This window comes from Rutidosis leptorrhynchoides, chromosome 11 (assembly GCF_046630445.1).
Source record: "Rutidosis leptorrhynchoides isolate AG116_Rl617_1_P2 chromosome 11, CSIRO_AGI_Rlap_v1, whole genome shotgun sequence".
NCBI classification, from domain to species: Eukaryota; Viridiplantae; Streptophyta; class Magnoliopsida; order Asterales; family Asteraceae; genus Rutidosis; species Rutidosis leptorrhynchoides.
The window spans coordinates 334,181,213-334,325,391 of record NC_092343.1 but is presented as its reverse complement, the minus strand read 5'-3'; the positions used below and the strand labels follow the sequence as shown (position 1 = coordinate 334,325,391).

Below are 144,179 nucleotides of genomic sequence, written 5' to 3'. Positions count from 1 at the left end.
TCAATTTTCAACTTTTTAAGGTTTAGCATCTTCCAAGGTCAGTTATACTTCATCCTTCTGCTATTTTCTTCTTATTGATATCTTTTTACTGTATTATTATGGCTTCTATACCGAGTACTGGCCAAGAACACGCAAAGCCTTCTTCGTCAAATACTGCTAACATTCCAGAAGTTAGCTCAATGGCTTTATTACTGACAAGTGAATACTTAGACGGTTTAAAGATTGCCTTCCGCCATCTTAATCAATACAACCCTGTTCTTCCTACCAACAAACAAACTGCTGACAACCCTCCTGACGGAAAAATTACTTTATACGCCTTACAAATTACCCACGGCAACCTCCGTGTTCCCCTTACTAACTTTCTCCTTTGCCTTCTTAGGTATTATAAGGCCTGCCTTAGTCAAATGCATCCCCATGGCCTTCAAAAAATTATCCTTTTTGAAATGTACTGCAATGCTGCTAATATTAAGCCTCGCATTAAATCTTTTATCTCTTTGTTTAGAATTCGCACAATTAGTGACTGCTGGCTTACTATTGATAGTAAACGAAATACGCATTTTGTTGGTACAAATAGAGTATCAAACTTGAAGGACTGGAAAAGTCCATTTTTATTTGTTGATGAGACTGTTATTCCGGAGGAGTACTCCATTGTCCGGGAATGGGGTGCTATTGATGTTGGTGTAGGAAAGGGTGTTAAGATTTCTACCGTAGAGCAGCGGATAGTAAATAGTTTGAAAGAGCTCCGCCTTCCGCCCAAATCATACGAGAGGTATGAGGGAATTCTTGTGCTGTGCAAAGTGAGTCAAGAATGGCCGAGCACTTCTGTGCCAGTACTCCGTGAGAAAAACCAGGGTAGGATGTGATATGATCATCCTATTATATATAAATGCGTGTCTATTGTTTGTCATGTTTGCTTATATTGCTGTTTATGTTTAATTTTTGCAGCCAACTCTGTGATGTAGGTTCGTTCTGCTCTTTTATCCGTTGATCTTGATGATGAAGTAGAGGTCACTGCTCGTGACAAAACTGCTGAAGAGCTAAAGGCAGAGAGAGCTGCAGCTGAGGCTAAAGCAGCTGCTGATGCTGCTGCTGCTAAAAAGGGGGAAGAAATCATTGTCAGCAGTTCTGACAGTGAGTCCGGGTCTGAACAGACAGACACTGAACAGACAGCGGATGACACCACCACCGCCGAGCAGCAGACATCAGGTTCAGTTGACATCACGGGCGAAACAAACCTCACTCCCCCTCCAACGCAAAAGATAAGGAAGAAGAGCATAGGCTCTTAGAGGGCGAAGAATACAGAGGGGAGCCAAAAGCAAAAGCGCAGAAGAAGTATGTCCATTCTGCTCGTTCTTGATAATGCACATGTCTATGTTTATAACTGTTATACTTGTTCAAAATGCTAATTTGTTTCTGTTAGTGATTTTAACAGAGTCTAATGATAGCCAAGGGAAGGCTACGGAAGGCGGTGAGCAGAGGCTGGAGGAGAACCTTGAAGGTGAAGGAGATAAGGGTCTGAAAACTCCTGACCCAAACTTTACTCCATTTGAGGAATCTGAATTCCATGAAGAGAGGCTAGAAGGGGACTTTGCTTATCATTCTCCTCTTCCTAGTGCCACTAACCCTGCTATCACATCGTCCAATGTTCAAGAGCCATCTCTTCCTGCTCATGTGAGGACATTGCAGGCGATCATTCAAAATCCTGCTACTAAGGACAAAGAATTTTCAACTCTTCTTTTGGTATGAATAATGAAACTTCCTGCATGTATAAGCTTGCAATTTATTTATGTGAGTTGCTTGAAATTAACCATAAAATTTTTCTTCTACAGAGTTATGCTATCCCTGAGCTAAAACCCCAGTTCACCGCTCTCCGCTCTGAGCAGCTCAGGGAATCAGCTGATGCACCTCATGTATTGTTAACTAATCATCTGGATTCCGTTCTGCAAATACAGAAGCAACAGGAGTCCATACTTACTTTTACCCGCGCTGAGATTGCTCAAGGTGCCAATGCTCGCAAGAGAGCTGCTGGTGCTGAGCGTGCTTTGAACGATGCTCAGTCCACAATAAAGGCTAGAGAAGTTGAGCTTAAAAGTGCTCAAGATGCTGCTGCTGCACTGTAAGGGGAAAAGGATGCTGAAAGAAAAAGGTTGAGGAGGAGCAGGTGAAAGTGAGCGAGCTGGAGAAACAGCTGAGTGCAGAGAGGGAAAAGTATGCTGAGCTTCTCCGGAGGGTGGAGAAAGGCGAGGGTAATTTTGCTGAGCTTAAGAAGGGTATACCGGGTCTGATAGCGAAGGTTCTTGGGTCCAAACTTGTTGGGGACCCCTACAATGATTATGTTGATGCTATGCGCACCCATGCTATTGCTGATGTAACACATAAATTGACCAGACGCCTTGCTCCAAACTAGACTCTCCCTGCTGCTATTACTAATCTGATGCCTCCTGGAACATTGGAGAAGGTTAATGAAGCAATGGCCAAGTTAGTTAACCTGAAAATAGATGTGTATGATGAAGTATGCAGCAGAGAGGAGTCCTCTGCTCAGGATGTGCTCAATGTTCAATTTTCATAAATTTGCAACTATGTGATGAACATCCATTTGTAATAAACGTTGATAATTTGAATGCCATAGACACATGCTTATTGTAGTGATTATGCTTGTTTATATGCTTGCACTAAATACTTTGATGTTTGTTGTTTATAACCCATCTGCTATGCACTAAACATACCATAAAATTTCATATACAATTGTATATTGTATAACTGAACAAAGCATTTTGAAAATTGTTTAAGGTAATTCACTTTTGGGTGTCTTGCATTTGTTAACTTTAGCTAAATGAGTAACAGATCAAAAATTCACTTAGCAAACATTATGCCTTCAAACATGCAGTAGGACATTTGTAGTTTGTTAGACGCTTTCCGTCATCAAATTAATGAGGAATAGTTATGAAGTGTTCTTTAAAGAGTGATTATAAAATAATCTTTCCACCATACGCCTTCCGTCATAAAATATATGAGGAAGAACTTTTGAAATATTGTGTGAAGATTAGCTATGGGTTAGTGACCTATCCGTCATACGCCTTCCGTCATAAAATATATGAGGAAGAATTGTGTAACATTTTTGACCTTCATATAAAATATAAACTTCTTTCGTTCTGTGAAGTAAGTTTTTATAATGTTTGTCATGACAAGTTTCTGAGTTTTGTATTTTGCCTCGGTGCGTTCTAGTAAAACTTTAACGTTTTATAGCCGATCCCTTGTGCCTTTGCTGGCCGGCACAAAAGCTTCCGCCATCGGAGGTATAAAAAAATACTCTCCTTCTGAGGGCAGGATATAAATGTAATGTTTTACATTTGTCACAGGCAGCACTTTCCATAAGAAAAATATAAAATTTTATTGATCAGTACTGTGCAATACATAAACAATTGATGACGAATTTAGGTGGATCAAGCCTAATTAGTACATCACGAACGTTTAGTGTATGCTATTGAAGACATAGGCACTGTAATGATGACCACAATGGTCTACAGTAAATTGATAAATTTTATTCTTCAGAAATGCTAACAAACTGCTCATATTGAAATGATAAATTTTGTTCTTGAGAAAATGCTGGAATTTGTTTCTGTAAACGCTAAGCGCCTAGCGCTGTCCGGCCTGAACACTTGATCATGATATAAAGAACTCCTGAACCTCATTCTCCCTGAACAACCGATTACGCCTCTTCTGATTCATATTTCCTTCTGGTAAGTTTGCAAATGTGGATCGTTCCCTTGTTGGTGCCACATACTGTGAGTGTATGGCGGCTACTCCATTCGGAGTTGGGAATCTAATCTCTACATGAGTCGTTGATGTTATCGCTCCAAATTTAGCTAACGATGCCCGTCCAAAAAGGACATTAAATCGAGAGTTGCCATCCAGAATAGTGAAATCGATTGTTTCGGTTCTCAATAGTGCAAATGTTCCCAAAACGACCTCCAAACGAACTCTTCCCATTGCATTCACTGGCACTCCTGCTAGCCCTAAAACCTTCAAACTCGTCCGCCTAGCTCTTACCTGCACATGCCTTGGAAAAGCCTTGAAACAATGCCAATAAATGATGTCAGCCTCACTGCATGTATCTGTGTAGATATGGTTGATGAACTTGTTTGAAATTTGTGTTGAAATGACCACTGGCTGAACGGGCAAAGCCCAATTTTGAATTGGTTGAAAAATAATTGGAGCATATCTCCAGCTATCAACATTGTTATCCGACTGCTCACCGTCCTCATAGTGACTTCCATTCAACCACACCATTTTGATTACTGATGTTAAAGCTAAGGGGTATAAAATACTATTAAATTTTACAAGGAAATACTATTAAATACGATACAATTTTACACAAGATATTTATTTATTTATAGAATAGATATACTTAAACCTTGCTACAATACTTATAGGCAGTGTACCTAATCGTACAGTAGTGTAGTTTTTAGTAAGTCCGGTTCGTTCCACAGGGAAAATCTTTAAACAAAGGTTAACGCTATATTAGTTTAAATTTATAAAAATACAAATATATATATATAAGTAATATTATTATTATAAAGGGGGGTTTTTACCGTTTAATGACCGGTTTGTCGATTTTAAAACTTTAGTCGCAGTTAAAACCAAAATTAAAAATAAATACAAGACTTAATGTAAAGTAAATAACGATAATGAAATTACGATAAATAAAAGTGCGATAAAATAAACTTGCGATAATTAAAAAGTACGATAATTAAAAGTGCAATTAAATACAATAACAATAAATAAAAGTGCGATAATTAGAAGTGCAATTAAATATAAAATAAAGGAAATTAAATATGAAATAAAAGAATTATGCTTATTTAAACTTCTGTAATCATGATGTTTGACGTGTTGATTTTAGTTTTATGCCCGTGGGTTAATTGTCCTTTGTCCTGGATTATTTAATATGTCCGTCTGGTTTTTGTCCATAACAGTCCATCAGTCATAAATATAAAGTGCGAGTGTCCTCGTCAAATTATCCTTATACCCGAAGTTAAATATTCCAACTAATTGGGGACTTAAACTGTAACAAGATTTTAATACTTTGTTTAATAATTACACCAGGATGTCGACTGCGTGTAACCCAAGGTTTTAATACTTTGTTATCAATTATGCCAAGTGTCCTTGTACATAATTTCACCCCTGTTTTAATAATTCTAGTGGTTATTAATCCATTCTCGTGTCCGGTTAAATGAACGATTATTCGTACATATAAATACCCTGCCCATCGTATCCGATCGAGTGTATATGGTTATTTATAGGGACATCCAATTGTAAATCTTTATATTAACATTAACAAATTATCATTTAGTTAAACAAATTTAAAGCCCATTAATAGCCCATAGTCTAATTTCCACAAGTGTCGTTCTTTTGTCCAAACCCCAATTATGGTACAAAGCCCAATTACCCAATTTTAGTAATTAGCCCAACATCATGATTACTTCGTTTTAAATAAGCATAATAATAACTTAGCTACGAGACATTTAATGTAAAAAGGTTGAACATAACTTACAATGATTAAAAATAGCGTAGCGTTACACAGACAGAATTTCGACTTACACCCTTACAACATTCGCTAACATACCCTTATTATTAGAATTAAAATTAAAATTAAAATTAAAATATAAATATATATATATATATATATATATATATATATATATATATATATATATATATATATATATATATATATATATATATATATATATATATATATATATATATATATATATATATATATATATATATATATATATATATATATATATATATATTACGTATATATTGAGAGAGAGATAGATTATATGATATTTTTACGATCAGAATTCGCTGGCTTTTATAGGAATTTTCATCCAGGGGGACTCCACGACTTGCGCCGTTTTTGCTCTTCAAACTCCGCGAGTCGCGGAGTTTGTTTTTACAGCTCACCCAGCTTTGGCTCTTTGTTTACCGACGGATTTTTATATTATATAATATATAAATAATTATAAGAATTATTTAAATATTATATTATATTTATGTGCATAGTTGACTTGTAATTTTTAGTCCATTGCGTCGAGCGTTGAGAGTTGACTCTGGTCCCGGTTCTGGATTTTCGAACGTCCTTGCGTACAATTTAATATCTTGTACTTTGCGTTTTGAATCTTGTACTCTTGTAATTTTGAGACGTTTCTTATCAATAATTGGAACCTCTTTGATTGTATTTTGTACTTTTGAGCTTTTTGGTCGTTTGCGTCTTCAATTCGTCGAATCTGTCTTTTGTCTTCACCTTTTATTATTTAAACGAATATTACTTGTAAATAGAACAATTGCAACTAAAAGCTTGTCTTTCTTGAGGAATAATGCTATGAAATATATGTTCGTTTTTAGCATTATCAAGTATTCCCACACTTGAGCGTTGCTTGTCCTCAAGCAATATAGTCTTGAAATACAAGAATCACTTCTTTATTCTTCACACTTTGTACATCAGTGATTTCTTTACGGCGGTATAAACAATGGTAGTAACGATATGGTTTACAGTCCCACATGACTATAAAAATTTAGATCCATTAAGGAAATTGGATCTTTATGAAAACATTTGATCTTTTGAAAATTAAATCTAGCTTTTGCCCTAGATAAGTTTTCTGGAATAACCCTTCACCGATGTTTGCAAATTATTTTTGTGGGTTTGGTGGGTTTCATATTTGAAAATTTTAGCTCAAAACTTGCGGTTTTGTGTCACCCACTTGCTAACCTTGTATTAGGAACGCAACACGTCCAGTATACTTGCTCCGAATATTACCTTTCGGTAAACTACCGTCCGGTTGTAAAGGAAAGCATTGAACAAGCAACTGTTAAGGCAATGTCCCCTGACATGCTTTTAATTATGGTCTATAATGTGTCGGACGCAATTACTATCCTTTGTAGGAGCAATAGTAAAGCTCACCCTTATAATTTGTCTGGCATAAGGTCCTGTCTTTGACCATGCTATACAACCACCGTTCTTACGATTGACACCCGATTTAGTTCAGGTGACCTAATGAATTCTAGGTGAATTCCTAGGATTTTACGTTCAATGGTAATGAACGCATTGAAAATAGGTTTTCATAAAACAAATCGGTTTGTAATTTTGATCAAAATATTTTCTCGTTCAAGCTCGAGTTTAGATATCATTGAATTCCATGAGTTTGTAATTCTCAATCTTTAAGGTCAATCTCTAGGATTGAGTAATATCAGGCTTAAAAGCTGATTTTTGATCTTTTAAGGAGATTATCCTTTCTGGGGGTCTGATTCATTAGTCTTATCAAGCTAATTTGCACGGTGCCCCCCATTGTACGAGATAAATCCTTCTCATGGTTAGGATAAATCTGACCACTTGGCGACCCTGTTTTATGCTGAGGTCCGTGGATTTCCTGCTGATTTTAGTGATGACTTTTCTAGGTTTTTCGTCAACCTACAGCTGGTCTGGACGACAACTTCATGACCTAAATCAAGAAGCGCGTGTCTTTTTCGGAAGACTTTACTTCCTTTTAATGATGGAATTGATTCATTGTGTAGATCCATCTTTTCTTTTCTTTCATCGGGTAAAACAGTTCAGTTTAGTCCAAAGCAAAAGTATCTTCAATTATTTGTTACAGAAATATGTGACATATGTTTAAGATAACTTGGTAATTTTTCTCACAATTGGCTTTTATTTTCCTTTTTATTGTCCTCTATTCCATTTTAAATGAATTTTAACATTTTGGTTTGTTTCTCAATTTATGTCCTTTCCGAGGTAACAATAATTTCGGTGTTAACACCTAGTTTTATCGTTCATAAATATGTATAAACATGATTTTGAGTTCATTTAATTGAAAATTTTGAAAAATTTTACTAGAATTGGGTAGTCAGTATATAAGACTAGGGCTGTTCTTTATTATCAGAGAGCACTAGATTCTAATACAACTACTACTTTACTAGTATTTCTAATGGTAACCAAGTGTATAAAGTAAAGATTTTAAAATCCGAAAGAATTTAACCCCTTCCCACACTTAAGATCTTGCAATACCCTCATTTGCAATAAATCAGTAACAATTTAAATTTTTGAGGGTGATTAGCGTAGAAATGATTAAATTTTACCAAAGTTTCCAAACATATTGTTGTTTATGTTGAATGATAAATGGTGCACATCATTTGTTCATTCCGTCTTGTTGTTATTTCACATATATTTTGCATCTTGTCGTCAAAATTAGTTGCTTTTGCTGAACTTAATGCCAGTCTTTGAAAATGCGTTGTTTTACCCTGTTGTGTACATAAGATAAACTGCAAACATATATACATATTTTTGAAGTTTGGTATATTACCCCACATTCAAAAATTATTAAAATCTAATAATAAAAGTTAGAAAATTATAAAAAATATTACAATATTAACATAAGTATTAAATGTATCAACATTACAAATTATAAAATAAATAAAACTAAGTAAACTAGGGATGATACTGATACCAGTAGGGGTTCCATGCATAACCATATGTGTTATAAAATGCTTCGGCTGGGTTATACGTAGGATACAGTAGTTGGATCTCTATAGACCAGAGAGGAAATACGGGCGATGGAGTAGGAATATAGTTTCTACCTACATGTTGGCAATGAGCTATGATTTGGTTTTGATGAACTTGCCAATCTTCAAATGCTCTATGTCTAGCATTTTCATACTCTTGTGAAGCTATAAACCTTTGCATTTCTGTCATTTCATTTCCCCCTCCCACATTACCTGGCTGTTGGTTTCTCTCAACCTGTGGATGTCTACCATTATATCATACTGCGGCGTTATTTCGCCTCTTCAAAACTTTAGCACCATGGTATACATTTAAACCAATTGTATCGTGGTGTTCTGGTTCTTCGATTAATAATCCCCCCCCGACTTATATCCACACCGAGATATTCAGCAATCAAGGTAATAAATATACCACCTCCTATTATACTGTGCGGTCTCATGCCCCTAACCATAGCTGATAAATAATAACCCACACAATACGGTATACTTACAGCGCTTTGTGGGTCTCGAATACACATATGGTAAAACAAATCCTGTTCATTTACCTTTTCCTTATTCTTACCTCGTTGTGTAATCGAATTAGCTAAAAACCTATGAATTACTCTTAACTCTGCTCTATCTATATCCAAATAAGAGTAATTTCCCCCTTTAAATCGGTGATGGCTAGTCATTTGACTCCATACACCATGCGTATCAAAATTTTCATCAATTTTCCTACCGTTCAATATCAACCCTCTACAATCGGCAGATGCTAACTCTTCAGGCATATATATACGTAAGGCCTGAGCCATGTCTAGTAAAGACATGTGGCGCGTCGAACCTCCTAACAAAAATCTAATAAAAGATCGATCGGTTAAACTAACTACCCGATCATTTATTTCTATACTACCCAATAATTCTTCACACCATACTTTATATACAGGTCTACGCATGCTGAATAATCGTACCCAATCGTTAAAAGTAGAATTACCATACCTCTGTGTAAGTAATTCTCTAATTGGCACGGCCAATTCTATAGCTTCTAATGGTCCCCATTCTATTACCCTAGGTACTTCAACAACTTTAGAATGAATAGTATGCAAGCCTCTTTGGTATTTTGGATAATCTATCCAATGTCTGTCAAATCTCAAGTTCGGGTGCAAATCTTCCAAGTGCATATCAGAAAATATCATAACTGGATGAGGTATATCTTGTTTGTAGTAGTTATCCACCTCCTGTTGTTCCGCATTCTCAGCAGGAGCATTGCGAGCTTGGGATGAAGATTCACCCCTTTCAGTCTGCAAAACACATCAAACACAATTTTTGTGCATCCAAATATGCATTAGTATCAGCAAAATCATCAATCAAAATAATTACAATGACATGTTCAATTTATATCAAACTTAAGCTCATTTTCATATTTTTATCAAATCTACACTTTTTCAAATAAGCATATACGAAAATGTTCGCCAAGTTCATAAGCATTCAACTCAAATAACATGTCAAAATAATCATTACTAGCATTTAAACAAGTTTCAAATGGCATTATTTCTCAAAAATCAAGTTCATGAATTTTAGACTTGAAAAAGTCCACTTTAATTCTCAAAATCATGTTTAGGCTCAAAGTTTGGATCATTTAACTACCTAAACATGTTACACTACTTAATTTAGCAACAATTCATGATAAAAATTGGCCATAACCTGTTTATATCAAAAAGCCCCAAATTGCTCAAGAACACAAACCCTAGATTACTCAAAATTTGAAGTTTAAGGCTTCTAATCATGTTAAATAGCATCAATCTAGGTTATACAAGCATAATACACAAGCAATTTAAGCATAATTACACTAAAAAGCATTAAAATCGAATTGGGGGAAAAAATTGCTCAAGAACACTAATTTTCTGATTAAATGGTGTTTAGGTGTAGAAATTTACCGTTTTTCTTGAGTAATTCCTTGATAGCATCCTTCTCAACATAATTTTAGTAAAAGATTTGATGATTTTCGGTGAAAAAATTCGATTTTGGGAGTATTTTTTCGGTATCAAAATTGTGATTAACTTCATTGTCAACTTCCATTGGACTATCTATGTAATGTTTAACTCTGTGACCATTAACCTTAAATTCAATCCCATTTGAATTTATTAATTCTATCGTTCCGTATGGGAAAACTCTTTTGACTATGAATGGTCCAAACCATCTTGATTTCAATTTTCCAGGAAATAGCTTGAATCGTGAATTGAAAAGAAAAACTCTGTCTCCTTCTTTGAATTCTTTTGAACTTCTGATTCTTTTATCATGCCATTTCTTCATTCTTTCCTTATAGATTAACGAATTTTCGTATGCTTCATGTCTTAATTCTTCTAATTCGTTTAGTTGACTTAACAGTAGACGTCCAGCTTCATGTAAATCAAGATTACATGTCTTCAAAGCCCAAAATGCTTTGTGTTCAATTTCTACTGGAAGATGACATGCTTTTCCATAAACAAGTCTAAAAGGTGTGGTTCCAATTGAAGTTTTGTAGGCTGTTCTAAAAGCCCAGAGTGCATCCTCCAATTTAATGGACCATTCCTTCGGATTTGATCCTACAGTTTTTTCTAGAATACGTTTTAAAGCTCGGTTGGTATTTTCAACTCGTCCACTTGTTTGTGGATGATATGCGGTGGAGATTTTATGAGTTACTCCATATCTTTTGAGAACTTTCTCAAGTTGATTATTACAGAAATGAGTTCCCCGATCACTTATTAAAGCTTTCGGTGTTCCAAACCTTGCAAAAAGACGTTTTAAAAAGTTGACTACAACTCGTGCATCGTTAGTTGGGAGAGCTTGTGCTTCCGCCCATTTAGATACATAATCAATGGCTACGAGAATATAGAGATTATTATGAGATTTTGGAAATGGACCCATAAAGTCAATACCCCAAATGTCAAATACTTCACATACTTGAATGACATTTTGTGGCATTTCATCACGTTGACTTATTTTTCCGGCCCTTTGACAAGCATCACAGGATTTGCAAAGAAGGTGTGCGTCTTTGTAAATTGTAGGCCAATAGAATCCAGCATCATAAACTTTTCTTACCGTTAGTTATAATGCCCTCCTGTTGGTCCTGTGTGACAATGGTTTAAAATTTTACTAGCTTCATCTCCGAATACACATCGGCGTACTATTCCATCTGGATAACTTTTAAACAAATATGGATCTTCCCATAAATAGTGTTTTATATCACTGAAGAATTTCTTTCGTTTTTGGTACGACAATCCTTTTTCAAGGTATCCACATACTAAGTAGTTTGCATAGTCTGCAAACCATGGAATTTCATTATAATCTATCTTCAATAGATATTCATCAGGAAAGTTGTCTTGTATGGCCGATTCATTTAGAACTTCTAATTCGGGATTTTCAAGACGAGAAAGATGATCAGCGGCGAGATTTTCTGCTCCTCTTTTATCTCGAATTTCAATATCGAACTCTTGTAAGAGTAAGATCCAACGGATTAATCTTGGTTTGGCATCTTGTTTTGAAAATAGGTATCTAAGAGCAGAATGGTCGGTATAGACCACCGTTTTTGCTAGAACGAGATATGAACGAAATTTGTCAAAAGCAAAGACAATAGCAAGGAGTTCTTTTTCAGTAGTTGTGTAATTTGTTTGTGCTCCTTGTAACGTCTTACTAGCATAATATATAGGTTGAAATCTTTTTTCAATCCTTTGTCCTAAAACGGCTCCAATTGCAAAATCACTTGCATCGCACATTAGTTCAAACGGTAGATTCCAATTTGGTGTTATCATGATCGGCGCATTAGTGAGTTTCTCTTTAAGAATATTAAAAGATTTAATGCATTCATCTGAAAAGATGAACGGAGCATCCTTTTCTAGGAGTTTATTCATAGGAGTGGCAATTTTAGAAAAATCTTTTATGAAACGTCGGTAAAAACCGGCATGCCCTAGAAAACTCCTAACTCCTCTAACATTGGTGGGGTGTGGAAGTTTAGCAATTACATCTACTTTAGCTCTATCCACTTCAATTCCTTCCTTTGAAATTTTATGACCAAGAACGATGCCTTTTTTAACCATGAAATGGCATTTCTCCCAATTAAGTACTAGATTTGATTGTTCGCATCTAATAAGCATTCGTTCCAGATTAGCTAGACATGTTTCAAATGTATCACCGAAGACTGAAAAGTCATCCATGAAAACTTCCATGCATTCTTCTATCATGTCGTGAAAAATCGCCATCATGCACCTTTGAAAGGTTGCAGGGGCGTTGCAAAGTCCAAATGGCATGCGTTTGTAAGCAAAAGTACCATAAGGGCACGTAAACGTAGTTTTCTCTTGGTCTTCGGGTGCTATTGGAATTTGAAAATATCCGGAAAATCCATCAAGAAAATAATAATAACTATTTCCGGCTAATCTTTCCAACATTTGATCAATAAAAGGTAAGGGGAAGTGATCTTTTCTGGTGGCGTCATTTAATTTTCTATAATCAATACATACACGCCATCCTGTTACAGTCCTAGTAGGAATAAGCTCATTTTTCTCATTTGTAATGACAGTCATGCCACCCTTCTTAGGCACGCATTGAACTGGGCTTACCCATGGACTATCAGAAATTGGATAAATTAAACCTGCATCTAGCAGTTTAATAATTTCTTTTTTAACTACATCTTGCATATTCGGATTTAGTCTTCGTTGGCGTTGCACATACGTTTTATGACCTTCTTCCATAAGGATTTTATGTGTGCAATATGAAGGGCTTATTCCTTTAATATCATGAATCTTCCATGCAATAGCTGGTTTATGAGCTTTCAACACAGAAATGAGTTGTGATTTTTCATTTTTAGTAAGAGAAGACGATATTATTACAGGTAATTCAGATTCACCATGTAAATAAGCGTATTCTAAATGGTTTGGAAGTGGCTTTAACTCTAATTTCGGAGGTTCTTCTATCGATGATTTATATCGATATCTGTCTTCTTCTTTTAGCATTTGAATTTCTTCTGTTGTTGGTTCATATCCATTAGCTATTAGTGTAGCTAACATTTCAGCTTCATCAATTGGTTCAGTTCCTTCTCCTAAAGAACATTCTCCTATTCCTTGTAATTCTGGAAATTCTTCTAACAATTCTGCATGTGAATCTATAGTTTGAATATAATAACATGTATCATCTGCAGATTGCGGTTGTTGCATTGCTCTATCAACTGAAAAGGTAACACTCTCGTCCTCTATACTTAGGGTCAGTTTCTTACCAAACACGTCTATCATTGCTTTAGTCGTGTTTAAGAATGGTCTTCCTAATATGAGAGGAACTTGAGAATCTTCTTCCATGTCCAGAACAACAAAATCTACTGGAAATACTAAAGTACCAACTTTAACTAGCATGTTCTCCATTATCCCTCTAGGATATTTTATTGATCGATCGGCTAGTTGTATACTTATTCTTGTTGGTTTCAATTCTCCAAGGTCTAGTTTAGCGTATAGTGAATACGGCATTAAATTTATACTAGCACCTAAGTCTGCCAATGCTTCTATTGAACTAAGACTGCCCAGAAAACATGGAATTGTGAAACTTCCTGGATCAGATAATTTTTCTGGTATCTTATTCAACAGCACTGCTGAACAATTAGCATTCATAGTAACGGCCGAGAGTTCTTCCATTTTTGTTCTATTTGTGATTAGATCTTTCAAGAATTTAGCATATCTAGGCATTCTTGAAATCACATCAATGAAAGGAAGATTTACATTTATCTGTTTAAACATATCCAAGAATTTGGATTGCTCGGCTTCAAGTCTTTCTTTTTTCATTTTACTCGGGTAAGGAAGTGGTGGTTGGTATGGTTTAACATAAGGTTTAGCCTTAACTGTGTTATCTTCATTAACCTTTTCAACTACCGGTTCTTTTTCCTTATCTTGTTCAGATTGTGGTTCTTGTGGAGTAGGAATAGCTTCATCAGAAATTACAGGTATTTCAGGTGGTTTAAGTGTTGTACCACTTCTTGTGGTAATGGCTTTAGATGTTTCATTCCGGGGGTTTGCATTTGTATCACTAGGTAAACTTCCCGGTTTTCTTTCACCTATTAACCTTGCTAGGTTACTTACTTCTTGTTCCAGATTTTGAATAGAAGCTTGTTGATTTCTAAATACTTGAGCATTTTGTTCATTAGTTTGTTTCTGAGATGTGAAAAACTGCGTTTGAGTTTCAACTAGCTTCGTCATCATATCTTCTAAATTCGGCTTTTTATCATCGGGTTGTGGTTTGTTTTGAAAATTAGGTCTTTACTGGTTGTAAGTATTATTGGATACTTGTTGATTGCTAAGACCTTGTTGGTTGTTGTATGGAATATTTCGATTATAGTTCTGATTTTGATTGTAAATAGGTCTTGGCGGTGGATAATTATTCTGATAATTATTTCCAGGCCTTTGGTTTAGATATGAAATATTCTCTCTTTGTTCCATTGTTAGTTCAATACTGAGACAATCTTTTGTCAAATGTGGTCCTCCACACTGCTCACAACTAATTCGTATTGAGTGGATATCTTTAGTCATCTTTTCCATTCGTCTCTCGACAGCATCTATCTTTGCAGAAATGGAATCTAAGTCATGGCTAGAATCGGCTCTAGCTGCTTTAGATGATCTAACGATATCTTTTTCTTGGTGCCACTCTTGTGAGTGGGAAGCAGTGTTATCAATAATTTTGTAAGCATCAGTTTCAGTTTTATTCATAATAGAACCACCAGCTGCTATATCTATGTCTTTTCTTATAGTGATGTCGCATCCTTGGTAGAATATTTGTACTATTTGACAAGTGTCTAAACCATGTTGCGGACATCCTCTTAATAACTTTCCAAATCTTGTCCACGCCTCATATAGAGTTTCATTCGGTTTCTGTGTGAACGTAACAATTTCTCCTTGAAGTCTTACGGCTTTAGATGCCGGAAAGAATTGTTTAAGAAATTTTTCAACTAAAACGTCCCATGTATCAATCGCCCCTTCAGGTAACGATTCCAACCAATCTTTGGCTTCTCCCTTTAAAGTCCAGGGAAATAACATGAGATATATCTGTTCATCCTCAACTTCTCTTATTTTAAATAGTGTGCAGATCCTATTAAAGGTACGAAGATGTTCATTTGGATCTTCCTTCGGCGCACCACTAAATTGGCATTGATTAGTCACCATATGTAGAATTTGTCCTTTGATTTCATAATCTGGCGCATTAATGTCAGGATGAGTAATTGTGTGACCTTGGCCAGTGCTTTTAGCTCTCATTCGGTCTTCCATACTTAAAGGTTCTGTTACTTCCATAATTGAATTTGTTGAATCTGAATCACTAGAGGATTCTGATTTAATGGTTCGTTCCTCAACAATCTCTGTTTGAATGATTGGTGGTTCCGGAGGAAAAATTAATGGTTCAGGATCTACGAATCGTCCCTGAATATTCTCCGGATTCTCAATTGTGAGGTCGGATTCAAAAAATGGATTATCGGAAATTTGACTTGGAGTACTTGGTTGACTGGATGACGATTCTAAAGAAAAATCAACGGCGGTAATATTAGCTAGATGGCTTGATCTAGTTACAGGTGGTGAACGTACAAAAGGTGGTGAACGTCTTGCTCGGTGCATTCACTGAATATCCTATTAGTTTTTAAAAGGAAAGAAAAATTATATAAGTTATCCAATCAATAGACTTTTCTGATTTTGCCCACGTTTCGAATAGCCAAAAGATGCAGCAGAGGGGCAGAATTTGTCTGGTCTCAATATAATTGAGGACTGTTTGGCTCCAATAACCCGGTCCACGTACAAATCCAACTATTACTACGAACCAGAAAATTTTGATGTCTATCAATTTAACCACTTAAAATAAATTTTCGTAATTTTAAGAAATTTAGATAAGAAGTAGAATAAAAATCTATGTCCTAAAACTAGAATAGCGAGAAATAAGAAAGAAAAAGAGCGCGTCGAAAAAAGTCGAAAAAGAAAAAGATTGAAAAAGAGTGACTATAAAACTTAAAAACACTTGACTAACCCAACCTTATTACTATTACTAACTTAAAATTATAATCGCAAATTGAGATTACTAATTGAAATGATAATTGATACATAGTAAAAGGCGTCTAAATATATTAAAGCTTACAAGTAAAACTATATCCCAAATGGCAATATCTTAAAAAGGTATTAAAACTTAAAAAGGCGTCGCAAAATTCTAAAGCACCTAAATCTTAGTCTAAAGAAAAGGCACTTAAGGGATTTTACGGCAAGGCCTAAAAATCTAGAAGTAAAAATAACTATGGCAAAAACTATGTTTAAAACTAAATATGAGCAAAAAACACAATTATTACGCTAAAACAATTAAAAAGGGACAAAATATAAAATTATACTAAAAGTTGTAAAAATTACAATTTTTATAAAAATATTATTTTTATATTATTTATTTTATAAAACTATTAATTTTAAATTTTAATTAAACTAATTTAACTAAAAATACAAAATAATAAATAAACTAAACTAAATTAATTAAAATAATTAAACCTAATTAGGGTTAAATTTAAATAATAAAAATAAAAACCCGTAATTAATGCCTGATTAGGGTTCTCTGTACCCGTGTCAGGGTTCCTCCGCGAGTCGCGGTTCTACCTGGCAAAAATCTCCGCGAGTCGCGGAGTTCGAGATTCCAGATGACAGGCTGTTTCAAATTCGACGCGTTTTTACGTAATTATATTTTTTTTTAAATTATATTTTCTGTTTTAATAATTAAATAAAATATTTATAAAAACTAAATAAAAACTTATGTTTTAAAAACTAAAAAAAATAGAAATACTCTATAATTTTATAAAAATCTTAAAAATAGATTTATATATATATATATATATATATATATATATATATATATATATATATATATATATATATATATATATATATATATATATATATATATATATTTTCTTTGATTTTATGTTTTAAATAAAAACAAAATATTAAAATAAAACTTATATTTTTATAAAATAAAAATAAAGAAACTTTATAAAACTTAAATATTTAACAAACTCTTAAAAATATTTATATTTTTGTTTTGTTTTTATGTTTTCGAATATTTAAAACGTATTTTTACAAAAGCATATTTTTTATAAAAGTAAACTAAAAAAATCTTTTTTTATATATTTACTAGCGTTGCGCTTCCGGCTTTTAAGCTAGATTGTCCCCGGCAGCGGCGCCAAAAATACTTGATAGTTAAAGCTAAGGGGTATAAAATACTATTAAATTTTACAAGGAAATACTATTAAATACGATACAATTTTACACAAGATATTTATTTATTTATAGAATGGATATACTTAAACCTTGCTACAACACTTATAGGCAGTGTACCTAATCGTACAGTAGTGTAGTTTTTAGTAAGTCTGGTTCGTTCCACAGGGAAAATCTTTAAACAAAGCTTAACGCTATATTAGTTTAAATTTATAAAAATACAAATATATATATAAGTAATATTATTATTATAAAGGGGGGTTTTTACCGTTTAATGACCGGTTTGTCGATTTTAAAACTTTAGTCGCAGTTAAAACCAAAATTAAAAATAAATACAAGACTTAATGTAAAGTAAATAACGATAATGAAATTGCGATAAATAAAAGTGCGATAAAATAAACTTGCGATAATTAAAAAGTACGATAATTAAAAGTGCAATTAAATACAATAACAATAAATAAAAGTGCGATAATTAGAAGTGAAATTAAATATAAAATAAAGGAAATTAAATATGAAATAAAAGAATTATGCTTATTTAAACTTCCGTAATCATGATGTTTGACGTGTTGATTTTAGTTTTATGCCCATGGGTTAATTGTCCTTTGTCCTGGATTATTTAATATGTCTGTTTGGTTTTTGTCCATAACAGTCCATCAGTCATAAATATAAAGTGCGAGTGTCCTCGTCAAATTATCCTTATACCCGAAGTTAAATATTCCAACTAATTGGGGACTTAAACTGTAACAAGATTTTAATACTTTGTTTAATAATTACACCAGGATGTCGACTGCGTGTAACCCAAGGTTTTAATACTTTGTTATCAATTATGCCAAGTGTCCTTGTACATAATTTCACCCCTGTTTTAATAATTCTAGTGGTTATTAATCCATTCCCGTATCCGGTTAAATGAACGATTATTCGTACATATAAATACCCTGCCCATCATATCCGATCGAGTGTATATGGTTATTTATAGGGACGTCAAATTGTAAATCTTTATATTAACATTAACAAATTATCATTTAGTTAAACAAATATAAAGCTCATTAATAGCCCATAGTCTAATTTTCACAAGTGTCGTTCTTTTGTCCAAACCCCAATTATGGTACAAAGCCCAATTACCCAATTTTAGTAATTAGCCCAACATCATGATTACTTCGTTTTAAATAAGCATAATAATAACTTAGCTACGAGACATTTAATGTAAAAAGGTTGAACATAACTTACAATGATTAAAAATAGCGTAGCGTTACACGGACAGAATTTCGACTTACACCCTTACAACATTCGCTAACATACCCTTATTATTAGAATTAAAATTAAAATTAAAATTTAAATATAATATATATATATATATATATATATATATATATATATATATATATATATATATATATATTACGTATATATTGAGAGAGAGAGAGAGATAGATTATATGATATTTTTACGATCAGAATTCGCTGGCTTTTATAGGAATTTTCGTCCAGGGGGACTCCGCGACTCGCGCCCTTTTTGCTCTTCAAACTCCGCGAGTCGCGGAGTTTGTTTTTACAGCTCACCCAGCTTTGGCTCTTTGTTTACCGACGGATTTTTATATTATATAATATATAAATAATTATAAGAATTATTTAAATATTATATTATATTTATGTGCATAGTTGACTTGTAATTTTTAGTCCATTGCGTCGAGCGTTGAGAGTTGACTCTGGTCCCGGTTTCGAATTTTCGAACGTCCTTGCGTACAATTTAATATCTTGTACTTTGCGTTTTGAATCTTGTACTCTTGTAATTTTGAGACGTTTCTTATCAATAATTGGAACCTCTTTGATTGTATTTTGTACTTTTGAGCTTTTTGGTCGTTTGCGTCTTCAATTCGTCGAATCTGTCTTTTGTCTTCACCTTTTATTATTTAAACGAATATTACTTGTAAATAGAACAATTGCAACTAAAAGTTTGTCTTTCTTGAGGAATAATGCTATGAAATATATGTTCGTTTTTAGCATTATCAATTACAACGTCAGGATTTGACTCACGCTCTGTGATCCGGTTTTCGTACTGGTTTCTGTTATCTCCTCCGCCATGCTCTTCCCTTCTTTTGTTATCTCCTCGATGACCTATTCCACCATCATTCTTTTGCCATCCAAATTTCCTACGAGGATCATTTCTCCTGTATTGTTTGCCTGGCAACAAGTGATTTAACTCTCCTGCTTTGATCTTTGCGATGATTTCTCTCATCAGAGATTTGCAATTATCTGTATCATGACCCCATGCCTCATGAAATTTGCACCATAGCTCACTTTTTGGACCCTCTCTTTCTTTCATAGGTGCCGGAGGATTGAAAGTGGTCCCGGATTGGCTCAGTGAAAAGAATCTCTTTTGGAGTTTTAGTCAGCGCCATTATCAACGGATGCCTCTCTATTGGCCTTCTGTTGTGATGAAAATCATTGGGATGATTGTTGCCTCTCCATCCACCATTGGAATTGTCATTCCTCCTCTAATTTCTGTCAAAGTACCGCCCTCCGTTGTGCGGTTTGCTACTACTGCTGCCATCAAACTTGTTCATCCCCCGCTCACCGGCTCGAACATGCTTCTGTGCCACTTCCAACGCCTGATGCAAGGTTTTTGGCAAGTCATACCTTAACGCATGAACAAGTGTACTAAATCGTCGCTGATCCAAACAAAAAATAAAACCAGATACTAGCTGAGATTCTGGACAATTAGGTATCTTCTGTGCTTCAAGTGTGTATCGCTTCATGAAATTACTCAAGGATTCATTGTGATGCATTGTGATCTCATGTGCATCAAGATGTGTCAAAGTACAGCTTCGAAGGTTTTGATACTGCATAACAAACTTTGCACGGAGGTCCAAATAACTTGTAATGCTTCTTGGAGGCAAGCTAGCAAACCATTCCCTTGCCATTTTCTGCAGCACCATTGGAAACATATGACAAGCTACCTCATCATTGCACCTTCAAACATAGTAAGGAAATCCTCAGGGTCTGTTGTGCCATCATAAACTCCAATTGCCAGTATGCTAAGATTCCTGGGCAATGAATAGTTAGCAATTCGATCAATGAAACACTGAGTTGATTCTGCCATAGCCGGTGGCTTTGTAGCTTGCTCTCCAGTAATGAGGGCGAAGAAATTATCTGCAGCCACAGCACGGACGGCGGGCTGCGCTAAGCGTTGCTTATACTTTGCCGGAGCTGTCTGCTTAAGGATGTCATTTAAAAGCAACACTACCTGCTTCTCAGACATGAACTCATCTCTGCCATCAACCTCATCATCAGAATCATTATTAACATAGCTCAAGTCATTATCATCTTCAGAGTCATCAATAAGACTGCCCAACTTGTCAAGTAGTCTAGACAACCTGTACTTTGATACAATTTGCCTTTTCATGATTTGCTTATCTTTGCCATCCGCCATCCGTCTAAAAGGTATAAATGATGGACATCGTCATGGTTGCATCAATGGTCGTCTCTCTGGATTAGTAACAAAGTTTGGAAGTCTTTCTACACTTTTGGTTGTCGTTTCTTCAATTACTGGCCTTTTCTCCGAATTAGTTGCCAAATGCTTAAGCCTTTCTGCAGTTTCAGCAACTATTTCTTCAATCGTACCATCTAGTGGCGGAACAGGTACATCTTCAACAGTTATCATGTCATCAGTTGATGTATTGTTGACTGCATCAAGTACAAATGGAGCTTCAGTTGTTTTTGTTCCTTTTCCGTTTCGTGTGTTCTTTGCATTAGTGGATGGCGCCATTGTTAACACCTATTTCCTTATGAGGTAAGACTTAGTGTGTCAACACAATACTAGAAGTAATCTAGCTTTAGGAGGGCGGAGTGTTGCCGATTGATGTTTACCCTTGGGAAATAATCCCTGCAGACCCGGTTCACAAGTATAGAAACTTGTGGGGTGGTTTAATCAATCTGTCATCCGCAGAGCGTAATAGTGTTAGCCGGATGACTTATAGTGAGAGAAAATGCTAGAGAGAGAGAGAGAGATGAAATCTCAGCTCTCAAGTTTGACAGAATGTCTGAACCCTTTAAAATGACGACCCAAGGGGTCTATTTATAGTGTCAGATCCACCAGATTGCTCGGTGACACGTGTCAGATGATGATACGTTCTGTTACTTGTGATTCGAAATTTACGCTGTAGGTGGCGTTCTCCGTCCAGGGCTTACGCGCTAGGTGGCCTTCAGGGCTTACACACGACGGAGCAGCCTGTACAACGGAGAACGCTGGATGGATAACTCCACAAAACTGTTGTTTCCATCCTTCCTGATGCTACTTTTATGCAACCATTACGCCTTTTATGCGTGTATACGATAGGATACACCATTAGTGAACTTCATAGCCCTACTTTTTACTATTTCGTAATTGTTTTACAAACTTTGGGGTGAGACATATGCTTGCTTTTAAACTGTTTTACGCTTTGGACACAAGTGCTCAAACTATAAGTGTGCTGCCATGCTATGTTTCATACTAAATCCTTGTCATGATATCATTAGTTTCTATGTATAAACGCAAACTTAGTTATTGTGAGTAAGCCTATTGAGAGCAACGTCTCTATCCAGATGACCATTGGTCAATGGATACATAATAAGGATTTAACGACACGAACGGATAAAGTGTTATGGGGTAAATTTGTTTAGTCTCGATATCATACAATTCAGTACCTCTTTCAACTGATATGTGTATATCAACTGCTTTATAACTAAATCTTGTTGTCCAAAAACTTTGGTTGTTACCAATAACCCTATGAATTTCATCAACCTTTTTGGTTGACACTTTTAAGCATGTTTTGTCTTGGATACTTATATATTATGGTTCTGCTGTAGAACTTTGTTGTACTTAGACGTCAAACCATGCACTGGGACCAGAGTTAATATCTGCGTCAATGGCGATTTTGACAGGGAGTTACAGTTGGTATCAGAGCTTTGGTCATAGCGAACCAGAAATTGCATTTGTGTGTCTATCCGGTAGTTGTTAGGATGCATTAGTGAGTCTGGACTTTGACCGTACCATTTTATTTTAAGTTTTGCTTATCATTTCTTGCCGAAAAATATATGTTTATCATTCTTAGTTTAGACACATCTTACTGCATTTATTGCGTAGGTTGCGTATAGACTAATCATATTTTCTCGTATTTATTACCTTAGATTTTACCTAACAAATTTGCTTAATTCCCTCTGTAATATACGGAATCTTTTTTGCTTTATATACGTATTCGAGGAGACGAAGATATCATTCAATATTCTACACCTTTTTCATATCGAAAACCATTTATCCGATCGTATAATATGGATTTCTCACTTGATTCCTCGAGTTTCGAGAGTGATTCCGAGATGGGATCCACTTGAGCCTCGAAAGCAGTGTAACCGGAATGGATCAACCAATTAGCCATCATCTGTTCTGGATGAATTAGATGTGAGTTCGTAGTCAACTTAATCAGTGAAGATGAGAAGAAGGTGATCCCTTCCACCAACCAAATTCACCTCTTGTCGAAGAACCTGAAGCACTTACCGGTGAACCCGTTCGTAACACCATTTCTCTCTCCTTTCCAGGATATGTCGCCATGAGTATAATATTACCAATATTATTGAGGCTATCCGACCTCTACTCCGCATCAATAACCAACCAAATCTAGTATATGAAGTTAATGAACTTCGTGGCCAAGTGGTGGCACTAGAGAATATGGTGCAAAATTTTCAATCACCACACGTACTACCAGCACCGCAGGCACCAGCACCGTAATCACTAAGGAGTACTAGTTATAATATTGAGTTATGATATATTAACTCATTATTTCCGAAGATTGTATATATATATATATATATATATATATATATATTGAAACACTAATAAATCTCTTCATACTAGCTATTACTTGTGAATCTTTAACGGGTAGGTACTACCTATGTAAAATTATAAAATGCTTTAAAAGGGATTTTATAATATTAACTCACATTTTTAATATGCTACAATGTACATTTCTCATCGACGATCTATTAACCGTGATTTATATTCTCTACTTTTGTCACGCTATAAATTCGTCCATAAAAATCAAGATTTCTATTTTAATACGAGCTAGATTATATACTCTCATTTTGAAGTATCCAAAATTTTTTTAGAAACCACCCCGATTAATGGACAATCGAGAGGTGGTATGCATCAAAAGTTATCTAAGTATTATTGATGGGACTCTCAAAACTCAAGTAATGCTTTACCACGCATCATCTCCCCAAATATCACTACTTTTTTGGACCACTTTTTGTATTAATTCGTATTCTGTGACAATAATCATTACAAAAACACACCGGATGTAGTGACCCGAACTTTTCCATGATTATATATTTAATGAGAACCATATTTACATGATTAAATGTTTCCAACATGTTAAGCAATCGAATGTGTTAAGCCTTGATTATTTGAAATGAGTTTCATGTAGACAATTGACCACCCAAGTTGACCGGCGATTCACGAACGTTAAAACTTGTAAAAACTATATGATGATATATATATATATATATATATATATATATATATATATATATATATATATATATATATATATATATATATATATATATATATATATATATATATATATGGATATGTATATAGCTAACATGATATTATGAAAAGTAAGTATCTCACTAGGTATATTAACAATGAGTTATATACATAAAATGAGACTATTGAATTATGAAACTCGAAACGATATATATAACGATTATCGTTATAGCAACGCCTTACTAAATACATATGTATCATATTAAGATATTGTTACACTATATTTAACTTGATAAAATGATAATTATATATATCATTAAGTGTGTTAACAATGAACTACATATGTAAAAACAAGATTGCTAACTTAAGAATTTCGAAACGATATCGTTGTAATGACATTTTAATGTATATATATCATATTAAGGTATATTCATTGTTGGTGATTTGTGTCACCAATATGATTTAAGTGTAATGAGATTAATTTGTTAACCAAAATAACCTTGATAAATATCGAACAAGTTTGGGAAAGTGTGGAGTGCACACTTGTTTGAACTTATCGTAATTATGACGGGGGTTCGGGGGCAGCGCCCCCGATAGCGGGGTCCAAGGGGTGGCAACCCCTGGCGGGGTCCAAGGGGCAGAGCCCCTGGCTGGGTTAATATCTCTTTATTAAAAATGTGTTAAATTTTGATTTAAAGCTTTCAACAACATTAAATGAGATCGTTAACTTAAAGCTTTCAAAAACAACACTTACATGTAACGACCAACGATGACTTAACAACTCAGTTAAAATGAATATACATGTAGTGTATTAAGATATATTAGTACACTTTTGAAAGACTTCAAGACACATATCAAAGTACTTCTACTTAGCAAAAATGCTTACAATTACATTTCCATTCATTTTCATCAACAATTCTACTCGTAGTCGTTCAGTATTTGTACTCGTATTATACACAGCTTCTAGACGTACTTACTATGGGTATATACCAATAGGAACTAGCATGGGATTCCACTCTTGATTATGTCATGCATGACTAATCAAATTTAACTTCTACCATGAACTAGTCAACTAACTAGAACTCCTTTTAACCCCACTCACCACTCACCATTCACCACTCACCAATCAATCCATTTCACTTCCAATTCTCTTTCTAATTCTCTCTAAACACACACACACACACACACACACTCTTAGGAACGAAATTTCCAGTAAACTAATCATCATCTTCATCAAAAATTACTTCAAGAATCAAGCTATAATCATCATAGGAAGAACACTTCAAGAACACTTCGAAAATCCTTTCAAGTTTGCTAGTTTACTTTCAATCTTGCAAATCCATTCCAAGTAATCATCTAAGATCAAGAAACATTTGTTAATTATAGTAGGTTATCTTTCTTATTCAAGGGAATATTCATATCCAAAATTTGATTCGATTTCTATAACTATAAACTATCTTAATTCGAGTGATAATCTTACTTGAACTTGTTTCCGTGTCATGATTCTACTTCAAGAACTTTCAAGCCATCCAAGAATCCTTTGAAGCTAGATCAATTTTTGTCTCTTCCATTAGATTTACCTACTAAACTTGAGGTAGTAATGATGTTCATAACATCATTCGATTCATATATATAAAACTATTTTATTCGAAGATTATAACATGTAATCACTAGAACATAATTTAGTCAACTCTAAGCTTGTTCACAAAAAAAGTTAATCCTTCTAACTTAACTTTTAAAATCAACTAAACACATGTTCTATATCTATATGATATGCTAACTTAATGATTTAAAACCTGGAAACACGAAGAACACCGTAAAACCGGACATACGCCGTCGTAGTAACACCGCAGGCTGTTTTGGGTTAGATAATTAAAAACTATGATAAACTTTGATTTAAAAGTTGTCCTTCTGGGAAAATTATTTTTCTTATGAACATGAAACTATATCCAAAAATCATGGTTAAACTCAAAGTGGAAGTATGCTTTTCAAAATGGTCATCAAGACGTCGTTCTTTCGACTTAAATGACTACCTCTTACAAAAATGACTTGTAACCTATATCTCTGACTATAAACTTATACTTTTTCTGTTTAATTTCATGAATTTTAGTTCATTATGAAACCATAGCAACTTGAATCACTCAAAACGGATTTAAAACGAAGAAGTTATGGGTAAAACAAAATTGGATATTTTTGCTTGTTGTAGCTACGTGAAATTTGTAACAAATCTATTCTAACCATAACTTAACTAACTTATATTGTATTATACATCTACTCTAACATATTATGTAACCTTAATAGACCATAGACACGTATACAATGTTTTGACATATCATATCGACCCATCTATATATATTATTTGGAACAACCATAGACACTCTATATGCAGTAATGCTTGAGTTAGCTATACAGGGTTGAGGTTGATTCCAAAATAATATATATACTTTAAGTTGTGATCGAGTCTGAGACTTGTAGACACTGGGTCGTGGATTGATTCGAGATAATATATATATATTGATTTATTTCTGTACATCTAACTATGGACAACTAGTTGTAGATTACTAACGTTTGACCGCTAATTTAATAAACTTAAATCATTAAAACGTACTAAAAATGTTGTGAATATATTTTGATCATACTTTGATATATAAGTATATATTTGTTATAGGTTCGTGAATCGACCCGTGGCCAAGTCTTAAATTCCGATGAAGTAAAAATCTGTGAAAGTGAGTTATAGTCCCACTTTTAAAATCTAATATTTTTGGGATGAGAATACATGCAGCTTTATAAATGTTTTACAAAATAGACACAAGTATGTGAAACTACATTTTATGGTTGAATGATCGAAATTTAATAAGCCCCTTTTAGCTTGGTAGCCTAAGAATTAGGGACTGGCCCCTAATTGACGCTAATCCTAAAGGTAGATCTACAGGAACTAACAGCCCCCATTCTGGAATTTGGAATGCTTTAGTACTTTGAGTTTATCATGTCCGATGGGTGTCCCGGAATGATGGGGATATTCTATATGCATCTTCTTAATGTCAGTTACTAGGTGTTCACCATATGAATGATTTTTATACAGATAGCTATATGCCTGTATGTTACTTATGAAAAATGAAATCTTGTGGTCTATTATTATGAATTGATAACATATAGGTTCAACCTATAACTCACCAACATTTTTCTTGACGTTTTAAGCATGTTTATTCTCAGGTGATTATTAAGAAGCTTCCGCTGTTGCATGCTATATAAAGACAGAAATTGGAGTCTGCATGCCTGTATAATATTGTTTAAAAACTGCATTCGTAGAATTTAATCGATGTGTAATTTTATTGTAAACCATTATGTAATGGTCGTGTGTAAAGCGTTATATTCTAGATTATCATTACTTGATAATCTACGTCATGCTTTAAAAACCTTTATCGATAAAATAAAGGTTATGATTTGTTTTTAAAATCGAATGCAGTCTTTGAAAAACGTCTCATATAGAGGTCAAAACCTAGTAAAGAAATCAATTAATATGAAACGTTTATAATCGTTATGAACGGGACATTTCACCGGGAATCATCATTCATTACCTTTGAAATTCGCAACATTTTACTACTTTAACCATTATATATCTAAACGGCTATATCCCGCATTTATATGCTTCAGTTCGTAAATCCTTGAAAAACATCACCGTCTGTTAACCAGTGCTTGGAAATTGTTAACTTTGAGAATGCTGACGAAACGACTACAACCGTAGATGGTCTTAATGGTCAGAAGCAATAAGAAAGAGCGGTATTTTGATAAAGCTATATAAAAAGACTGAAAGGGAATATGAATTGAAATAACGGTTTAAACAAACCATGAAGGAGGCAGCAGAAAAATCACAAAGACTAAACCTATACCTAAAGAATTTGGATGATTCAGTTGCTGACGAAATCTTTAGTGAACATCTTGCTCCTCTCGTATTATAATTCTTTGCAAAAGAATTTTCTTTATCATTCTTCGATTATAAATATTTTCAAAAATTCTAAGATATCATCATATCTTTCTTCATTATAAATATCCTCGATAATTCTGAAGATATCTTTATATCGTGTCGTCCGTAATTATTTTTACTTTCGCTCAATCCTTATTACATCATAAAGGAAACTATTTTAGTTTCTGAATTTCCATTAAAATATTTGAGTTTCTAATTCATAAATATTCGGGTGTAGTTTTGGAATGAAAACATGATTTAGTGTAATATAATGATGCCTGATCAACGTGATTATATTACGATAAGTCATACTGAAGTTCTAAATGGCTCGTAATGGTGATGATGCTTGATCAACCTTATCATTACCATGTGTCATGTTACATGACTGTTATTTTCTTTGTTGCTATCTGAAAACACCGAGACATGAGATAACACACACTCCAAGGACACACCTTCCGTCATTGACATATCATCTTTATGCTTCTTATAAATGGTCAGCTGTTACCCAACTTCAAAACATATATAAATACATGTATACTATCTTGTTTCCACCTAGCCACAACATTCGACTACAAGATGTAGTGACCCGAACCTTTCCATGATTATATTAAATGAAAACTATGTGACGACCCGGAAATTTTCGAAAAAATTTAAACTTGATCTTTATTCGATTTCGACACGAGAAGCAAAGTCTATTTAATTGAATCTCAAAAATTTGAACTGTTGTTATACATTCATCTAACCTTCGACTGTTCCTGACGATTCACGAACAATTATATGTAATTAAATATGTAAATATAAATGAAAGTATACATATAATAATAAATAGAAATAATACAATATAATTTAAACATTAAAATTAAATATGTAAAATAAAATATAAAATAATTACGTTGTAATTGAAATAAATTTATATATAAATATATGAATTCTATATATAATTATATGTATATTGTAATACATGTTAAATTATATAAAAATTTAATACTCAAAATAAGTTATTATATAATATATAGTTATATTACATAACCTATAATATGTAATACTATTATATTAAATTTAATTATAAAATAGTTTTATAATAATACCGTTATTAATATCAGTAATAGTGTTATTAATATTATTACTTAAAATATATAATTTATAGATACGAATTTGATATATAAAAAAATTATTATTATTATTATTATTATTATTATTATTATTATTATTATTATCATTAATAATACTAGTATTATTATAATTGGTATTATTATTATTATTACAATCTTTATTAAAAGTATCATTAAAATAATAAAAATTATTATTAATATTGTACTGTTATTATTTTTATGTTATTAATATTATTTTATTATCAGTATTTATAATATTAAAAGTATTAATATTATTAATATATTTATTAAATATTAAGATTAAAATATAAAAGGCAGATATATAAAATAGAGATATATAGAGTGCATATACAGATAATTACGCGTAAAATTTATTTATATCATTAACAATTTTATCTTCTTCTCTCTATCTTATTCCTCTGCTCGTGATATTCTATCTTCCACGATATCAGCTACAAAACAAACTAAATCACTTCTGGTTGCTGTATCAATCTCTCACATCCATGCTATATATTATCAATTGTTATAAGTGTTGAGAAAATACAGAAAACTTATATATATTTTTTTTATCACGACCCTGTTCTTCAACTTTTTCAGCATATTTCGACTACGAACGAATTTTCCAAAAGTAATAATGCAAAGTTGTTAGGAATCGATCATCTAAACTTCCTGCAAAATCTTAAATCCCAATTCTTTATATCGAGTTAGGATTTCTGAGTCAAAGTTTGGGTTTTAAAAAGTCAAATATTTTTCTTTGAACAAATTAGTGTAATCTGTTATGAATAATGTTAAATTGATGATTCCTTGAGTTTGTATACACGATTTGAAAACTAGTTCATGTAGAAACTTTTGTTTAAAATGTTACCAAAAGTGAAATCATTATTTTTTTTATTTTTTTGGCAGCGTCGACAAGCAGCAGCTGAATGCTGTTCTTTTTTTTTATTTTATTTTCTTTGTTATTTTTTTGTGTTTGATTAATTGTGATAATTGTTACAAGCCTTTTACAAAACCAAAAAAATCGTTTTCATTACTTTTGAAAGTGCCTGGTCGACTAGTGTTCTGTGAAGAAGAAGGAGACACAGAACATCAGGTTATATTTACATAAGTGTAGATAAAATCAGAAAAACAGAAGTGGCGGAGTGGTGTTGTGTGTTTGTGCGTGAGCGGGACGTCTTGGGTTCGATTCTCGTCTGGGCATTTTTTTTAGAAAAACTTTCAAAGGGTATACACTCTTAATTTTATTTCCATTATTATTATTATAAGTAATGTTATTATTCTTATTATTATTAATATTGTTATTAATATTATTGTTATTATTTATTAATGTTATTATTACTAATTATTAATACTATTATAATTATTATTGTTAATACCATGATTATAAGTAATGTAACCATTATTATTATTATTAACATTATTAATGTATTTATTAATATAAATTTTGTCATCTAAGTATTAGTTATCATTATTATTATTATTATTATTATTATTATTACTATTATATTTATTACCAACTAATATAAGTATTATCATTATTATTATGTAAACATAAATACTATGATTAATATTATTATTATCATTTTGTTATTAAGTAACATCATTATGTATTATTAATGTTATTATTAGTATTATTAATATTGATATAAGTATTACTACGATTAGGATTATTATTCTTATTGTTAATATGAAAATAATACAAACTATTATTTCTGCTATTAATATTAGTATTAGTATCATTTTAGACTTATTATTATTATTATTAACAAAAGTATTATTATTAAGATTACCATTAGTAATGAGATTGTTATAATAATTATTATTATTAAGTATTAGGTATCATTATCAAAATTATTATTTTCATTATGATTATTATTAAACTTTTCATTTTATTAAAAACTACTGTTATTATCATTATTATAAGATTTATTATTAAAATTATCATTAATATTATCATTAATAAAATCTTTAATATTATTATCATTATTATTAATACTAGTATTATCATTATCATTATTTTAATCACTACGAATGTTATTTTAGTATTATTATAATTACTATTTTAACGAACAGATGAAATATATACATATAAAATATTTGATACATATGACATAACAAAAGTTATATTTTTATATAGTAACAATGCAATATATAAATTAATAATATAAAACATTATATCAATAATAATAATATATATAATTGCTCGAAAACAAATATATGTATTAATATATATACGAATGATATAGGTTCTTGAATCCAAGGCCAACCCTACACTTGTTCAATGTCGTCATATGTATTTTTACTACAAAATACATAATAGTGAGTTTCATTTGCTTCCCTTTTACTCTTTACCTTTTTGGGCTGAGAATACATGCAAATGCTTTATTAACTATTTTACAATATTTATATGCGTGAGTTCATTTGATTCCCTTTTACTCTTTACATTTTTGGGACTGAGAATACATGCGCTGTTTTTATAACTGTTTTATTAAATGCTTTTGAGATATATTTTTTAACTGAGAATACATGAACTGCTTTTATAAATGTTTGAAGAAATAGACACAAGTACTAAAAACTGCATTCTATGATAGAATTATTTAGATTCAGAGGTTCGATTTCTATAAAGATTGTATTATCGACCATCGGTGAGATGATTTTGCATTGCACTACGCATTAGCTACCGAAATGGTTCGATTTAGTAGTTAGTAATGGTTAGATGATTTTGCATTGCACTACGCATGCGCTACCGTTTTAACAACCCTCGGTGAGATAATTTTGCATTGCACTACGCATTACCTACCGTTGTAAAATGATTGTTCGATTTCTATAAGGATTGTATTATCGACCATTAGTGAGATGATTTTGCATTGCACTACGCATTAGCTACCGAAATGGTTCGATTTAGTAGTTAGTAACTGTGAGATGATTTTGCATTGCACTACGCATTAGCTACCGTTGTAAAATTATTGTTCGATTTCTATAAGGATTGTATTATCGACCATCGGTGAGATGATTTTGCATTGCACTAAGCATTAGCTACCGAAATGGTTCGATTTAGTAGTTAGTAACGGTGAGATGATTTTTCATTGCACTACGCATTAGCTACCGTTTTAGCTACCCTCGGTGAGATGATTTTACATTTCACGGCACATTAGCTACCATTGTAAAGTTTGTTTTGAAAGGTTCCGGTGTTCTTCATATGAATGATTTTTACAGCAGTGAGCAGACCTGCACAGATTGTTTTCGAAATATGATTATCTTGTGGTCTATTATATTGTTGGAAATGATTAATTTTGATAAACTAATGAACTCACCAACCTTTTGGTTGACACTTTAAAGCATGTTTATTCTCAGGTATGAAAGAAATCTTCCGCTGTGCATTTGCTCATTTTAGAGATATTTCTTGGAATCATTCATGGCATATTTCAAAAGACGTTGCATTCGAGTCGTTGAGTTCATCAAGATTATTACTAAGTCAATTATAGTTGGATATATTATGAAATGGTATGCATGCCGTCAACTTTTGATGTAATGAAAGTTTGTCTTTTAAAAACGAATGCAATGTTTGTAAAATGTATCATATAGAGGTCAAGTACCTCGCGATGTAACCAAATGTAATGTATTCATCCAGATGGATTAGGACGGGTCGTTAAAGGTGGAATCAGAGCGGTGGTCGTAGCGAACCAGGTCTTGCATTAGTGTGTCTAACTAGTAGTTGTTAGGATGCATTAATGAGTCTGGACTTCGGCCTAGTAGTTGTTAGGATACATTAATAAGTCTGGATTTGAACCTGGTCTGCATGTCAAAAGTTTTGCTTATCATTCTTGTCGAAAAATATCTACCTATCATTTTCAGTCTCGACGCGTCTTATTGCAAATATTGCGTAGATGGTGTACAGACGAATTCATGTCTTATCACATTAAATCTTGTCTGACACGTTTCCTTAATTCCCTCCATAATCTACGGGATCTTCTGTACCATATATAGGTATTCTATGTAATTAGAATATCATCTGATATCCAAAAATCATTTCATATCGAAAACCCTTTATCTAACCGTACAAGATGGAACTCGCAACTAGTTCAAATTCCTCGGATTCCGATATGAATTTCCACTCGAGCTCCGAAAGCAGTGTAACCGAAATTGATCAACCAATCAGCCACCACCAATTCTGGATGAATTGGGGATGGGTTCGTAGCCTACTTTATCATTGGAGACAAGAAGAAGGTGATCCCTTCCTTCCCGCACACTCCCCTCTTGGCGAAGAACCTGAAACACTTACCGGCGAACCTGTTCGTAATACCATTTTCTCTCTCATTTCCAGAGTATCTCGTCACGATTATATACTATCCCAAATTCTAGATCTTATTTATCCACTCGTCCGAACTGCTAATCATACCGGTGTAATAGAAGATGTCAATGAACTTCGCGCTCGAGTAATCAATTTGGAGAATATGGTGCAAAATTTACCAGCTTCAGCAACATCACTGGCACCAACAGTACCATCAATAACAGCACAAGTACTAGCAACATCCGCACCCCACACCTCAACATCACAAACTATACCTCGAGCATAATCTTAGTTCTACATCTCGTTCTACATCGATAAACTTCGTTCTACGTATCGTTCTACATCATTATCTTCGTTCCTCATGGCGATTATGTAATCTCTAATGTTTTAGAGGTTATGTGCTCTAGTTTTAACCGTAAATCAGATGAGTTTATTATCATATTAACTCATTAAATCCACAATTACATCTGAAGAAAATATATATGTATATACATGTTTTCATAAAGATTGTAATTAAAATTCTTTCGTACAAACTATTAATGGTGAAAATATTTTAACAAGTAGGTAATACCCGAGGAATATTTAGATTTCACATTAATAAATTACACTGTACATTCTTCGAATCTGATTCAACAGTCATTCACTATCCTACTTACATCCACATATATATGAATCCGTTCACCGCAGAATAACCATTTTTTTTCAATTTCATAGTTGGATTTTGACATATCAGAATCCAACAAGTGGCATAATGAAGAAAATATTGGACAAAAATAAAATTTGTTAGAAATGAACAAATTAACTATGAGAAATTTTGTTAAGAATCCACGCTAACAAAATTCTAGCTAACTGTCCCTAGCTAACTATTAATTCCTTATTAAATTTTATTATTCGCAATTTAATTCTCGCAAATTTTATTTATCGTCATTTAATTTCTGTTATTTATTTTACGCACTTTATTTATCATCATTTAAATACTGTTATTTATGCATTTAAATATCGGGACACGTATACAATGTTTTGGCATATCATATCGACGTCATCTATATATATTATTTAGAATAACCATAGACACTCTATATGCGGTAATGATCGAGTTAGCTATACAGGGTTGAGGTTGATTCTAAAATAATATATATACTTTGAGTTGTGATCGAGTCTGAGACATGTATACAATGGGTCACGATACGTATTAATTAATTCGAACATTATATATTAAACTAGATATGAATTAATGAATTACTAACTGTGGACTACCAACATTGGATAATTAAAATGGATTAAAATATTGATTATAACATATGAAACTAAACAATTTTTCAAGTTTGCCACTTGATTTCATCTTAAACCTCATTTGTATCTTGACGATTACGATCTGCGTTCAAACATTTGATAATTCTTGAAAACACCTCAATCGAGAGAATGAACCAACTGCATCTCATCTACGGAAGGAAAGATTTATGCATATAGTTATGCACTTGAAAACACTCGGAACCTGAGTAAACGTTTAACATGTATCTATGTTAGCTCCTTTGGCGTTGTTACCACCGAAAATAACTTTGCAATCCCTTTCCAAAGTAGCCAATTTTGTCACAGCTTCAGCAAATCAATTTCGAATTTTCATTCGAATAAACTCTATTATAACCTTGATATATAAGTTTGCCTTTCATCATCGTTATCAGAGAACCATTTATATTCCACCATATAGCAGTAAACTTACCAGCAACTTCATTACTCATTGGCTTAAGTCTCTCCGAAGAACCATTATATTTGTTCGTTAAAACCTACTCATATACTTATCCGCATCTGGTAACGAGAATTGCCATACCAATTATCGGAAATCAGCAATCAGTATTTTGAATCTCGCAGCGTTTCTACATCAACAGTTATATGTATACATATAACATTTATCTCTTAGAATTATGATCTTCTATTTTGAAATTCTGAAAAGCACTCAGTTTATGAACCAATACTCTGAATATTCAAAAAGCTGAATGAAGCAGCAGAAACTGTAAACGACCTTAACAGTCAAAAGTATGATGATAAAGAATGGAGTGTTGGAAACGCTCAATAGAAAATTTAGTACCAAAAAGCGGATCATGCGAAATTATGAAGGAGGCTGTGAACAAATCACAAGGACTAAACTTGTACATAAAGAATCCTGAGGATTCTGTTTCTGATGAAATCTTTAGCGAATACCTTGCTCCTTAATCGCTCTAAATCATCGTGAATGAATTTCTTCATCACAATATGATTCTAAAATTCTAAGATATCATCGTATCTTCCATTATAAATATCCTCGACACTTCTGAAGATAATTTCATAACCATTCGTATCTGAAACCATTTATCTCTTCACGATATCTATGTTACACCAGAAAGAAAACTATTTTAGTTTCTAGATTCTAAAAAAAAAAAAATTCGAACTTAAAATATGAATGTTATTGAAGTAATGTTGGGAACTGAAGCATGAGTTAGTATAATATAATGACACTTGATCAACGTGATTATATTACAGTAAGTCATGCTGAGTTTCTAATGGGACGTAATGATTCACAGATTATAACGTCATCATGTGCCATGTTATATAACTCTTTCATTCTGCTTAATTTCTGAACATATTAAGAAAATATATTCTTGATAGTTCTATTCTCAGTGATTATGGTAATTTGACAAATCAAATCGTGCTATTACGTTCTTTCTTGTTTAGAACATAAAGTTCATTCAAAACTCCATACTTACGAATTCTGGACCATTACTCGCGTTACTAAAGGTCGAGAAGAGAATAAAAAGGTAAAGAGCTCCAAAATATAAGAGAAAATATAAAGCCCAATGACAACACGGAGGTCACAAACCATGGATTTTAATACGAATAGCAATATAAAGACACGGTAGAATTAAGAATAGTATCACCCCAAGGTAATAGTAGAAGTAAGCAGATTTTTCTGGTGAAAGATTTAAAAGAAGGATGACAGAAATAATAATTAGGAAAATATCAAGGATTAGAATGGGATTAAGCATTTTCACAATCTTTTGGATGTATGAACTAAGAAATATAACTACCCGTCCTAATCCATCTGGACGAATACATTACATTTGGTTACATCGCGAGGTATTTGACCTCTATATGATACATTTTACAAACATTGCATTCGTTTTTAAAAGACAATCTTTCTTTACATCGAAAGTTGATGACATGCATACCATTTCATAATATATCCAACTATAATTGGCTTAGTAATAATCTTGATGAACTCGACGACTCGAATGCAACGTCTTTTGAAATATGTCATGAATGACTCCAAGTATTATCTCTAATATAAGCAATTACACAGCGGAAGATTTCTTTCATACCTGAGAATAAACATGTTTTCAAGTGTCAACCAAAAGGTTGGTGAGTTCATAGGTTTATCATAAAATAATAAAATTCATCATTTTGATAGACCACAAGATTTAAATGTTGCATGGTACAAATGGGCCCGAATCCTATACCCACCTGCAATGTACATGCAATATCTTTTAAATACATTACACCTTTCTCGTGTACGAAATCCTTTTTCATAAATCTTAATAACCGAACACATATCTCGTGTACAAAATATAATACACATAACCTGTGTATAAAATCATTCTCTCGATACATAACATTCACATCAATTGGTGGCAATTATCATGTCCACATAATTCAATGGTGGCAATTATCATGTCCACATAATTCAATGGTGGCAATTATCATGTCCACATAATTCAATGGTGGCAATTATCATGTCCACATAATTCAATGGTGGCAATTATCATATCCACATAATTCAATAATATTCCGCAGAACTTCTTTCTGCATAATAATTCATTCGAGGAATGTTTTGCTTGTGTCTATCTCGTCAAACATTTATAAAAGCATTTCATGTATTTGCAGTTCAAAATATATTTCAAAAGCATTTAATAAAGCAGTTGTAAAAACAGCGCATGTATTCTCAGTCCCAAAAATGTAAAGAGTAAAAGGGAGCAAATGAAACTCACATAACAATATTTTGTAGTAAAAATATTCATACGATGGTACTGAACAATGCAGGGTTGGCCTCGGATTCACGAACCTATATCAATTATGTATATTAACACATATAATAGTAATCAAATAATTTCATCTATTAATCATATAATATTTATATATTAAGCGTTGTATTTATATAAAATTTATAATGAATCCTAATTAAAATATATATTTTTTATTTATATTTTATATCTTAAATTATATGTTATCTATATTTATTTTGTATATATATTTAAAGTAGTTAATATTTATACATATGGTTATATATATACATTTATATATAATTAGAATTTTATTAAAAAAAATCAATAATTTGTTATATGTAAAAAAAATGTTAATATGTTCAATACTAAATTATGTGTAGTATTAATATAAGTATATTTTTATATAGATAATATTTATTTGTTATGAAAATAATAATAATAATAATAACAAATAATAATAATAATGAAATTATACCATCTTGTATCATCATCACCATTCTACTCGTCATCATCTTATGATCATCATCTATTCGCATCATCATCATCATGCTTAAACTATCATCATCATCTAATGATTATCATCATCCATTAATCATCATTTCATAACACGATTATAATCATCGTTCGATCATCATTCACATCATAATCACGTCGTCATCTTCAGATCTTTATCACCATAATCACATCGCTACTATTCATCTTCTTCATCGTGTCATCCATCATGATCGAACATCATCATCATGAACTTGCTATCATCATACACCCGTCATTATCATTCTTCATAGTCGCTCACCATCATCGTTATTTTTAACCTCTCCACCATCATCTTCAATATATAATCATAATTATGTGGATGTCGTGATGGTTGAAACAAGGCCAGGAAGTCATCAGTGAGTTTAGGTTCGAATAACAGTGGTTTCTATTTGGCCCAACATCTTGGTACATATGCAGCCCAACTGCAGCCCAAACTAAGTTTTAAAGGAGTTCGTTTAAGGGTTTAATGCTCTTGGCCTAACACAATTTTAAAATAAATATGTGGCCCAACAAACCAACTTGGTATCAATCGTTTAATTGATAAACAGCTCGATGAAAGAAAGGGAAAACAATAGTGGTAGGGTTCGTCTGGTACTCAGAAACAACAAGAGAAATATTTTCTCCTTTACAGCTCATCATAATCTATTAATAGATAAAGTAATTGGCTTCTTCTTTACAGCTCATTATCTTCTATATAAAATATTCCTTCATCAACTTATCTTTGTTCTCGCTATAGTAACAGAAACACAAGGAATAACAGCGTAATAGTAAAACAGCTGCAGCACTAAAGTGGTGACGTTTGGTGTTTGTGATGGTGATTTGCAGGTGATGGAATAGTGATTTTGGGTGGGTTCTTCGACAATCACAACATCGAGAAAAGAAAAGAAAAAACAATAAAAGCTAACGATGGTTTGATGGTTGCTTTTCGATGGCTGTGGGGTAGTGTTTCTCGATCAAAATAGAAAGTGGATGCGGCAGAAGCATGTTAACTAATGTGGTGTTTATGTGATTCTAACAAAAACAGAAAATGAAAAGGGTTGCAGTTGGTAGTTTACTACGAGAAACAGGAATTCAAACGAAGTAATAACAGTATCATAGCATGAAAGTTTGGTGGGTTTTGGTGGTTTTTAAACAGAAGTAGAACACAACACAGAAAGAAAAAAAATTATATATATATACATATATATATATACATATATATATATATATATACATATATATATACATATATATATACATATATATATATATACATATATATATATATATATATATATATATATATATATATATATATATATATATATGCGATAGCCTGAAATTACAAGTGGGTTTTGAATGACATGATGATGGTTTGATGATGGTATTCATCAAGGGTAATGCAAACAGAAAATAAAATAAGGTGCAGCAGGTTTGCAGCTGTGATCACGATGGGTTTTAGTTTGATGATGGGTTTCATAAAAATAATGGTGATATAGGTGGTTGATCTAAAACAGAGATAGAAATAAGCTAACATATTACAAGTGGGTCGATGGTGATTATGGTTGATCATGGTTGTGATTGTTTATGTGAACTAACCCAGAAAACATAAAATCGAATGTACGTGTGTTGGTGATTTGTTATGGTGATTTGAATGGGTGACTGTTGGTGGTTGTATGATTGTGGAGGTGATTCACGGTGGGAGTGGCCGGTGGAAGGTTGATCAAGGATCTTAGATATATTTGTGTATGCTTGTGTATGTATATGCTTACGATTAATGTGTGAATATATAAGTAAGAGATAAGAGTTGGTGGCAGGGAAAATGAAAAGAAAAACGCACAGTATAAACTTTTTAAATTTCAATCAACAATTCAATCACCAATTCTAATTGGTTCAGAGAACAATACTATAATTATATTAATAATATAATAATAATAAAACGTGTTACATATAATAAAAAGAAATCTAACTTTGTAAATATATGCCGATAGTTTTCACGGACTGTGTATTGTCGTCCACTATTTGAAATCAGTGGCGGATAAAAGTCTTCGAAAAAATCCCAAATTTTTAGATTAACTATATTTATTTATTTTGGTCATTATGGTATAAAATTCGATCCTTAATTTATTAGATAAAAATTACATCAACTGTCCCTCTCAATTCTGGGTAAAATATAAAAAGTGTTAAAATATAATAACTAGATCCTAAATACATTTTTAGTAAGCCTAAAATTTTATAGAACTCATTTTCGGATCACCGTTTATTTAAAATCATATAAGTTTGAATTTAACTTGCTTAATATCAATCGGAACAATAAACGAGTATTACAATCATTTAATATTTATTTTTAATATACTTTATTTATATATATAGATATATTTTAAATAATAATTATTATAATATCCTATTTTTATTTTATTAATTTTAATAACAACATCATATAATACTTCAAGTTATATTTCAAATTATTATTTACATATACATACATACAGATCTATTTACAATTAATTATTCGTGAATCGTTGGTAATAGTCAAAGGTTAACTAAATCCATATATATACAGTTCAAGATTTTTAAGACTAAACTTTACAGACTTTTCTTATCGTGTCGAAATCAAATAAAGATCAATTTTAAATTTGATCGGAAATTTCCAGGTCATCACAAGAAATAAAGTATAGGAATGGTGAGAATAATGGAATGGAAGAGTTTAATTTATAATGGAAACATGAGACAAAGTAATAGAGGCAGATCACCGTATTTAATTATAGAGATCTTAATTTCCTTATTCGCCGAAGAATCAAATATTTTAGATTTCGAAGATTTTCTTTAAATCCCTTGAATTCCGGAATTCAACCCTGACTACGTCAAAAGTTAATGACGAAACTCTATTTCTTTATTTCACTCTTTTGTGATACCTTCATTCGTACTCTTCGGGTAATCGGATTATTTCATCCATATTACTTTATGGAAATAAAACTCGATTTATCCACACATATTCGTTATGAAAACATTCTTATTGTCAGCCATGACCATCCCAATCAAATTTCGGGACGAAATTTCTTTAACGGGTAGGTACTGTGATGACCCGAAAATTTTTGAACAACTTTAAACTTGATCTTTATTCGATTTCGACACGAGAAGCAAAGTCTATTTAATTGAATCTCAAAATTTTGAACTGTTGTTATACATTCATCTAACCTTCGACTGTTCCTGATGATTCACGAACAATTGTGTGTAATTAAATATGTAAATATAAATGAAAGTATACATATAATAATAAATAGAAATAATACAATATAATTTAAACATTAAAATTAAATATGTAAAATAAAATATAAAATAAAATAATTAAGTTGTAATTGAAATAAATTTATATATAATTATATGAATTCTATATATAATTATATGTATATTGTAATACATGTTAAATTATATAAAAATTTAATACTCAAAATAAGTTATTATATAATATATAGTTATATTACATAACCAATAATATGTAATACTATTATATTAAATTTAATTATAAAATAGTGTTATAATAATACCGTTATTAATATCAGTAATAGTGTTATTAATATTATTACTTAAAATATATAATCTATAGATACGAATTTGATATATATAAAAATTATTATTAATATTATTAATATTATTATTATCATTAATAATACTAGTATTATTATAATTGGTATTATTATTATTAATACAATCTTTATTAAAAGTATCATTAATAATAACAAAAATTATTATTAATATTGTACTATTGTTATTTTTATGTTATTAATATTATTTTATTATCAGTATTTATAATATTAAAAGTATTAATATTATTAATATATTTATTAAATATTAAGATTAAAATATAAAAGGCAAATATATAAAATACATATATATACAGTGCAGATACAGATAATTACGCGTAAAATTTATTTATATCATTAACAATTTTATCTTCTTCTCTCTATCTTATTCCTCTGCTCGTGATATTCTGTCTTCCACGATCTCAGCTACAAAACAAACTAAATCACTTCTGGTTGCTGTATCAATCACTCACATCCATGCTATATATTATCAATTGTTATAAGTGTTGAGAAAATACAGAAAACTTATATATATTTTTTTTTATCACGACCCTGTTCTTCATCTTTTTTAGCATATTTCGACTACGAAAGAATTTTCAAAAAGTAATAATGCAAAGTTGTTAGAAATCGATCATTTAAACTTCTTACAAAATCTTAAATCCCAATTCTTTATATCGAGTTAGGATTTCTAAGTCAAAGTTTGGGTTTTAAAAAGTCAAATATTTTTCTTTGAACAAATTAGTGTAATCTGTTATGAATAAGGTTAAATTGATGATTCCTTGAGTTTGTATACACGATTTGAAAACTAGTTCATGTAGAAACTTTTGTTTAAAATATTACCAAAAGTGAAATCATTTTTTTTCTTTTTTTCGCAGCGTTGACAAGCAGCAGCTGAATGCTGTTCTTTTTTTATTTTATTTTCTTTGTTATTTTTTTGTGTTTGATTAATTGGGATAATTGTTACAAGCCTTTTACAAAACCATAAAAATCGTTTTCATTACTTTTGAAAGTGCCTGGTCGACTAGTGTTCTGTGAAGAAGAAGGAGACACAGAACATCAGGTTATATTTACATAAGTGTAGATAAAATCAGAAAAACAGAAGTGGCGGAGTGGTGTTGTGTGTTTGTACGTGAGCAGGAGGTCTCGGGTTCGATTCTCGTCTAGGGCATTTCTTTTTAGAAAAACTTTCAAAGGGTATACACTCTTACTTTTATTTCCATTATTATTATTATTATTATTATTATTATTATTATTATTATTATTATTATTATTATTATTATTATTATTAATGTTATTATTCTTATTATTATTAATATTGTTATTAATATTATTGTTATTATTTATTAATGTTATTATTACTAATTATTAATACTATTATAATTATTATTGTTAATACCATGATTATAAGTAATGTAACCATTATTATTATTATTATTATTATTATTATTATTATTATTATTATTATTATTATTATTATTATTATTATTATTATTATTATTATTATTATTATTAACATTATTAATGTATTTATTATTATAAATTTTGTCATCTAAGTATTAGTTATCATTATTATTATTATTATTATTATTATTATTATTATTATTATTATTATTATTATTATTATTATTATTATTACTATTATATTTATTAACAACTAATATAAGTATTATCATTATTATTATGTAAACATAAATACTATGATTAATATTATTATTATCATTTTGTTATTAAGTAACATCATTATGTATTATTAATGTTATTATTAGTATTATTAATATTGATATAAGTATTACTACGATTAGGATTATTATTCTTATTGTTAATATGAAAATAATACAAACTATTATTTCTGCTATTAATATTAGTATTAGTATCATTTTAGACTTATTATTATTATTAACAAAAGTATTATTATTAAGATTACCATTAGTAATGAGATTGTTATAATAATTATTATTATTAAGTATTAGGTATCATTATCAAAATTATTATTTTCATTATGATTATTATTAAACTTTTCATTTTATTAAAAACTACTGTTATTATCATTATTATAAGATTTATTATTAAAACTATCATTAATATTATCATTAATAAAATCTTTAATATTATTATCATTATTATTAATACTAGTATTATCATTATCATTATTTTAATCACTACGAATGTTATTTTAGTATTATTATAATTACTATTTTAACGAACAGATGAAATATATACATATAATATATTTGATACATATAACATAACAAAAGTTATATTTTTATATAGTAACAATGCAATATATAAATTATTAATATAAAACATTATATCAATAATAATAATATATATAATTGTTCGAAAACAAATATATGTATTAATATATATACGAATGATATAGGTTCATGAATCCAAGGCCAACCCTACAATTGTTCAATGTCGTCTTATGTATTTTTACTACAAAATACATAATAGTGAGTTTCATTTGCTCCCCTTTTACTCTTTACGTTGTTGGGCTGAGAATACATGCAAATGCTTTATTAACTGTTTTACAATATTTATATGCGTGAGTTCATTTGATTCCCTTTTACTCTTTACATTTTTGGGACTGAGAATACATGCGCTGTTTTTATAACTGTTTTATTAAATGCTTTTGAGATATATTTTTGAACTGAGAATACATGAACTGCTTTTATAAATGTTTGACGAAATAGACACAAGTACTAAAAACTGCATTCTATGATAGAATTATTTGGATTCAGAGGTTCGATTTCTATAAAGATTGTATTATCGACCATCGGTGAGATGATTTTGCATTGCACTACGCATTAGCTACCATTTTAGCTACCTTCGGTGAGATGATTTTGCATTGCACTACGCATTAGCTACCGTTGTAAAATTATTGTTCGATTTCTATAAGGATTGTATTATCGACCATCGGTGAGAAGATTTTGCATTGCACTAAGCATTAGCTACCGAAATGGTTCAATTTAGTAGTTAGTAAAGGTGAGATGATTTTGCATTGCACTACGCATTAGCTACCGTTGTAAAATTATTGTTCAATTTCTATAAGGATTGTATTATCGACCATCGGTGAGATGATTTTGCATTGCACTACACATTAGCTACCGAAATGGTTCGATTTAGTAGTTAGTAGCGGTGAGATGATTTTGCATTGCACTACGCATTAGCTACCCTCGGTCAGATGATTTTGCATTGCACGACGCATTAGCTACCCTTGTAAAGTTTGTTTTGAAAGTTTCCGGTGTTCTTCATATGAATGATTTTTACAGCAGTGAGCAGACCTGCACAGATTGTTTTCGAAATATGATTATCTTGTGGTCTATTATATTGTTGGAAATGATTAATTTTGATAAACTAATGAACTAACCAACCTTTTAGTTGACACTTTAAAGCATGTTTATTCTCAGGTATGAAAGAAATCTTCCGATGTGAATTTGCTCATTTTAGAGATATTACTTGGAATCATTCATGGCATATTTCAAAAGACGTTGCATTCGAGTCATTGAGTTTATCAAGATTATTACTAAGTCAATTATAGTTGGATATTTTATGAAATGGTATGCATGCCGTCAACTTTCGATGTAATGAAAGTTTGTCTTTTAAAAACGAATGCAGTGTTTGTAAAATGTATCATATAGAGGTCAAGTACCTCGCGATGTAACCAAATGTAATGTATTCTTCCATATGGATTAGGACGGGTCGTTAAAAACTATATTTTCTTGATTAAATGTTTCCAACATGTTAAGCAATCAAACTTGTTAAGACTTGATTATTATAAATGAGTTTCATGTAGACAATTGACCACCCAAGTTGACCATCGATTCACGAACGTTAAAACTTGTAAAAACGACATGATAATATATATAGAGATATATATATATATATATATATATTTAACATGATATTATGAGCTATATACATAAAATGAGACTATCGAATTAAGAAACTCGAAACGATATATATAACGATTATCGTTATAACAACGTCTTACTAAATACATATGTATCATATTAAGATATTTATACACTATATTTAACATGATAAAATGATAATTATATATATCATTAAGTATGTTAACAATGAACTTCATATGTAAAACAAGACTACTAACTTGAGAAGTTCGAAACGAGTTATATATGTAACGATTATCGTTGTAACGAAATTTTAATATATATATATATATATATATATATATATATATATATATATATATATATATATATATATATATATATATCATATTAAGATATATTCATACATCATGATATTATGATAATGTAACAAATTAACATCTCGTTAGATATAATAAACAATGGGTTAACTACATTAAATGAGATCGTTAACTTAAAGGTTTCAAAACAACACTTACATGTAACGACTAACGATGACTTAACGACTCAGTTAAAATGTATATACATGTAGTGTATTAAGATGTATTAGTACACTTTTGAAAGACTTCAAAACACATATCAAAGTATTTCTACTTAACAAAAATGCTTACAATTACACTCTCATTCATTTTCATCAACAATTCTACTCGTATGCACCTGTATTTGTACTCGTACAATACACAGCTTCTAGATGTATTTACTATTGGTATATACACTTCAATGATCAGCTCTTAGCAGCCCTTGTGAGTCACCAACACATGTGGGAACCATCATTTGGCAACTAGCATGAAATATCTAACAAAAATACAAACTAATGGAGACTATATGTGTACTCCATATTCACGTGAACTAGCACCAACCATAACACTCTCATTTTTCATCTTTCATGCATCAACTAACTCTATCTAAAGTGTTCTCTCATTGTTCTAAGTGTTCTTCATCATCTTCAACAAAATCTAGCTCAATCTAGTTCATAAATCCTAACCTAAATCAACTTTCAAAACAACTACTCAAGAACACATCAAGAACACTTTCAAGTTTACAAGTCTACTTCCAAGCTTTCTAATCTATCCCAAGTAATCATCTAAGATCAAGAAACTTCTGTTATTTAAAGTAGGTTATCATTTAAATTCAAGGTAACACTCATATTCAAACTTTGATTCGATTTCTATAACTATAAACTATCTTAATTCGAGTAAAAATCTTACTTGAACTTGTTTTCATGTCATGATTCTACTTCAAGAACTTTCAAGCCATCCAAGATCCTTTGAAGCTAGATCATTTCTTGTCACTTCCAGTAGGTTTACCTACTAAACTTGAAGTAGTAATGATGTTCATAACATCATTCGATTCATATATATATAACTATCTTATTCGAAGATTTAAATTCGTAATCACTATGAGTAGAGATTTTTGTGCCAAATTAGATTGTCCATTAACGCCTTTGGATAATAAATTTTTACTCGAATTAGCAAACGGTAAATTAATTACAGCAGATAAAATATGTAGGACCGCGAAATTAAACTGGTTGGCAAAACGTTTAAGGTTAATTTGATACCAGTAGAGTTAGGGAGTTTTAACATGATAATTGGCATGGACTGGTTGAAAAGGGAGAAAGCAGAGGTAGTTTGTTACAAAAATGCGATTCGCATTATGCGCGAGAAGAGAAAACCCTTAATGGTGTACGGAGAAAAGAGCAATGCGAAGTTAAATCTTATTAGTAATCTGAAGGCGCAAAAGCTAATAAGAAAAGGTTGTTATGCCGTTCTAGCACACGTCGAGAAAGTCACATCCGAAGAAAAGAACATCAATGATGTTCCCGTCGCAAAAGAATTTTTCGACGTATTTTTGAAAGAATTACCGGGACTACCTCCGCACCGATCCGTTAAATTTCAAATAGATTTTGTACCAGGAGCTGCACCGATAGCTCGTGCTCCTTCCAGACTCGCACCCAGCAAAATGAAGGAATTACATAGCCAATTACAAGAACTTTTGGAGCGTGGTTTTATTCGGCCAAGCACATCACCATGGGGAGCTCCTGTCTTGTTTGTCAAGAAAAAGGATGGTACATTCAGGTTGTATATCGACTACCGAGAGTTGAACAAACTTACCATCAAGAACCGTTATCCACTACCAAGAATCGATGACTTATTTGATCAACTACAAGGCTCGCCAGTTTATTCGAAGATTGATTTACGTTCCGGATATCATAAAATGCAGGTGAAGGAGGATGATATTCCAAAAACTGATTTTAGAACGCGTTACGGTCATTACGAGTTTATGGTTATGCCGTTTGATTTGACTAACGCACCAGCCGTGTTCATGGACCTCATGAACCGAGTGTGTGGACCATATCTTGACAAGTTTGTCATTGTTTTCATCGATGACATACTTATTTACTCAAAGAATGCTCAAGAGCATGGAGAACATTTGAGAAAAGTGCTAGAATTGTAGAGGAAGGAAAAATTGTACGCTAAGTTTTTAAAGTGTGCATTTTGGTTGAAAGAAGTTCAATTCCTCGAACACGTAGTGAACAAAGAAGGTATTCAGGTTGATCCGTCAAAGATCGAAACCGTTGAAAATGGGGAAACCCCAAAAAATCCAAAGCATATACACCAATTTTTAGGATTGGCTGGTTACTACAGAAGATTCATCCAAGATTTTTCCAAAATAACAAAACCCTTGACTGCATTAACGCATAAAGGGAAGAAATTTGAATGGAAGGATGAGAGAGAAAGCGTTTCAGTTGTTGAAGAAAAAGCTAACTACGGCACATATATTATCATTGCCTGAAGGGAATGATGATTTTGTGATATATTGTGATGCCTCAAAGCAAGGTCTCGGGTGTGTATTAATGCAACGAAAGAAGGTAATTGCTTATGTGTCCAGACAATTAAAGATTCATGAACAAAATTATACGACTCACGATTTGGAATTGGGCGTTGTTATTTTTGCATTAAAGATTTGGAGGCACTACCTATATGGGGTCAAATGTACCATATATACCGACCACAAAAGTTTGCAACATATATTTAATCAAAAACAACTGAACATGAGACAACGTAGGTGGATTGAGCTGTTAAATGATTACGACTTTGAGATTCGTTACCACCCGGGGAAGGCAAATGTGGTAGCCGACACCTTGAGTAGAAAGGACATGGAACCTATTCGAGTAAAAGCTATGAATATAATTACTCATACTAACCTTACTACTCGTATAAAAGAGGCGCAACAAGGAATTTTGAAAGAAGGGAATTTGAAGAATGAAATACCCAAAGGATCGGAGAAACATCTTAATATTCGGGAAGACAAAACCCGGTATAGGGCTGAAAGAATTTGGGTACCAAAATTTAGAGATGTGAGAGAAATGGTACTTAGGGAAGCACATAAAACTAGATATTCAATACATCCCAGAGCAGGAAAGATGTACCAAGATCTCAAGAAACACTTTGGTGGCCGGGTATGAAAGCTGATATTGCTACATATGCAAGAGAATGCTTAACTTGTTCTAAAGTTAAAGCTGAACATCAGAAACCATCAGGTCTACTTCAACAACCAGAAATCCCGGAATGGAAATGGGAAAATATTACCATGGATTTCATTACTAAATTGCCAAGGACTGCAAGTGGTTATGATACAATTTGGGTAATAGTCGATCGTCTTACCAAGTCAGCAACCTTTCTACCAATGAGGGAAGATGATAAAATGGAGAAGTTGGCACGACTATACTTAAAAGAAGTAGTCTCCAAACATGGAATACCAGTCTCTATTATCTCTGATAGGGATGGCAGATTTGTTTCAAGATTTTGGCAGACGTTACAACAAGCATTGGGGACTCGTCTAGACATGAGTACTACCTATCATCCACAAACTGATGGGTAGAGTGAAAAGACGATACAAACACTTGAAGACATGCTACGAGCATGTGTTATTGATTTTGGAAATGGTTGGGATCGACATCTACCGTTAGCAGAATTTTCCTACAACAATAGTTACCACTAGAGTATTGAGGCGGCATCGTTCGAGGAACTTTATGGTAGAAAGTACAGGTCTCTGATTTGTTGGAGCGAGGTGGGGGATAGACAAATTACTTGTCCAGAAATTATCCACGAAACTACCGAGAAGATCATTCAAATTCAACAACGGTTGAAAATCGCCCAAAGTCGACAAAAGAGCTGCGCGAACCTTAAAAGAAAAGATATAGAATTTGAAATTGGAGACATTGTCATGCTTAAGGTATCACCTTGGAAAGGTGTTGTTCGTTTTAGAAAACGGGGAAAACTAAACCCGAGATACATTGGACCATTCAAGATTATTGACCGTGTTGGACCAGTAGCTTATCGACTTGAATTACCACAACAATTAGTCGGTGTACATAATACTTTTCACGTCTCGAATCTGAAGAAATGCTTAGCTAAAGAAGATCTCACTATTCCTTTGGACGAAATTAAGATCAACGAAAAACTACAATTCGTTGAAGAACCCGTCAAAGTAATTGATCGTGAGGTCAAAGGACTTAAGCAAAACAAAATACCAATCGTTAAGATTCGATGGAATGCTCATAGAGGACCCGAGTTCACCTGGGAGCGTGAAGATCAGATGAAGCAGAAATACCCGCACTTATTTCCAGAAGATGAGACAACACCTACAACAGCTTAAAATTTCAGGATGAAATTTATTTAACGGGTAGGTACTGTAGTGACCCGAACTTTTCCATGATTATATATATAATATGAGATTCATATTTACATGATTAAATGTATCCAACATGTTAAGCAATCAAACTTGTTAAGACTTGATTAATTGAAATGAGTTTATGTAGACAATTGACCACCCAAATTGACCGGCGATTCACGAACGTTAAAACTTGTAAAAACGACATGATGATATATATATATGGATATATATATTTAACATGATATTATGATAAGTAAGTATCTTACATGGTATATTAACAATGAGTTATATACATAAAATGAGACTATTGAATTAAGGAACTCAAAACGATATATATAACGATTATCGTTATAACAACGTCTTATTTAAAATAACCACATATGTATCATATTAAGATATTATTACACTATGTTTAACATGATAAAATTATAATTTAATATATCATTAAGTGTATTAATAATGAACTACATATGTAAAACAAGACTACTAACTTAAGGATTTCGAAACGAGTTATATATGTAACGATTATCGTTGTAATAACATTTTAATGTATGTATATATATATATATATATATATATATATATATATATATATATATATATATCATATTAAGATATATTCATACACCATGTTATCATGATGATCTAACAATTTAACATCTCATTGGATATAATAATAATGGGTTGATTACATTAAACAAGATTGTTAACTTATAAGTTTTGAAACAACACATACGTTTAACGACTAACGATGAGTTAACGACCTAATTAAAATGTGTATATATATGTATTGTATTAAGATGTATTAGTACACTTTTGAAAGGCTTAATGACATGTATCAAAATACTTCTACTTAACAAAAATGATTACATTTACATTCCCATTCGTTTTCATCAACAATTCTACTTGTATTCATACAGTAGTTGTACTCGTATTGTACGTAGTTTCTAGATGTATTTACTATTGATCTATACCAATAAAAATCTGCTCCTTAGCAGCCTTAAATGATTAAGAGACATGTGGAACCAAACATTTGGCAACTAGCATGAATTATTACACTAAAAATCAAATTACAACTTGCATTTAATGGACACCCCATTCACCTTTTTTCCATCACACACACACACTTTCATTTTTCAATTTTCTCTCATCCATTTGATCTCTCTCTAGTTCTATGATGATGTTCTAAGTGTTCTTCATCATATTCATCAAAATCTACATTAATCTAGTTCATAAATTCATACATAAATCAATAAACAAAACAACTACTCAAGAACACTTCAAGAACACTTTCAAGTTTGCAAGTCTACTTCCAAGCTTTCTAATCCATTCCAAGTAATCATCTAAGATCAAGAAACCTTTGTTATTTATAGTAGGTTATCTTTCTTATTCAAGGTAATATTCATATTCAAACTTTGATTCAATTTCTATAACTATAACTATCTTAATTCGAGTAGTAATTTTACTTGAACTTGTTTTCGTGTCATAATTCTACTTCAAGAACTTCCAAGCCATCAAAGATCCTTTGAAGCTCAAGTTATTTTCTCATCATTTCCGGTAGGTTTACCTACTATACTTAAGGTAGTAATGATGTTCATAACATCATTCAATTCATATATATATATATATATATATATATATATATATATATATATATATATATATATATATATATATATATATATATATATATAACTATTTTATTCGAAGAGAATTCTAAACTTGTTCACAAACAAAGTTAATCCTTCTAACTTAAATTTTAAAATCAACTAAACACATGTTCTATATCTATATGATATGCTAACTTAATGATTTAAAACTTGGAAACACGAAGAACACCGTAAAAACGGACATACGCCATCGTAGTAAAATCGGGAGCTGTTTTGGGTTGGATAATTAAAAACTATGATAACCTTTGATTTAAAAGTTGTTCTTCTGGGAAAATGATATTTCTTATGAACATGAAACTATATCCAAAAATCATAGTTAAACTCAAAGTGGAAGTATGTTTTTCAAAATGGTCATTTAGATGTCGTTCTTTCAACGGAAATGACTATCTCTTTCAAAAATGACTAGTAACCTATATTTTTAACTATAAACCTATAATTTTTCTGTTTAGATTGTTAATTTTCGGTTTATACAAAACCATAGCCATTTGAAACACTTAAAACGGAATTGTAACGAAGAAATGATGGGTAAAACAAAATTGGGTAAAATTACTAGTTTTAGCTACGGAAATTTTTATAACAAATCTATACTAACCATATCCTAACTAACTTATCCTATATTCTATATATATATATATATATATATATATATATATATATATATATATATATATATATATATATACCTTGATAGACCATAGACACGTATACAATGTTTTGACATATCATATTGACATCATCTATATATATTATTTTGGAATAACCGTAAGACACTATATGCGGTAATGCTCGAGTTAGCATATAATGGGTCAAGGTTGATTCTAAAATAATATATATACCTTGAGTTGTGATCGAGTCTGAGACATGTATACACTGGGTCATGGATTGATTCGAGATAATACGCATATGTTAATTTATTTATGTACTACTAACTGTGGACTACTAATTGTGGACTACTAATGTTGGACTGCTAACTTAACAACTTAAATCGTCAATACGTAATAAAAAATGTTGTGAATATATTTCGATCATACTTTGATATATATGTATATATTTGTTATAGGTTCATGAATCGACCCGTGGCCAAGTCTAATTCTCGACGAATTGATAATCTGTGAAAGTGAGTTATAGTCCCATTTTTACTATCGAATATTTTTGGGATGAGAATACATGCAGTTTATAAATGATTTACAAAATAGACACAAGTATTTGAAATTACATTCTATGATTGAATTATCTTACTGAATATCACCCCTTTTTGCTTGGTAACCTAAGAATTAGTGAACGCCACTAATTGACGTGAATCCTGAAGGTAGATCTATTGGGCCTAACAGACCCCATCCAGGTTATGGATGCTTTAGTACTTCGATTTTAATATACATATGAGTGTTCCTGTATATTTGAGGATATTCTAGATGCATTTTGTTGATGTCGGTTGCCAGGTGTTCTTCATATGAATGATTTTTATACAGATGAGTGTTCCTGTATGTATTACGAAAAATGAAATCTTGTGGTCTATTGTTATTATAATTTGATAAATATATAGGCTAAACCTATAACTCACCAACATTTTTGTTGACGTTTTAAGCATGTTTATTCTCAGGTGATCGTTAAGAGCTTCCGCTGTTGCATATTAAATTAAGGACAAGATTTGGAGTCCATGTTTGTATGATATTGATTAAAAACTGCATTCAGAAACTTATATTGATGTACCATATTATTGTAAACCATTATGTAATGGTCGTGTGTAAACGTTATATTTTAGATTGTCATTACTTGATAATCTACGTTATGTTTTAAACCTTTATCAATAAAATAAAGGTTATGATTTGTTTTAAAAATCGAATGCAGTCTTTGAAAAACATCTCATATAGAGGTCAAAACCTCGCAACGAAACCAATTAATATGAAACGTTTATAATCGGTATGAACAGGACATTTCAATGTATGTGTTAGATGACATGATTAGTGTAACTGTTGTGATTTAATATTTCCTGTAGTTAGTGGCGCACACTTAGCTTCGTGCTAATTCTCCTCCATCTCCTCCCTGTAGGTTGTTAGCTCTTGATGAAGTTACTTTTTAGGGAGAAGACGGGCGTGAAGATGTTATCTACAAGACTTAACTCTGATATTTCCTTACTTTGTTTTAAAACTGGCTGTGAACAGAGTTAGTTTTGGATAACATATACTTTTGAACTGTGTCTTTTTGTAAATGTTAACACGGATAGTCTTGTACCGTTAAACCTATATTTTGATGTAATGTTAAGTGATACCGGTGGTAGTGATTTAACAATTAATTTAAAGTTATATGGGGGCTTGTAATTATCTAGTTGTTTAATGAAAATTGTTAATTAATATAATGCTTCTGCAATGTTTTAAAAAAATGACGGTGTCACAAGTTGGTATCGGAGCATAGATTTGGCAGCATGTGCATTGTGATTGAATGTCATTTCCCAAACTCCGTCAAAAGTATGTCAAATATAACACGCAAGGGGATGGGTTGAGTGAGTGTTAGGACATGATCTGCGTTAATTAGTGTGTACCTACTGTTTATATACTAAGCTTTGGTGCGAGATGTTGTGGTAGTGCAAAAATGACAAATAACGAGAATCAACCCGCTGTCCTTAGATTCCCTGGAACATTAAGAGCCCGTGGAACATTAAGAGCCCCAGAAGAGGATGGGCATGTGTCTTCAAAGGAAGCGACTCCTCACGAAATTCTTGATTTATAGAGTCAACTGTGGGAGGCTCTACAACGAATTAAAGAGCTTAAACAACAACAACAACAACAGGTGTAATCAAACCCTAATATAATAGCACTGAATGCATCGGTACCTCCAACCCTGTAACCACAAAGTGGAAGCTCTTCGCAACAACAATTTTTGCAAACACATTATCAATATCCGCTACCAAACTAGATGCCACCACAATACAACCAAGCTTTTCCAAACCAAGTGATGTACCCGTTCCAAATGCCATTGTTTCAATCTCTGATGTATGAAGCCAAGAAGAAGTGCACATATAAACAGTTTCTTGATTGTAAACCTTCTGAGTTTAGTGATCATACAAATACTACAGTGACATATCAATGGCTGAGGGAAATCGAACGTGTTTTAAAGGCTTGTCAGTGTGAGCCTGAATTAAGGGTGTTGTATGCCAGTAGGATGTTAAAAGGTCAAGCAATGGAGTAATGGGATTCAATCACCGTTTATCTTACCAATGAACAAACAAATCAGATAACTTGGGAGCAATTTCATGCTAAGTTCTGTGAACAATAATGTTTAGAGTATGAAATGGAGAGATTGAAGACTGAGTTCATGAGTATGAAAATGACAGATGATATGTGAATCAATGATGTTTTCGTGATTTTACCTCTAAGTTAAGGTTTATTCAGCAGTAGGTACCAAGCTAGATGAAAAGAGTGCAACATTTTGTGAGGGTGATTAAACCAGAGTATAGAACGGTTGCTAGGTTTGCTCAAATCTCTAGCACAAGCTCATGAAATGGCTAAGGATACGGAAGGAGATGCGAAGGCGGTAAGAAGTGCAAGTTTCGAAAGTTGGTCCTTTGGGGGAAGGTCAGAGAATATGTCATATAGTCAATCAAGTCAGCAATCAAGTAGACAATTGGGTAATTGTTGTAACAAGTTGTGTGGTAATAAACAGCAAGGTAAATCAAGTATGAGTGGGTCGAGCTCTAGTTCGAGAAATTGGTGTGCTGTTTGTAAATCTACTCATGAAGGGCCGTGTTCTCCAGCGATAAGGAGATGTTTAAAATGTGGGGTTTTGGGTCATGATACCTTTAATTGTTCATTTAAAAATAATGTATGTTGGAGCTGTCACAAGGAAGGTCATCAATCTGCTTGTTTCCCATCAACGTCAAGAAGTGGTTATAGGGCAGGGTTAGGGGCCAGGTCAACGTCCACGGGGGGATACTCTGCCTCCACTACCAGGCAGAAGAGAAAGAACCATCCGACGGCTGAAGCTAGAGCAATCCAAATGACGGTAGATGCTGCAACCGCTACCGATGACATCATAACCGATATGTTTTTGGTTAACTCCTTGCCAGCTCGTGTGTTGTTTGATTTAGGAGCGAATCGTTCCTTTATCTCCTTAGGCTTCTGTGATAAGTTGAAGTTGCTTTCTAGAATATTAGATGAGCCTTTGAGAATAGAAGTAGTTGATGGTAAATCGGTCCCATGCACATCATCTGTGTCTGGAATTACCATTAAGATCGACGACCATCCTTTTCCTATAACTTGTTTGTTGATGCCTAGACCTAGTTTTGATGTAGTGGTAAGCATGAACTAGTTGAGTTTAAATAGGGCTAGTATCAAGTGCCATAAGAAGATGATTTCGTTCCCTTTGGCCTACGGGTCTCGGGTGGTAGCTAAGGCGAACACGGTGGTTTTAATTTTCCTATAGTTTCCCTAATGAAAGCTCAGAAGGCAATGTTGAAAGTGTGTGATTCTTTCTTAGCTTATGTAATCGATGTTAAGAAAGGGAAGAAACATGTAACCGATATTTCAGTTGTGTCAGAATTTCCCGAAGTGTTTTCAGATGATTTATCCGGGTTACCGCCGGTACGTGAAGTAGAGTATAAAATTAAATTGGTTTCAGGTGCTACACCAGTGGAAAAAGTTCCTTACAGATTAGCTCCGTCACAAATCCAAGAAATGATGTCTCAGGTTCAAGAACTGTTAGATAAAGGGTTTATTCGACCAAGCTCGTCGCAGCGGGGTGCCCCTGTGTTATTTGTGAAAAAGAAAGATGGGCCGCTTAGAATGTGTATAGATTAACGTGATTTGAATAAGAGAACGATAAAGAATAAGTATCCTCTACTGAGAATAGATGATTTATTTGATCAGTTACAGGGTGCTTCTTACTTTTTAAAGATCGATTTACGTTCCGGGTATCACCAGGTACGACTTGCAGAGACCGATATACCGAAAACAACGTTTAGAACTAAATAAGGGCACTATGAATTTCTAGTTATGCTATTTGGATTGACGAACACTCCAGCAGTGTTTATGGATTTGATGAATAAAGTGTGTTGCCAATATCTCGATAAGTTTGTGATTGTTTTCATAGACGACATTTTGATTTATTAGAAAACAGAGAGTGATCATGCAACACATTTTAGGTTAGTGTTAAAACTTCTAAAACAAGAACAGTTATATGCAAAATTCTCCAAATATAAATTTTGGTTGCGGGAAGTGTAGTTTTTGGGTCACGTGGTTTGCGAACAGGGTATAAAAGTGGATCAGTCCAAGATAGAGGCACTAGTGAATTGGAACTCACCGAAAACTCCGACAGAAATCAAAAGTTTTCTTGGTTTAGCAGGTTATTACCGTTGGTTTATCAAAGACTTTTCGAATATAGCAGGTCCGATGAATAAGTTAACCAGAAAAGATGTAGCCTTTCGATGGACTGGTGATCAAGAAAAGGATTTCCAGACTCTTAAACAGTTGTTATGCGTCACACACAGGTTTGTATTGTGTTTTAATGCAGAGAAATAAGGTTATAGGTTATGCCTCACGACAACTGAAGGATCATGAACGAAACTACCCTACTCATGATTTAGAGTTACCTACTCTAGTTTTTGCATTGAAACTTTGGAGACATTTTTTGTATGTTACGGACTGTGAAATTTGCACCGATCATAAGAGTCTTCAGAATATCCTTTCGCAGAAAGAGTTGAATATGCGTTAACGTCGATGGCAAGAACTGATTAAAGAATATGCCTTGAGTTGCAAGAAAATGGTTGAAAATGTCCGATTTATGATAATTGAGATAGTTTCAGACCTGATTGACCGATTGAAAACCGTTCAATTAGTATCCCTGAATTACAAAAACGTAAAGACTGAGCAAATGACGAAACAAAAATTGGACCTATCCAATGAATCTAGAGGATTAAAGACCTATAATGACCGAATATGGGTGCCTTTGCTTAGAGATTTAAGGGATTTAATCCTTACAGAAACACACAAATCTAGATTAACAGTGCATCCGGGTAGTACAAAGATGTATAGAGATTTGTAAACACTGTATTGGTGGCAGACAATGAAGACAGATGTTGTAAATTTCGTTGAAAAGTGTCATACTTGTGCACAAGTGAAAGCGGAACATCAGAAAAACCGTATGGATCTTACGACAGTTGGAAGTTCTTCAGTGGAAATGGGATAATATTAAGATGGATTTTGTGACCAAATTACCCCAAACCTAGAAAGGTCATGACATGATTTGGGCGATAGTGGATTGTCTGACAAAGAGTGCTCACTTCTTAGTTACACGTGAAGCCACTTCGTTAAGTAATTTAGCAGATTTTTACTTAAAAGAGATAGTCAGCAGACATGAGGTGCTGTTGTCCATAGTTTCTGACAGAAATACTAGATTCGTATCGAACTTTTAGAACATTCTACAATAGAATTTGGGTAAACGGATGAATCTAAGTACAGCTTATCATCCAAAGAAAGACGGTCAGAGTGAACGAGTGATTCAGACTTTAGAGGATATGTTAAGAGTGTGTGTTTTAGAATATGGCGGTTAGTAGGATTTGCATCTTCCATTGATAGAGTTCACCTACAATAATTCATATCATTCGAGTATTGGAATGCCGCCGTATGAAATTTTGTATGGTCGAAAGTGCAGAACTCCTACGTGTTGGTTAAAAGCGGGTGAGAGACTATTTGCAGGACCTGAGATTAATTAGATAACCGCTGAAAAGGTTGAAATTACGCGTGAGAAATTAAAAGCAGCCAGAGACCGACAAAAGTTGTATGCTGATCCGCGTAGACGTCCGGTGACATTTGATGTAGGTGATCATGTATACTTAAAGGTATCACCGTGGAAAGGGGTTATCAGATTCGGTAAACGTGATAAGCTAGCACCGAGGTTTATTGGGCCATTTCCGATCAAAGAGATTTTGAATGATCAAACCGTAGTTTTAGATCTTCCTCCCGTGTTAGGAGGGATTCACAACTCATTTAATGTGTGTTATTTAAGAAAGTGTAAAGTCGAGGACGAAAGTCTGATTCTTTCGTTCAAAGATCTAAAAGTGGATTTGACCAAGAAATTAGTTGAAGAGCCGATCAGGATAATCTACAGGAAAGTCACCAAGTTGAGGAAAAAGCAGATTCCTATGGTGTTAGTGGAGTGGCGGCACAGCTTAGGTGCCAACATGACGTGGGAAACCGAGGAGTTAATGAGAGCGCGTTATCCCCATTTGTTTGACCTTGACCAGATTCCGAGGACAAAATCTCCTTAAGGGGTTTGATTTGTAACATCCTCAAACCGGGCCTAGTTTTAAGATTACTAAATTACCCTTAGTGTGTTTACATGGCTTTATAAGTGTTTTTATTTTTATCAACAAGGGTCACAGAATAGGTTTGTTTATTTAACTTAGACTCCGTTAGGATCGCCTAGTAATATGTGAAAGATATTAGATATTTGATAAATACACGTGTGTTGTGGGGTATGAGATTTAATCCCAAATTAAGCGACTTGAGCTGCTCTCTATCACATTTTCTTCCACCTCCCAGCTTATTCACTTAAAACACTCTGTACCTTCATCCTCTCAACTACCAAACCCTAGTTTTCTAATCTTTATTCTAGAGCTCAAATATTTACATCTTGTTCCTTACGATTTACTGATTCTTTTGAGGTAAGAATCATGGCATTTCATGTCTTAATCTTTGACAAAATGAAGATTATGTGTTAGGTTTGTTAAAAGTGTAATTTTGGGTTAAAATGGTTTGATTTGGTGTTGTTTGTTTCAAAATCTAGTGGGTTTATGTCTCTAAATGTTTAGTGTACTTGATTTGCTTAGTTTTGGGGTTAGAAAAGAGCTCTAGAGCAGGAATTGGAGGATTTTGGGTTAAACCCGTAGTTGAGTTCATCTTCATCTGCAGATGAACACGGTCGGCCGAGCGTCTCTTGACACTCAACCGACAGTCTCGACCATCGACCGAGTGTGTAGACCATCGACCGAGGGTGTTTGTATGTGACCATCGACCGAGTGACTAGACACTCGGCCGAGTGTGTGATTGACAGAAGGCCGATCGTCTTTGACAATCGACCGAGGGTCTTTGGCAGTTAAAATTTCACTAAGTGTTGATGCCTAGTCGTTATGCTGCCAGTATGTCGAATTTTATTTTGAATACCTTAACAGTTAGGATTTTGCTTTTAATATAAGTGTATTATGTGTGCCATACGTGGGGGTGTGTGAAACCCTGCCATTGAATAAGTATGTGGAATAAAGTGACTGACTTGTGTTGTTAACATTTCAGTAGTATTAGTACTATTATTGGAATAAAGTGACTGACTTGTGTTATCTTTGTTCAGGTGATAAAGACAAAGAAAAGGCTCAAGAAGATTAGACCTTCGAGATCCTTCTGTGGCTGGTAATTGGTGAGTGGGACCATCTGGAGACCGATAGTACTGATTAACATGTTAATCTATGATGATTGTTATGATTAACATGCTATTTATTAGTAGTTGTTTATGGCCTTATGATAACATCTTGTTATGTGTTGCCATGTGTGTTAGAGCCCAGCGCGTCCATATCGGGGAGTTTAGATGGGAGAGATCAACCTGCGGGTTAAGTTCCACATGATGTAGCCAGTGTCCATGTTTGTATATGTTTGAATGATGCGTTCGTCGCATGTGGATGATTTATGCACACATGGATGCGCGAGGAACTTTCGGTAAGCCCCCAGTCTGATCAACTGGCGGTAAAGTGTTCGGCAGGACCGCCGATGTCTCTGTAGAATGCACTTGGGTTTGATCAGCTTTTACTCCTATTGATTAGCCACCCATGCCTACACGTACTCGTTTTTTATGGATGTCGGGGGTTGAGGGCATAAGCCTAACGTAATTAACGTGATATGAACGTTTAGGTAGAACATAACGAATATAAAGTCACTACCTATTCATGAGTCAGTATTTCACAATCTTAGTCAAGTAACTGATGAAATCATAGCACACGCTTACTTTAACCTTATTTGAATTACAAATTTAAATTTTATCGTATTTACTTTCTTTAATTATCTACCTTAAATCTTAGAAAACCCTAAAATTAACCCAAAACTACTCCTTAATCTAATTAATTACTACGACAAATCTACGGATAAGGTTTGATTCTGTTGTCTTCTTACACGAGCGACCCTATGTCATACTTCCCTTACTCACCCATAGTAAGCAGTAGTAGATTTAGGCCCCACATATTATATATTTAAAACACTGTCCTCTTACTAATACCCTTTATAGACGGCCGCGGCATGACGACACCGCACTAAAATAAACCGTCAGTTCCAGTAACTAGGCGGGAGATGAGCTTGAAACAGTAAGGTGCGAATTAGATTGTTAATGGTGCGGAGCATGCATTCGGACTTTCTGTCTTGCTTAGAGGTGTGAGGGCGGGAGAATTGGAATTGAATACCATTAGTTTGAAGAAGTTGATGGAAAGCAGTGTTATCGAATTCGCCCCCATTATCACATTGAAATGCTTTGATTATTGGTTTAATTGAGTACGAACAAATGTACGAAATTGTATGAATGTTGTAAGTGCGTCAGATTATTGTGTAACGGAAAAACTATACATAATGCGAAAAATGATTAAGAAATATAATATAATATTTTAAACCGCTAAGATTAGAAACATGAGATGTCCATAAATCCGAATGGATAATATCAAAGGTAGCATTAACATTAGAACTAAAAACAGAAAAAGGGAGTCACAAGTATTTTCCAAGCAGACACGCATGACAAATAACATGGGACGACGATTTATCACAAATAATATCTTTATTAGAAAGGAGTCTTCGAAAAACATCATGTTTGGGATGTCCGAGATGCTGATGCCATGTAACCGGACTGGTGAGAAGAGCCTGCTGAGAAGAGTGAGAGGTGGGTAATGTAAGTGTGTATAGATCTCCGGTGCTATCACATCGGAGAAACAGACGACGCGTCAGATAATCTTTTACAGAAAAATCAAAAGGATCAAATACAGAATCTAGATTATCACGGGTAAATTGACGAATATATATAAGATTTTTCACGATGATAGGGGTTACAAGTACATTATTTAAATATAACGATCGATGTACAATGAGTAACAAGTTATGACCGGTGTTAGTGACTGGAATGGTGTTCTCGTTACCAACGGCTCTAACAAATATTTTCAATTATTAAAAACAGTACTAAGATTATTAATACATGAGGTAAAATGTGAAGACGCACCAGTGTCCATGTGCCACCCGGCACCACCGTAATCGGGTTGGACTGCGTACAAGCATTGGGCATGTTGTTGGGCCTGAATTATTTTCAGAAGTTGGGCATTAGTATCCTTATTGGGCCTGTAGTTACCTTCATAGTTACCTTCATGACTCCTTGTGTGACTTCCAAACAACCAACCTACGATCGCTATTATTTTTTGTACTAGATGACCAGAGAGAGTTCGACTAAGGATGAATTCGGCCAGTTTGTGCCATCAAGGATTGTCGTTGGATTTGCAATTCACTTAAAAAAAAAAAAAAAAATAAATAATTGAATATGATTTGAATATAAATTAAAGGGTGAGACGGTGTTGGCTTTGAGGCTAGTGACGTTGCAACACATGAGGCATACACGTGTTTATGATTCTATACATGATAATTGAAACGAAGGATAGAATAGAAAATAGAGAATAATGGTACGTGCAGTGATTACAACTTTGAAGAAAGGAGTTGAATTTTTTTCTTTTGTTTTGGGTGTTGATTTACGAAACAGGAGCGGTGTTTTTTATTTATTTTTTTGTTGAACGATCAAAGTCTTTATTTTTGATTGTTTAGTGGCTGATTTTCAGAGAGAAGCGATAGTGATACCTTGTGTTTTGGTGTAGCCGTGATAATTTGTGTTTTAGGATAGAGAGTTTTTGCCTGATACCATGTTACAAAATACAAATGTAAATACGAGTATGATACAAAGATAAATAGATGTGATAGTTGACTTGCTTTCATTCCTCAAAAGATGAGTATAGTATAAATATGCCTAGCTAGATAACCATGGTATTGATATAATAATAAATACAATGATATGTAAGTTTATAATGTGATATGCTAGGTGTCTTTCTAAAAGTAAGATGCAAACTGTATATGGGAAATATCCGTTAACAGTCAGAGTCCACCCATCTACGAGTCTTAACCCACGGGAAGATAACATGGTCTCTTTGTACGAGAAATGAATGCCAATTGTAAGTAATAGAAATGAATGTGTCTGCATTTAAGCAAATCCAGAGATCGGGTACGTCCTGAAGTTGAACATTACCAATAATCACAAACACAGCCTTCTTGACCTCAGGGATATGACCCAACCGTTTTCAACCGGCGAACCATTTTGACAAAGTGCGAAGAGCCGTTTTGACCTAGGATATGGCTATGATTTTTGACTTAATCTGTTATTGTTGTCTTCGTAACTTTGCTGATTGAGAAGCTTATGAATATCAGGTTAATTAGTTGATAAATTTGGCTTAATCTTGTATAATAATTTATCTTATGATGTTGCATCAGTAGTGAAGATTTAAGTGGTAAATAAGCTTCATTATATATGATATTTACTCAGTACTGTGCTGCTGATACAGTAGCCCTGTACCTTTTTAATATATTCCTGAATGATACACTTTTCTTGGGAAGTCACTAATTATGACTTGTTACGCGATTCTTTTCAAAAAATAATAGGATAACTATATCCACAGGTGATTCATATTATGTATGATGACTATGACGATAAAAATCGAACTGGTAGAATAAGGGGAAAACACTAAGACCACAATTATCGGTTCGTCAAAAATCAAGTCAAAGGAGGCGTCAATTTTTTGGGGCCGATACTAGCACCACTTCTTGCCACCGCCATTTCCCCCGTACTCCAATCTGTTAAAAAGTAGCATATTTCAGCACAAGCTTTTGACCGTTTGAAACCGTTTAAAAATAAATTAATACTAGCACCAAGTCATTATAATTGCTGCTTCTCTGCTTCACTTTCATATATAGTTTCATTATTATATATCGTGAATGTTGGTCATTATAACTGTTTTCATTATTCACTTTCTCTGAGTATTAGATATTAAATTGAAATAACTATATTTTTAAATTGTTTAATCATACAAATTCTACACATAATTGTTGGTCTACTTCTGGTCCCTAACATTTCCAACTGGTGGCTTATCCATTTGATGTTCACCACTCAAATTATACACTTAACTCTTGATCTATACTCCCTTATCAACAATTTAATGTTCACCACACAAATTCTAAGTCTTGGTCTACTCCCTTAATTCACATGCTATTTCCCTTCCTTTGAAATCATTCAGATCTCATTCTCTAAATACAAACAACAAAAAAACGAACAATTTTTCATTCTCTAAATACAAATGGCTGATATCATTGTTGGTGCAGTTGTGGATGAGCTTATCAAAAACTTAATGTCTGCTGACTTGATGAAGTTGGCTCGATATCAAGGAATCGATACTCAGCTGAACAAATGGACGGACAAGTTGACCTTGATCCAAGATGTGCTTGCTGATGCAGACCAGACTCACATAACTTAACAATTTGTTAAAACGTGGCTACACAGACTTCAGGTTTTGGCTTACGACATAGACGATGTGGTTGATGATTTGGACACTGAAGTTATAAAGCGCAAACTCAATCAAGAAACTCATGCCACTAGTAGTAAGTTACTGAAGCCTTTTCCAGCTTGTTGTACTAATTTATATCCTCGTAACATGATTTATGGTCATAAGATGAAGTCTAAGGTAGAAGAGATTACCTCTAGACTAAATGATCTTGCTGATGAGAGAAATAAACTAGGCCTGTTGGGTGTCAATGTGAAAGCTAAAACTGGATCGAAGGGTAAAAATGTACAAACTTCACTAATTGATAAGTCCACGGTTTTGGGTCGGGAAGCGGATGCAGATTCATTGATCGCAAAGTTGTTGGAGGATGAAGACTTGAATCGAAAAGTAAGCGTCATGTCCATCGTAGGTCTCGGTGGGATCGGGAAAACAACTCTTGCAAAAATTTTGTACAATGATGAGAAAGTTATGGCTCATTTTGAACTCAGGGTGTGGGTTTGTGTGTCAGACGAGTTCAGCGTATTCAATATCAGCAACGCTATTTTTCAAGCAGTAGATGGACATAACCAAGATTTTGCAAGTCTTGATCTTCTTCATGTGGCCCTGAAAGAAAAAGTAGCAAATAAGAGGTTCCTAGTTGTATTAGACGATATTTGGAACGAAGACCACAGTCAATGGGAACTCCTTAAAAGCCCTTTTCTTGTTGGGTCCACCGGAAGTAAAATCATCGTTACCACCCGCAAGAACAAAGTCGCTTTAGTGATGGACAGTGCCCAACCTCACATGCTAAAGGGTTTGTCTGATGAGATAGCTCTTTCTGTTAGGATATTAGGACCCAAACAACACAAGTGATTCTTCAAGATCACTCACCCACTTAATGAACGAAAGAATATAAATGCGAAAAAGTAAATCGACACAAGATATAACGTGGTTATATGCAATCGTTGTGATTGCTTTAGTCCAAGGACCAACTAGAGATCGTTTATTTACTGAATATTTGAGAGTGCTGTGTTACAATGACTATGAATGAGCTCTATATATAGAGCAAACAAGAAACCAACCAAACTACAACTTGATCTTCAAGTGTGCTAGTAATCATGAAAGATAAACCAACTAGCCATGCTTTACACCCACTAATGACATGATCACAGCCACAATTAGTGGTGTAAAGCAACCCACTAAGCACCTAAAGTGAAAGGAGAATCAATCAAGATCGGATCCCATGTGTGCAAGTTACCCACTTGCTGCCAGACATCGTGCGCGCCGTTCACACTCCCAAACTTCGAGCAAGCCTTCTGATCAAAACTTCTCTAGTGCGCGCAGGGAGCGCGCCGCGCACCATCACCGCGCACAATCAATTTGCTCTGTTTTTGATCTGTTTTTCTCTGTTTCACGCTTACCGAAATCTGCAAAATCCGTGCAAGTGTTGAAACAGTTTTTAGTGACACTTTTTCCAGTTTTGTTTAAATGTCTCCACACTCCAACAATCTCCCACTTGGAGACTTTGAACAAGCTCCATTCATATCAATGAATTTACCAAGAACATTAAACCACCTTCGATTACCGCCAAATATCATTTGGGACACGCACGCTCAACACATTCTTCGGATGAGTAGACTTTCGATAAAAGGTCCTCAATACTACTTGTTAAAATTGTAACACCATTCACATCTCTAGCTGGGGTCTTCTCTCATCAATTCATGAGAAGACCAATTGAGGTAATGCAAAACCTCAATTTTTCCGTCGTAACCACCTTAGTAAACATATCGGCAGGATTCTTTGTACCAAGGATTTTCTCCAAGAATAAAGTGTCATCATTTATATGTTGTCGAATAAAATGATACCTTATCTTGATGTGTTTCGTTCGACTATGAAACACCGGATTCTTCCCAAGATGAACCGCACTTTGATTATCACAATACAAGACGCAATAGTCTTGTCTTTTACCCAACTCGCCTAAGAAGTTCTTCAACTATACTAGCTCTTTAGAAGCTTCCGCAATAGCCATGTATTCGGCTTCGGTGGTTGACAAAGCAACACTCTTTTGCAATCGAGATAACCAACTAATCGCCGTCTTCCCCATTGTGAAAACATAACCCGTAGAGCTTTTCCCCGAATCATCACATCCACCCAAATTAGCATCCGCATAACCTCTAAGTATGAGATTGTTTTTGGAGAAACACAATCCCATATTAGAAGTACCTTTCAAATAACGAAGCAACCATTTGACCGCTTCCCAATGCTCTTTTCCCGGATTAGACATATAACGACTTACAACTCCCACTGCTTGAGCAATATCGGGTCTTGTACAAACCATGGCATACATAATACTACCCACGGCTGATGCATATGGAACCTTTTCCATATCCTTCTTGTCTCTTTCCGTTTTTGGTGATTGACTTTTCGATAACTTTAAGGTGCTTCCCAAATGCATAGAACGAGCCTTTGAATCTTCCATGTTGAACCTCTCTATTACTTTCTCAATATATTTGGATTGAGACAAGTATAGAGTACCCTTCACGCGATCACGCACAATACTCATGCCAAGTATTTGCTTAGCACCGCCAAGATCTTTCATCTCGAATTCTCGGGAAAGTAATCCCTTCAACTTGTTAATTTCGGACATGTTTGAACCTGCAAGTAACATGTCATCAACATACAACAATAAGATTATATAAGAAGACTTGGATTTCTTCAAGTAGCAACAGTGATCCGCTTCACATCTTAAGAAACCAATCTTCTTCATAAAATCATCAAACTTCAAGTACCATTGCCGAGGTGCTTGCTTCAATCCATACAAACTTTTCTTTAGCTTACAAACCCACTTCTCTTTACCCTTTACCTCAAAGCCCTCGGGTTGCCTCATGTAGATCTCTTCAACAAGATCACCATGTAAGAATGCAGTTTTTACATCTAGTTGCTCAAGATGTAAGTCTTCGGATGCGACTATAGAAAGTATCAAACGGATAGTAGTCATTTTAACTACCGGTGAAAATATCTCTTTGTAGTCAACCCCTTCCTTTTGTTGAAAGCCTATGACTACCAAACGAGCCTTGTACCTTTTCTTGCCATCCGACTCATTCTTGATTCGATACAACCATTTGTTTTGCAATACCCTTTTATCATGAGGTAAATTCACTAGTGACCAAGTTTTATTCTTCTCAAGTGAACCCATCTCTTCTTTCATGGCAAGCTCCCATTGTATAGATTCTTTTGTTTTTCTTGCCTCAAAGTAACTTTCGGGTTCACCATTCTCGGTATAGAGCAAGTAGTTTGCTGATGGAGAATACCTAGGATTAGGTTTAGGCACTCTAGTCAAGCGTCTTGGTGTAGGAGTAACCGGAATGGTTGGACCGGTTTCATTTGTGTCCTCCTCATCACTAGAACTCGCACTATGTTCGGAATCATCACCGCTTTCCGAATCATCCCCATCATTAGCATTTTTTGACGCCTCACCGTTATTCAGCAATTCATTGTTTCCCGTACTCCCACTAGAACCTGCAAGATCATAAATAGAAACATCGTCAAAAGTAACTTGACTCGGTTTAGGACTCCCCGTTTCCGGTTTGCCATAGACCGAATCTTCATCAAAAGTAACATCTCGCGAACGAATTACTTTTCTAGCCTCGTTGTCCCAACAACGATAGCCCATTTCATCTGACCCGTAGCCTATGAAAATACACTTCTTTGACTTAGCTTCAAGCTTGTCTTTATCCGCATCTTTGGTCTTCACATATGCATTACACCCAAAGATCCTAAGATGACCATAACTCACCTTCTTGCCTTGCCATTCTTCCTCGGGAATTCGGAAACCCAACGGTGTTGAGGGTCCCCTATTTATCAAATAAGCCGCCGTGTTAACCGCATCCGCCCAAAACATTTTAGGCAAACCGGCATGTAGTCTCATACTCTTAGCCCTTTCATTTAACGTATTATTCATACGTTCGGCGACCCCATTGTGTTGCGGTGTCTCCGGTACCATTTTCAACATTCTAATACCGAGCTTTGCACAATGGTCTTTAAACTCAAGACTACCATATTCTCCTCCATTATCCGACTTTAAGCACTTAACCTTCAAGTTAGTCTCATTTTCTACCATAGCTTTCCACTTCACAAAAGTATTAAATACATCGGATTTAGCTTTAAGAAAATAAACCCATACCTTTCGAGTGGAGTCGTCAATGAAGGTGACATAATAACGAGAACCTCCATGTGATTCTACATTAGTTGGACCAAACACATCCGTATGAACGAGCTCCAATTTCTCCTACTTAGGTGCATTCCCTGATTTCCCAAAAGTCACCTTCTTTTGCTTCCCATAAACACATGGTTCGCAAAACCCAAGTTCTACCTTCTTCAAATCCGGAATTCTTCCACTCGAAACAAGCATCTTCATACCCTTCTCACTCATATGCCCGAGTCTTCGGTGCCATAGAGTTGATTCGGACTCAACATTAACCGTAGCAACCACCGTGTCTTCATCAAACACTTCAACCATATAAAGAGTTCCCCTTTTATGTCCACGAGCCACAATACTACTACCCTTTAACCACCTTCCATTGGCGGTTTTCAAAAGTAACCGCGTTACCTTCATCATCTAATTGACCAACCGAAATAAGTTTCCTTTTCAATTTAGGAATGTACCTTACGTTCTTCAAAGTCCAATTAGAACCAAGAGTAGTCTTCAAAACAACATCTCCAATGCCCTCTATGTTGAGTTGCTTGTTGTCCGCCAATCTCACCTTGCCTTGATATGAATGAAAATTCTTCATCATGCTTTTGATATGAGTAGCATGAAACGAAGCTCCCGAATCCAAGATCCAAGACTCCATAGAATTTTCAACACTACACAAAAGTGCATCATCACTTTCCCCTTCGGCCAAGTTTACACCTTTCATGGAACCATTTTTGCAATTCCTTTGAAAGTGCCCTTTTTAATTGCAACCCCAACAAGTAACTTCACTTCTATCTTTCGATGGATGCCTCTTCTTAGACTTCTTCCTACCCTTCTTCTCACCGCGTTCAAATTTTCTACCACGGTTGTCGGTACTTAACAAAGAACCGGATGTCGATTCTCCCGAGTTTCTTCTACGAGTATCTTCACCAAGAATCAAATCCCTTATAGCTTCAAACGCTAGCTTAGTAGTTCCCGTAGAGCTACTAACCGCGGTAACCGTACCCGACCAACTTTCCGGTAATGATGAAAGCAAGATAAGTGCTTTTAGTTCATCATCAAACTTAATCTCTACCGATTCAAGTCTTGAAACGATATTATTAAATTCATTGATATGATCCGTTGCACTCGTACCTTCCTTCATCTTAGTATTAAACAATTGACGCATGAGAAATACCTTATTTGCAGCTGTAGGTTTCTCATACATGTTAGAGAGTGCTTTCAAGCAAGCAAACGTCGTCTTCTCATTCACAACGTTGTATGCCACGTTCTTAGCAAGTGAAAGACGAATAGCACCCAAAGCTTGACGATCCAAAAGCGTCCAATCGGCATCGTCCATGCTTTCGGGCTTGGTCTCTAACAAGGGTTGGTGTAGCTTCTTTTGATACAAGTAATCTTCAATTTTCATCTTCCAAAAGCCAAAGTCTCTTCCATCGAATCGGTCGATTCTAAACTTCCCATCTTTCGCCATCGTTCCCTTAACGAAACCTTGTGCTCTGATACCAGTTGTTAGGATATTAGGACCCAAACAACGCAAGTGATTCTTCAAGATCACTCACCCACTTAATGAACGAAAGAATATAAATGCGAAAAAGTAAATCGACACAAGATATAACGTGGTTATATGCAATCGTTGTGATTGCTTTAGTCCACGGACCAACTAGAGATCGTTTATTTACTGAATATTTGAGAGTGGTGTGTTACAATGACTATGAATGAGCTCTATATATAGAGCAAACAAGAAACCAACCAAACTACAACTTGATCTTCAAGTGTGCTAGTAATCATGAAAGATAAACCAACTAGCCATGCTTTACACCCACTAATGACATGATCACAGCCACAATTAGTGGTGTAAAGCAACCCACTAAGCACCTAAAGTGAAAGGAGAATCAATCAAGATCGGATCCCATGTGTGCAAGTTGCCCACTTGCTGCCAGACATCGTGCGCGCCGTGCACACTTAAACGTGCGCGCCGTTCACACTCCCAAACTTCGAGCAAGCCTTCTGATCAAAACTTCTCTAGTGCGCGCAGGGAGCGCGCCGCGCACCATCACCGCGCACAATCAATTTGCTCTGTTTTTGATCTGTTTTTCTCTGTCTCACGCTTACCGAAATCTGCAAAATCCGTGCAAGTGTTGAAACAGTTTTTAGTGACACTTTTTTCAGTTTTGTTTAAATGTCTCCACACTCCAACACTTTCGTTATTTGCCTATAATGCACTAAATGAAGACAACTTTGACGAATATCCATCACTTAAAGTAATTGCAAAAGGTATAATTAAGGTATAATTGCAGAAGGTATCCATCACTTAAAGTTTGAGGAAAAAACTTTGACAGTAGATACAGGTACAAAAAGTCCAACATGTCTATTTCTTACGATAACTGGTGCATATGTTAGCTTTAGTTAATAGGATATTATTTTTTTTTTATGTTTGTTAAGTTTCATTGCAAATAACTAAAAAACTTATGATCTTTTTTGAAACTTTATATTCATTCAGGCCCTTCATCTGTTTGATGAAATTCCTCAAAGATATGCATTTTTATATTTATTTTCTGGAAAGGGAAGACTATAGTACTCATTTGTGTGCTTACTTTACTTTTGTTCTTTTGCTGCACAATACTTATATAATGATGTTATTGTAACTATCATTGGCTTATTTGATATAGTAGAATATATTGGAATTTATTATGATATGTGTCCACTTCCTCAGGTGGTTTCGGTGATTGTTGAACAGATGTCACAAGGAGAATTGAAGTGGAAAATTAAGAGCATTCAACTAAGGTAAGGGTATGTTTCCAAATATCTTCATTTAGTTGTTTAAAAAATTTGAGAATCTGTTTAGATTAAGTTGATGGTAAATCAGTTAGTTGTGATTTAAATTTGACACGATTATAGGAGGGACCAATATACGAACTCAAAACGCTTTGGCATGATTAAACGACTAATCAATACTGGCTTTAGTTTACATCTCAGCTTTAAACTCAAAATGTACTTCTCATGTTTACAAAATAATCTGTGTGTTGTTCGAAAACAGAAATAGAGCTGTTCGATAGCTCCTGCCAGAACAGAAGGCTCAAAGCCATGTTTAAGATGTGATTAAAGCTCTCAACTGTACGTTCGCGTCAGAAATTTCTTTGACATTATGTAACACCATAAATCATGATATGGTTTTAGTGTTGGTGAACAAAACATGAATATACTGAAACAATCATGGCATGTTTTTTTTTTGTGTGTGTGCGTGGTTTAAAAGCGTTCATTATATATGTGTATTAGCTCGATTTAAACTTCTTAAAAACTATAAGTGTTTATCCAAGTTTATGTGTTACCAGATTTATCATCTTCTGAAACATATTGATTTTTTTTTTTTTTTTTTTCGAACGGCTAAAACATATTGATTTATATTTTATTCGAGAAGATAAGATCAAGAACCAACAATGCAACAACCCAACAAGTTTATATGTTACCAGTTCACTCAGGAGTTCTTCGAATCTAGTTGTTCGAATTTGAATATTTTATGTTCAATTTCTAAACTTAACATGATTCATATCGGTGGTGTTAATTGGACTCGAATCAGTTTTGACCCATCACCAACCCACCAACCGGCCCATTTTGCCACCTCTAGATGAAAGTGGTACAGCTAAAAACCACGAAGGAGCCAATACACAAACACTAACCTTCCATATCGATTATGCACGAGAACAATCAACGGGCTAATTAACTTCAACTTACTTTCTTGATGTGCACTCAAATGTATGCACACTTATGGCACGTGTTAGTAGTTGAAAGTTAGTTACAAATGTAAACAGAATTCAGTTACAAATTAGATCGTAGTAGCTATAAATAGATTTTTCAAATGTTACAGAAGTCATTCAGAAATAATAAGAAACTTTCTCTCCCAAATTCTGATCTTATCTGACTTCAATTCGATTAAGAGAATGTCATCGATTCATTGCAATTCAGCAAGTTCATATCATTTCTGCACATTAACCCAGATAAAACATAACCAAATTCGACCCGTTTAGTAGCAAATGCATCAAATACATAGCACTTTGTTTACACCTAAAATTCGTCACTTTAATGTTGGATATTAGAAGATGTTCTTCAGTGACTGCATTGCGGGTGATCCCATCCTCTCTCAAGTTTCTTTCTGTCGAAGAATGTATAAAATTGGTATCAATAGGAGAGAAAGACATTAATGTTGGAAGTAGCAACGCGAGATCTGTCCTTCGAGAAGTGTTTCTTTGGGAATGTGTGTCACTGGATAGTTACAATTGCCCTAATAGTGTTGAGAAGTTGCAGATATTCAATTGTCATTCAATGAAATCATTGACTATGCAAGAGGTTAATGTTGGAAGTAGTAACATGATAGCTGTCACCAGAGAAGTTCGTATTAATAGTTGTCATTCATTGGAGTGTTACAATTGCCCTAATAATGTTGAGAAGTTGCAGATATTCAATTGTGATTCCATGAAATCATTGACTATGCAAGAGGTTAATGTTGGAAATAGTAACATGAAAGCTGTCACCACCAGAGAAGTTCGTATTAATTGTTGTGATTCATTGGAGTGTTACAATTGCCCTAATAATGTCGAGAAGTTGCAGATATTCAATTGTGATTCAATGACGTTGTTAACATTTTCAACGAGAGAGCTGGAGTTCCCCTCCTCTCTCAAGTTTCTTCATGTCCGTAATTACAAAAGTTTAAAGTCATTTCCTCATGAGCATTTACAAAATCTCGCGTCTTTGGAAACTATGAAGATAAACGATTGTCCAAGCCTGGATGATTCATTTCCATGTGGGTTGTGGCCTCCTAATTTAAGGAAGCTAAGAATAGGAGAGTTAAAGAAGCCATTATCAAAGTTTGGGTTGCAGAATTGCCCGATCTCACTTGTTGAACTAGCCTTACATGGTGATAATTCAGGAGTCTCTTCATTTGTAATGGAAGGAGATGCGAATACTACTTCAACATCTTTTCTTCTTCCATCATCTCTAACTTCTCTAAAAATCCGTAATCTTATGGATGTGGAATCAATTACAGGAGTGGCCATACAACTCACTCACCTTCGTTATCTTTCTATTACAAACTGTCCGAATATTAAAGAAGTGCCAGAATCAACTTCATCTTTGAGGGTACATGACAGAAGGTACAAAAGGTCCATCATGTCTATCTCTTACAATAAGTAGTGCATATATTAGCTTTTATTAATAGGATATTATGCATTTATGTTTGTTAGGCTTCAATGCAAATAACTCAAAAACATATGATCATGGTTGAAACTTCATATTCATTCAGGCCCTCCACCCGTTTGATGAAATTCCTCAAAGATATGCATTTTTATTTTTACTTCAATTTTTTGAAAAGGGAAAACTATCAACGTATCATAGTGCTCATTTGTGTGCTTACTTTATTTTATTTTTTACTGCAAGCTATTCATATAATGATGTTATAACTATCATTGACTTGTATAAAATAGCAGAATATATTTGGAATTTCTTATGATATGTGTGCCACTTCCACAGGTTCGACGATTATTGAACAGATGTCACAAGGACAATTGAAGTGGAAAATTAAGAGCTTTCAAGTAAGGGTATGTTTCCAAATATATTCATGTAGGATTTTAAAATTTGAAAATCTGTTTAGGTCAAGTTGATGTTACATTAGTTAGTTGTGATTTAATTTTGACAGGATTATAGGAGAGGCCAATATTTGTATTTTGTTATACAGCAGAGATAAAGTTGGATAGCTCCTGTCAGAAGAGAAAGCTCGAAGCCAAGTTTAAGATGTGATTAAAGATCTTAACTATGTGATCGTTTGAGAAGTTTCTTTGTTGTATGTATCGACGTAAAGCATGACTGATATGGTTTTAGTGTTGGTGAAACAACCCTGTCATGTTTCTGCTTGTTCTTTTTTTTTTTTTTTTTTTTTGAAGTGTCAATTATATGTGTGTATTAGCTCGATTTGAATATCTTAAAAACTATTGGCGTTTACCCAAGATTATGTGTTACCAGATTTATCATCATTCAAACATATTGATTTATATTGTAATAAGTTTTCTAGTTGGGCCTGTAGACGTTGAGAGAGGATCTTAGAATCAACCTAACACGATCTAGAGGCGGAATAACACTAGAAAGAGCTTAAACGAATATCTATGGATTTTCGGGTTCGTACAAGTCAAACCAAGACTAGATCTTGATAAACACGAAGCCTAGACTGACATTCTGTGGTATTTGGACATGAAGAAGAGAGTCTCGACCAAGAACTGTTTTCGTGTGTGTTTAATGTGCAGAGTTGTTAACCCAATTAATGAAGATTAATTAGGCTTAAATACCTCAGTTCCTATGTCGGTCGACAGTGGATGACAGTCGGTCGACTGACCATGTCAGTCGGCCGACTGTCGAGTAATATTACGAATTATATTTAAACGTTTACAAATATAAAATAACACATCGACAATCAACGTTTAACAATATTACAGGTTACAACATGATCGAATAAAACGTTAAAGTTCATGGAACTAGGGATTACAAAATATGCACTAACAAACTCCCCCTAAGACCTAGTTCCTCATAAGTCTTCGATCTGCTTCAATCTCTGTACGGATCTGTAACCATATTGTTCAAATAGCAAACCTTTGCAACACGAATGTACTGTTGTGCTTGAACTCTATTTTCTGGCCTGTACAGCATCCGATTGTAGTACAATGTGAAGATGTCAGCTTCACAGCAATTTCTCAACCAAACGGGATCTAAAACCCGTATCGAGTCTGTCTCGTCTTCCTTCAATTTGTCCAAAACGATGACTGCCTCCTCTGAGCGTTCATCGTAGTACCACCAGCGAAAACGTGGGCTAAAGTTCTGCGGCATTTTCATCACAGGAACCTTTCTCATATAATTTACTGGCTTGTATTTGACAATCTTTCTTCGTTCGCCCGTTTTCTTGTTTGTTCGATAAGTGATCGTGGGAAATTGAGGGCCGAATCCCTCAAAGTTCTTTGACAAGTACGAGTGTCTTATCTTCTTGCAGACAATATTAGGAATTCCGTCATAATCCCTATATAACATTTTGAGCCTAGCCACCTGCATAAATTCAAAGTACGGTAGAGACGTGAACTCGTATCCATGTTTGATGTAATCCACTCCGTACTCCTTCTTTATTGCTGTCATAACCCGACCTTAACCATAAGGACGAATACAATAACATATGATTTCATCGCGAGGTATTGACCTCTATATGCGACATTTTTCAAAAACTGCATTCGTTTTTACAATACAAACCATAGCTTTTATTACAAATACAAGGTTTAAACAACTTAATAATGATTATCGTTTAGCGATAATCTTAGACTTACAAACTTTACATGTGATAATAACAATACGACCTCCAACATATTTTACATTACAAATCCTCCGATATGCAGTTTTATTTTTGACACAAATATGCATACTCAAGATCTTGCTTAAATTCAACATGTTGCAGCGGAAGCTTTTAGTTATCACCTGAGAATCAACATTCTTAAAATGTCAACATAAAGTTGGTGAGATATAGGTTTAATGCCGGCAGCGTTATGAATATAGACCACAAGATTTCATATATAAACGTTTTAATAAAAATATTCTAAGTTGTTGAGCACTTGATAACCATACTTAACATTTAATCAACGTCGCATATTCCCTTTATTATGAAATCTTACTACACCGTACCAAGTGTAGTCACCGAAACGAAGTACTGTGCAACCGTTGAATACTGGTCGTCCAGTCCGGTTGGGGTTGTCAGGCCCGATAGATCTATCAACAGGATTCGCATTTACAATACCTCATGTAAATAGTAGTTACCAAGTTACAGGGAAGTATGCCAGTGGTACAACTCAACGTAGAATATATATTTTTAATCACTTGTGTCCATAACGTAAATCATAAAATGCATGTATTCTCATCCCGAAATATTTAGAGTTTAAAAGTGGGACTATATACTCACTTTTGACTTGAAGGTATTTAACTCGACTTGGTCTCCGATAGATATCACGAACCTAACCATATATATAATATATCAACATATTTTCTTTTCAAGTAATCGTTACATATATATATATATATATATATATATATATATATATATATATATATATATATATATATACTTTTAATATTTTCTTAGTCCGTAGTTAGCAGTCCGATGTTAGTGGTCCACAATTAGTTGCTTAAATAAAATAAATAAAGACTCCATCGTATTCGTGTTGATCAGAATTAATCTTGACCCATGGTACCATGTTGTAAAATGACGTGTTGCGTACATAAAGTACCGTGTTGTCAAATGACGTGTTGCGTACAATCATGAGGTCTTATGATTAATCTTCTCGTGTTGTTTACGGGTGGTCCTGAAATATATAAAATAAAATCATAAGTAAATATATATTAAATATTATGTTAATTAGCCAAGATATGATTAATCCGATTTTGTCATAATATGATATATTACAGGTCTTGAAGTGTTTTTAAAAAATCAAATTAGAAGGATCTATTTAGTTTGCGAACAAGTTTGAAATCACTCAAACTATGTTCTTGTTGTTAAAATTTTATAACACAAAATAAGATAGCTATATAAATATGAATCGAATAAGGTTATGAATAAGGTTACTACCTCAAGTTACTTGGACAAAGCTACTGGAAAAGGTAAGAAAAATCTTGGAATCAAAAGAGTGGTGGAGTGAGATTGAAAGATTTGAAAGTAATCTCCTTAAAATCGGATGACTATATTGATACGTTCTTGAGTAGGTAAATGAAGAGAGATTAGGGAATAAATTAACTTGAAAGAAAATTGGAAATGAAATTGTATATGTGTGTGTGTGCAAAATAGTATGATTATGGGATGGATATATAGGAGATTTAGTTTGTTTTCTTGCACAAAAGTCACACATGAGGTTAAATGGCTGGTTCCCACATGTAACATCATGTCTAGTGGCTGATCATTGAAGTTTATTGTTGGTATATACAAATAGTAAATATGTATAGAAGCTGGGTATGATACGGTTACATATACCCTAGATATACTTGTAGAAATTTTGAGGAATTGGAACGAGAATTCAAATATGGACGGGTTTATAACTGTAAAAGAGGCTCAAAACTGGGCTTTTATTTTTGGGTCAAACCGGGCCAAAATAAAATTTTAAGACATTTTTAATAAAGCAATGTTAGCCCAAAAAAAAAATTCCAAGCTGACCTGGGGCTCTGCCCCTTGGACCCCGCCAGGGGTTGCCACCCCTTGGACCCCGCTTATCGGGGGCGCTGCCCCCGAACCCCCGTCATAATCAAGATAAGTTCAAACAAGTGTGCACTCCACACTTCCCCAAACTTGTTCGATATTTATCAAGATTATTTTAGTTACAAATTAATCCCATTACACTTAAATCATATTGGTGACATAGATCACCAACACATTATATATTGTAAGTATATATGTCAAAGAATGTTACATATAGTTATCGTTTTGATAACTTAAGTTAGTGGTCTCAAAGTATACTTATAACTCATTGTTGTTAGTTCACAATGAAATGTTAAACCATCCTTAAATCATGTTAAATATGTATAGATATGTACATATACATAATCGTATAATTATGTGTTATATAGTTCGTGATATCATCGGTCAAATTGGACGGTCAAACGTTGTGTGAAACTCTTTTCAAAAACATAAGTCTCAACAGTTTGGATTGCTTATCATGTTGGTAAGGTTTATTTTATGTAAATATTAATCTCATAAGTATAAAATGATCGAAAAAATCCGGGTCGTTACAGTACCTACCCGTTAAATAAATTTCGTCCCGAAATTTTAAAGTTGTACCTATTTTGCGTTGTCCGGAAACAAATGTGGATACTTTTGTTTCATCTGATCCTCTCATTCCCAAGTAAAATCGGGACCCCTTCGAGCATTCCAACGAACCTTAACGATTGGTATGTTGCTCTGCTTGAGCCGTTTAACTTCACGGTCCATGATTTCGACTGGTTCTTCTATGAATTGTAGTTTCTCATCGACTTGGATTTCTTCAAGAGGAATGGTGAGATCTTCCTTTGCAAGACATTTCTTGAGGTTTGAGACGTGAAATGAATTATGTACCCCGGTGAGTTGTTGTGGTAACTCGAGTCGATAAGCTACCGGTCCGATGCGTTCGATGATTTTGAACGGGCCTACATACCTTGGGTTCAGTTTACCCCTTTTTCCAAAACGTATTACACCTTTCCAAGGTGACACCTTTAGCATAACCATGTCACTGATCTGAAACTCTAATGGTTTCCTTCGGACATCGGCGTAGCTCTTTTGGCGACTACGGGCTGTTTTCAATCTCTCCTTGATTTGCACTATCTTCTCAGTAGTTTCATGGATGATCTCGGGACCAGTTAATTGTCGATCTCCTACTTCATTCCAACAGATAGGGGATCTACACTTCCTTCCATACAGTGCTTCGAATGGTGCAGCTTTAATGCTCGCATGATAACTATTATTATACGAGAATTCTGCTAATGGTAGATATTTATCCCATCCATTTCCAAAATCGATCACACATGCCCTGAGCATGTCTTCAAGAGTCTGAATTGTTCTTTCACTCTGCCCGTCAGTTTGCGGATGGTATGCGGTGCTCATATCCAAACGGGTTCCCAGGGCCTCCTGTAGTGATTGCCAAAACTTTGATGTAAATCTACTATCACGATCGGATATAATGGAAATAGGTATTCCATGCATTGAAACAATTTCCTTTATGTATAATCGTAATAGTTTATCCATTCTATCCGTTTCCTTTATAGGCAAGAAATGTGCAGATTTGGTGAGACGATCAACTATTACCCAAATGGTGTCATAACCCCAAGCAGTCTTAGGTAACTTTGTGATGAAATCCATCGTAATACCATCCCATTTCCATTCTGGGATTTCTGGTTGTTGAAGTAACCCTGACGGCTTCTGGTGTTCTGCTTTGACTTTGGAACAAGTTAAACATTCCCCAACATATGTTGCAACATCTGTCTTTAAATTAGGCCACCAATAATGCGTCTTAATATCTTGATACATCTTTCCAACTCCAGGATGTATCGAGTATCTTGTCTTATGTGCCTCGTTCAATTTCAACTTCCTTAATCCACCCAACTTTGGTACCCAAATACGGTTTGCAAAATATCGAATTCCGTCTTCCCGTATAACGAGTTGTTTCCCATACTTCTTCATTATTTCATTTCCTATGTTTTCTTTAGTAAGAGCTTCTCGTTGAGCCTCTTTGATTTGTGAGTTGAGATTCATGCGAATTTTTATGTTCATTGCTCGTACTCGAATTGGTTCCCGTTCCTTTCTGCTTAGAGCGTCGGCTACTACATTCGCTTTCCCGGGAAGATAGCGAATCTCACAATCATAGTCGTTTATCAACTCGACCCACCTACGTTGCCTCATGTTCAGCTGTTTCTGATCGAAAATATGTTGAAGGCTTTTATGATCAGTAAACACAGTGCATTTAACTCCATATAAATAGTGTCTCCATATCTTCAATGCAAACACTACTGCCCCCAATTCTAGATCATGCGTCGTATAATTTCGCTCGTGAATCTTCAATTGTCGAGATGCGTATGCAATAACTTTCTTTCGTTGCATAAGGACGCAACCAAAACCTTGTCGCGAAGCGTCACAATATATCTAAAAATCATCGTTCCCTTCAGGTAACGATAAAATAGGTGACGTGGTCAACTTCTTCTTGAGTAATTGAAATGCACTCTCCTGCTCAATGGTCCATTCGTACTTCTTCCCTTTTTGTGTTAACGCTGTCAATGGTTTAGCTATTCGGGAAAAATCTTGAATAAACCTTCTATAATAACCGGCTAAACCCAAAAATTGGCGTATCTGCATTGGTGTCTTAGGAGTCTCCCATTTTTCAATGGCCTCAATTTTAGCTGGATCAACCTGAATTCCTTTGCTACTAACAACGTGGCCAAGAAATTGCACTTCTTTCAACCAAAATGCACACTTAGAAAATTTAGCGTATAACTGTTCTTTTTTTAACAATTCTAATACCAACCTTAAATGCTGCTCATGCTCTTGCTCACTCTTGGAATAGATAAGAATATCGTCAATGAAAATGATAACAAACTTATCTAAATACGGACTACAAACTCGATTCATGAGGTCCATGAATACAGCTGGCGCAATAGTCAACCCAAACGGCATGACCAAAAATTCATAATGACCGTAGCGTGTCCGAAAAGCAGTTTTCGGAATATCTTCTTCTTTGACACGTAATTGATGATAGCCCGATCTTAAGTCGATTTTCGAGTACACACATGATCCTTGTAATTGATCAAATAAGTCATCAATTCTCGGTAGTGGATACCGATTCTTGATAGTTAACTTATTTAATTCACGATAATCTATACACATTCGGAAAGATCCATCTTTCTTCTTGACGAATAAAATCGGAGCTCCCCACGGTGAAGTGCTCGGTCGAATGAAACCGCGGTCCAGTAATTCTTGTAACTGGCTTTGTAACTCTTTCATCTCAGATGGTGCAAGTCTATATGGAGCACGAGCCACTGGTGCAGCTCCTGGTACTAGATCTATTTGAAATTCTACAGATCTAAATGGAGGTAATCCCGGCAACTCTTCCGGAAATACTTCAGGAAATTCTCTTACCACAGGCACGTCGTTGATGCTCTTCACTTTTTCCTTCGTTTCGACTTTATTAACATGTGCTAGGATAGCATAGCACCCTTTCTTCAAGCACTTTTGAGCTTTCAAACAACTAATGAGTTTTAGCTTTGAGTTACCCTTCTCTCCATAAATCATTAATGGCGTTCTATCCTTACGAGGAATGCGAATTGCCTTCTTGGCGCACACAACTTCAGCTCCTATTTTGGACATCCAGTCCATGCCGACTATTACATCAAAACTTCCTAATTCTACGGGTATCAAATCAATCTTAAATGTTTCTCCGGCTAAATTTATTTTACAATCACGACAAATTTTAGCGGCTTTAATTAGTTTACCATTAGCTAACTCAATCATGTACTTAGCATCTAGAGGTAATGATGAACAATTCAATTTAGCGTGAAAGTCTCTACACACGTAACTTCTATCGGCACCAGTATCAAATATAATAGATGCGGATAAGTTATTAATGGTAAACGTACCCGTAACAAGCTCCGGGTCTTCATACGCCTCTCTAGCATTAATAACAAATGCTCTTCCACGTGCAGATCCGTTATTCTTCTCTGGATTCGGGCACTGACTCTTATAATGACCCTGTTTCCCACACCCATAACAAGTAACAGTGGCCAAGGCAGTTCTATTTGCATTGGTGGCAGGAGTCTTGGTACCGTTTGTATTTGTAGCGGGAACCCTACAATCTTCAGCAAGATGACCTTTTCGATTACAATTGTTGCACACCACATTACAATAACCAGAGTGATGTTTGTGGCATCTGTTACATAAAGGATTTCGTCCCTTGTAACCTGAGTTCGAACCGCTACCCGCACCTTGTGTGGTTTCTTGTTTCTTGTTGGATTGTTGATGATTACCTTCCCACTTTCTTTTGTTTCCCGATGTCTTGACATCGGTGTTCTTATCTAGAATAATCTGGTCCATCAACTCGTTCGCCATGGTGATAGCTTCATGAATAGTCTTGGGTTTGGATGCTGTAACATTTGCCTTGACCTTTTTAGGCAAACCGTCTTTGTACAGTTCAATCTTCCGTTCTTCGGTTGGTACCAATTCGGGACATAGCAAAGCTAATTCCATGAATCGCTGATTGTAGGTGGTGAGTTCAGTACCAACAGCTTTCAGGCTTCGTAATTCAGCTTCCAACTTCCTAACCTCGTTCCTTGGACAATATTCGTTGATTAGCATTGTTTTGAATTCTTCCCAAGGAGTATCATAAGCTACATCTCCTCCTACGGCCTTCACATAGTTTTTCCACCACGTGAGTGCACTATCTTGTAGGGTGCACGATGCATACTTGGTCATGTCCTTCTCAATACAACCACTGATTTTAAACACAGACTCAATCTTTTCGATCCACCGGGTTAAACCAACCGGTCCTTCTGTTCCACTGAATGATGAGGGCTTGCAACCTTGAAAAGTTTTGTAAGTGCACCCCACACGAGGATTTGGGTTAACTGCAGCACCTCTTGCAGCCTCGACCCATAACATTCTGTCGTTCACTCGCTGATTGATGAGTTCCTGGATTTCTTGTTCCGTCATTCGGTTCAATCGCGCCATAATCTTCAACAAGAATGAAAAAAAAATAATTATTCACATGGAATATTATAGATGTAGTATGTATTTACAGTACATCGTAGCTTATTAATAATATGAACCAGTTATTATTATAAAAGCCTTTTCTTCTTATTAGCGTTTTATAATTATATCTAGGGTAGTACCTACCCGTTAAAGTTCATACTTAATAGCTTAGTACGAAAATCAATTACTACCACCCAAATAATACTTAACCATGGAAAATTATTGCATTTCACACTTCACTATTTTACATATGCTTATCTTACATCAAACATTAAGCAAACCACACTAGTAATATTATACAAAACATTATATGATCCCATGGTTTAAAACAACAGCGCATCATTTAACCCAAAGCGTTTGTGTTCAAAGAAATCGCTTAAAGGTTATCCTGGTTGTCTCCCTGCGTTTTGGCTGAGGAACCGAAGAACTGGATGTCGGGATAGAACTAATAGGAATAGCGGGAATAGGTGTGGAAGTATCTGGTGGAGTTGGTGCCACAACATCCTCTCTAGACTCGGGATTTAGATTTTCCATTTCAGTAGCCTTTCGTTTCTTTCCTCGTTCGAACTTGTCTTTCATAATTTCCTGTATTTCTTCCTCCTCAGGATCACTTTCCAGTTCCTCTTCAATTGATTCATCCGAAACTTGTGAGTCTTCCCCAAAGGTATCGTTTTCATCATCAGATAGATTAATGACTGGAACACCATCTGAAGAGTCTGGTTCGGAGTCGCTGAATGTGATAATAAGTTCTAAGCCAGACATCTATCACATAACAACTAGCACGTTAATACCACATAATATTTACATATTAATTTTTAACCAACAAGGATAAGCAATAGTTTTCGAAATCAAACACGATCAAAGTCCAGACTCACTAATGCATCCTAACAAACTCGATAAGACACACTAATGCAAATTCTCTGGTTCTCTAAGACCAACGTTCTGATACCACATGTCATAACCCGACCTTAACCATAAGGACGAATACAATAACATATGATTTCATCGCGAGGTATTGACCTCTATATGCGACATTTTTCAAAAACTGCATTCGTTTTTACAATTCAAACCATAGCTTTTATTACAGATACAAGGTTTAAACAACTTAATAATGATTATCGTTTAGCGATAATCTTAGACTTACAAACTTTACATGTGATAATAACAATACGACCTCCAACATATTTTACATTACAAATCCTCCGATATGCAGTTTTATTTTTGACACAAATATGCATACTCAAGATCTTGCTTAAATTCAACATGTTGCAGCGGAAGCTTTTAGTTATCACCTGAGAATCAACATGCTTAAAATGTCAACATAAAGTTGGTGAGATATAGGTTTAATGCCGGCAGCGTTATGAATATAGACCACAAGATTTCATATATAAACGTTTTAATAAAAATATTCTAAGTTGTTGAGCACTTGATAACCATACTTAACATTTAATCAACGTCGCATATTCCCTTTATTATGAAATCTTACTACACCGTACCAAGTGTAGTCACCGAAACGAAGTACTGTGCAACCGTTGAATACTGGTCGTCCAGTCCGGTTGGGGTTGTCAGGCCCGATAGATCTATCAACAGGATTCGCGTTTACAATACCTCATGTAAATAGTAGTTACCAAGTTACAGGGAAGTATGCCAGTGGTACAACTCAAAGTAGAATATATATTTTTAATCACTTGTGTCCATAACGTAAATCATAAAATGCATGTATTCTCATCCCGAAATATTTAGAGTTTAAAAGTGGGACTATATACTCACTTTTGTCTTGAAGGTATTTAACTCGACTTGGTCTCCGATAGATATCACGAACCTAACCATATATATAATATATCAACATATTTTCTTTTCAAGTAATCGTTACATATATATATATATATATATATATATATATATATATATATACTTTTAATATTTTCTTAGTCCGTAGTTAGCAGTCCGATGTTAGTGGTCCACAATTAGTTGCTTAAATAAAATAAATAAAGACTCCATCGTATTCGTGTTGATCAGAATTAATCTTGACCCATGGTACCATGTTGTCAAATGACGTGTTGCGTACATAAAGTACCGTGTTGTCAAATGACGTGTTGCGTACAATCATGAGGTCTTATGATTAATCTTCTCGTGTTGTTTACGGGTGGTCCTGAAATATATAAAATAAAATCATAAGTAAATATATATTAAATATTATGTTAATTAGCCAAGATATGATTAATCCGATTTTGTCATAATATGATATATTACAGGTCTTGAAGTGTTTTTAAAAAATCAAATTAGAAGGATCTATTTAGTTTGCGAACAAGTTTGAAATCACTCAAACTATGTTCTTGTTGTTAAAATTTTATAACACAAAATAAGATAGCTATATAAATATGAATCGAATAAGGTTATGAATAAGGTTACTACCTCAAGTTACTTGGACAAAGCTACTGGAAAAGATAAGAAAAATCTTGGAATCAAAAGAGTGGTGGAGTGAGATTGAAAGATTTGAAAGTAATCTCCTTGAAATCGGATGACTATATTGATACGTTCTTGAGTAGGTAAATGAAGAGAGATTAGGGAATAAATTAACTTGAAAGAAAATTGGAAATGAAATTGTATATGTGTGTGTGTGCAAAATAGCATGATTATGGGATGGATATATAGGAGATTTAGTTTGTTTTCTTGCACAAAAGTCACACATGAGGTTAAATGGCTGGTTCCCACATGTAACATCATGTCTAGTGGCTGATCATTGAAGTTTATTGTTGGTATATACAAATAGTAAATACGTATAGAAGCTGGGTATGATACGGTTACATATACCCTAGATATACTTGTAGAAATTTTGAGGAATCGGAACGAGAATTCAAATATGGACGGGTTTATAACTATAAAAGAGGCTCAAAACTGGGCTTTTATTTTTGGGTCAAACCGGGCCAAAATAAAATTTTAAGACATTTTTAATAAAGCAATGTTAGCCCAAAAAAAAATTTCCAACCTGACCTGAGGCTCTGCCCCTTGGACCCCGCCAGGGGTTGCCACCCCTTGGACCCCGCTTATCGGGGGCGCTGCCCCCGAACCCCCGTCATAATCAAGATAAGTTCAAACAAGTGTGCACTCCACACTTCCCCAAACTTGTTCGATATTTATCAAGATTATTTTAGTTACAAATTAATCCCATTACACTTAAATCATATTGGTGACATAGATCACCAACACATTATATATTGTAAGTATATATGTCAAAGAATGTTACATATAGTTATCGTTTTGATAACTTAAGTTAGTGGTCTCAAAGTATACTTATAACTCATTGTTGTTAGTTCACAATGAAATGTTAAACCATCCTTAAATCATGTTAAATATGTATAGATATGTACATATACATAATCGTATAATTATCGTGTGTTATATAGTTCGTGATATCATCGGTCAAATTGGACGGTCAAACGTTGTGTGAAACTCTTTTCAAAAACATAAGTCTCAACAGTTTGGATTGCTTATCATGTTGGTAAGGTTTATTTTATGTAAATATTAATCTCATAAGTATAAAATGATCGAAAAAATCCGGGTCGTTACAATTGCGTATATATTCAACTCTTTAATGTAGGCCCACGCAATTATCTTTCCTTTAGCCAAAAGATTCGCCGGTCTATTAATGTAATTCATCCATTCAGGTTCCGGCGCTGGCTTCTCACAATATTTTCTGATCCTCAACAGGATCTTCCACTCAGCTTCTAGAACTTCTATCTTTTCTTTATTTATCTTGACCGGTAAAAACCCTGGAGGCAAATCTTCGGTCTTTTCTTTTTCTTCGCATTTACGGTTTAGAAGCTCTTCATTCATTTTGAAGTAGTCTTGAAATGTAGGTAGATCTTTATCGTTATTACATTCGTACTCCGGAAAATCACCTATTGGTTCATCTTCAATAATTACTTCATCAAAATCTTTGTCGTTTTCATTACTTACGACAATTTCCTCAAAATCATCACTAGAATCGTAACGATTCTCAAAAGATGAGCTAGCAGTTGCGTCAGCTGAAGTACTTGCTTGTTGCTCTTGACGCACTAGCTCGGCCTGCTCCTCAGCGCTTAGATCCGGCGGGATCTCCCCTTCTTCTAAATCATCAAATACAACTGAGTGATTCAGACGATCCTGCTTTGCCAAAAAATCACGTAAAGAATAATCAATATTTAGAGGAATTACTGACAGTGGGTTCTCGCTTGTGCCTTTAGCAATATCCAAACCTAGCTCATCCTCGCCTTGATTGTTAAAATTAATAAAGTCTATATCCTCCTCGAGATCAACAGCCTCAATATCGAAATTATTTTCCCACTCAAGCACCTTCGACAGTGCCTTGTTCGCTGTAGTCTCAGCCTTTACAATCAGCAAATTCTGAGCATCAAACTTAGTTTGTAACTTCTTCAATTCAACCTGTTGATCTTCAACCTGCTTGGTCAGTTTGGCAATCTCAGCATCCTTTCTTCTCTCTCGTTCATCAGCTTTTTCTTTAAACTTTTCAAATTCAGAAGCCATATTGACAACTTTCTCACTTAATATAGAAACCGCAGCATCTTGTGTAATAGCAGTCGTGGATGCAGCAGCATGAACTCCTGTATCAGTTTCAGCACGTGTTTCTTGAGTAGCAGCAGCTGAAGGTTGTCGTTGTGGTTGTGATTGCTGTGATTGTCGCTGTTCAGTAGCGGAGGACGACTCAGTCCTTTTTGCCTTCTTAATGAATCTTATGCGCCTCTGCTTCGGCTTTGTCGTAACCGAAGGACCCTCAGATTGTTTTCGCTTTCTTAGCTCGAATTGATCAGGGTCAAGGTCATCTCCTTCATCGTCTTCATCAACCAGTATCTATTCAATTGGAACAACTGGTGGTGGCTGATTAACCTCTTGATCGTCTTCACCAACTGCGACGATATCATCTTCATTACCAGACGTACTGTTCTCATGACGACAGGCAGCACCTGGTGGACATACATAGTTTTCATTTGCGAGGTGGCCAACCAATCTCTTGAATGGTTAATCCGGACCTCTCTTTTGCTTGACTCGATTGAAAGTCAAATCGTTCAGATGATTCGGCTTAATCTCATCCTCCCAAACCTTATTCAATCCTTGCACTTGCTTTTCAATCATCACCTGCAAGAACCTAGGAAACATTAAGTGGCTCTTCTTTTTCACGTTCACCAACATGCTTCTGAAAATTACTTCGGAGAAGTTGAAGTCCGCATGAAGAACTAGTGCTGCAAACATTGAGCTATAAGTCTCATTCAGCTCATCAAAACCGCCTACCATTGGACTCATGCATCTTAACAACACTAAAGTTAGGTATTTGTATTGATGAAAGAATCGAGTTCTCTTAACAGCACCTTTCATTGGATCACCAGAGTATCCACATCTTACTAGACACCTTCGGACCTTAGTTCTATTCAGTGTGACTGGCATAGAATCATTATCTGGAAAACCTAAGTCTTCACGAACTGTCTGTGCCGAGATCTTTACAATTATACCACCAACGCTGCTTCGTATCACCTTTCTTCCTTGTTCAGTGACAATAGAAGCATTGTTCCAGAATTCTCGTTGGTGTGAGTAGTATGCCTTGCATTCTAGAGTTATTGCAGTATGAATCCTGGACCTTTTCAAGAATTTGATAATATCAAAGAAGCCTTCCTTTGCTTCAGGTCCTTCCTCGTTTAGACATGCCTCTAGATTGGCATTTTCGCTTGCCGTCAGGCCTGGAAGATTCTTGGACAGAATCACCTCTTCCTCATGTACGTCTTCGTTCACTGGACTACCTAGTTGAGCCATTTATTCTGCCATACAAACATATATACAATAATCGAAAAGCGTTAAATCGAAAACCATAAAAAAATACAGGAAACAACAGTCGATCGACATACTATGTAATTCGGTCGATTTTCAATGACAGTCGACCGACATTTATACAAATCGATTGACTTATAAAGTCGCCCGATATACGGTAAGTCGGTCGACTTAGGAGGTCAATCGGTCGACTGAACGACGAAACAAAACACAGATCGGAACACAAATTCGTCGATTTAATGTGGTTTTGTCTCAATCAATGACTAATACAAGTACAGAGGAGGCCGATTTATATTATCTAACCAACAATTAACATTAACAAGTCCTAAACAACACAAAACGAATCAAAAAAGAAAAATAAGCAAGAAACCTCAATAACTTTCGAATTTGAAGGAGTTACCTCGATTGGATTACGGCACTGGAATCACGAAACAAAGTTGTATAAGAAAAACACGATCAAAAACTCCTCCTTGCAAAGTTCGAATTTTTTGGTAAATCAACACAATCGCACGAAATAAAGAACATCGGCCGTCTGAGGGCCTTTTATACTCAGCTCGACAATCGGTCGACTAAGTGATTATGTCGGCCGACATATGTGACAATCGGTCGATACACGTGACAAACGACCGACATATGTAACAAACGTCCGACATATGTAACAAGCCAGTAAGTCGGTCGATTTTTGTTCTATGTCGACCGACTTATAGTACAAATCGGTCGACTGTCTCCTCCTAATTAAAAAAATATATTTTTCGATACATAAACCCCGATAATTCCCTCTATTCACATCCACTGGCTGATTTTACACGCAAAATATTTTCGTTTTGAAGACTTTAACAAGTTTATGATGTGAGATGTGTAGTTCGTTTCTTTTTGACGTCGAGACACTATTTGTAACTTCAAGGAAATATACACATATTCACATAAGCAAACAAATAAAATGTTTTTGTATTTTTCAAAATAAATATCAACACACTGAAAAATCTTTTTGTAGTTTTTAGGATTTTAAAACATTTCACAATAACAATGCAAATGAAGTACAATTCATGTCAGAAAGTCAATGATCAAGGTTAAGAGAGATCCAAGATTGTATGGCATAAAACATGTTATTTACAGGAAGCAGTTTCTGTAAGTCATAAACCTAAGGAAGCTAAATTATCAAAATGTATACATGTTCAATTAACATTCAGACAACAGTATGTACACAAAATTTCACAAGTAAAAGCAAACAATAACAGAGAAAAGATTTTAACATGGTTTCTAGATTCATTAAACTTTTACAGACTTTCCTCTTAGACATTTTGATGATCAAGTTAATTAATTACATTAACATATTGCTATGTTAGATTCAATCATTGACTTAGACATCATTTGAGATCGCACAATTTATTAGGTAGTCAATTGAGCACAAGTCTATTAACGCTTTCCGTTACCACAAGCACATACGATAGGTCTAATTGAACAGGAAGATTCTCATAGTAATTTTGGAATATCCCTGTCAGCCATTAGCTTCTATCGTAACGTATACTTTTCAATTCATATGATTCTGATGGATCTCATAGTATATTCAATATTCTATCAATCGTGCAATCAACCAACTGCTATCAATCTCATTCCTTCTTTATTATTAAAGTTATTGGAGGAAACGGAATGAAAGACGTAGCTTTCTTAATAAGTGAGTATTCAGAATATCTCTCTGAAAACATCTTTCGCTGTCTAGGCCTTAATGGGTACAGTCCCATATCACAGACAATGATAATAAGTCCAATAGAATGGTTTTGTTGAAGTATGAATGATTTAAGTTCTTCTTGGTAATCTTCACACTCATTTGTATTCTTGCAAAGACTTCTCTTCTCGATTTCATCATTATCTTGACCTTGATATTTTCGTCTTCCATGATTTCACTTTTGTTTTCATGATATAATAACTTGATATGCAATGTGCCATTTTTTTATTTTTATTTTTAAACAACACATTGCAGTCTTGACTTTGATTTAGTTCTCGAATTGACTTCCTTGCGATGAAGATCTCTTTTCTTCATTTGTGTATCAATTAACTTAAATCATTCATTCAAGGACTGTCTGTAATATAGAACCACACTTTTCAACCCGTTCACAGGAAAGACACTCTTATTGAGATAAACTTACTATTTTGGAGTTTAGGTACGATTCAAGAATTAAAGTTTGATAGAAGTCGGTATGCATAGTCAATTAGAACATTTTCAACGCTTATTGATCGCTTGAATATCCCAATTAGTCGTGAGACTCAATGGTGCAGCAATTTGGAATTTGCTTGGGGATATTCTACATCATGTGTTTCTAGATTATACATCATGATAGGGGATACCCTCACCTTTTGTTGATTTCCTCAACAATTTTCTTTAAAGTATGCACCTGTGGTAATTAAGTGACTACCCTCAACCGCTGTAAACCTTTCCATGAGTTCCTTATCAAGATATTTACATGATTGTGATTATGATCATCTCATTCTATGATTAAGTCCGTATCCCATTTTTATATAGATCAAACTCGAATATCTGATGTTGCATTCATTACTCCCCCTAAAATACTAAAAATCTAAAATCTTTTTGGTTTTTGGATTTTAAACACACAGAAACAATCAGAAAGAAAAGAAATATAACCACACAGTATATACAGCTATGCAAGCAGAACACATAAAATGAAGTTACTCGTTGGTCTCTTCGTCAGGAACGACATCTGACAATATTTTGACACTTAACTCAGTTAACAAGAAATCAAAACGTGGTTTATCAAAAGCTTTTGTGAAAAGATTAGCCCTTTGCATAGTTGTGCCAATTTGGATAACATCAATTAGCCTTTTCTCATAACAGTCTCGAATAAAATGATATTTAATCCCTATGTGTTTGGTCTTAGAGTGATTCACAGGATTTTTCGTAACAGCTATGGCAGCAGTATTATCAATAAAAATAGGAGTGTTAGAAATATGCAAACCGTAGTCACGAAGCTGCTGTTGTATCCACACAACCTGAGATGCACAGCTTGCTGCAGCAATGTATTCAGCTTCACAAGTGGACAAGGCCACTGCTGTCTGCTTCTTGCACTGCCATGTAACTAGTCTGATTCCAAGGAATTGACAACCTCCTGATGTTGACTTAAAATCTTTCTTGCATCCACCATAGTCGGAATTACTATAAGCCGTCAGTACAAAATCATTATCACAGGGATACCATAGGCCCAAATTCGGAGTTTGCTTTAAATAACGCATAATCTTTTTCACCATAAGCAAATGATGTACATTCGGATTTGCTTGATAGCGAGCACATAAACAAACTGCGAACATGATATCAGGGCGAGACGCTGTTAGATACATCAACGAACCAATGATGGCTCTATATAAGGTTTGATCAACCTTATCACCTTCCTTATCCGGTGTAATCCCGTGATTCACCGATAGCGGCGTCCTTGCAGGACGTTCATCTTTCATTTTGAATCTTTTCAGAATATCTGATACATATTTTGTCTGATGTAAAAAGATACCCTGATTTGTTTGTACAACCTGAATACCAAGGAAGAATTTGATAGTTCCCATTGAACTCATCTTGAACCGTTTCTGCATTACCTCCTCAAAATCATCCACCATCGTCTTATCTGTAGATCCAAAGATAATATCATCCACGTACACCTGTACTAGCATTATATGCTTGCCCTTTTCTTTGATGAAAAGTGTCTGATCGATGACACCTCTTCTGAAACCATTATCAATCATATAGTTGGACAACGTACCATACCACGCTCTTGGAGCTTGATGAAGCCCATACAGTGCTTTTTCTAGATGATATACCTTTTCTGGAGAGTGTGGATCTGTAAAACCCGGTGGTTGCTTAACAAACACGGTCTCATTGAGAGTCCCGTACAAAAAGGCGCTTTTGACATCCATTTGATAGACCTTGAAGCCTTTAAAAGATGCGAATGCCAAAAATATTCGAATTGCCTCAAGTCTAGCCACTGGTGCAAATACTTCATCATAATCTATATCAGGGATCTGCTGATATCCCTTCACAACCAATCTAGCTTTATTTCGAATTACAATACCTTGCTCGTCTTTTTTATTCTTCCATACCCATCGAAGCCCATAAGGTTTGCAACCATGAGGCGGAGTCACTAGTTTCCATACTCCTAAATGCTTGAATTGCAAAAGCTCTTCTTGCATGGCATTTACCCAATCATCATAAAGAAGAGCTTCCTCAACAGAATTTGGTTCAATTTGACACACAAAGCATGAATATGCATGTAAGAAGAGTTTGCCTGACCTATTTAGTGAAGAATAGAAAGCTTTCATAACATTCTCAGTTGAAGCTTTCTGATTTTCAGACGTTGAGGCATCATTTGATGGTGCTCCAGAAACTCCTTTCGAATCAACAATAAAATCATCTAAGTGTCGAGGTAGGACAACTGTTCATGATGATCTACGAACACCTTCAGGTTCTGGTTGTTCTTCTTGAACTTCTACAATTTGTGGCAGATTATGAACACTTTTGCCACTGTCTATAGGTTGTGACTCCTCTTCAGAATCAGATCCATCATAAGATGGATCATCTTGATAATCACCGGATTCTTCATCATCTTGAACAAGTTGTTGTTGCGGCACTGGGTGATGTTGTGGTGCCGTTTGAGATTTCGGAACCATTTGTGATGGAGACGTGTGCATTTCATTCAGTAATCTTGCAATAACTTCATCATCAGTAGCAACAGACGGAAGACCAAAAGAATCAAACAAATTTTCATAATCAAACTGCCATGAAAAACCTTTCCCAGCAGGAATAGCAGCATTTCTTTGAACATCTACTTCGAAATGTTCTTCAACACGTTTAGATACAGTGTTGAAAACTCTTTTGTTTGGATTCCCATAACCAAGAAATATACCAGGAACAGCCTTAGGATTAAATTTTCCTCCAGTATCTCGTATCATGATTGAACACGGTGCACCAAAGGGTTCGAAATGTTTAATGTTAGGCTTCCTTTTATGTAGCAATTCATAGCAAGTCTTTCCATGTCTCTTGACTACTAACAATCGGTTCATTGTATAACATGCTGTAGCCACAGCTTCACTCCAGAAGTTAACCGGTAAACTTGAGTCGGCTAACATAGTTCTCGCAGTTTCAATTAACGTTCTGTTACGTCTTTCAGCAACACCATTTGATTGCGGAGTATAAGCTGGACTGAACTGTTGTTGAATGCCTTTCTCATTGCAAAAACTCTCCATCTGCTGATTCTTGAATTCAGTACCATTATCTGTTCGAGTCTTCCTAACCTTTAACTTGTACAAAGATTCCAGCTTCAAAAACAACAAATTTATATTGTCAAACGTGTCAGACTTCTTCTTTAACATCACTACCCAAGAGTATCGTGAGTATTCATCAGTCACTACCAAACAATATGAATCTCCAGAGATGCTTGTTCGATTAATCGGACCAAAAAGATCCATATGTAACAACTCTAGAGGAACAACAATTGAATGATGTTTCTTTGTTGCATGTGACTTTTTAGTCTGTTTCCCTTTCTTACACGGAAGACATCCTTCAGGAATTTGAAAACTCTTAACATTTACTCCCTCAATCATATTATTATGAACAAGATTGTTCATCTTTCTCAAGCTCAAATGACCCATACGTTTGTGCCATGAAATTGATTCTTGTTCTATAGCTTTGGATATGAAAGCTTGATGACCTGTTGCAGCTTTAACATGGCCTGTTGACATATCCAAAATATAAAAATCTTTATTTCTGGGAGCTGTCATAAGAATCATCTCTTCCGTTTTTACATACTCTTTCTTCAAAATGTAGCATATTTGATCATCAAAAGCAATCTTATGCTTTTTATCTGCTACTTTCGAAACTGACAGCAGATTATTTGACATCTGCTTCACAAAATTCACTTTATCAAAACTAACATTAGCATTAGCAATCACACCCTGAGCTGTAATAAAACCTCCTTCATCTCCTGCAAAAGAAACAGATCCTCCATTTACTAATTTGACATTAGAAAGTAAGGACATGTTTCCTGTCATGTGCCGGGACGCCCCACTATCAACAATCCAAGTATTTCTACTCGGATCGTAGGCGACCTGCACAACAAGAAAAGAAGTTAGTTTGAGATGGACACCCATGCCCGAATGGCAGCGGGTTTCCCATCGACACCAATAACTTGCACATCCATCCATTGACCCTTTGATCCTGATGGATCATTGGACTTGTTAACAACCTTTGTCTCGGTTTTAGGCTTCCAAACGGTACGTTTACCAACAGATTTCTCATAATAGTCATTCGTTTAAAAATTTTTATTTACACCTGACTGTACCCTTGTGGATGAATTAGCAATAGAATTTGACTTTGGTTTATAAAAACCTTTTGAACTATTACTTGAAGTACCTATGGAACTGGAACTAGAAGCATAGTGTGTAGTTTTCGTTTTAGTGTCAGATTTTCTTTTTGGTGTTTTCCAACGCTGTTGACAGTTAACAGCACAATGACCCTTTTTCCCACATTTATTACAGTTTTGAGTTTCTTTTGTACGTGTTTTTGAACTCAGATGCTTATTGGGAAAAGACTGTTTCATGGGTGACATAGGCTTCTCAACATGATGTTTCAAGCCTGGTCGATGGTTAGGATGCACATATTTAGGCACATTGTTAGTATTAGGGCTCCTTTTATTAAATACTTCTTCAGGTGCTTGTGTAAGAACATATTCTTTATCTAGGTTGAGTCCCTGCTGATACTTGACAGGTGTCTGAAATATTTTCTTTCCATTAGCGTTCCTAGAGTTTACTTGTTTTCTAGGTGTGGGTTGTCTGCTTTCACTAGCCTTACTAGCATTCAATGGATTTTTCAGGATAGTAATTGGTTTGGATTTTGGTGTCACAAACTCTGAAACTTTTTCATACTCTGAATCAGATTTACTGTCCTCATCTAAGTCTTCAACAATCGGCTTAGTGCTGTCTGATTTTTCATTCTCTACAGGCTTAACACTTAGGATTTCACTAAGGCAAGAATCAGAAGGTTTATTAATGTACTCATTCCTAAGAGGAGGAGGACACTCTTTATAACCTGAACCCTTTTTACCATCATTCTTGTTATAGACAGTATACTCAATGACATATGACATTCGCTGCCAAGTGTCATTTCTAGCCTTTTCTGACTCATACTTAATCTTAAACTCTTCCTTTTCTCTCTTAGCACATTCAAGTTGATTTAAGTACATCATTATGGCCTTTTGGTCACCTGAAATTGTAGCTCTTAAATCATGAACTTGATTTTCTAGAGTTTTGATTGTCTCCCTGAATTCCTTTTTATTGTTAAACTGAGTTAAATTAGTCTCGTATAGGCCTTTTACCTCAAGATAAGCTGCTTTAACAATCCTAAGTTCCTGTTTTACTTCAGGACAGTATATACATCCTAAGGGGATATCATTCAGTTTAGAAACTATGGATTCAAGTTTAGCAATTTCTAACTTATGATCAGCACAATCGTTACATATCAAAGGAAATTCAGTTTGTACCTTAGAGTCACTTGATGTGTTTGCCATGAACGCATACTCCTTTTCTTCAGTCTCTGATTCAGGTTCAGATTCTGAACTAGAACTGGAACAGTCAGAATTATTCAACTCAACTGAAGTCTTGACATCATCTACTACAATAGTTTCTCCATCTGATGAAGACGAACTACTGTAATCCGTCCATACATCGCCATCATTGTGCATTGCGTATTTGAACTTCTCATACACTCTCTTGTTAAGAACACCTCTTCTAACATATCTGATCATTGCATAAGTTCGCTCAATTCTTGCTTCCATCTTGCAGATGTAACACATGCATTCATTCGCAGTACCAACACAACCAGCTTTCTCTCTTTCTTGTTTCTCACTTTCAGTTTCTTCTTCGGTCTTAGGCATTCTAACAACGTTAGCATGATTTTCATCATCAGCAAATACTGTCCAATCACAACCTTCGTCTGAATATGTTGCAATTAAGCCTTTTGCTTTATCATTTCTGATAGTATCACCGCTCGTTGTTTCAACTGGCACATTAACCTTTGTCTTATTATACTGATTGTGAAATGGGTTGTGAAAACCAGTTTTCTGTGGCCTGGTACATGTTCTTTTGAAGTGTCCTAACTCATTGCAATTAAAACATCTCACTTTTGACATATCAAAACCTAACTTAGTATCTCTAGTAACACCTAAGCTCTGTTGACCTGTCCTTTTCAGAAATTTCTTCGCTCGTCTAATCACACTACCCATAGCCCAGAGGATATCCATCTTTTCAAGTTCATCCTCATCAATCTGCTCATAATCTTCTGCTTCTAAATGAGCATTACCAATTTGACCACCAACCATTTCATTATAAGAATTAACTACCAAAGCAACTAAAGCCATATCTTCCTCTACAACTGAAAGGGGCCTAGTTCTTAAATTCTCAGTGTTGAGAACTACAGTTTTTGGCTCCTGTCTAATGGTGGACTGATTTGTACTACTAGGCTTATTTACTTGGGTTGGAAACATCACATTTTGAGCAGGTTGTGATCTGTTTACAGCACTATCATTAGAAACAAACGCTGTTTGTAAGGGAGCATGAACATTGCTCAATCCAGAAGTACCAGCTTTGTAAATTATAGGACTCTGTTGACCCTCAAGATGTTTCTTCTTGGTTTCCATATCCAAGTTCTTTACCATCAATTTTGATGTGAATTTATCTAGGGTCAGTGATTCACCAGCAGACGAAGCTCTATCTTCTATCTGTTCAATAAACGCATCCCACTTGTGTGGTAAACCATCTGTTAATTGTTTGATAGCTTTCTGTTCTGTAACTTCTACACCTAAGTTACCCAATTCAGAGACAAGATGACGATAACGAATGATTGTCTCTTCTAACGTTTCATGACTTAGAGCAGCAAACCTTTTCCATTCACTTTTGATTACTTTAGCTTTCTTTTCACGATACGCCTTATTTCCTTCGACACCTATCTTAATAGCATTCCAAAAAGAATATGAAGTTAAGTGCATTTGATATTGATGATAAATATCACCGTCTAAACCCTGGGTCAATTGAGCATAACATCTACATTCTAAGGCATATGTTTCTTTTTCTGTCACGCTATAATCTTCATACTTTTTACTATTACCATCAGTACCTAAAGGCTCTTTATATTCATGTTGTATCAAATCCCACATTCTAGGATCAAGGCCTTTAATGTAATTCATGAACCTAGCCCTCCATCTAATGTAATCATTTGTATTATCAAGTCTAGGAGCACGATTGGCACTGCCTGATTCACTATCAGATAGTAAAATTTTTTGAACGCCGGAAGTAATTGCCATTGCCTGATCAGACATTTTAAAATTTAATTAAGGTTGAATCTGATACTAAGTCGGTCGATTGTCGGTGACAGTCGGTCGATGAACAGCTACAGTCGGTCGATGAACAGATACAGTCGGTCGACTGTCAATGGGTAATTGGTCGAAGTTCTGTTTACATTTAGTCAAATGGTAGTACTTTTTTTAATCGGTCGGTTTAGTACTTAAGTCGGTCGGTTTAAAGACAATCGGTCGAACTAATGACAATCGGTCGAAATACAAGAAAATCGGTCGATTGTCTCCTAAGTCGGTCGACTGTACTTTCTTTCAGAGCTAGAATCCAAAAAAACAGGTTTTTGACTTCTAAACGATTTCAAGCTCAATTTTCGAACTAAAACTACTGACCAACACCTTAAGCAACTTAGAATGACTTCTGTAAACACTCTAAAGCAATTAAAACCAAAGGTTTAACGTAAAAGTATACAAAATTCAATCCAAAACCATTTTTTTGACCCAAAAAATATACCAAAAACTCGTTTAAAACAATTGATTCAGCAAGCCACAGCTCTGATACCACTTTGTAGACGTTGAGAGAGGATCTTAGAATCAACCTAACACGATCTAGAGGCGGAATAACACTAGAAAGAGCTTAAACGAATATCTATGGGTTTTCGGGTTCGTACAAGTCAAACCAAGACTAGATCTTGATAAACACGAAGCCTAGACTGACATTCTGTGGTATTTGGACATGAAGAAGAGAGTCTCGACCAAGAACTGTTTTCGTGTGTGTTTAATGTGCAGAGTTGTTAACCCAATTAATGAAGATTAATTAGGCTTAAATACCTCAGTTCCTATGTCGGTCGACAGTGGATGACAGTCGGTCGACTGACCATGTCAGTCGGCCGACTGTCGAGTAATATTACGAATTATATTTAAACGTTTACAAATATAAAATAACACATCGACAATCAACGTTTAACAATATTACAGGTTACAACATGATCGAATAAAACGTTAAAGTTCATGGAACTAGGGATTACAAAATATGCACTAACAGGGCCGGAGATCATTCATTTGATTAGTTAATGGAATTCACATTAAAATTGAAGGTGGTAGAAGATGCACGCGTTTACAAACATTTTGGGCATTTTAGTTCACTTCGGATGTTTGTGAAATACTGAAACGCATGTGTGATGTGTAGAAGGTTTGAGTTGCCATCACCTGCTACTGTTTTTAACAGTATTACATTTCCGTTATTGAGATATTAGGAAGTTTGTGATATGCCGAGTTTGTAAATATGGTCAACTTGTGTTGGTGACAACAGAGACGAAACTGCAAGATCGTTTCCATGTCTTCAACTTATGTTGGTTATAGCATACACAATTTTTTTGATTTTTTTAGAAAATGACAACATACACAATTAATAGAATCAAAACATAAATATGCTATTTTTATAAAGCACATAGTATCAAATTATAAACATGGAAATCAAACAAAAAGATTCAAATTTTTATATATAAATAATAATCTACAACATACTTTGAATTATATGTTATCTGCTATTTCCCATCCTTTAAAATTGATCAGATCCCCTTACAAACAACGTATCAAACTAACAAAAAAATCTTTCATTCTCGGAATACAAATGGCTGATATCATTGTTGTTCGTGTAGTGAGCTTATCAAGAACCTAATGGCTGTTGATAAAAGATTATTTTTCTTTCATTTTTTGGGTCTGGATTTATTTAATCTGGCTCAATATGAAGGAATTGATTCTCAGCTTAACAAATGAACCGTAAAATTGACCCTAAAATCACATAACCCAAAAATCTGTTGGATCATCGTGACTACACAGATTTTAAGAATTGGCTTACGACATAGGATGCGCAGATTAAATCACGAACCTCATACCAATACAAGCACTAGTAGTAAGTTACTGATGCTTTTTCAAGGTGGTTGTACTAATTTCAATCCCCGTAATACGAATTATGGACATAACATGAGTTCTAGATGATATATTTATTTATTTATTTGCAATGGCGAAGATACATTAAAAAGACTAGCAACAAACTAGAAAAGACAAGAACCACATATTACAACAGTTTGATTAACCGGTCATTTCAACTAACTTTGCATCAAATTACTCATATATATTAATAAACACTTTCCAAAATGGAGGCATGTTGACCAATTTCCCTAAGAACAGATTACAAATTATATCAAAAACCACACTTCTCTTCATCAGGTTGGTATTAAACAACAAGTCGTTTTTAAGTCTCCACGCGCACCACAGTCCACCTATCTACGAGTCTTTTTTTTTTTTTTTTTTTTTTTGAAAGGCAAACTCACTCACCCACCTAATACTAACACGAATTTATACACCACGAAATGTCCTAAGCAGGACTCGAACCCTCAACCTCAAGGTTGTAAGGGTGAACTCGATACCGCCAAGCCATTGGCTCTTTGGTCCTATCTACGAGTCTTGACCCACCCAAATAAAACATGGTCTCTAGACTCCACGTTCGAGCCACATGTCAGACACGAAACCGATTCAATTTCTAACCCTTTGCGAGACAAATTAAAGGGTTGGAAGCCGATCCAGATTTACCTTCAAAAAGAAGATATTTGCTATTTTCTACGAAATATATGTGTAAAGATATGATACGTTGAATGTGTTTGTACCCTCCGCATTGTATATCCAAGTTGACTTTTCGTTGACATCACGATATTTAGCCTCAAGGTCGTTGACCTAAAACCAACCTGATTTTCTAATCTGTTTGAGTATTTCGACCCAAAAGCAAACCTGTTAACCCTGATCCAACCCAGATAACCCGTTTATTTTATTAGGCCAACAGGTTTTCAGTTAATTAACATGTCATTTTGGTTCAAATGGTTCTCATGAGTCAACCTCTAAATCTATCACTCATCATTAAATTAAAATAACATATTTAAACTGTTGCCTACTATTTAAATTATTTCTGGTTGTCGTTTGAACCCAAAAACTCATTGAGTAACCCAAACCCGAGCTAGAGGTTGGTGTGTTTCGGGTTGACAGGTTTGTAGATAAATAAACCTAACCCAAACTTTCTTATTTTGAGTCGAATGTGATTAAATTGTTACAGTATTTATTTTGAGTTGGTTCTTTTCAAATATCTTTTTTATTTGACTACAGGGTTGGAGGCAGACAACCCGACACTATTTCCAGAATTGGAACAAATGCATCCAGAAACCCTGAACGCTTGTGTGAAGTGATGCGTACCGCAGACCGAGTGCTTAGGCTCTTTGACGAAAACGACCAGGAGGCTAACTCGAATCCGTTTGCAGCTGATTTGGGTGGTGGTGATCTGGGCGGGGCGGCTCAAAACCAGGCAGCTAACCCTGCAACCAATAGTGGTAGGATAGAGTAAGTGTCATATGTTTTAAAATAATATATAATTGAGAGTGGTTAGCATATTCAGTTAAAATAATATATATGCAGATGCCATTTTGTGTACAGTGCATAACATGGTGTGTTGTATTTTCTGACTGAAAATGGCCCACAATGATACATTAGCATCTTTCTTCATGTTTCATCATCTCTACATAATAATCAGTTTTCAATCACAAAGACACTTTCATTTAATCTTTTTTACTCTTAAAAACTTTGTGTCAGCTAATTGAAAAGCTACTCTCTGGTGAGTTGTTGAAGTTGGCTAAATACGAAGGAATTATCTGTTGCTTGATTTTATACAAAGATGTCTCATTTATTTTGGTTTCTCTTTTTGAAATTTTTACACAATTGGTTTCTCTTTTTTTTACTATGTTGTTTGTCTTTGAAGTTTGTACTTTTAATTTATATGGTCTATGGTCTATCTTATGGTTTATTAGCTTTAGAAGCATTTGTTTCTGTTGCCAACGATATTTTGATGTTTAAATTATTTTTTTGGTTGTTATGGTTATATACTCTCTTCCTATTTGCAAAAGCTTTTTGGGGGTTATTGGGGTTTATAAGTACTTTTTTGCAGACTAAGAATGAGGAACGGGCATTGTTGATCTTCGGCTGGATGATCAAATTGAAGCTAAGGTGTAGCGTAAATGGATAAATAAGCATCTCCCTAAGCCCCCACCGTCTGGAAACTGTTAGATATTACTGGAGAGATCGGTACGCATTACGGAATAAAATATTATAGCTTAACATTCATGCTACTTAATTCTTAATTTCTTTTACAGTTTCAACCCATTACTTAGCAAAAGTCCATTACTTGGTACAGGGACATGCAATACAAGCCAACATGAGTTATAATGATATGCAGTTTTTTGCCAGCCTTCTAGAACTACATTCAACATATAAAATATCAAATTTCAATTGTGACGAACCCAGGAAATGGCAGCAGACTTTACCACAACCCATAAGGTTACCAAGTTCAAAAATATAATGGCCAACGACTTTCGAAATCATCATTTCAGATTTGTTTCGTACAACCAATTATTAGAGAGACTTCCAAAAGATACTATTCTCACAGGTAATACAAATTATAAATTGTTGCAGGTCGCTTCTTTAGTTTTTTTTGTAACGAATCATACAGCTGATATAGATTGTTAAACAAATTTTGTTTGCAAAAAATACAGTATAGTTTGGCCATTGTAAAAATCAACAACCAACTTTTTCTTTACATACTTTTAGTTTTTTTGTAGAATATTACCGATAGTTGATCTGAAGCCTAATGACACATCAAAGATTATTGAAAGTGTATCGAAAATGCTTTGTAAAAAAAAAACCACCAGACCCAACCAACTGTTGCCTACTGCTAGATGAAATGGTAATTACTTTCTATTAATCTTTTATTTTACATTTTATATTTTATATATTATATGGATATATGGATGGATGCATTGAAAGTGGTTGGTTTGTATTATCAGGCTTTATTCAAATTCAAGTAAGCAATAAAGTAGATATGATGCATGCAATCTGTGTGATCTTAATTTTTAAGCATATTTGGACATGCCAGTATTGGAGCCAAAAGGGGAAAAGTTAATATGGGTTGGTTTTACACTGTATAAATGCATTGGCTTGAGTGGTATGGGGGTGGGATCCAACTTGATGTACTGCCAACCCAGGTTCGATTCTCACTTCAAGCAGGTAGTTTTCAACCATTGATGGTACTGCCAACATCAATGCCACTTGGGAAGGTCTCTGGGGGCGTTTTTTCTCAACCTTCAATGGTACTACTGCCAGCATCTTCGCGAATTGGGTTTCCTCCTAACGCGTGTGTGGGTGACGAGTGAGAGCATTCGATGTCGATATCACCGTTCAGAAAATAATAATAAATGCAGTAGTGCAAAGTTATCGCATAAAAAAGACAATTGCCATTACAACCGGGTACAAATATAAATTACACATTGCTACCTTACATGTTAGCCTTGCCCCTCTTTTTGTAGTTAGTTGTAACATTCTTAGATTTTAGATAAAATTGAAAGGGAGCTTTATTGTAAATAGTGCCTCTGCTAATAGGTCACGATTAACATTAGATTGAATCAGATGGTTGTGTTCAACTTATTGTTTGATTATTTTTCTATCATTGTGTTGCAAATCCAGGTTCTAGTTAATTGCAGAAATGATAAAAAACTTGTGGGTTGAGCAAGGGCATTTGATCAACATTGCACATAATAGAAATGTGGACCGGGGTTAGTTATGTCATAGAACGCATCAACACAAAAGACAATGGTCGGCCGCAGCGAAGCGCGGCTGACCTCAAGCTTGTTAAGATCAATATTAAACGCTGAATTCTTGATTTGCAATTAATTAAATTCTCGTGATTAATTGATTAACTGTTATTAGCTTGTGGGTTAATAACTTTTGAGTCAATATTTTTTTTGAACGGCGATTTCGAAATCACCGACGGGGATCCAAGACCACCCACCCGATCATATTCAACCCAACACACGCTCCAGGGGAAACTCACCATCGTTCTAGGGTCTAGGCAACCGATGTGAGAAAACCCTGGCGGGGATTCGAACCCGGGTCCTAGGATCTAGGCAACCCTGGAATAAATCATCCTTGCCCCACCCGGAGGATACCACTCGGCCGATTGCACGATGTTACTTGTGACCCAATATACTTATTAACATAACTACAAATCTAAGATCTTAGATCTTGCTAAATTATTACGGGTTTATAACTTGTGACCCAATATACTTACTATCATAACTACTGTTGTAATGCTTTAGATCTCGCTAAACTATTTTAATTTTAATATCTGTTTTTGGGCGGAAAAGAAAACATGGCTACAATTAAAATATTAAAGATTTGGTAAAAAATAAAAAAAAAAATAAAAAAAAAATACTACTGGTTTCCAACGTTTCCAATTGGTGGCTTATCCATTCAAGCTACATACAAATTCTACACTTTATTCTTGAAGGTTTCCAATTTAATTTTATCCTATACTTTTTGCCCCACACACACACAAAAAAAAAAAAAAAAAAAAATAAATAAATAAAAATAAAAAGATCTGCTAAACTATTATGGGTTTATAACTTGTGACCCAATATACTTATAAACATTACTACAATTGTAATTCCGGTAATTTAATTTTAATTTCTATTTTTTGCAAAATAGAAAAAACATAACTACATTTAAAATATTAAAGATTTAGTAATAAAAAAAGGGTTAAAGTTACTCAATTCGTGTATATATCTAGAAAAATACCATTGTAGTTCACATACTTTCAAAAAGTATTCTAATGTAGACTATTGGTGACCGGTTACCTGCTGAACCGGTAAAACTAATTATTTGACATTTTTTTAACTAGAAAAATTACACGAATTGTCCCTATGGTTTGCTTGTTTTGCGTATGCAGTCCCTGAAGCTACACAGATGTTAAAAAGGTTCGTTAAGTCTAAACAACTTAACCTAAAAATTACCTTGTTGAATCAGATCAAAGAAGTATAGCAGCAGGTCGAAATGAAGATGAGAAAGAAGATGACACAAAAATGCCCTCACATGCTTTGCACATGACTATTTTAACGAAAAAATTTAACAACGTTAGCATGTATAACAAATACCTTATTTATCAGGTTAGCAAGTTAAGTTTGTTTACATTAACACACTTCCTTAAAGTACATAGCCTACAATTGTATTTTTCTAGGTATATTGCCTAAATTAAAACAAAAGTAAAAGTAGCTATTTAGTAGCTTTAACTAAAAAAAAAAAAAAAAGAAACTACAGGTACCTAACGTATCTAGGAATGACAATGGATTAGATATGGATCATGTGATGCCGTATCTATATCCATATCCATTTATTTTTTGTCCATTCATATCCATATCCATTTAATTTCAGGTCATCCATATCCGTATTCAACGGATTAAGCGGGTTATTGAATATCCATTGGATATTCAAATAATATTATATTATCTCGTAATATGCGATGAAAAAAAATGTAGTATAGGAAAAGTAAATATAGCATGACATAATTAAAATCTATCCACAAGAAAGTGTAATCTTCGTCGAAGATAGAACAAAACTTGTTGAATTTACTATTAAACATAAATTATGAAAAATAAAATATGTAATTTGTATGTTTATTTTGTTAAATATATTTATATTTATTTCATTATAATATTTCACAGTTATTTCATTATAAGGTTGAAAGCAAAATGTAAATTTAACTGTAAATGAATTCGTAATATTAAATATGTAAGCATATATCTATATTTATGTATTTGTATATGTATTTCGGGTGTAAATGGATATATTTATGGATGAAATTTTTCATCCATATCCATATCCATATCCATATCCATTTAGGTTCATTCATATTCATTTAAGTTGATCTATATCCATCACTAAACGGGACCGGATTGGGTGCCATCCCTTACGTATCTTATCCATTCAAGCTAATACCACACAAATTTTATTCTTTGCTTCAACTGCTACACCACGAATTCTATACTTTATTCTTGTTCAATCAGAGATGCCTTGCTCATCTAACTTATCTCAGATTCTCAATCATCTTTTTGATGATAGGATTCTTTTTAATTTAATTTTATCCTATTTTTGCCAAAAAAAATAAAAAACTCTGTTATTTCCCATCCTTTGAAATCATTCAAATCTCCTTAAATTTAAATGGCTGAAATCGTTGTTTCTGCTGCTGTTACAGTGCTAATTGAAAAACTACTCTCTGGTGAGTTGTTGAAGTTGGCTAAATACGAAGGAATTGATTCTCAGCTCAAAAAATGGAAGGAGAAGTTGATTCTGATCCAAAATGTGCTTGCTGATGCAGACCAGACTTACATAACCCAACAATTTGATAAAGAGTGGCTACACAGACTTCGGGAATTGGCTTACGACATAGACGATGTGGTTGATGATTTGGCCACTGAAGTTATAAAGCGTAAACTGAATCAAGAAACTCATGCCACTAGTAGTAAGTTACTGAAGCTTTTTCCAGCTTGTTGTACCAATTTACATCCTCATAACATGATCTATGGTCATAAGATGAAGTCTAAGGTAGAAGAGATTACCTCTAGACTAAATGATCTTGCTGATGAGAGAAATAAACTAGGCCTGTTGGGTGTCAATGTGAAAGCTAAAATTGGATCCAAGGGAAAAAATGTACAAACTTCACTAATTGATAGGTCCACGGTTTTGGGTCGGGAAGCGGATGCAGAGGCATTGATTGCCAAGTTGTTGGAGGATGAAGACTTGAATCAGAAAGTAAGTGTCATGTCCATAGTAGGTCTGGGTGGGATCGGAAAAACAACTCTTGCCAAGCTTTTGTACAACGATGAAAAAGTTAAAGATCACTTTGAACTTAGGGCATGGGTTTATGTTTCTCAAGAATTTGATGTACTGAAAATTAGTAAGGCAATTTATCGAGCTGTGAATGGGGAGGAAAAAGATTTTGATGACCTAGATCTGCTTCATGTGGCTCTGAAAGAAAAACTATCAAAGAAGCGGTTTCTAGTTGCATTGGACGATGTTTGGAACGAAGATCAGAATCAATGTGAACTTCTTAAAAGTGTTTTTTTTGGCGGCTACCCCGGAAGTAAAATAATAGTCACCACCCGCAAGAGAAAGGTTGCTTTAATGATGGGCTCTTTTCAACTTAACGATCTAAAGCCTTTATCTAATGAGATAGCGATGTCGTTACTGCTTCATAACGCACTGGATGAAGAGAATATTGAAAAATATCCATCACTTAAAGTAATTGCTCAAGGTATAATTAACAAATGTGATGGTTTGCCTCTGGCTTTGGTAGCGGTTGGGAGGGTCTTGAAGATAAAAGGATCAAGTGATGATGAATGGCAGGAAGTGTTAGATAGCGAGATATGGGATATAGGGGATGGAAATATTCTTCCAGCTCTAGAGTTGAGCTATTATGACCTCCCACCACATTTGAAACAAGTCTTTGCATATTGCTCTTTTTTTCCAAAAGGCTACTTGTTCAACAAAGAGGAATTAGTTCTACTGTGGATGGCAGAAGGTTTCTTGTCCCAATCAAAGGGCAGTAACCATAGAATGGAGAGTATGGGTCGCAACTACTTTGAAGAGCTAACTTCAAGGTCATTTTTTCAGCATTCCATGGATGACGAAACAAAATACACGATGCACGACATGATGAATGACTTGGCAAGAAGTGTTGCAGGAGAGTTCTTCTTTATGTTGGATGATAAGACGGATGAAAATGATGGGAACTATGATTTTGAGAAGTTCCGTCACTTTTCATTCGGTCTAAGGTCTGCAAATTATAAAAAGTTCAAGGAATTAGACAGATCGAGATGCTTGCGGACATTCTTACCGGCGTCAGTTGGTCAGAATTATTGGACAACCTTCGATACATTGGACCATGTTCTTCCGGATTTGCTTTCCCGATTACAGCTCCTAAGGGTTCTAAGCTTACCTGATCGTTTAATAACACATGTTCCAAAATCCATTGGTGATCTCAAGCATTTGCGGTACCTCAATTTTTCGAGAACATGGATCAAACAAATACCAGAAGAGGTCAGTGAGCTCTATAATCTCCAAAGCTTGTTGGTTAGCGAGTGTAGAGAATTAGTTAGCTTGCCAACCAGTTTTTCCAAGTTAACAAATCTGCGACATCTTGAAATGAGTTATACTCCATATTTGAACGATACACCCTTAGGAATTGGTAGGTTAAAAAGTCTACAAACTCTAACCAAGGTACATATCGAAGGAGGTAATGGGTTCAATGTATCTGACCTAAAAGACCTGTTGTATCTTGAAGGTCATCTTTCCATTAAAGGTTTGGACAAGGTGATACATACACAACAAGCACTGGATGCCGGCTTAAAAGGAAAGAAGGGTCTTGTTAGTTTGGATATGGAATGGAGTGATGTATTAAATGATTTTCGGAATCCAGAGGTTGAATATAAAGTAATTCAGAGTTTAAGGCCTCACACTAGGTTGAACAAACTGAAGATTTTAAGTTACGGGGGAATGAAATTTCCTAGTTGGTTTGGAGATACTTCATTTGATAAGCTAACAGAGCTTTGGTTATATGGATGCAAAAATTGTACAGATTTTGATAATATATCATTTCCATCATTAGAATACTTGAAAATTATTAATATGCCAGGATTGGAGAAATGGTCAAATTGTGATGGTGACAAAACTAATGGATCACTTCCTCATCTTCGTGAAATTCATATAAATGATTGTCCGAAACTAGCTGAGCTCTCAATTAGATTAATACAATCACTTGAGGTTAATGTTGGAAGTGGCAACAAGAAATATGTCAAAAGAAAAGTGAATATTTCTGATTGTGATTCACTGGAGAGTTTCAGTTGCCATAATACCGTTGAGAAATTGTATATCATAAGTTGTTCTTCATTGACAACATTGCAGCAGGAGCTCCCATCGTCTCTCAAGTCTCTTAAAGTCAAAAAATGTATAAAATTGGTATCAATAGGAGAGAAAGACGTTAATGTTGGTAGTAGTAACACAAAGTCTGTCCTCAGAAAAGTGATTTTCCAGAAGTGTGAGTCATTAGAGAGTTACAGCTGTCCTAACAGTGTTGAGGATTTATTTATCAGTGAATGTTCTTCAATGAAATCATTGACCATGCAGGAGGTTAATATTGGAAGTAGCAGCATGAAACCTATCACCAGAGAAGTTAATATTAGTGGTTGTAATTCATTGGAGTGTTACAATTGCCCTAATAATGTTGAGAAGTTGCATATATACTATTGTGATTCAATGACATCGCTAACATTTTCAAGGACAGAGCTGGAACTCCCATCATCTCTTAAGTTTTTTAGGCTCAGAAGTTGCAAAAGTTTAAAGTCATTTCCTCTTCTTAAGCATTTACAAAATCTCATCTCGTTGGAATATATGTGGATACAAGATTGTCGAAGCCTGGATGATTCATTTCCATGTGGGTTGTGGCCTCCTAATTTAAGGATCCTAGGAATAGGAGAGTTAAAGAAGCCAATGTCAACATGGGGGCTGCAGGATTACCCGAACTCACTTGTTCGTCTTGAGTTAGTTGGTTCTGATTCAGGAGTGACTTCATTTGCAATGGAAAGAGATGCAATCAATACTGCTTCAACATCTTTTCTTCTTCCACCATCTCTAACTTCTCTGGAAATCATAGATTTTAAGGATGTAGAATCAATTACAGGGGTGGTCCTACAACTCACTCACCTTCGTGATCTTACTATTGCAAGTTGCCCGAATGTTAAAGAAGTGCCAGAATCAACTTCATCTTTGAGGGTAGATGACAGAAGGTACAAAAAGTCCATTATGTCTATTTCTTACAATAACTCAGTGCATATCTTAGCTTTTATTAATAGGATATTATTTATTTATGTTTGTTAGTATTCATTGCTTACAATAACTCAAATACATATGATCTTCGTTGAAATTTTATATTCATTCAGGACCTCCACCCGTTTGATGAAATTCCTCAGAGATATGGTTTTTTTGTTTTTTATTTTTTGAAAGGGGAAACTATCTATATAATATAGTGCTCATTTGTGTGCTTACTTTACTTTTGTTCTTTTACTGCAAAATATTAATATGATGATGTTATAACTATCATCATCGACTTATCTGAACTAGTAGAATATTTGGAATTTCTTATTATATTTGTCCACTTCCATAGGTTCTGGAGATACATATGTCGCAAGGACAATTGAATTGAAGTGGAAAATTATGAGCTTTCAAGTAGGGTGCGTTTCCAATTATCTTCATGTAGCTGTTTTATAACTTAACAATCTGTTAAGGTTTAGTTGATGTTACATTAGCTGTGATTCAATATTAACAGTATTATAGAAGAGACCAATATATTGTTGGTAATGAATTCAACACAGTTTCACATGATAAAATGACAAATCAATATTGGCTTTAGCTTACAACTCATTGTAGATTCAAAATGTATCCCTCATGTCTACAAATAATCTGTATTTTGTTGGATAACAGAAATAAAGCTGTTCGATAACTCCTGCCAGAAGAGAAGACTCAATGCCATGTTTAAGATGTGATTAAAGATCTTAACTATGCATTCGTTTCAGAAGTTTCTTTGAAGTTATGTAGCGCCATAAAGCATGCTTGATATGGTTTTAGTGTTGGGTAAACAAAACGTGAATTTACTGAAACAGTCGGGTCACATTTCTGCTTGTTTTTCTTTTAATTATTTAGAAGTGTTCGATATATGTGTGTATTAGCTCGGTGTGAACTTCTTAAAAACTATAGGCGTTTATCCAAGATTATGTGTTACCAGATTTATCATCTTTCAATGATATTGACTTATATTGTAATAATTTTTCTAATTGGGTTGGAGATCGTTTATTTAATGAGTTAATGGAACTCAAATTAGAATTGAAGGCTGTAGAAGATGTACACGTTCACAAACATTTTGGGCATTTAAGTTCACTTCGGATGTTTGTGAAATACTGAAATGCATGTGTGAAGTGTAGAAGGTGAATTTTGAGGTGCCATCAGCTGCTACTCTTTTTAACAGTATTACATTTCCATCATTGGGATAAATGGAAGTTTGTAAAGATGGTCAACTTGCGTTGGTGACAACAGAGACAAAACTGCTAGATCGTTTCCTTATCTTTAACTGGTGTTGGGACAACATATACAATTCATAGAAACAAAAGTCTGCTCTTTCTTATCCTTTGTAGGATTAACCATCTAACCAATTTTGCCACTCGAACCACGAATCGAACCAGGGATGTCGCAGTCCACCCATCTACGAGTCTTGACCCACCCGAAGAAAACATGGTCTTCAAGACTCGGCGTTCGAGCCGCACATGAGACAACATATAGATTCAATTTCTAACCCTTTGCGAGAAAAATTCAAACGGGTTGGAAGCCAATCCAGATTTACCCTCATTTATAGTGTCTGCAGCATCATTTTTCGGATAAATAATTGTTGGAAACTAAACTTGATTGTGGGCTATTTGTTTTGGATTTGGGCTTGCAAGTATACAAATATTTTGGATCAAGATTATAGCCCATTATGTAGAAACTTCTTGTAATATGTAGTAGTGAAAGTGTGTAGAATGTGTGTAGAATAATCTTGTAAAATATCTAAGTCTAGAATTATCATGAGAATACTTAGGAAATATCTAGATATTAGATGGTGAAGTATTCTAGACTAGTCCATGGTGTAGTATAAATAGATGGATTCACCTCCCATTTGTAATCAAGCAACAAAGCAATTCAATAAGCAAATCAAGTAATAAACAAAGCCTTCAAGATCAATCAAACTTCTAAATTATCAATCCTCTCTTCCACAAATAATATACACATAACCTCCTATTTCTAACAAATTGGTATCAAGAGCTTGGTTCGACAAGATGATGGCCAACAATGTCATCACATTTCCTCGCCTCACAAAGGATAATTATGATCGATGGAGCATCCAAATGAAGACCTTCCTAGGTGGACAAGACTTATGGGAGATTGTGGAGGAAGGCTATGAGGAACCTGCAGAAAAAGGTCCTCTCGGCAAGGAGAAAAAATTAATGAAGACGAACGATCAAAAGGCTCTTTCCATCATCCAACAAAGTGTAGATGATGGAGCTTTTGAGAAAATTGCAAGTGCAACCACCGCCAAGAAAGCATGGGAGATCTTGGAGAATTCTCACAAGGGAGTTGAAAAGGTGAAAAAGGTTCGACTACAAACACTACGAGGTGAGTTCGAATCCTTAAATAAGAAAGACTCAGAATCAATTTCCGATTATTTTACAAGAGTCTTGGCGATTGTCAATCAATTAAAGAGGAATGGTGAAACTCTAAGTGATGTAAGAGTCATTGAGAAGATTCTTAGATCATTAGATTCAAAATTCGACTATATAGTCGTAGCCATCGAAGAATCTAAAGATCTAGAATCAATGACTATCGATGAACTCATGGGTTCACTACAAGCCCATGAAGAGAGGTTCAATAAGAATAATAAGGAGCCATTGGAGCAAGCTTTACAAGCAAAACTGTCTTTCAAGGAAGAGAGCAGTGAAAAGACTCATCAAACGAGTCAACGAGGTCGTGATCAAGTACGTGGCCGAGGACGAGGACAAGGATATATCAAACGTGGAGGTTATAGTTCTTACAGAAATGAAGAAAGAAGTCAAAATTTTCACCCGACAAGAGGTCGCGGGAGAGGCTACACAAGTAGAAGGCCAAGGTATGACAATTCTCAAACCAAATGCTATAATTGTCATAAATTTGGCCACTATGCTTCGGAATGCGAGAAGTCAAACAATTACGTGCAAGAAAGAGCAAATTTAGTGCAAGAAGATACCGAAGCCGTGAAAAACACTTTGTTACTAGCATGCAAAGGTGAAGATAACGGAGAATCAAATTTGTGGTATCTCGACACGGGTGCAAGCAACCATATGTGCGGTGACAAAAACATGTTTGTGGAGTTAGACGAGGTAATTAGTGGAAATATCACCTTCGGAGATTCCTCTAAAGTCCCGGTTAAAGGCAAAGGTAAGATTCTCATCCGCTTGAAAAATGGAAGGCATCAATTTATCTCTAACGTGTATTATGTGCCTAATATGAAGACGAATATACTGAGTATTGGACAACTCTTAGAGAAAGGCTATGATATTCACATGATAAATCGTACTCTTTCTTTAAGAGACCAAAAAGGAGGTTTGATTGCTAAGGTGCCAATGTCAACGAATAGGATGTTCATGCTAAATATTCAACATGACATTCCAAGATGTTTAAAAGCATGTTTCAAAGATAATTCTTGGCTTTGGCACATGAGATACGGGCACTTAAATTTTGGAGGGTTAAAATTATTATCAAGTAAAGGAATGGTGAAGGGTTTGCCTCCAATTAATCATCTGGATCAAATATGTGAGGGATGCCTTCTAGGAAAGCACTTCCGAAACAGTTTTCCAACAGAAGCTTCTAGTAGAGCGAAGAAACCTCTAGAACTTATTCACACGGATGTGTGTGGACCCATCAGCCCACCGTCTTTTGGTAAAAATAGATATTTTATTCTATTCATTGATGATTTTAGTCGAAAGACATGGGTCTATTTTCTAAAAGAGAAGTCGGAAGCTTTTGGAATGTTCAAGAAGTTTAAAGCATTTGTGGAGAATCAAAGTGGTCTCACCATAAAGGCGTTGAGATCCGATCGTGGAGGAGAGTTCACATCCAAGGAATTTAAGAAATTTTGCGACAACAACGGGTTACGACGTCCTCTAACTCTTCCGTATTCACCTCAACAAAATGGTGTTGCGGAAAGAAAAAATAGGACCATTCTTGATATGGCCCGGAGTATGTTAAAGAGCAAAAGGATGCCTAAGGAGTTTTGGGCTGAGGCAGTGGACTGTGCGATCTATCTATCAAATCGCTCGCCCACTAGAAGTGTCAAGAACAAAACGCCCATTGAAGCTTGGAGTGGAAGGAAGCCCGGCATCTCACACCTTCGAGTGTTCGGAAGTGTGGCATATGCTCATGTGCCAGATCAAAAGAGGACGAAGCTCGATGATAAAAGTGAGAAACTCATATTCGTGGGTTATGACTCAAGTTCGAAGGGTTACAAGCTATATAATCCCAAGAATGGTAAAGTAATCTCAAGTCGAGATGTGGTGTTCGATGAAGAAGCAACATGGGATTGGAATGTTCCCGCAGAGGAGAACTACGACTTTCTCCCTTATCCATTCGAGAGTACTGCAAAGAACGAAGAATATCTAGAAGTTCAAGAACCTTCTAGTACACCATCTCCGCACTCTCCACATACTCCAACCACTACACCTAATGAAGTGACACCAACATCAGGAGGAGAATCAAGTAGGCTACAACATCACACAAGGAGCATTGAGGAGTTGTACGAGGTAACACAGCCTATGGAGGATCTATCATTGTTCTGCCTTCTTGCCGATTGTGAGCCAATAAGCTATGAAGACGCAACAAAAAGCCAAAAGTGGAAATGTGCTATGGACGAAGAGATTCAAGCAATCGAGAAGAATAATACGTGGGATCTTGCCACACTACCAAAGGGACATAAGGCTATTGGTGTAAAATGGGTGTACAAGGCCAAAAAGAATTCCAAAGGTGAAGTTGAAAGATATAAGGCAAGGTTGGTGGCGAAGGGATACAGTCAACGAGCCGGCATAGACTATGACGAGGTATTTGCTCCCGTCACTCGTCTAGAAACTATAAGATTGATAATCTCACTTGCAGCTCAACATAATTGGAAGATTTATCAAATGGATGTCAAATCCGCGTTCCTTAATGGCCACTTAGAAGAAGAAGTCTATATAGAACAACCTTTGGGATACATCGTGAAAGGCCAAGAGAATAAGGTGCTAAAATTGAAAAAGGCCTTATACGGGTTGAAGCAAGCGCCTCGGGCATGGAATAGCAGGATAGACAAGTATTTCCAGCAGAATGACTTTACGAAATGCCCCCATGAGCATGCCCTCTACACCAAAGTTAGCAATGATGGAGATGTTATGATTGTGTGCCTATACGTGGATGACTTGATATTCACCGGTAGTAATCCCAAAATGTTTGAGGAGTTCAAGAAAGCAATGGTTCGGGAGTTCGAGATGACCGACATTGGACTTATGGCTTACTATCTTGGGATCGAGGTAAAACAAAAGAAAGAAGGAATATTCATATCCCAAGAAGGTTATGCGAATGAGGTGCTCAAGAAGTTTAAGATGAATGACTGCAAGTCAATGAATACACCGGTGGATTGCAATCTCAAATTGTCAAAAGATGATGAAGGATACTTGGTGGACCCAACACAATACAAGAGTTTGGTTGGAAGTCTGAGGTACCTAACCTGCACGAGGCCAGATATTCTCTACGGAGTTGGACTAGTAAGTCGATACATGGAAGCACCTACAATAAATCACTTGAAGGCGGCCAAGAGGATACTTCGCTACATCAAAGGTACGATTGACTATGGCCTGTTTTATTCGCCTTCTGAGCACTTCAAGCTAGTTGGATACAGTGATAGTGATTGGGCTGGAGACATAGATGATCGTAAGAGTACGAGTGGTTTCGTGTTCTATATGGGAGATACGGCGTTCACATGGAGCTCGAAGAAGCAACCCATTGTGACTCTGTCAACGTGTGAAGCCGAGTTTGTAGCAGCAACATCGTGCACCTGTCATGCAATATGGCTCAGGACGTTACTAAATGAGCTTAAGTTTTTTCAAAAGGAAGCTACGGAGATATATGTGGATAACAAGTCTGCGATTGCTCTAGCAAAGAATCCAGTCTTCCATGATCGAAGCAAGCACATCGATACGAAATACCATTTCATCAGGGAGTGTGTTACAAATAAAGAGGTGCAGATAAAGTACACGAAGTCATTCGACCAAGTTGCTGATATTTTCACAAAGCCTCTAAAACACGAGACTTTTCAGAGATTACGAAATATGCTCGGAGTGACGAAATCAAGTTTAAGGGGGGCTGTTGGAAACTAAACTTGATTGTGGGCTATTTGTTTTGGATTTGGGCTTGCAAGTATACAAATATTTTGGATCAAGATTATAGCCCATTATGTAGAAACTTCTTGTAATATGTAGTAGTGAAAGTGTGTAGAATGTGTGTAGAATAATCTTGTAAAATATCTAAGTCTAGAATTATCATGAGAATACTTAGGAAATATCTAGATATTAGATGGTGAAGTATTCTAGACTAGTCCATGGTGTAGTATAAATAGATGGATTCACCTCCCATTTGTAATCAAGCAACAAAGCAATTCAATAAGCAAATCAAGTAATAAACAAAGCCTTCAAGATCAATCAAACTTCTAAATTATCAATCCTCTCTTCCACAAATAATATACACATAACCTCCTATTTCTAACAATAATTACCTTTTGTTGCAGTTCAGCTGGTGTTGGATATTGCAATAGCTGGTAATCATAAATGAATGAAATAAGTATTCTGAGACCAAGATGCAATACTGAGCAGGTCCTCTTCATCATTTTGGAGAACTGATCTAAATGTTTCAGCCAGCGTTATGACTTTGAAATGTTTCCAGATATAAGAATTGATAATACATAAATTTAAGATCTCTAGTTTATAACTTTTTTAATTTTAACAGAAGGGTCTGCCTAAAGTCCCCACCCAATATGACACTTCTGCCACCGATAAACAGGATCATCTTTGTCTAAAATATCTCTAAAAGTTGTCTAAAGTTTCGAAACATAACTTATTGTTCATCGGCGCTTCATCCCATAATATGAGGTCTGTACACCTCAACAACAATGCTATATGCGTGTTTTTTTTTTTAATTGCAGAAGTAAAGAGGCTAGATAACGAGTGAAGCAACCTGCTATCAATGAAGTAACCCGGTCACGACTACGATATGAAGTGAACAGTTATAAGTGTTGAGCTATTCTACATTATGTGAGGGAAAAAGTATAAAATTGAGTCGAACTTCTAAGTTAAGCATTACATTTAATTAAAGATGCGAGTATTTATAGATGCAATATGATATGTAGGCAGAACATCTATATATAAATATACTATGCGAGTGTACTACTAGGAGCATATATAGATGCATCATGGTTGGAAGACTCTAAAATAGTAGATGGGTCGCATTTTACAAACTATTGTATGGGACATGGATTGTTTTATGAACTTGTTATTACATGATGTTATAAGGATATGTGTAGTTTCTAAATCAATAGACATTGTTATAATTGTTTGGCAAGTACATTAGTTATTAATAAGTCAATTTCTTAACTTGGTCGTTACATGGTCATTTCAGGATCTGTTGACCAAGACCTTAGTATAAGTCCAGTCGGTACCTACGGTGATATTTCCTGCATAAAGAATACATATTGAAGAATGAAGTCAAAATGGTTATGAATATAAAAATCATTTGAGAAATGTTGTGAAAGACACTCAACTAAAGTAGTTGTTGGTCTTACCAAACCGTATTAGGACGATCGCACATGTTTCAGGTCCCACTTGAGACATATAAGCATCAAAGTGTTCTGTGACTTGTGACATACAGAGTATAAGTTTGATATAATTAGAAATTAAAGGAATTGAACTTAAGTTAAAACTGACTGAACAAATATTAGTATTTATAAGCCATTAAGACCGGCAAGTTGCAGCATCACAACACTAGGATCAAATAAATGCTATAAGAAAATGAACTTTGTTCAATACTTATCAAAGCCAAAGTGATCCAACACGTTTGGACCCTCAAAAAAAGTCAGCCTTGAACTTTGCAAATTGAAGCTAAATAAATAATGGAGTTTAGTGCAACGACGACATTCGACGACACTATTAGATCATCATCGGTGAAAACCTATATATGAAAAAATTAAGGCTCCAATTAATTAATTAGCAAATGACCAAAATTTTTAAAAGGACGTAAACTTATTAAAAGGACGTAAAAAGAAACAACAAAATCAGTTAAAAAAAACATGTTTTCCCTACCTTTTTTCGTTTCAATAGTGTGATATCCAAACTTCGACTATTTCCTGCAAATTTCAAAATACAATCTCACCAGGTTTTTATATGCCCTTGTTACAAAACCATGTTAGAAAACATGTACCTCAAAACTCATAAACAACTATAAAAGTCACAAGTCCCTTTAATTTAGGGTAATATATACCTTGTTTCAACAATGTCTTATAGTGACATTAGACAGTTATATCGTTTATGCCAAATTGGATCTGCTCCTTGCTGCCAAAATGGTTGCTGTATTTAATAAAAAGAATATGTCACAGTTGCCATGAAAGTTCAACAATTTAACCTCATAAGATAAAACTATTCCACTGAAAACAGAATGCTACAGTCAGAGAAAACAATTGAACATTTCCCAAATTTGCACCAAGAACATTTCCAAAATAAATGTTGTTATATAGTTGTTTAAGTAGCTGTTCACTACTGGATCCATGATTATCCATCTTATTACCATCATCAACAGTGTTCGAAACCATTGTAAAATACGAATACAGTTGATCATTCAACTTAAACAACCCTGCTTCAAAGTTCATTGCCTATCAATCACAAATGTCCAAAGATTAACTCTATGATTATTCAAATTCACTACTTTTTAAAGTGCAACTAATATACATTACAGTACACACTAACATACAAACACATACATATACAACATAAGAATTCTAGAATCTGTTTACAACTTGCTCAATCGTCTGTCAATGACCGTCAGTCATTCACCATCACAAACAGTACCTAAATCACTGTTAGGCGTTCGATTGCAAGCAGATAGTTGACTAATTCCGTAAAACACCGGAAGCTATCATATGTCAATTTATTGTAGTTGTGGTTTAATCTATTGTGAAAGAGCATATGATAACTTGTTATTTGATGGATTTTAGGGTTTTTGAGAGAGGTAAGAGGAGTGAGCAGGTGATTGCATATTTATTTTGTAAATCGTGAATAAAGAAATGAGGAAACAAAACAAACTGCCCGTCCGCGCTATTCTTTTCGATTTTTCCACTTTCGTTTTCAGAGTTTTCTCACCTGATCCCTTGTATTACAGTACTATTTATCATTATCATTGTAAAATTAAAAATTATATATTATAATTATAATTATAATTAATAATTAATATTTATAAGCAGTAGATGGAGATAACCAAGATTTTGCAAGTCTAGATCTTCTTCATGTGGCCCTGAAAGAGAAACTAGCAGATAAGAGGTTCCTAGTTGTATTAGATGATGTTTGGAACGAAGACCACAGTCAATGGGATCTCCTTAAAAGCCCTTTTCTTGTTGGGTCCATCGGAAGTAAAGTCATCGTTACCACCCGCAAGAACAAAGTTGCTTTAGTGATGGACAGTGCCCAACCTCACATGTTAGAGGTTTTGTTTGATGAGAAAGCTTTGTCTTTATTTGCTTATAATGCACTTAATGAAGAGAACTTTGACAAATATCCATCACTTAAAGTAACTGCTCAAGGTATAATTTGTTATAAAATGAAACCCCCGTGATTATTATTGATAAGATTGGTCCCTATTTATAGACTATACATGAAACCCTAATAACTTAATAAACCCTAACGGACCCAAGCCCACAATCGGGTTGGGCCGATAATCTATCATCTAACACTCCCCCGCAGTTCGAACGGCGAAATCGCGAAAGTTCGGACTAGAGCAAAACAATAAACATTAAATTAAAGAAATAAAATAACTCTAAACGCTATTTTTTTCTCATTTGTTGCATCGAATAGGCTGATATTCGTTGATTGAGTTGCAGATTTCTTGACGGCTTCTCCTTTTCCGTAGCGTTTTTTTTTTCTTTTACGCCGTGGCTTACTGTGACTAAGGATCAAGTACCGCTTTCATATGCTACTTTTGTCGATGATAACAGTATTCTTCAACGCTGCAAACAAGAGTTTTGACAATATTCTTTCTTTTTCGTTTTTTTTTTTCATATACCTCTTTTTTTTCGGGGTTTGGAACCTAGTCAAGCTAGGCGGCTCAGCCCCACGCCGATTATTATAGATAACTAAAAGACATACTCCGTAATAAAATTAATAGCGACTTGTTGCTAGTAAAAAAATAAAATTACACACGTAAACTAAAAGAAAATAAACAAATGAAAATCTAGTATTCACCGCATGTGATTGCCATTGTTGTGGTGGCGGATAAAAAAAAATGGACGGTGGTGGATGATTGGTTGTAGAAGAAATAGTTGATGCAACGATAGTAAAATAAACGGCGGCATGAAGGAATATTGTGGCCGGTTATTTACCACAACACGTTTGATTTTTTTTTTCTTCTTCATAACGGCAGAGGGTAGGTTTTTTTAGATGGTTGACAAGGTTAAGGGACTGATCTTTGAGGAAGAATAGTAGGAACCTAGACTTCTGATACCATGTTATAGAATAAAACCCCCGTGATTATTATTGATAAGATTGGTCCCTATTTATAGACTACACATGAAACCCTAATAACTTAATAAACCCTAACGGACCCAAGCCCACAATCGGGTTGGGCCGATAATCTATCATCTAACATAATTAAGAAATGTGATGGTTTGCCACTGGCTTTGATAGCGCTTGGGAGGGTCTTGAAGATAAAGGGAACAAATATTGATGAATGGGAGGAATTGTTGAATAGCGAGATATGGGATATAGAGGATGGAGGCGGCATTCTTCCAGCTCTAAAGTTAAGCTATTATGACCTCCCTCTACATCTGAAACAACTCTTTGCATATTGCTCTTTTTTTTTCCAAAAGACTACTTATTCAACAAGGATCAATTAGTTCTACTGTGGATGGCACAAGGCTTCCTGTCCAAATCAAATGGTAGTAGCACAATGGAGAGTCTGGGTCGCAAGCGCTTTGAAGAGCTTACTTCAAGGTCGTTTTTTCAGCATTCCACGGGTGACGAATCAAAATACACGATGGACGACATGATGAATGACTTGGCATGAAGTGTTGCAGGAGAGTTCTACTTTATGTTGGATGATAAGATGGATGAAAATGATGGGAACTATGATTTTGAGAAGTTCCGTCACTTTTCATTTGGTCAAAGGTCCACAGAATATAAAATATTCAAGGAATTACATAAATTAAAATGCTTGCGGTCGTTCTTAGCGGCGTCAGTTGGTGGTAATTATTGGACAGACTTCAATACATTGGACGATGTTCTTCCAGATTTGCTTCCCTGATTAAAGCTCCTAAGTGTGTTAAGCTTAACAAATGGTTCCATCACAAATGTTCCAAAATCCATTGGTGATCTCAAGCATTTGCGGTACCTCAATTTTTCGGGAACACGTATCAAACAAGTACCAAAAGAGGTCAGTGAGCTATATAATCTCCAAAGCTTGTTGGTTCGTGACTGTGAACAGTTAGTTAGATTGCCAACCTGTTTTGACAAGTTAACAAATCTTCGACATCTTGACTTGAGCAATACTCCATCATTGAACAATACACCCTTAGGGATTGGTAGGTTAAAGAGTCTACAAACTCTATCCAAAGTTCATATCAAAGGAGGTAATGGGTTCAATGTATCTGACCTAAAAGACCTGTCATATCTTGAAGGTCATCTTTCCATTAAAGGATTGTACAAGGTGATACATACACAACAAGCAACGGATGCCGACTTAAAGGGAAAGAAGGGTCTTGTTAGTTTGGATATGGAATGGAGTGATGTGTTCAATGATTCTCGAAATTCAGAGGTAGAATATGAAGTAATTCAAAGTTTAAGGACTGACAATAGGTTGAAGAAGCTTAAGATTATATGCTACGGTGGAATGAAATTTCCCAGTTGGTTTGGAGATACCTCATTTGATAAGCTAACAGAGCTTAGTTTAAAAGGGTGCATAAATTGTACAGATAATGATAATATATCATTTTCTTCATTAGAATATTTGAAAATTAGTGATATGCCAAGATTGGAGAAATGGTCAAATTGTGATGGTGGCAAAACTACTGGATTATTTCCTCATCTTCGTGAAATTTATATAGAAGGTTGTCCGAAACTAGTTGAGCTCTCAATCAGATTAATACCGTCAGTCGAGGTTAATGTTGGAAGTAGCAACAAGAAATCTGTCAAAAGAAAAGTGACTATTAGTGATTGTGATTCAGTGGAGAGTTTCAATTGCTCTAATACAGTTGAGAAATTGAATATCGAAAGGTGTTCTTCAATGACAACATTGCAGCAGGAGATCCCATCCTCTCTCAAGTCTCTTAAAGTTGAAGAATGTATAAAATTGGTATTAATAGGAGAGAAAGACTTTAATGATGGAAGTAGTAACACAGAGTCTGTCCTTAGAAAAGTGATTCTTGAGGAGTGTGAGTCATTGGAGAGTTACAATTGTCCTAATAGTGTTAAGTATTTAGAGATCAGGGGATGTTCTTTAATGAAATCATTGACTATGCAGGAGGTTAATATTGGAAGTAACAACATGAAAGCTGTCACTAGAGAAGTTTGTATTCATGATTGTAATTCATTGGAGTGTTACAATTGCCCTAATAATGTTGAGAAGGTGGAGATAGTCAGTTGTGATTCAATGACGTCGTTAACATTTTCAACGACAGAGCTGGAGCTCCCATCCTCTCTCAAGTTTCTTGTTGTTTGGTCTTGCAAAAGTTTAAATTCATTTCCTCTTCTTGAGCTTTTACAAAATATCACGTCTTTGGAAGAGATGTGGATAGCAGATTGTCCAAGCCTGGATGATTCTTTTCCATGTGGATTGTGGCCTCCTAATTTAAGGGAGTTACGAATTGGAATGTTAAAGAAGCCATTATCAGAGTTTGGGTTGCAGAATTACCCGACCTCACTTGTTGAACTAATCTTACTTGGTGAAGATTCAGGAGTGACTTCATTTGCAATGGTAGGAGATGCTACTACTACTACTTCAACATATTTTCTTCTTCCATCATCTCTAACTTCTTTAACAATCCGTGGTTTTAAGGATGTTGAATCAATTACAGGGGTGGTCCTACGACTCACCTTCGTTATCTTACTATTGCAAACTGTCTGAATATTAAAGAAGTGCCAGAATCAACTTCATCTTTGAAGGTATATGATAGAAGGTACAAAAAGTCCATTATGTCTATTTCTTACGATAGCTCGTGCATATATTAGCTTTAATTAATAGGATATTATTTTTTTATGTTTGTTAGGCTCCATTGCAACTAACTCAAAAACATATGATTTTTGTTGAAACATTATATTCAGTCAGGCCCTCCACCCGTTTGATGACATTTCTCAAAGATATGTATTTTTATTTTTATTTTTTGGAAGGGGGAAACTCTCTAAATAATTTAGTACTCATTTGTGTGTTTATTTTTTTTCTTTTACTGCAAATTATTAATATGATGATGTTATAAATATTAATTGAATTGAATTTCTTATGATATGTGTCCACTTCCACAGAGTATATTGAACAGATGTCACATTAGTTAAAAAAAAAATTGAAGTGGGTAAGTAAGATCTTTCAAGTAAGGGTACGTTTCCAATTATTTTCATGTAGCTGTTTTATAACTTAAAAAAAAAATATGTTTAAATTTAAAGGTGATGGTACATTAGTTAGTTGTGATTCAAATTTAACAGCATTATATATATATAAGAGGCCAATAAATATATATATTGTTAGTTATGAATCCAACACAGTTTCACATGATTAAGTAAATGAGAAATCAATATTGGCTTTAGCTTACAACTCAGTTGTGAATTCAAATGTAATTCTCATGTTTACAAATAATCTGTATTTTGTTGGAAAACAGAAATAAATCTTTTCGATAGCTCCTGCCAGAAGAGAAGGCTCAAAGCATGATTGATATGGTTTTAGTGTTGGTGAACAAAATACGGATATACTGAAATAATCGAGTCATGTTTCTGCTTGTCTTTTTTATGATTTATAAGTGTTCACTATATGTGTGTATTAGGTCGCTTTGAACTTCTTAGAAAGTATATGTGTTTAACCAAGATAATGTGTAACCAGATTTACCATCTTTTAAACATATCGATTTATATTGTAATAATTTTTCTAGTTAGGTTAGAGATCATTCATTTAGTTAGTTAATGGAACTCGCATTAGAAATGAAGGTGGTAGAAGTTGAACATTTTAACAAATAATTTGGACATTTAAGTTCAGATATTCATGAAATACTGAAACGCATGTGTGATGTGTAGAAGGTGAATTTTGAATTGCCATCACCCGCAACTCTTTTTAAAAGTATTGCATTTCCATCATTGATATATTTGGAAGTTTATGATATGCCGAGTTTGTAAATATGGTCAACTTGTGTTGGTGACAACAGAGACAAAACTGCAAGATCGTTTCCTCGTCTTCAACTCACATTAGAATTGAAGGTGGTAAAACATGTACACGTTTACAAACAATTTGGGATTTAAGTTCACTTCGGATGTTGGTGAAATACTGAAACACGTGTGTGATGTGTAGTTGGTGAATTTTGAGTTGCCATCACCTGCTACTCTTTTAACAAAATTAAAATTCCAACATTGAGAGATTTGGAAGTTTGTGATATGCCGAGTTTGTAAATGATATTGCTAAAAATGTATACATTTTTAGTAATAAATTCGTTACAATATGTAAAGTTTTTAATTGTAATTTCCTTATTTTTAGTTGTAATCGTTTAAATAAATAAGTGCGAAGACGAAAGACGAAAGACGAAAATCGCTCGAAAATGAAGATTTAAAGGCGAAAACGAAGATTTGAAAGACGAAAACGTCCAAAATGCTCAAACGTACAAGTTACACTCCAACTGGTTTAATTTACCGATGAATAACGTCTAAAAATTGACAAGAGTACAAGCCGCGGAACGCAAAGTACAATATTTCAAAGCACACGAAAAGACGTTCGAGAAACCAGAACCGAGACATAAACCGGGTGTGAACATACGAGACAACGGAGCTAAAATTACAAGTCAACTATGCACAAGAATATAATATATATATATATATATATATATATATATATATATATATATATATATATATATATATATATATATATATATATTATGTCGACAAGCTAGTGAACAAAAATCTCTGAGCTGGAAATACACCCTTCGCGATCGCGGAGCAATAAGGCATAAATGCTTCGCGATAGCGGAGCCGTAATTTTCAGAAACTGCCTATAAAAGGCCTCGCATTCTGCCGATTGATCCCATCTTTTTCTCATCCAAATTCAATCTCTGTCTCTCTCTATATATAATATATTTATATTTATAATTTATTATTTTAAGTTTAAGTTAAGTTTAGTTTGGTTATTGTAACGTTTAATTTACGAGTTTTAAGTCGAAGCTCTGTCCGTGTAACATTACGCTATTAATATCGCTTTTTACCATTCCAACTCGCTATAAGTCTCCACGTCCCAACTTTATTATATTCAAGTATCGTTATTATCGTTGTTATTACTATTGTTATTATTATTGTTGTTATTTTTATTGTTATCGTAATATTTATTATTATCGTCGTTATTATCGTTATTTATTATTTAGTTTTATTATTGTTATTGTTTATTATTATTATTATTGTACCCATGTCCACTTTATATAATTTATATTTTTATACCGTTATAATGTCCAACTAAATACCCATAGTGGTAACTAAAATGTAGAACCTCTGGACGAATGGATTGAACCATTTTATAATATTATGATGTAACTTTGACTATTTTTAATATTAAGTTTAATCACCGACCCATTGTTATATAATTTAATATTTTCACCCCTATCACATAATTTATTAAATTGATAAACGAAAGTTAATTAAAGTTACATAAATTGTGCTTCAACACTTTAGTGATCTAGACTGATATATGGACAAATTATTGACAACAATTTAGAAGTATGATTCGGTGGTTTGAGTAATATTATAGTTTATATAATCGTGCAATTATAAAAAGAGAAACCGTTATAATTTTGGAATTAGCGAAAGTTAAAACCGGATTAAATCTCAATTTGAATAGTTGGGGTATATTTTAATTCGCTAAAACGAGATCTAACGAAAGTTAGATTTAATTTTAGTTAGTTAAAACTTTAAAAAAAAATCGAAAGATAAAATATAAAGTTATATATAAAAACATCGTAATCGGACTTAAAAAACGATCCATTAATCCAGAGGGGACATATTTTAGTAGCCACTACTTTAATATTTTTATTAATCTCTATGATTTCACTTTTTACTACATAGATAAATTTTAATTACTTTTTACTTTTCACTTTTTACCATATAGTACATTTTAATTACTTTTTACTTTTCACTTTTTACCACATAGTAAATTTTAATTACTTTTTACTATTTTACTATTTTATCATTTAAAGTTTTATTTTCTCCATTTTGTAAAAGTAGTATTAATTGTATTTTTATTTTCGTTAATTTAGTTATTTAGTTTTAGTTAAATTTAAATTGCGTTTAGTTAAAAATTAAAGCCTAATCTAAAACCCCCCTTTTTAATAGTTTAGCTTTTAGCGATTAAAAATCTTGAAAACTCCATCTCTCTGTGGAACGAACCGGATTTACCAAATAAAATATTACTATACAGATGGGACTAGTTGCCTATATGTGTGAAATCAATCCGAAACCATAAAAACGCCATATAATCACAACCAATTCGTGTAATAAAATCAATCCAAATCCGTTCAAAATAAAAGGACACGATCACGCACATCAACTTTTTGACGCCGCTGTCGGGGAATTGGCAGTTAAACGGAATAGACAATTTTCTGATTCGTAGTAATAGTTGGATTTTTTAGTGGCGAGTTGTGGATTTTCGATTTAAAGGGTCCTGGCTACCTGCTACATCTTTTGGCTATTCGAAACGTGAGCAAAATTGGAAAAAAGTCTGTTCGTTTAAAGGTTTTTATTTGTTTTTAGTTATTCGATCCTTTCGTGAAAATTCATTTTCAAGAAAGTTCAATGTTCATACACTTAGTGAATAAATCCTTCAAGACTACATACAATTCTTTAATTGTATGACCCGTTCAGGAAATTCTAAACTCGTTGCACCTAATCCAGAACCTGAAAGAGACTTGAACAAAAGATTAAAACAGGAAAAACAAAAAAAATTAGGTAGTACTAATCAACCGAAAACACCGAAAAACAACAAAAAAGATAAACAAGTAGGAAACACTAGTGGTCAACCAGAAATCAAAATTGAACCTGAAACCATCGTCATTAAAGAAGAAATGGCTGAAGTAACACCTGATCCAAATGACCTACCGATGTGGAATACCAGACAAACTGCTCCCCCTCTCGCTCTTGCACCTATAAGAAGACTTGAAATTGAGACTGAAAACTGGGAAGTCAAGGGGCAGTTTATGCACATGGTTCGTGAGAACCAATTCGACGGAAGACTTAATAACAACCCGATGGAACATCTAGAAGCTTTTGAAGATTTATGTGAACTATACAAAACCAAAGATGTTTCTTCAGATGCATTTAAATTAAGAACTTTTCCATACTCGTTAATCGGAGACACAAAAGCATGGTTGAAAGCATCAAAACCTGATTCTATCACAACTTTCAATGAATTAAGAGAAAAATTCATTACCCGATTTTTCCCACCGGCAAAAGCCGAAAGACTTAGAACTGAAATCACCACTTTTAAACAAAAGACAGATGAAACTCTTTATGATGCCTGGGAAAGATTAAAAAGAATGTTACGAAATTGTCCGCAACACGGATTCCAAAAAGGGTGTAACGACCAGGATTTTTCCGATCGTTTTATATATATAAGATTAATATTTACATAAATTAAGCATTACCAACATGATAAGCAATCTAAAATGTTGAGACTTATATTTTTGAAAAGAGTTTTACACAACGTTTGACCATCCAACTTGACCGATGATATCACGAACTATATAACATATGATAATTATACGTTTGTGTATATATATGTATTTATATATATTTAACATGATCTAAGGATGGTTTAACATCTCATTGTGTACTAATGACAATGAGTTATAAGTATATTTTGAAACTACTAACTTAAGTTTTCAAAACGATAACTATACGTAACATTCTTTGATTTATATACTTATAACCTATAATGCTTATACATGTATCGTATATATAATGTATTTAATCACTTTTTAAGGACTTAAATACATAAAACAATATAAGTATATTCACAAAAGATAGCTATATTTGAATTCTCGTTCCGTTTCCTCAAAATTTCTATACGTATATCTAGGGTATATGTACCCGTATCATACCCAGCTTCTATATGTATTTACTATTGGTATATACACATCAAATCAACATCCTAATCAACATTATTACTGCCCTAGATATGAGGTAACTAGGATTTGTCAAGTAGCATGAATTATTAGTAAGAAAACAAAATTAGGAATCCTTTTCTTTCTTTATAAACTAAAAACATTTTTATGAATGAACACCATTTCTTCACTCCATTTTCTCATACCTACACCCTCATTTCTCTCTCAAAATACTCCTAACTTCATACTTGATCATCTCCAAGCATTTTCCCCATCATTTAGCTTCAATTACAAGCCTTAAACACCATAAGAAAACTCTTTCAAGAACATATCAAAATAACCACCCATTTGAAGAAGTTTACTTCCAACCTTTTGATCTAACTCCATCACTCTTTGATTCCAAGATTATTTCTTATCTTTTGCAGTAACTTTGTCCAAGTAACTTATGGTAGTAACCTTGTTCATAATCTTATTCAATTCATATTCATATAGCTATCTTATTTTGTGGTATAAAATTTTAACAACAAGAACATAGTTTGAATGATTTCAAACTTGTTCGCAAACTAAATAGATCCTTCTAACTTGACTTTTAAAACACTTTAAGACCTGTAATATATCATAATAATATGCTAACTTAACAAGAGATAACTTGGTTTTACAAAGAACATCTTAAAAACTGAATCTACGTCGTCGGAGTGCAACCGGGGGCTGTTTTGGGTTGGATAATTAAAAACCATCTTAAGCTTTGAATTGGAAGTTCATGTTCTGGAAAAATGATATTTCTTATGAATATGTTAACACATAAAAATTTTATGGTTTAACTCAAAGTGTAAGTATTTTTAGAAAAATGATCATTAAATGTTGTTTTTATGATGGAAAATGATCACTTTCATAAGTTTCACCAAAGTTTGACCTATAACCTGTGATTTCAAATACAACCTAAGGTATTTTCAGTTCATATTCTTAAAATTTGACTCGATCCAAGGAAGTGGCAAGTTGAACCAACAAAAACGGAGTTGTAATGAAGAAACTACGACTAAAACAAGATCGGGTATCCGAAGCTAGTTTAGCTACGAAAATATTTGGAGAAAAATTAAATTAATCATATATTTTCTAATTAATATGATATTTTATATATATTTACTTATGATTTGTTTTTATATATTTCAGGACCACCCGTAAACAACACGAGAAGATTAATCATAAGACCTCATGATTGTACGCAACACGTCATTTGACAACACGGTACTTTATGTACGCAACACGTCATTTGACAACATGGTACCATGGGTCGAGATTAATTCTGATCAATACGAATACGGTGGGGTCTTTATTTATTTTATTGAGCAACTAATTGTGGACCACTAATATCGGACTGCTAACTACGGACTAAGAAAACATTAAAAGTATTATATATATATATATATATATATATATATATATATATATATATATATATATATATATATATATATATATATATATATATATATATATATATATATATATATATATGTAACGATTACTTGAAAAGAAAATATGTTGATATATTATATATATGGTTAGGTTCGTGATATCTATCGGAGACCAAGTCGAATTAAATACCTTCAAGGCAAAAGTGAGTATATAGTCCCACTTTTAAACTCTAAATATTTCGGGATGAGAATACATGCATTTTATGATTTACGTTATGGACACAAGTGATTAAAAATATATATTCTACATTGAGTTGTACCACCCTGCATATCTTCCCTAATAGCTTGGTAACTACTATTTACATGTGGTATTGTAAACGCGAATCCTGTTGATAGATCTATCGGGCCTAACAACCCCAACCGGACTGGACGACCAGTATTCAACGGTTGCACAGTACTTCATTTCGGTGACTACACTTGGTACGGTGTAGTAAGATTTCATAATAAAGGGAATATGCGACGTTGATTAAATGTTAAGTATGGTTATCAAGTGCTCAACAACTTATAATATTTTTATTAAAACGTTTATATATGAAATCTTGTGGTCTATATTTATAACGCTACCGGCATTAAACCTATATCTCACCAACTTTATGTTGATGTTTTAAGCATGTTTATTCTCAGGTGATAACTAAAAGCTTCCGCTGCAACATGTTGAATTTAAGCAAGATCTTGAGTATGCATATTTGTGTCAAAAATAAAACTGCATATCGGAGGATTTGTAATGTAAAATACGTTGGAAATCGTGTTGTTATCATCACATGTAAAATTTGTAAGACTAAGATTATCGCTAAACGATAATCATTATTATCTTGTTTAAACCTTGTATTTGTAATAAAATTTATGGTTTGTATTGTAAAAACGAATGCAGTTTTTGAAAAACGTCGCATATAGAGGTCAATACCTCGCAATGAAATCATATGTTATTGTATTCGTCCTTATGGTTAAGGTCAGGTTATGACAAAGGGCAAATAGTACAAACTTTTTATCGTGGTATTGATGAACATACTCGTGGTATATTAGATTCCTCCGCCGGAGGAGTATTTATGTACAAATCACCAAATCAAGCGTATGACATGTTACAAAACATGTCAGTTCATACTTTTGAATGGACATCATCTATAGATCAACAATCTAGAAGGACGGTGGCAAGCCTTGAAGAAAATGATGAAAACACAACAACCATAGCCTCTTTGTCAATCCAATTCAAAAAGTTTGGAAGAGAAATAGATAAACTAAATTCAACAGTTTTAGCATTACAAGTAGGTTTTGAAATCTGTGGACAGCCACATCTCACGAAAGATTGTGATATCAATGATCGACCAATGAACTCAGTAGCACAAGTTAATTTTATTGCCAATCAAAGACAAGGCAATTTTCAAGGAGGGAGTTCTGGTTATCAACCTAAAAACCCTGGATATCAAAATCCTGGGTATCAAAACCTGAAAAATTTTGCTTTGTCTTTGATTGGAAATAAAATTAACTTGTGCTACTGAGTCCATTGGTCGATCATTGATATCACAATCTTTCGTGAGATGTGGCTGTCCACAGATTTCACAGCCTACTTGTAATGCTAAAACTGTTGAATTTAGTTTATCTATTACTCTTCCAAACTTTTTGAATTGGTTTGACAAAGAGGCTATGGTTGTTGTGTTTTCATCATTTTCTTCAAGGCTTGCCACCGTCCTTCTAGGTTGTTAATCTCTAGACGGTGTCCATTCAAAAGTATGAACTGACATGTCTTCTAACATGTCATACGCTTGATTTGGTGATTTGTCCATAAATACTCCTCCGGCGGAGGAATCTAATATACCACGAGTATATTCATCAATACCACGATAAAAAGTTTGTACTATTTGCCCTTTTTGCAATCCGTGTGGCGGACAATTTTGTAACATTCTTTTTAATCTTTCCCAGGCATCATAAAGAGTTTTATCTGTCTTTTGTTTAAAAGTGGTTATTTCAGTTCTAAGTCTTTCGGCTTTTGCCGGTGGGAAAATCGGGTAATGAATTTTTCTCTTAATTCGTTGAAAGTTGTGATAGAGTCAGATTTTGATGCTTTCAACCATGCTTTTGCGTCTCCGATTAATGAGTATGAAAAAGTTCTTAATTTAAATGCATCTGAAGAAACATCTTTGGTTTTGTACAGTTCACATAAGTCTTCAAAAGCTTCTAGATGTTCTATCGAGTTGTTATTAAGTCTTCCGTCGAATTGGTTCTCACGAACCATGTGCATAAACTGCCCCTTGACTTCCCAGTTTTCAGCCTCAATTTCAGGTCTTCTTATAGGTTCAAGAGCGAGAGGGGGAACAGTTTGTCTGGTATTCCACATCGGTAGGTAATTTGGATCAGGTGTTACTTCAGCCATTTTGTAACGACCCGACTTTTTCAACTTATATTTTTGTGCTCTATACTCTCACGAATCTACTTATATGTGCGTACTGAGCTAGTTTATGCTCTGGGATCTTTATTCATGATTAATTACTTTCGTTAGTATCTTACAATGTGTTGTTAAGTGCGTAATCACTTAACTTGATCCTCGAATGATTTTACGACCGTTAGTGTCACTTGTCATTTTGAACGCGCTACGTACTTTGTACACGTTTAACTTTTGTCATAATTGGAGTATTATGACTACTTGAAACTAATTGTTATTTTCTAATGACAATTACTTGGCTTATTGGTTGGTTAATTACGCTTAGTAATTTACTAATGCACACTAGTTAGTCTTATTGGACTTTTTACCTTAATGAATTTAGACCCACCCTACTCTAGTTAATGGACCATTGAATTAGCCCAACATTAATGGCTTTATGATCCATTAAGATGTAGGACAAAAACCCATTAAGATGAGCCAACATACTAGCATTTTTGTTAGCCATTACTACATATGTTGTAGTGACCCGAACTTTTCCATGTTTATAATATTAATTGAGATTGATATTTGCATGACTAAATGTTTCCAACGTGTTAAGCAATCAAACTTGTTAAGACTTGATTAAATGAAATAAGTTTCATATATACAATTGATCACCCAAGTTGACCGGCGATTCACGAACGTTACAAAATTGTAAAAACTACATGTTGTGGTATATATAGACATATATATATATATATATATATATATATATATATATATATATATATATATATATATATATATATATATATATATATATATATATATATATATATATATATATGGTTGACATAAGATTATGATGAGTAAGTATCTCACTAAGTATATTAACAATATGTGATATACATAAGAAATGAGATTACTAAGTTAAGAAACTCAAAATGATATATATATATAACGATTATCGTTATGATAACGTCTACTAAATACATATGTATCATATTAAGATATTGATGCACTATATTTAAAATGATAAAATGATATTTAAATATATCATTAAGTGTGTTAACAATGAACTACATATGTAAAAACAAGACTACTAACTCAAGAATTACGAAACGAGACTTATATGTAATGATTATCGTTGTAACGACATTTAAATGTATATATATCATATTAAGATATATTAATATATCATAATATCATGATAATATAATAATTTAACATCTCATTAGATATAATAAACATTGGGTTAACAATATTTAACAAGATCGTTAACTTAAAGGTTTCAAATCAACATTTACATGTAACGACTAACGATGACTTAACGACTCAGTTAAAATGTATATACATGTAGTGTTTTAATATGTATTCATAAACTTTTTAAATACTTCAAGACACTTATCAAAATACTTCTACTTAACAAAAATGCTTACAATTACATCCTCGTTCAGTTTCATCAACAATTCTACTCGTATGCACCCGTATTCGTACTCGTACAATACACAGCTTTTAGATGTATGTACTATTGGTATATACACTCCAATGATCAGCTCTTAGTAGCCCATGTGAGTCACCTAACACATGTGGAAACCATCATTTGGCAACTAGTATGAAATATCTCATAAAATTAAAAAAATATTAGTAATCATTCATGACTTATTTACATGAAAACAAAATTACATATCCTTTATATCTAATCCATATACCAATGACCAAAAACACCTACAAACACTTTCATTCTTCAATTTTCTTCATCTAATTGATCTCTCTCAAGTTCTATCTTCAAGTTCTAAGTGTTCTTCATAAATTCCATAAGTATAGTTTCATAAAAATCAAGAATACTTCCAAGTTTGCAAGTCTACTTCCAAGCTTTCTAATCCATTCCAAGTAATCATCTAAGATCAAGGAACCTTTGTTATTTACAGTAGGTTATCTTTCTAATTCAAGATAATATTCATATTCAAACTTTTATTCAATTTCTACAACTATAACAATCTTATTTCAAGTGAAAATCTTACTTGAACTGTTTTCGTGTCATGATTCTGTTTCAAGAACTTTCAAGCCATCCAAGGATCCTTTGAAGCTAGATCCATTTTTTTCATTTCCAGTAGTTTTATCCAGAAAACTTGAGGTAGTAATGATGTTCATAACATCATTCGATTCATACATATAAAGCTATCTTATTCGAAGGTTTAAACTTGTAATTACTAGAACATAATTTAGTTAATTCTAAACTTGTTCGCAAACAAAAGTTAATCCTTATAACTTGAGTTTTAAAATCAACTAAACACATGTTCTATATCTATATGATATGCTAACTTAATGATTTAAAACCTGGAAACACGATGAACACCATAAAATCGGATATACGCCGTCGTAGTGAAATCGGGGGCTGTTTTGGTTTGGATAATTAAAAACTATGATAAACTTTGATTTAAAAGTTGTTCTTCTGGGAAAATGATTTTTCATATGAACATGAAAGTATATCCAAAAATCTTGGTTAAACTCAAAGTGAAATTATGTTTTTCAAAATGGTCATCAAGATGTCGTTCTTTCGACGGAAATGACTACCTCTTTAGTAATTGACATGTAACTTAAATTTCCGACTATAAACCTATACATTTTCTGTTTGGATTCTTAAATTAGAGTTCAATATAAAACCATAGCAATTTGATTCACTCAAAACGGATTTAAAATGAAGAAGTTATGGGTAAAACAAGATTGGATATTTTTGATCTTTTTAGCTACGGGAAATGTTTAACAAATCTATACAAATCATATCCTAGCTAACTTATATTATATTATACATGTATTCTAATATATTATGATATCTTGGGATACCATAGACACGTATGCAAATGTTTTGACATATCATATCGATCCATGTATATATATTATTTGGAACAACCATAGACACTCTATATGCAGTAATGTTGGAGTTAGCTATACAGGTGATGTTATGCGAGGTGTATATAAAATAGTTATTAATTTTAGCAGAAAACACTATTAAATACGATACAATTTTACACAAGATATTTATTTATTTATAGAATGGATATACTTAAACCTTGCTACAACACTTATAGGCAGTGTACCTAATCGTACAGTAGTGTAGTTTTTAGTAAGTCCGGTTCGTTCCACAGGGAAATTTTTAAACAAAGCTCAACGCTATATTAGTTTACTTTTATAAAAATACAAATATATATATAAGTAATATTATTATTATAAAGGGGGGTTTTTACCGTTTAATGACCGGTTTGTCGATTTTAAGACTTTAGTCGCAGTTAAAACCTAATGTAAAATATTAAATAAATAAAAGACTTAATTTAAAGCGTAAAGTAAATAACGATAATGAAATTGCGAATAATAAAAGTGCGATAAAATAAACTTGCGATAATTAAAGAGTACGATAATTAAAAGTGCGATTAAATAAAATAACAATAAAAATGCGATAATTAGAAGTGCAATTAAATATAAAATAAAGGGAATTAAATATGAAATAAAAGAATTATGCTTATTTAAACTTCCGTAATCATGATGTTTGACGTGTTGATTTTAGTTTTATGCCCATGAGTTAATTGTCCTTTGTCCTGGATTATTTAATATGTCCGTCTGGTTTTTGTCCATAACAGTCCATCAGTCATAAATATAAAGTGCGAGTGTCCTTGTCAAATTATTATTATACCCGAAGTTAAATATTCCAACTAATTGGGGATTCGAATTGTAACAAGGTTTTAATACTTTGTTTAATGAATACACCAGGTTATCGACTGCGTGTAAACCAAGGTTTTACTACTTTGTTAACAATTACACCAATTACCCTTGAATGTAATTTCACCCCTGTTTTAATTATTCTAGTGGCTATTAATCCATTCCCGTGTCCGGTTAAATGAACGATTATTCGTACATATAAATACCCCGCCCATCGTGTCCGATTGAGTGTATATGGTAATTTATAGGGACGCCCAATTGTAAATCTTTATATTAACATTAACAAACTATCATTTAGTTAAACAAATATAAAGCCCATTAATAGCCCATAGTCTAATTTCCACAAGTGTCGTTCTTTTGTCCAAACCCCAATTATGGTACAAAGCCCAATTACCCAATTTTAGTAATTAGCCCAACATCATGATTACTTCGTTTTAAATAAGCATAATAATAACTTAGCTACGAGACATTAATATAAAAAGGTTGAACATAACTTACAATGATTTAAAAATAGCGTAGCGTTACACGGACAGAATTTCGACTTACACCCTTACAACATTCGCTAACATACCCTTATTATTAGAATTATAATTAAAATTAAAATTAAAATATAAATTATATATATATATATATATCGTATATATGAGAGAAGAGAGAAATAGATTATGAAAAATGATCAGAATTCGGTTTGCTTTATAGGCAGAGTCGTTTTTTGGGGCTCCGCGACTCGCGGCAAAATCCTCTTCAAACTCCGCGAGTCGCGGAGAATGAATTTACAGCTCAGTCCTTGGAGTCTTTCTCTGCCGACGGTTTTTTATTTATAAATATAATATATATATATAATTAATATAATTAATTATATATTATATTATATTTATATACATAGTTAACTTGTAATTTTTAGTCCGTTGCGTCGAGCGTTAAGAGTTGACTCTGGTCCCGGTTCCGGATTTTCGAACGTCCTTGCGTACAATTTTATATTTTGTACTTTGCGTTTTGAATCTTGTACTCTTGTAATTTCGAGACGTTTCTTATCAATAATTGGAACCTCTTTGATTGTCTTTTGTTCTTTTGAGCTTTTTGGTCGTTTGCGTCTTCAATTCGTCGAATCTGTCTTTTGTCTTCACCTTTTATTATTTAAACGAATATCACTTGTAAATAGAACAATTGCAACTAAAAGCTTGTCTTTCTTGAGGAATAATGCTATGAAATATATGTTCGTTTTTAGCATTATCAAATATTCCCACACTTGAGCGTTGCTTGTCCTCAAGCAATATTGTCTTGAAATACTAGAATCACTTCTTTATTCTTCACACTTTGTACATCAGTGATTTCTATATGGCGGTATAAACAATGGTAGTAACGATATGGTTTACAGTCCCACATGACTATAAAAAATTAGATCCATTAAGGAAATTGGATCTTTATGAAAACATTTGATCTAAATTAAATCTAGTTTTTTTACCCTAGATAAGTTTTCCGGAATAACCCTTTACCGGTGTTTGCAAAATATTTTTGTGGGTTTGGTGGGTTTTAGATTTGAAAATTTTAGCTCAAAACTTGCGGTTTTGTGTCACCCACTTGCTAACCTTGTATTAGGAAAGCAACACGTCCAGTTTACTTGTTCCGTGATATTGCTCTAAACATACATATTATTCAACGCAATATCACTTATATTTCATAGGTTTTTATCATCTACAAAGACATTCAATGCGCATTTCACGAGAAAAACGACAAAAGAGTGAAGTTAGAAGAAACGACGATAAAACGATAGTTTTAACTAGATTTATATCAAGAAACTCCGAATGAAAGTACAAGATGAAAGAAGAAAAGAGTTCAAATGAGAAGTGCCAAATCTGTACACGTCAACACGGGATCAACAAAGAACAACTGAAGAAGAAAAATGAAGAAAACTGTTATTTGATCTTACACGAATCGTGTATGTCTACACGAAACGTGTAGAATATTTGTTCTCACACGAATCGTGTACTGATACACGAATCGTGTAATGTTAGGCCGAGATAATGATAAGACTGAAATGGGGCGGCTGCTTTTGATGTTTTAAAAATAATTCTTTTCTCAAATTGAAGACAGCAAAGACTCCATCCAATTAAGTTCAACTACTACTTCTATTCAGTTTAAATACGGAGTACGTTCAGAAGATAGAGACACATTATTACAACACAAAATTACTATACACACACATATTTTCATACAATTATTATACGCAAGTTATTATTCTGTAATTTTTATTACTCTATTAGTTCAAGGTTAAAAATAGTTGTAATATTAAGGGTGTATTGTTCGTGATAAAGGGTGTTATTGTACGCGTGAAAGGGGTGTTATTATTATAATTTTTCTACCATTTGAAGTTAATGCAAGTGAAGATATTTTAGTAAGTTTACTCTGTTAAAATTAGCGTTGTTATTATGTTTGCATATCTATATTTTTATGTCTACCTTAGTGTAATGGATAGCTAAATTTCCCTAGTGTTTGCTTAAATGTAGAGCCCCTAGTGAAATGGATTGTTACCATTAGTAAAAGTTAAAGTGTAACTTTAGTATTTTTAATATTGAGCCTAGTTAAAAGAACCATTTTTATGTAATTAGGTATTTAACCCTTGCCACTTAATTTATTAAATTTAAATAACGAAAGTTGTTTTTATTTACATAAATTGAGCTTCAACATTAAAAATGATCTAGACGAATTTATGGATAAGTTATTGACACCAATTTAGAAATAAACTTCGGTGGTTTGGGTGATATCAATAAATTATATGAAGGTGAAATTATAAAAAGGGAAACCGTTATAATTTAGGTATTGGCGAAGGTCAAAACTAGGCTAGGTCTCAATTTAAATACTTGGGGAATAGTAGCTTTCTAAAAAGAATCCAATGAAAATTAGATTTTATTTAGTTAAGTTGTAACCTTATATTTATTCGAGAGAAAAATGTAAAGTTTGATACTAGAACATTTTAATAGGGCGTAAAACTTAAAACAATCCATGGACCTAGGGGTGACACAATTAAGTGAACACTCCCATTTATCTTATTTATATTTCTTATAAAAGTTTTATATTTATTATTTACGAATTATCGTTTTAAAATAAAAAAAAAATACATAAAAACATCTAGTCTTCGTAACAGTTATCTGTCACATCTTTTTACTCTTACACGAATCGTGTATCAGCACACGAATCGTGTAGGAATTAAACGCGGCTACAGTACATCGTAGGTTAAATTTAGGGTTTTAATTATTTAATTATATATATTTAGGTTATTAGTTATTTTAATTAAGTTAATTAGTTTTACTTATTATAAAATACCTTAATAAATGTTTTAATCTTAAAATTAGTATTAATTATTATAAGTTTATAAATTATAACTAGTTTATAATTAGTTAATTAATTAATTTCCTTTTAATTTGTATTAGTTTTATTAAAAATGTCATTTAGTTAATTTAAATAAGTTTATATAATAATTACTTAAAACAAAATTCTAAACATATAGTTTTATTAAAAATTACTATTTTACTAATTACCATCTAGTAATATAATTGTCGCATCATAATTAGTATAATTTCAATTAGATTCCCTTTTTAAGTTAATTTTTGTAATCTTGTAATTTCATTTAGTAATTTAGTTTAAGTTATCTTCTTTTACTGTTACTATAAATTGCCTAATCCAAAACCCTCTTTAATTAAGTTTGACATCAAAGACTATTAAAAAACCATTAAACACTCCATCTCCCTGTGGAACGAATCGGATTTACCAACAAACTAAACTACACGGATAGGACTAGTTGCCTATATATATGTGTGAAATCAACCTGAAATCAATAAAATACCACATATACAATAAATCAATTCGTGTAACAAAACAACTCAAATCCGTTCATAAATAAAGGTCTCGATCGCACACATCAACTTTTTGGCGCCGCTGCCGGGGAAGTTGGCAGTTAAATAAATAGATAATTTTTTCTGATTCGTAGTAGTAGTTGGATTTGTACGTGGACCGGGTTGTTGGATCACCAATTTTATTGGTCAATAGAAGGATCCTGCCCCTCTGCTGCATCTTTTGGCTATTCGAAACGTGGGCAAAAATCAGAAGGATAATCTGTTTGTTTAAAAGTTTTTATCATTGTTTTTATGTTATTCGATCCTCTCGAGGAAATTTATTTCCAAGAAAGTTCAAAGTTTTTGAATAAATCCTTTAGTTCTTTGTACAATTTCCCAAATTGTATGATCCGTTCAATCTTAAACTCATTAAACTTAATCCGGAATCTCAAAGAATTAATAAAAGACAAAAACAACAAAAAGAAATAGGAAGTACTAGTAATTTTAAAACACCGAAAAACTCTAAAAAAAAAAAAAAGAACCAAATAGGTAACCCTAGATAAACCTTCAGTGTGTGATCTCATAATAGAAATTAATGTATGAACTTACGTTCATCCAACGCTGAATTAACACCTTCACATCCTGAACCCGAAAGAAAATTTCACGAACGCTTAAGAGCTCAAGAAGTAGATACTCTTGCTAAAAATTTAGAGTCACTTTCCTTAGAATCCGACTCTGAACCGATTATTCAACCAATCATAGAGCCAATTATTAAAGAAGAAGATAAAATGACTGAGACAAACCTAACAATGGAAGCATTAATTAAGGCCACAAGAAAAGGTCAAGGCCACGCAATCATCCAACCCCCGATGACTGATGGCTTTGAAATAAAAGGTCAATTTTTACACATGGTAACTAATACATGCCAATTCGGTGGAGCTCCAAACGAGGATGCTAACGAGCATCTTCGTAAGTTTGTAAGCATTTGCAAACTATTCAAAATTAAGGATGTCTCCGATGATGTTGCATGTTTAAAAATCTTTCCATGGTCATTAAAAGATAATGCAAGAGATTGGCTAGACTCATTACCAGAAGGTTATATTGAAAACTGGAATGATATGATGGATAAATTTTTGTCAGAATTCTTTCCTGCTTCAAAAGCAGCAAAATTACAAAGTGACATAAATCACTTTAAACAAAAGCCTAATGAAACTCTTTATGAAGCTTGGACTCGATTCAATAAAATGCTTCGAATATGTCCTCAACACGGGTTGAGTACATTCCAAAAAGTTTGTATATTCTATAAAGGAGTCAATGTAGCAACTCGAAAAGATATAGATGTTGCAGCCGGAGGTTCGGTTATGAAGAAAACACCTGAAGACGCTCATACAATCATTGCTGATTTAGCGTCCCATTCTCATAACTGGCATCAAGAAATAGAATTCTCTAGATCATCAAATGTTGCTAGTATCGAAAGCAATGATGAAATTGCTTCTTTAAAAGTTCAAATAGCAAATCAAGCAAGGCAAATCGAGAAAGTAACCAAGGAAATGCATGCTATTAGAGTAGGATGTGAACTATGCCAAGGTCCCCATCTTACTAGAGATTGTGATCAAAGTACAATGGAAGAACAAGCAAATTTCTTAGGTTACTTACGAAAAGGTGAAATGAACTTCAGTGATTTTCCAGCTATAGAAGCAAACAACCGAAAATATCCTCCTATAAACAGCTATCAAGTAGGAGGACCTTCAGGATCAAATAATAATAACTATCAAAATAATAATAACTATCAAGGAGGAAATCCAGGTTACCAAAACAACCGGAATTCCCCAAATCAAAGTCAAAGAAATCCGCCACCAGGTTATAATAACCGAAATCAACCTCAACGAAATTATCAAAATAATTTCCAACACAATCAACAACCACAACCACTAGCACTCATGCAACCGCAACCATTAGCAATTATGCAACCTCAACCTGAGAGGAAATCTGGTTTAGAAGATCTCTTGAGAGATTTTATGGTTAAGCATGAGCAAAATGAGGAACTTCAAACTCAGCAAATCCGAAATCAACAAGCCACGATTCAGATTTTAGAAAGAGATGTTGGAAGGATCTCACAGTTACTAGCAGAAAGAATACCAAGTGCAAGTAATCCTCCGGTTATACTAAAGAAGAAGGATCCTCAAGCTCCAGCATATTCACAAGTGAATGCTATTTATAGTTTCTGTGAGGATGAAGCAAGTTTTAAAACACCGGAGCATAGTCCTATTTTTACTTTTGGGTGTGAAGATGATGATGAAGAGTGTGATGAGTTTATATTTTCTGATTTATCCAAGATGGATGATTACACTCCTTATCAAGAGATTGATGGTATTCGAGTTGAAAGTGTGAAAAGTATAACATGTGAAGATGAAGGGATCCGAGTTGGTGCAATAACTCCCGAGTATGGTGACTATTTGATGAGGTTGATGTCGGGAAATCATGTGGAAGTAAAGAAAATGGAAACCACCGAGCCTTCTGAGGTTAGAGTTGATGATAATTTTAAGATGACCACGGAAGAAGCGAAAGATACGGTGAAGCAAGCACCTAAAGTGGAAGACTACAAACCACCCATTCCATACCCGCAAGCACTTGCATCCGAAAAACTAAAGGAGAATCATTGTAAGCCTTTAAATACGGATAATATTTGTGTAAATGTACCTTTGGTTGATGTTATTGCAGGTATGCCAAACTATGGGAAATTCTTGAATGATTTGATGGCAAAAGAAGGAGTGTGTGAGCAAGCATCATCCGCGTTCCTTGAAGCAGAATGTGCTGCTATTGTGAAAAAGAATGAATTGCCACCTAAGTTAGGTGATCCCGGACCATTCATAGTACCTTGTAAGCTTAATGAATCTAAAACTCTTAGATCATTAGCTGACTCAGGTGCAAGTATAAATCTCATGCCTTATTCCATTTACTCGCATTTGAACTTAGGTGAACTTAAACCGACCAATTCAGACATTAGATTCATTGATCAGTCGGTTAATAAACCTATAGGGATTGCTGAAAACTTAGTAGTAAAAACAGGTGAACTTGAGTTTCTAGCTGACTTTGTAGTTGTAGACATGAAAGAAGATAAGTTTGTACCTATTATTTTAGGTAGACCATTCTTAGCAACTGCAAGTGCTTTAACAGATTGGAAAACAGGAAAACTAGTTTTGAAGGATAGAGGAAAGAGTGTAACCTATCAAACTGAGTTTAGTATGAACCCACCACCCACACCGATAGTTTCAGTGAATATTGTTGACAATGTCAAACCCATTAGTCAACAAGCTAAGTTTGGGGAGGGTGATGAGGAGAAACTAGATAGTAAACCGCCCAATGATAGTGTTGTTGAGAAAACCATGAAGAAGTTATATGGTAGGATTAGAAATGCTATGTCGAAAAAAGATAAACATTTGAGAGAGAGATTGATTTCAAACCTATCAAAACTTGAGAAATATAAGTTGAAAAAACTGGTTGAAGAGTCAAGATTTTCGGACTCTTGGTTATTATCAAAAATTAGTGGTAAGAATGGTTGCAGTAATGGTTCTATTGGAGTAAAGAAGGGTGATGTTTATCACCCCGACGTTAGTTAAAATTAGGGTGGAGTCGCGTGAACGACTCGCTAATAAACTTCACAAATTGTAAATAGTCCCATTCGTGTGTCTCGTTTTTATTTTAAATTCCTTTTTATTTGTATTTCTCATATACTTGTTTTAAAATTTAAAAATGTTAATCTTTTTAACACAAAAATAGAGTGTTTTTATTTTATTTTAAATTTGTTTTCGAAAAATATTAAAACTTTAACTTTTAATGAATTGAATTTTATAAATTGAATTTAAAAATTTATAAACGGATTAAGATCAGGTATAACAACCGAATTTTCGTTACAAATATAAATTTATAAAAGATATTTTAAATTTAATTGATTATAAGTTATAGAACAAAATATATAAAAAGAAAAAAAATTTAGTTTGTAATAACATAATTTTTTGGTGTGTATTGAAACTTATTATGTTTTTATTTTTTATATATTAGCAAGAAAATATAGTGTGGGGTAAAAAAAAAATGTGTTGTACGATTGAATTAAAACCCCATATTTTGTGTGTTTTTAACATGGTTTTGACAGGTACAGACGAAAATGCAATTTGACGAAACGAAACATCGAATTACATTGTGATACAAACGTTGGATAAAATCATAGGTAAAACAATTTGAAAATCCAAATCGGTTAACAAAGGAAGTTCCAAATACTTCACACTATTTGTCCTCTCAAATTTATACATTATTATCTGATTTTTATGTAATGAGGGCATTACATAATCTTAAGTGTGGGGTGGGAATATATAAATTCTCGAGAACTTATAATTTGGTGATTTTTATCAAGATTTATAAAAATTTTAAACAAATATATCAAATGAATTTTTAA

At 34.1% G+C, this 144,179-nt stretch overlaps 3 protein-coding genes, 2 long non-coding RNA genes and 2 other non-coding genes across 7 annotated transcripts; 6 read left to right on the top strand and 1 right to left on the bottom strand.

The window, feature by feature from the left end:
- The first annotated feature begins 64,388 nt into the window (after nt 1–64,388).
- LOC139875787 (putative disease resistance RPP13-like protein 1) lies at nt 64,389–120,908 on the top strand. Its single transcript, XM_071863085.1, has 3 exons — nt 64,389–65,456; nt 71,016–71,097; nt 120,669–120,908. The coding sequence occupies exons 1-3, from the start codon at nt 64,789–64,791 to the stop codon at nt 120,906–120,908; spliced, it is 990 nt and encodes a 329-aa protein (XP_071719186.1). The 5' UTR covers nt 64,389–64,788.
- On the top strand, nt 71,143–72,534 carry LOC139877125 (uncharacterized). Its single transcript, XR_011768479.1, has 3 exons — nt 71,143–71,160; nt 71,526–71,596; nt 71,850–72,534. It is a non-coding gene; the product is annotated as an uncharacterized lncRNA (long non-coding RNA).
- On the top strand, nt 73,840–74,692 carry LOC139876477 (uncharacterized). The gene is made up of 3 exons (XR_011768105.1): nt 73,840–73,959; nt 74,336–74,403; nt 74,502–74,692. It is a non-coding gene; the product is annotated as an uncharacterized lncRNA (long non-coding RNA).
- Nucleotides 106,334–119,632, top strand: LOC139877192 (putative disease resistance RPP13-like protein 1). Its single transcript, XM_071864604.1, has 3 exons — nt 106,334–109,956; nt 119,019–119,032; nt 119,265–119,632. Exons 1-3 carry the CDS (start codon nt 106,334–106,336, stop codon nt 119,630–119,632), a joined length of 4,005 nt encoding a protein of 1,334 aa, XP_071720705.1.
- A 53-nt stretch (nt 120,909–120,961) lies between the features above and the next one.
- On the top strand, nt 120,962–123,133 carry LOC139875786 (putative disease resistance RPP13-like protein 1). The gene is made up of 3 exons (XM_071863084.1): nt 120,962–121,028; nt 121,089–121,179; nt 121,339–123,133. Exons 1-3 carry the CDS (start codon nt 120,962–120,964, stop codon nt 123,131–123,133), a joined length of 1,953 nt encoding a protein of 650 aa, XP_071719185.1.
- Nucleotides 123,134–127,700: 4,567 nt separating this feature from the next.
- LOC139878863 (small nucleolar RNA R71) lies at nt 127,701–127,807 on the bottom strand. Its single transcript, XR_011769723.1, has one exon. It is a non-coding gene; the product is annotated as a small nucleolar RNA R71 (small nucleolar RNA).
- Nucleotides 127,808–131,689: 3,882 nt separating this feature from the next.
- Nucleotides 131,690–131,796, top strand: LOC139878873 (small nucleolar RNA R71). The gene has a single exon (XR_011769733.1). It is a non-coding gene; the product is annotated as a small nucleolar RNA R71 (small nucleolar RNA).
- Nucleotides 131,797–144,179: the final 12,383 nt, after the last annotated feature.

Excerpts from the sequence above, each read along its gene's own strand:
- LOC139877192 (XM_071864604.1), top strand. The coding sequence starts at position 106,334 with ATGGCTGAAATCGTTGTTTCTGCTGCTGTTACAGTGCTAATTGAAAAA.
- LOC139875786 (XM_071863084.1), top strand. The coding sequence starts at position 120,962 with ATGGAGAGTCTGGGTCGCAAGCGCTTTGAAGAGCTTACTTCAAGGTCG. Across the intron at positions 121,029-121,088 it reads GTTTTTTCAGCATTCCACGG|GAGAGTTCTACTTTATGTTG; the intron begins GTGACGAATCAA and ends GAAGTGTTGCAG. Across the intron at positions 121,180-121,338 it reads CACTTTTCATTTGGTCAAAG|CTTAACAAATGGTTCCATCA; the intron begins GTCCACAGAATA and ends AAGTGTGTTAAG.
- LOC139875787 (XM_071863085.1), top strand. The coding sequence starts at position 64,789 with ATGATTTATGGTCATAAGATGAAGTCTAAGGTAGAAGAGATTACCTCT. Across the intron at positions 65,457-71,015 it reads TCTGATGAGATAGCTCTTTC|GTTATTTGCCTATAATGCAC; the intron begins TGTTAGGATATT and ends TCCAACACTTTC. Across the intron at positions 71,098-120,668 it reads TTGCAAAAGGTATAATTAAG|AAATGTGATGGTTTGCCACT; the intron begins GTATAATTGCAG and ends AACATAATTAAG.